The following is a 117,500-nucleotide window of genomic DNA, read 5'->3' on the forward strand; positions in this document are numbered from 1 at the left end:
TCTAAATAAAGTTAATCCACCCCTCCCCCTTACAGTGAGCGTGCTCTGTCTTGTTACGACACACAAGTAGAGCACGCACACACAGAGAGAGAGAGAGATAGGTTGGGTTCTGTGGTGCCAAAACAGGCTGATCCAGTTCAGATGAGTTTGGAAAAAGGACAGCTGTGTGTATATGTGTGTATGCACGTACACGGTCACATGTACACAGACACACCCTCATTGTACACCCCACTTTTCCCTTTGTTGATCTTTTATCCAGGCCTTTCCTCAACACAGGCTGCACCTCTAGATGTCTGTTTACACAGGCCTTTCCTCAACACAGGCTGCACCTCTAGATGTCTGTTTACACAGGCCTTTCCTCAAGACAGGCTGTACCTCTAGATGTCTGACAGGCCTTTCCTCAACACAGGCTGTACCTCTAGATGTCTGTTTACACAGGCCTTTCCTCAACACAGGCTGCACCTCTAGATGTCTGTTTACACAGGCCTTTCCTCAACACAGGCTGTACCTCTAGATGTCTGTTTACACAGGCCTTTCCTCAACACAGGCTGCACCTCTAGATGTCTGTTTACACAGGCCTTTCCTCAACACAGGCTGTACCTCTAGATGTCTGTTTACACAGGCCTTTCCTCAACACAGGCTGTACCTCTAGATGTCTGTTTACACAGGCCTTTCCTCAACACAGGCTGTACCTCTAGATGTCTGTTTACACAGGCCTTTCCTCAAGACAGGCTGTACCTCTAGATGTATGTTTACACAGGCCTTTCCTCAACACAGGCTGTACCTCTAGATGTCTGTTTACACAGGCCTTTCCTCAACACAGGCTGTACCTCTAGATGTCTGTTTACACAGGCCTTTCCTCAACACAGGCTGCTCTAGATGATGTTTGTCTAGATGTATGTTCCTCAACACACACTAGATGTCCTTTCCTCAACACAGGCTGCACCTCTAGATGTCTGTTTACACAGGCCTTTCCTCAACACAGGCTGTACCTCTAGATGTCTGTTTACACAGGCCTTTCCTCAAGACAGGCTGTACCTCTAGATGTCTGTTTACAGGCCTTTCCTCAAGACAGGCTGTACCTCTAAATGTATGTTTACACAGGCCTTTCCTCAAGACAGGCTGTACCTCTAGATGTCTGTTTACACAGGCCTTTCCTCAACACAGGCTGTACCTCTAGATGTCTGTTTACACAGGCCTTTCCTCAACACAGGCTGTACCTCTAGATGTCTGTTTACACAGGCCTTTCCTCAACACAGGCTGTACCTCTAGATGTCTGTTTACACAGGCCTTTCCTCAACACAGGCTGCACCTCTAGATGTCTGTTTACACAGGCCTTTCCTCAACACAGGCTGTACCTCTAGATGTCTGTTTACACAGGCCTTTCCTCAACACAGGCTGCACCTCTAGATGTCTCTTTCTTAGTGTCTTCCCTTTTTTCACAGAAGTTTGCTGAATAAGCAATTGCTGTCAAACTGGAAACTGATGTTGAAGCTTTTCATCCTGTTTCTGTTTTCACCTCCTAGGGTTAGAAAATAAAGCTTGGTGGGATACAGCACTATTTTCAGGTGGAGAGGAGAGATATACCCACTAACCATAAGCCCCAGCCTGGCTAGGTCAGCTGAGCAGCATGGCTCAGCTGGTTCTACCTAGAACTATACATGTTTTTCAGCTTTTTCTGCTTTTAGAGAATGTTCCGGAGAACCATCTTGGATGAAAAAGGTTCCACGTATACATGTAACTGTTGTCTTGTAGATAAACCTTTCAGAACCATGTTTTCTTGTCCTGGGAGTGAATGGGTTGAAGACCCGCCTAGCTAGTTCCTACTGAATGTTATTCTGGTTTTTGGGCTCTCTGTAGGACATATGGTGTATTTTTTATAATGTAATCATCCCTCACCTATAATTCAGTCAGAGCCCTGTCACTGACCCAGACACAGGGAAGGTAAACAAGGTGAGGCAGGAGAGGGCCCAGGGATATAGAAGAGCCATGCAGGGCTACCCCATTCAGTTTGCAGGGGCTTACAGGGGCTCTAGAGTCTAGAGACAACGTGCATTAGAGGGGACTGGGAAGGCTTGGACCAGGATATTCTGCACGGGTGCCGACTGGGAATAGTAGTAGTAGTTATCTCCAATCTCCTTATCAAGTTTATTAGGTCAATGACTCTTCTCAGAAGTCCTTACATTTTCTGTTCGGTTCTTGACTAATGGGGCTACATTGATTCAAGGGGACACAACATAACAAGCTATGACAACAAGGCATTGCTGTTTTGTGTTTCACTCCATTTTAAACTGACATGGGATGGGAATAGAAAGCTACAAAGGTACACACACTGCCTGAGTGGATGCTTAGCCCTCAGCCCATTGGCCCAGAAACAGGAAGCAACTCTACGTCCTGTTCATCACAAATTCAGCTTTCAGTCTAATTTCTCTCCTTTTTTCAATTTACTTTTATATAGTAGTAGTAGTAGCAGTTAGCAGCAGCATCAGTAGTAGTAGTAGTAGTAGTAGTAGTGGTAGTAGCAGCAGCATCAGTAGTAGTAGTAGCAGTTAGCAGTAGCAGCAGCATCAGTAGTAGTAGTAGTAGTAGTAGTAGTAGCAGTTAGCAGTAGCAGCAGCATCAGTAGTAGTAGTAGTAGCAGTTAGCAGCAGCATCAGTAGTAGTAGTAGTAGCAGTTAGCAGTAGCAGCAGCATCAGTAGTAGTAGTAGCAGTTAGCAGTAGCAGCAGCATCAGTAGTAGTAGCAGTAGTAGTAGTAGTAGTAGCAGTAGTAGCAGTTAGCAGTAGCAGCAGTAGTAGCAGCAGCATCAGCATCAGTAGTAGTAGTAATAGTAGTAGCAGTTAGCAGTAGCAGCAGCATCAGTAGTAGTAGTAAGTAGTATCAGTTAGCAGTAGCAGCAGCATCAGTAGTAGTAGTAATGGTAGTAGCAGTTAGCAGTAGCAGCAGCATCAGTAGTAGTAGTAATAGTAGTAGCAGTTAGCAGTAGCAGCAGCATCAGTAGTAGTAGTAGCATCAGTAGTATCAGTTAGCAGTTAGCAGCAGCATCAGTAGTAGTAGTAATAGTAGTAGCAGTTAGCAGTAGCAGCAGCATCAGTAGTAGTAGTAATAGTAGTAGCAATTAGCAGTAGCAGCAGCATCAGTAGTAGTAGTAGCAGTTAGCAGTAGCAGCAGCATCAGTAGTAGTAGTGGTAGTAGCAGTTAGCAGTAGCAGCAGCATCAGTAGTAGTGGTAGTAAGTTAGCAGTAGCAGCAGCAACAGTAGTAGTTGTAGTAGTAGTAGCAGTTAGCAGCAGCATCAGTAGTAGTAGTAGTAGTAGTAGTGGTAGTAGCAGTTAGCAGTAACAGCAGCATCAGTAGTAGTAGTAGCAGTTAGCAGTAGCAGCAGCATCAGTAGTAGTAGTAGTAGTAGTAGTGGTAGTAGCAGTTAGCAGTAGCAGCAGCATCAGTAGTAGTAGTAGTAATAACAGTTAGCAGTAGCAGCAGCATCAGTAGTAGTAGTAGTGGTAGTAGCACTTAGCAGTAGCAGCAGCATCAGTAGTAGTAGTAGTAGTAGTAGTAGTGGTAGTAGCACTTAGCAGTAGTAATAGTAATAGTGGTAATAGCTTAGCAGTAGTAGTAGTAACAGTAATAGTAGTAATAGTAGTAGTGGTAGTAGCACTTAGCAGTAGTAGTAGTAATAGTAGTAGTAGTGGTAGCAGCAGTTAGCAGCAGTAGTAGCAGTAGCAGTATTATTAGTAGTAATAGTAGTAATAGCAGTTAGCAGTAGCAGTATTATTAGTAGTAATAGTAGTAGCAGAAGCAGTAGTAGTACTAGGTTTTTGTAGTAGAAGCAGTAGCAGCAGCAGTAGTAATAGTAGTGGTGGTAGTAGCAGCAGTAGCAGTAGTTGTAGAAGTAGTAATAATAGCTGTAGTGGTGGTGGTAGTAGTAGTAGTAATAATAATAGTAGTAGCAGCCGTAGTAGTAATAATAGTAGTAGTAGCAGCAGCAGTAGTAGCAGCAGCAGTAGTAGTAGTAGTATAGTAGTAGTAGTAGTAGTAGTAGTAGTAATAGTAGTAGTAATAGTAGTAGTAGTAGTAGTAGAAGTAATAATAGTAGTAGTAGAAGTAGTAGTAGTAGCAGCAGCAGCAGTAATAATAGTAGTAGCAGCAGCAGCAGTAGTAGTAGTAGTATTAATAGTAGCAGTTGTAGTAGTACTAATAGTAGTAGCAGCAGTAGTAGTAGTAGTAGTAGAGGTAGTAGCAGTAGTAATAGTAGGAGTAATAATAGTAACCGCAGTAGTAGTAGTAGTAGCAGTTGTGGTAGTAGTAGTGTAGTAGTTATATCTCAGGATCCTGGCCATACAGTTAGTTATATCTCAGGATCCTGGCCATACATTTAGTTATATCTCAGGATCCTGGCCATACAGTTAGTTATATCTCAGGATCATGGCCATACAGTTAGTTATATCTCAGGATCCTGGCCATACAGTTAGTTATATCTCAGGATCCTGGCCATACAGTTAGTTATATCTCAGGATCCTGGCCATACAGTTAGTTATATCTCAGGATCCGGGCCATACAGTTAGTTATATCTCAGGATCCTGGCCATACAGTTAGTTATATCTCAGGATCTTGGCCATACAGTTAGTTATATCTCAGGATCCTGGCCATATAGTTAGTTATATCTCAGGATCCTGGCCATACAGTTAGTTATATCTCAGGATCCTGGCCATACAGTTAGTTATATCTCAGGATCCTGGCCATACAGTTAGTTATATCTCAGGATTCTGGCCATACAGTTAGTTATATCTCAGGATCCTGGCCATACATTTAGTTATATCTCAGGATCCTGGCCATACAGTTAGTTATATCTCAGGATCCTGGCCATACAGTTAGTTATATCTCAGGATCCTGGCCATACAGTTAGTTATATCTCAGGATCCTGGCCATACAGTTAGTTATTTCTCAGGATCCTGGCCATACAGTTAGTTATATCTCAGGATCCGGGCCATACAGTTAGTTATATCTCAGGATCCTGGCCATACAGTTAGTTATATCTCAGGATCCTGGCCATACAGTTAGTTATATGTCTTTTGCATCACAAGGCCACTAGTGTGACATATGTTGATACTTGTCAGTGGAGTCGGTGACAACGACTTCATCTCAACATTCATCTATGGCTTCCTTTCCTTGGCACCTGAACTAGCTGGGTGCAGTTACAGTCTGTTGGTTGTTGGGCTACAAGGATACAAGGAACGGATGCTTGTTGTCACAGCTGAGACAGACACTGTATTTATCTGTTGCCTGGCTGTAACCTGGATGCTGAGATGTTAGTCATCAATCTTCCTGCCTCTGAGAGAGAGAGACACCCAGGTCAACTCAAGGTCTCCACACTATGAGCACTTGTCACATTGAGCTGTCAGGTCTTAGAAGTAATAAGATCTGTTGTGACACAAGCTGATAATTATGGTTTCCTTTCGCCATGTGTCACCAAAGCATTAGGGACAATCCACTTTTACACACACACACACACACACACACACACACACACACACACACACACACACACACACACACACACACACACACACACACACACACACACACACACACACACACACACACACACACACACACACACACACACACACACACACACACACACACACACACACACACACACACACGAGTCATTATCTGGTTTAATATCTTACTTCCCTACCTGTGAATTAGGCTAGGCTCCTGCCCTCTCCTCAAGGTTTTGTGCAACACCTTGTTGACTGACTCCTACACTGCTTGAACAAAAACACCCGTCGGTCTCATTTTAAACAGCTCAGCTTGCCTATCACTTTAAACACTCTAGATCAGCTTCCTGGGGGGGAAAAGCAGTGTAAACATATCCCTCTATGTTCCCTAAGATTTAATGATCAGCCTCCCTCTGTTTGAAAAGACGTTTCCTGTGAGGAATTTTTTATTTTATTTATTTCACCTTTATTTAACCAGGTAGGCAAGTTGAGAACAAGTTCTCATTTACAATTGCGACCTGGCCAAGATAAAGCAAAGCAGTTCGACAGATACAACGACACAGAGTTACACATGGAGTAAAACAAACATACAGTCAATAATACAGTATAAACAAGTCTATATACAATGTGAGCAAATGAGGTGAGAAGGAGGTAAAGGCAAAAAAATGCCATGGTGGCAAAGTAAATACAATATAGCAAGTAAAACACTGGAATGGTAGTTTTGCAATGGAAGAATGTGCAAAGTAGAAATACAAATAATGGGGTGCAAAGGAGCAAAATAAATAAATAAATTAAATGCTGTTGGGAAAGAGGTAGTTGTTTGGGCTAAAATATAGGTGGGCTATGTACAGGTGCAGTAATCTGTAAGATGCTCTGACAGTTGGTGCTTAAAGCTAGTGAGGGAGATAAGTGTTTCCAGTTTCAGAGATTTTTGTAGTTCGTTCCAGTCATTGGCAGCAGAGAACTGGAAGGAGAGGCGGCCAAAGAAATAATTGGTTTTGGGGGTGACTAGAGATATACCTGCTGGAGCGTGTGCTACAGGTGGGAGATGCTATGGTGACCAGCGAGCTGAGATAAGGGGGACTTTATCTAGCAGAATGACAGGCATTGACCAGGCCTGTGTCCCTAATGAAACCAGATTCCCTATGTAGAACCCTACTTTTGACCAGGGCTCATAGGGAATTCCATAGGCGCTGATCAAAAGTAGTGCACTCTGTATTGTATAAATACATTTGTATTTGTATTTATTATGGATCACCATTAGCTGTTGCCAAAGCAGCAGCTCCTCTTCCTGGGGTCCTGCAAAATTAAGGCAGTTTATACAGTTTTATAACATTACAATACATTCACAGATTTCACAACACAATGTGTGCCCTCAGGCCCCTACTCCACCACTACCACATACCTACAGTACTAAATCCATGTGTGTGTATAGTGCGTATGTTATCAGTGTGTGTCCTGTGTGTGTGTGTGTGTGTGTGTGTGTGTGTGTGTGTGTGTGTGTGTGTGTGTGTGTGTGTGTGTGTGTGTGTGTGTGTGTGTGTGTGTGTGTGTGTGTGTGTGTGTGTGTGTGTGTGTGTGTGTCTGTGCCAATGTTTGTGTTGCTTCATAGTCCCCGCTGTTCCATAAGGTGTTTTTTATCTGTGTTTTAAATCTAATTTTACTGCTTGTGTCAGTTACTTTATGTGGAATAGAGTTCCATGTAGTCATGGGTCTATGTAGTACTGTGTGCCTCCCATAGTCTGTTCTGGACTTGGAGACTGTGAATGGATCTCTTGTGGCATGTCTTGTGGGTGTCTGAGCTGTGTGCCAGTAGTTTAGACAGACAGCTCAGTGCATTCAACATGCAACCTCTCATTATTGATATACTTGTCACCAGACCTGCCGCCAGTACAGCCAGAATTGACAGCATGATTGAATGGGATTGTCTTTATCCGTATCCCTAGTGCTCATTAGGGATACAAACCCTGTGTTTTAGAGCGGTGACAGCATGATTGAATGGGATTGTCTTTATCCGTATCCCCAGTGCTCATTAGGGATACAAACCCTGTGTTTTAGAGCGGTGACAGCATGATTGAATGGGATTGTCTTTATCCGTATCCCTAGTGCTCATTAGGGATACAAACCCTGTGTTTTAGAGCGGTGACAGCTTGATTTAATGTGATTGGTTAGGGCCCCTGTGGGAGCGGTGACAGCTTGACAAATGGTTGCCCCTGAATCCCCCCTATTGGCTGCCGGGGAACACTGTGCTCTCTGTTGGCGGCACAGTTGGGTGACTGCGAATCGGATCGCTTTTCGCCCAGAAGCAGGAAGTGAGAATTGGAGGGTTCCTGCCTGTTCCCGCTAGCAGACCATCTCTTTCCTCCTCCTTCTGTTCACTACATGGGCCCTAATCTGAACCATGTGTGTTCTCACCGGCGGACCACCATACTGCCTACCTGTATAGATCTCTGTTATAGTGTGGACTTACTACACACACACGCACACGCACATGCACATGCACACGCACACAGAGATAAGCTAGGATGTATTTCAGGATACATTTCTCAAATGTCAGCCTCTCCTCCTGTCATTGGTATTAGAGCTCCTCCCCACCGACAGCCGTGAGGTTTACCAGGGTCTCCTGGGAAACCACCAGAAACCGCCAAGGTACTTCCCACAGGTCCGGTCGTGGTCTCCTCAGATGCTGCTCCTCTCGACCCCTCCCTCTAAGGGCCTTGGCTCTGGGTTAAACACATGGTGTATCTGACGGGTGAAGTACAGTAGCCCATCAAAGGTTATTTCCTGTTCCACATAGCAGTTATGGGCTAATGGGGAGGAGAAATAGATGAACATCACAGTGACCAATAAAGATACAAACAACGATGCATTTTCTCTATTCATATGGAAGTAAGTCAGCAACAGTTATCCAATGTTTGATGATAACAAGTGAAGCATTTATGTTATAGTTGTGATACAGTATGTGGTTGTTTTATGTAAGTCAGCTGAATGACTCAAATGTAAATGGAACTGCTTTCTCAGAAGAGATCTGTCCTAATGTCACCAAATACCCATCAAGTTGCAGAAACCCCTCCTCCAGAAGAATCCATTTTGGAAGTGTGTTCCTGTAGGCTACAGGGGGTTAAAGTTATCCCATCTCTACCGTTGGCTGCTTGCTGAAATACTCATCTGTCAGCAGTTGACATTTGCATGTATTTGTTCTTAAAGACACACACACACACACACACGCACACGCACGCACGCACGCACGCACGCACGCACGCACGCACGCACACACACACACACGCACACACGCGCACACACACACACACACACACACACACACACACACACACACACACACACACACACACACACACACACACACACACACACACACACACACACACACACACACACACACACACACACACACACACACACACACACACACACACACACACACACACACACACAGCAGGGTGAAACAAAGGAGTAGAAGGAGGAGAGGGGGAGGGAGGGATGAAAACCCTAGGCGGCTTTACAAAATAGCAAACTAAAAAGCTATTTCAATGGAGATTCTTGATTGTGCGCAAATCTTAGTCCAGAACTAGACTTAATCAGTGTTTGGAAAACCAACCTTAAGTTTCTGTCCTCATTTGTTTTTGCGTTGTCTGTTCTGTTCCAAATGGATATAGTTGTTTTTAAATTATGATCGCTGTTTCTACCTGCAATACTATTGGACGCAATCACGTTAGTGGCCTATTGTACCAGTAGACCAATAGAATGTTCTCATTTACACTGTCAGGTATTTGCAATTTGGCATTCACTCTCAGGTATTTATAGTTTGTGGGACAGTTGAAAGAATGCAGTTGGATGAAAGTGATAATGATACCATCTCTCAAGACCTCTTCAAAGTGTCTGTTTATAGAAAACAACATTAATGCCCCCCCCCCCCCCCACACACACACACACACACACACATACACACACACCCTCCCTCTCACTGGTCTGACTTTCAAGTCTGTCTTTGGAAATTCCCTTTTTGTTACCAGAACCATGTATAATACGCATTCACTAATAATGACTAACTTCTTGTAGCAGGCTATAGAACATTAACACAGGTCTCAGAAACAATCTCTCACGCACAAGCCCACGTGTTAGTGAGTAGCCAGCTAATATTTATATTTCAACTTGAAACGTGGATCTATTTTCTAGATAACAAGGTAGAACAGTTGAATTGATATGAACACACCCTTCTGTCCGTCTCCAACTGTTTGAGCAGCATGTTAGCCTGTCCAGTCAGGAACCTTAGGTGGCCTGTCCAGTCAGGGACCTTAGGTGGCCTGGCCAGTCAGGAACCTTAGATGGCCTGTCCAGTCAGGAACCTTAGGTGGCCTGGCCAGTCAGGAACCTTAGGTGGCCTGGCCAGTCAGGAACCTTAGGTGGCCTGTCCAGTCAGGAACCTTAGGTGGCCTGGCCAGTCAGGAACCTTAGGTGGCCTGGCCAGTCAGGAACCTTAGGTGGCCTGGCCAGTCAGGAACCTTAGGTGGCCTGTCCAGTCAGGAACCTTAGGTGGCCTGGCCAGTCAGGAACCTTAGGTGGCCTGTCCAGTCAGGAACCTTAGATGGCCTGGCCAGTCAGGAACCTTAGGTGGCCTGGCCAGTCAGGAACCTTAGGTGGCCTGGCCAGTCAGGAACCTTAGGTGGCCTGTCCAGTCAGGAACCTTAGGTGGCCTGGCCAGTCAGGAACCTTAGGTGGCTTGGCCAGTCAGGAACCTTAGGTGGCCTGTCCAGTCAGGAACCTTAGGTGGCCTGTCCAGTCAGGAACCTTAGGTGGCCTGGCCAGTCAGGAACCTTAGGTGGTGCAGATAGCTCGGTTAGCCAATGTAGTTGGTCTGCCCAATTGAGGTAGAATGTACATGAATGTGTAGTGAATGTATAGTTAAAGTGACTATGCATATATTATAAACAGAGAGCAGAAGCGTGGGGGAGGCACACAATGAAAATAGACTGGGTAGCCATTTCATTACCAGTTCAGGAGTCTTATGGCTTGGGGGTAAAAACTGTTGAGAAGCTTTTTTTTGTCCTTGCCATGAGGTAGTAGAGAGAACAGTCTAGGACTGGGGTGGCTGGGGTCTTTGACAATTTTTAGGTCCTTCCTCTGACACCGCCTGGTGTAGAGGTCCTGGATGGCAGGCAGCTTTGCCCCAGTGATGTACTGTGCCATTCGCACTACCCTCCGTAGGATGAAAAATAGCAGCGTTTTGGCACAGATCCAGCCGACGAGAGCAATCTAACGCTACCAACAGTAGCAAAACTAAAAACATTACAAATTGATACTTGGAGTCAAATGTCGATTTGAATATTGTCCAACAATAATATTGTGATACGTAACTGTATAGATGTTTTCATCCATACTAGTATGTGCATGGTATGGGTTGCCTGTGTCGGGGCTTGGGCCCCATCCTTGTTGTCAGGGCTGCAGCAGACAACTCTATGGGTTGCCTGTGTTGGGGCTTGGGTCCCATCCTTGTTGTCAGGGCTGCAGCAGACAACTCTATGGGTTGCCTGTGTTGGGGCTTGGGTCCCATCCTTGTTGTCAGGGCTGCAGCAGACGGGTCCCATCCTAGTTGTCAAGGCTGCAACAGACAACTCTATGGGTTGCCTGTGTTGGGGCTTGGGTCCCATCCTTGTTGTCAGGGCTGCAGCAGACGGGTCCCATCCTTGTTGTCAAGGCTGCAGCAGACAACTCTATGGGTTGCCTGTGTTGGGGCTTGGGTCCCATCCTTGTTGTCAGGGCTGCAGCAGACGGGTCCCATCCTTGTTGTCAGGGCTGCAGCAGACAGACAACTCTATGGGTTGCCTGTGTTGGGGCTTGGGTCCCATCTTTGTTGTCAGGGCTGTAGTAGACAACTCTATGGGTTGCCTGTGTTGGGGCTTGGGTCCCATCCTTGTTGTCAGGGCTGCAGCAGACAACTCTATGGGTTGCCTGTGTTGGGGCTTGGGTCCCATCCTTGTTGTCAGGGCTGCAGCAGACAACTCTATGGGTTGCCTGTGTTGGGGCTTGGGTCCCATCCTTGTTGTCAGGGCTGCAGCAGACGGGTCCCATCCTTGTTGTCAAGGCTGCAGCAGACAACTCTATGGGTTGCCTGTGTTGGGGCTTGGGTCCCATCCTTGTTGTCAGGGCTGTAGTAGACAACTCTATGGGTTGCCTGTGTTGGGGCTTGGGTCCCATCTTTGTTGTCAGGGCTGTAGTAGACAACTCTATGGGTTGCCTGTGTTGGGGCTTGGGTCCCATCCTTGTTGTCAGGGCTGTAGTAGACAACTCTATGGGTTGCCTGTGTTGGGGCTTGGGTCCCATCTTTGTTGTCAGGGCTGTAGTAGACAACTCTATGGGTTGCCTGTGTTGGGGCTTGGGTCCCATCTTTGTTGTCAGGGCTGTAGTAGACAACTCTATGGGTTGCCTGTGTCGGGGCTTGGGTCCCATCCTTGTTGTCAGGGCTGTAGTAGACAACTCTATGGGTTGCCTGTGTCGGGGCTTGGGTCCATCCTTGTTGTCAGGACTGCAGCAGACACTCTATGGGTTGCCTGTGTTGGGGCTTGGGCCCCATCCTTGTTTTGAACAGGCAGTGGTTCGGGTGGTTGATGTCCTTGATGATCTTTATGGCCTTCCTGTAACATCGGGTGGTGTAGGTGTCCTGGAGGGCAGGTAGTTTGCCCCCGGTGATGCGTTGTGCAGTCCTCACTACCCTCTGGAGAGCCTTACGGTTGAGGGCGGAGCAGTTGCCGTACCAGGCGGTGATACAGCCCGCCAGGATGCTCTCGATTGTGCATCTGTAGAAGTTTGTGAGTGCTTTTGGTGACAAGCCAAATTTCTTCAGCCTCCTGAGGTTGAAGAGGCGCTGCTGCGCCTTCTTCACGACGCTGTCAGTGTGAGTGGACCAATTCAGTTTGTCTGTGATGTGTATGCCGAGGAACTTAAAACTTGCTACCCTCTCCACTACTGTTCCATCGATGTGGATAGGGGGGTGTTCCCTCTGCAGTTTCCTGAAGTCCACAATCATCTCCTTAGTTTTGTTGACGTTGAGTGTGAGGTTATTTTCCTGACACCACACTCCGAGGGCCCTCACCTCCTCCCTGTAGGCCGTCTCGTCGTTGTTGGTAATCAAGCCTACCACTGTTGTGTCGTCCGCAAACTTGATGATTGAGTTGGAGGTGTGCGTGGCCACGCAGTCGTGGGTGAACAGGGAGTACAGGAGAGGGCTCAGAACGCACCCTTGTGGGGCCCCCGTGTTGCGGATCAGCGGGGAGGAGATGTTGTTGCCTAACCTCACCACCTGCCAGTGTTGGGGCTTGGGTCCCATCCTTGTTGTCAGGGCTGTTGTCAGGGTCCCTGCAGCAGACAACTCATGGGTTGCCTGTGTTGTCAGAACTTTGGGTCCCATCCTCCTTGTTGTCAGGGCTGCAGCAGACAACTCTATGGGTTGCCTGTGTCACACGGGCTGGGACTTGGGCCCATCCTCGGGAATAAGGAGAGGGAACGGAGGATCACCAACCGCCTGTGTCAGGGCTGCAGCAGACGGGTCCCATCCTGTGTCAGGGCTGCAGCAGACGGGTCCCATCCTTGTTGTCAGGGCTGCAGCAGACAACTCTATTAATGCCTGTGTTGAAGTGGGCTTGCCCATCCTTGTCCCTACTTGTCAGGGCTGCAGCAGACAACTCTATGGGTCGCGGTCCTGGACTCTTCTTTCTTTCATTCTTTTTCACACTCATGTGAAAGTCATCCCTGGATCTGTACTGTAATGCATTGTGCAGACACCTGTGGGCCAACTTTAAAGAGGTGGGGAAGAGAAGAGGAGAGGGGGTCAGGTTGCCATTGCAAGGCTTTTAATCAAGACGCGTTGACTAATCGTCCTGAGATTAGGCCCTTAGACAAGGAGTCTTTCATCCTGACAGAACCACAAGGGGGTTGAGGGGTGGAGGGGGAGGAGTAGAGGGAGGAGAGGAAAGTACAGCTGGCATACTGTACCTGTGTTGTGTGCTTTGTTTGGTCACACCTGATTCACACACACACACACACACACCACACACAAACACGTTTTACTCCACACACACACACACACACACACACACACACACACACACACACACACACACACACACACACACACACACACACACACACACACACACACACACTTGCTGTATACACACCCTCAAGCTGTTTGGCTCGCTTCGTTTCTGAGTTTCTGATTTCTCTCCTCAAGAACACCAAGCCTGATCTATCCCGTCTGTTTAGTTCTCTGTGGCTTCAATCTTGCTGTATATGTTAACATCTGGAATTGAAAGCTCTAAAAACTGTTTTTTGTCAAATGTCTGTCTATTCATTCACCCACTCAACCCTGTGGCTCGTCCCTGTCTCAATCTGTGGTCGATAGGTTCTCTCTTTTTCTTCTCACTCATTATTGAGAATCTCAGAATTCATCCCTCGTTAGTCGTTCGTTCCTGACAGAGGTCCTCAGTTCTCTCGTCCGTCAATCTCATTTCATCCCCAGTCTCTCCCTTTCTCTTTTAATTCAATGTAAGGGCTTTATTGGCATGTGGAATATATGTCCTGTGAGCGCACCTGGAGGAGGGTTCTTTTTAACACCCAGGATTAAGAGTCCTGTCAGAGAGTGTTTTTGCCAAAGCAAGTGAAGTAGATAATAAACAAAAGTGAAATAAACAAGTTGGGTTCTCCGTCTTGGGTCACGTAAAGGAACCGTTCAAGGAATGATTTTCCGAACTCCCAAAACTGACAGTAAACATGTACACTCACAGATGCCGATCCTTTCTCACGCAGTGTGAGTTCCAAAAGATCTAAAGACTTTTCAAATGTCATTTTTGGTGAGGATTATGTCTGTCAAGTTTGTCATTTATTGAGTATGTCTTTGCCTCTTCAACTGTCTCATTCTCTCTCTTTTTCTCTGTTCTCTTCCTCTCTCACCTATTCCCCTTCGTGGAAGTCTTCCCACACCTCCTCTCCAGCTCTTCCGTTCCCTCTCTTGTAACCGCCTTGTATTCACCTCTTGCTCCCTCACTCTTCAACTGTCTACCTGGACCTCTCTGACCTCGATAGACTCTGCTCTTTCCCTCAGTTATTCGTTTTTCACTCTGTTTCTCTCTCTCTCCAACTTTCTCTCTCTCTGTCTCTCCCTGTTGTCTCTCTCTCTCCCTCTCTTCAACTCTCTCTCTCTCTAACTGTCTCTCCCTCTCTCTCTCTCTCTGCACCCTGATGCCTAGCTAGATCTACCTACATGTGTGTTTGGAAACCTCAGCCCTTTCTCTCTAGCTCAGACAGACAAACGGGTGGTTTTGACTGAGATTGACTTTAGTGTTCAGTTGATGGTATGTTAGTGTATGTTTGGGAGCGGGCCGTGCGCCTGTATATTGTTGTATGTAAGACTGAGCCCCTTATGCTGGGAGGGATTCATGAGGCGGAGAGCTGGTGTCAGGACTGATCGGGCCATGGGCCTGACGTTACCCAGACTCCTCTCTTCTGTGTGTACTCCTCATGATGTCATTTATAACACACACAGGGCCCATGGACATGTGATGCGAGAGAGAGACGGAGGGGGTTGGCATATTGTAACACTCAGTTGTAGCTACAGTATAAGTTTTACCTGACTGGTTGTCCTCTAGACTCAACGACGCATGATGACTAATGCTCGGGTTGCTTCTTGATTCCTGTGTGAGTTGTTCAGTGGTTCAGAGGTTCATGTCTTGCTGGGCAGACTTGAGAGCATGCAGGATGAACAAACAGCTGTCATGACTAAATATGGACCTGGTCGACACCGTAATGCAACTCTCGTTAGGTTGTAAATATGTACAGCCTTACCAAGTCAAATGGGAAACTATTCAAAAGCATTGTCTCTGTTGTGAAATATTTTCCAAGTATTCTAGGTAATATAATCTTATGTCAAGTCATGTTGCGTGGGGCCAACTGTCTGAAGATCCTGGATTAGGAGACATATAGACAAATACAGGCCGGTAGGTTCAAGTTGGATTTACAGGAGGAGGGGTGTGTTAACTCAACTTACTGGAAGGTGTGTGTGTGTGTTTGCACATACCTACCTGTGTGTGTGTGTGTGTGTGTGTGTGTGTTTGCACATACCTACCTAGTGGATTGGGAGGGTTACGGTCCTGTGTGTCGGGACGTGCTGTGTGTGTGTGTGTGTGTGTGTGTGTGTGTGTGTGTGTGTGTGTGTGTGTGTGTGTGTGTGTGTGTGTGTGTGTGTGTGTGTGTGTGTGTGTGTGTGTGTGTGTGTGTGTGTGTGTGTGTGTGTGTGTGCACACCTACCTGTGCGTTTGTGTGTGTGGGTGGCTTTCAGCGGTAAGGTCAAGTGAGGGAACCAACTTGTTTTTCTCTCTCTCTCTTATAGACGGTAGGTTTGTAGGGAGGAAGGGAGGGAGAACACAGTTTGGCATATGTTTTAGAGCATTACATCAAAGCGGTGTGTGTTTGTTAAAGAGCTAGGTAATATAATCTTATGAGATGTTGCATATTAGCAGACAAAGTGAGGAGATGTGGGAGGTGTGTTAATGTGGAGCCTCATAACCTTGCCTCCGCTCTACAGACTCAGACTGACGCCAAACACACGTCTGACTGGGTTGTTGCTATAACAATCTCAGGCCCTGCGTGTGTGCGCATGTGTGCGTGTGTGCGTGTGTGTGTGCGTGCTCGCTCTGTATACTATAACAGTCTCAGAACCCTTTCCTCTCCCTCTACAACTCTTTCCCAGGTCATTTGCTGTATACAAAAATGTGTTCTCAGTCCATTTACTTGGTCAAGTAAGAGTTAAAGATGAAAGACGCCAGTCAGAAAGGCCCTCAGATCTGTAGGTGTGGCCTTCAAGGCCCTCAGATCTGTGGTGTGCTGTATACAAGGCCCTCAGATCCTCAAGGCCCTCAGATCTGTGGGTGTGGCCCTCAGATCTGTGGGTGTGGCCTTCAAGGCCCTCAGATCTGTGGGTGTGGCCTTCAAGGCCCTCAGATCTGTGGGTGTGGCCTTCAAGGCCCTCAGATCTGTGGGTGTCAGATCTGTGGGTGTGGGTCTTCAAGGCCCTCAGATCTGTGGTGTGTGACCTCAGATCTGTGGGTGTGACCTTCAAGGCCCTCAGATCTGTGGGTGTGGCCTTCAAGGCCCTCAGATCCTGCTCAGTGATTTCAATCATGTTTAAGACATTGGTCAGATGTAAATCATCGGGTAACTAGTGTACATGCCCAAAGTATGACGCCCTATATCCTACTCTAAAAGGTATAGTCCAAACACCTGTGGTGTGATAGTTGACTAGGTGTAGACTGACTGCTGTATATTACACCTGTGGTGTGATAGTTGACTAGGTGTAGACTGACTGCTGTATATTACATCTGTGGTGTGATAGTTGACTAGGTGTAGACTGACTGCTGTATATTACACCTGTGGTGTGATAGTTGACTAGGTGTAGACTGACTGCTGTATATTACACCTGTGGTGTGATAGTTGACTAGGTGTAGGCTGACTGCTGTATATTACACCTGTGGTGTGATAGTTGACTAGGTGTAGGCTGACTGCTGTATATTACACCTGTGGTGTGATAGTTGACTAGGTGTAGGCTGACTGCTGTATATTACACCTGTGGTGTGATATAGTGTAGACTGACTGCTGTATATTACACCTGTGGTGTGATAGTTGACTAGGTGTAGACTGACTGCTGTATATTACACCTGTGGTGTGATAGTTGACTAGGTGTAGACTGACTGCTGTATATTACACCTGTGGTGTGATAGTTGACTAGGTGTAGACTGACTGCTGTATATTACACCTGTGGTGTGATAGTTGACTAGGTGTAGACTGACTGCTGTATATTACACCTGTGGTGTGATAGTTGACTAGGTGTAGACTGACTGCTGTATATTACACCTGTGGTGTGATAGTTGACTAGGTGTAGACTGACTGCTGTATATTACACCTGTGGTGTGATAGTTGACTAGGTGTAGACTGACTGCTGTATATTACACCTGTGGTGTGATAGTTGACTAGGTGTAGACTGACTGCTGTATATTACACCTGTGGTGTGATAGTTGACTAGGTGTAGACTGACTGCTGTATATTACACCTGTGGTGTGATAGTTGACTAGGTGTAGACTGACTGCTGTATATTACACCTGTGGTGTGATAGTTGACTAGGTGTAGACTGACTGCTGTATATTACACCTGTGGTGTGATAGTTGACTAGGTGTAGACTGACTGCTGTATATTATACCTGTGGTGTGATAGTTGACTAGGTGTAGACTGACTGCTGTATATTTGCTCAGGCCTTTTGTCATGCCTTTTGTCATCCACAGTGGATATCAGCACTTTTATTGTTTCGCTGTATGTGTTCTGAGAATGGCTGCTTGGCTGTTGCTGCTCCTGATGGTACAGTAAGCCAGCCAGCCACCTCACCTACCTGGGCACCAGTCACATCAGTGTGCTGTGTGCTGTCTCAGGCATGTGTCTACATGGTAAGCCCCCTTTGAATAGAGACTTGTGCTGAGCAAGCAGCGAGCCACGTAGAATGACAAAGGACAGCAAACAAAGTCAAACACCACTGGGACTTTTGCTCTTTTCAAAAGTCCCTGTTGAATAGGTTGAATGGTTCGGCCTGGAGCTCTCCATTGTTCCCTGATGAACTCTTCCGGAAGTTTATGTTAGTAGTTTGTTTAGGCGTTGTACATGCGTCCTACAAAACCAGCAGGTTGGCATCTTAGGGAGGTTTAATATTGTGTATTTAATATTGTGTATTTCCTTCATTGAACCAGGATCCAACCTACCTCAATACATTGTGGTTTCTAGTGGTGTGTTCCTTACGTTGGCTAAAATGGGAAGTTTGACTTCTCAGATCCTGTTTTTGTAGCTGCTGACTGGATGGGTTCTCTTCTGACTGACTGCCCACGTATGAACCTACCTACTGCACAGCTCTCTATCCCACGCACCAGGCCAGTGTTCATTAGGCACAAAACACATGAAAACGGATTGAAACAAGGAGGTAATACCTGAACAACTACCATTTTTGCCCTTTTGAACATGACCCAAGACTGAGAGATAGAGACCGACAGATATGGACTGACAGATGGAGACTGGCAGATAGAGACTGGCAGATAGAGCCTGGCAGATACGGACTGGCAGATAGAGACTGGCAGATAGAGACTGACAGATACAGACTGGCAGATAGAGACTGGCAGATAGAGACTGGCAGATACGGACTGGCAGATACAGACTGGCAGATAGAGACTGGCATATACAGACTGGCAGATAGAGACTGGCAGATAGAGACTGGCAGATAGAGACTGAGAGATAGAGACTGACATACAGAGACTGACATACAGAGACTGACATACAGAGACTGACATACAGAGACTGACAGATAGAGACTGACAGATAGAGACTGACAGATAGAGACTGACAGATAGAGACTGACAGAGACTGGCAGATAGAGACTGGCAGATAGAGACTGAGAGATAGAGACTGACATACAGAGACTGACATACAGAGACTGACATACAGAGACTGACATACAGAGACTGACAGACAGAGACTGACAGACAGAGACTGACATACAGAGACTGACATACAGAGACTGACAGACAGAGACTGACAGATAGAGACTGACAGATAGAGACTGACAGAGACTGGAAGATAGAGACTGGCAGTCAAATCGGAAAGATAGGTAGGAACTAGCCCATGTAATGCTTTGTAGATTAGCAGTAAAACCTTGAAATCAGCCCTAGCCTTAACAGGAAGCCAGTGTAGGGAGGCTAGCACTGGAGTAATATGATCACATTTTTTGGTTTTAGTCAAGATTCTAGCAGCCATGTTTAGCACTAACTGAAGTTTATTTAGTGTTTTATCCGGGAAGCCAGAAAGTAGAGCATTACAGTAGTCTAATCTAAAAGTGACAAAAGCATGGATGAATTTTTCTGCATAATTTTTGGACAGAAATGTTCATATTTTTGCAATGTTAGAAAGATGGAAAAAAGCTGTCCTTGAAATATTCTTGATATGTTCGTCAAAAGAGAGATCAGAGTAACGCCGAGGTCCTTCACAGTTTTATTTGCGACGACTGTACAACCATCAAGATGAATTGTCAGATCCAACTAGAATCTCTGTTTTGTCCGGGTTTAAAAGTAAAACATTTACCGCCAATTTTCGGGCCTCACCATTTAATCGAAATGTACAGCTGTGTATTGTCCGCATAGCAGTGAAAGTTAACATTATGTTTCCGAATGACATCTCCAAGAGGTATAATATATAGTGAATAGGACAAACCATCCACAGAGACAAACTGATATCTTTCCGACAGATAATATCTAAACTAGGCCAGAACTTGTCCATGTAGACCAATTTGGGTTTCCAATCTCTCCAAAGAATGTGGTGATCGATGGTATCAAAAGCAGCACTAAGGTCTAGGAGCACGAGGACAGATGCAGAGCCTCGGTCTGATGCCATTAAAAGGTAATTTACCACCTTCACAAGTGCCGTCTCAGTGCTCTGATGGGGTCTAAAACCAGACTGAAGTGTTTAGTATACATTCTTTGTCTTCAGGAAGGCAGTGAGTTGCTGCGCAACAGCTTTTTCAATTTGTTTTGAGAGGAATGCGTGATTCGATATAGGCCGATAGTTTTTTATATTTTCTGGGTCAAGGTTTGGCTTTTTGGTTCCATGTCCGTCTTCAACATTGTGAACATTTCACTCTACTGAGCCGTCAAGTTCAGAAGTTAAACTACTTGAACTACTATGACATCCCATCAGTCTAGTGAACCGCCATTCCCTGCACCAGCCTACCTACTGTACTGTACAACATCAGTAAAAGAAGTGTACAATTGCCTTGATAGAAAGTGCAAGGAGACGTTTCTATGGTTTGTTAATTGAACTCTACCACTCTGCCTCGGATCTCTCATCTCCCTGCACTTTAGCTACTTTGCCTGCCATGTGGTTGATTTCTCTAGTAGCTAGTGTACGGTACCTTCCACATAGGCCTACCGGAGCAGCCTGCCCTGCCCTCCAGCAGCATAGCTACAGTACATGTACTGTATCTAACAGTTAGCATTGTACCTTGCTGTATGTGCTGTGCTCTGCTGTGCTGTACTCTGCTGTGCCTTTCAGTAGGCCTACAGGAGCGGCCTGCTCTCTCCTGCTAGTCTGCCCTGCAGCTGCCAGTCTGGCTCTGAGTCCTACTTCTGCTTCACTCTTCAGGAATGGAGAATAATAACAAAGGAAATCAATTAAATAACACTAAAGCATTTTGTGGTTGAGGAGAGAGAAAAAAGCGAGACATACCTTGAGAGATGGTGAGGAAGGGACTGAGGCTTCAGGATATGAATAGGAGTTTGTGAGCATAGGTGTGTGTGTCTGTGTGTCTGTGTGTGTAAAGGAGCAGGCTGGGAACAGGGTGCTTGGCCCTCCAGGTGTGTGCCGATGGCTGTCGAGACTTGTGGGGGCTCACTGCGGAGGTGGCTACGTGACAGGAGTAATGACAGGCTGCAGCGAGTGAAGACATGAGTGTGTGTGTTCGCCTGCGGGCGTATGTTGGTCCGGCCCCCGTCAGCACAGACACCCACAGAACCACATGGAAAAACACACATACACACATGCACGTACAACAATGTACCATACAGTGTATCAGACTGCACATCCCAGACACTGCAGTCTGTTAGAGGAGTGACAGCAGGAGGAGTCAGCACTCCTCCTCTCCACCTCTCCCCCTCTCCTCCTCTCCTCCTCTCCACCTCTCCTTCTCTCCTCCTCCTCTCCGCCTCTCCTCCTCTCCGCCTCTCCTCCTCTCCGCCTCTCCTCCTCTCCACCTCTCCCCCCTCCTCCTCTCCGCCTCTCCCCTCCTCCTCTCCACCTCTCCTCCTCTCCTCCTCTCCGCCTCTCCCCTCTCCACCCTCCCCTCTCCGCCTCTCCTCCTCTCCGCCCTCCCTCCTCTCCACCTCTCCTCCTCTCCACCTCTCCGCCTCTCCTCCTCTCCACCTCTCCTCCTCTCCACCTCTCCTCCTCTCCACCTCTCCCCCTCTCCGCCTCTCCTCCTCTCCACCTCTCCCCCTCTCCGCCTCTCCTCCTCTCCTCCTCTCCACCTCTCCTCCTCTCCACCTCCTCCTCTCCTCCTCTCCCCCTCTCCGCCTCTCCTCCTCTCCACCTCTCCTCCTCTCCGCCTCTCTGCCTCTCTCCTCTCCACCTCCTCCTCCTCTCCACCTCCCCCTCTCCGCCTCTCTGCCTCTCCTCCTCTCCACCTCTCCTCCTCTCCACCTCTCCTCCTCTCCACCTCTCTCCTCCTCTCCACCTCCTTCTCTCCTCCTCCTCTCCACCTCTCCGCCTCCTCCTCTCCGCCTCTCCTCCTCTCCGCCTCTCCTCCTCTCCACCTCTCTCCTCCTCTCCGCCTCTCCGCCTCTCCTCCTCTCCACCTCTCCTCCTCTCCTCCTCTCCGCCTCTCCCCCCTCTCCACCTCTCCCCCTCTCCGCCTCCGCCTCTCCTCCTCTCCGCCTCTCCGCCCTCCTCCTCTCCACCTCTCCTCCTCCTCCTCCCTCCTCTCCCCCTCTCCACCTCTCCCCTCTCCACCTCTCCCCCTCTCCACCTCTTCTCCTCTCCACCTCTCCTCCTCCTCTCCACCTCTCCCCTCTCCCTCTCTCCACCTCTCCTCCTCTCCACCTCTCTTCCTCTCCACCTCTCCTCCTCTCCCCCTCTCCCCTCTCCACCTCTCCTCCTCTCCACCTCTCTTCCTCTCCACCTCTCTTCCTCTCCACCTCTCTTCCTCTCCACCTCTCTTCCTCTCCACCTCTCCTCCTCTCCACCTCTCTTCCTCTCCACCTCTCTTCCTCTCCACCTCTCTTCCTCTCCTCCTCTCCCCCTCTCCACCTCTTCACCTCTCCACCTCTTCATCTCTTCTCCCCCCTCTCTCTTCCTCTCCACCTCTCTTCCTCTCCACCTCTCCTCCTCTCCACCTCTCTTCCTCTCCTCCTCTCCCCTCTCATCCTCTCCACCTCTCCTCCTCTCCACCTCTCCTCATCTATTCATTAGGTTACGCAATTGAAAAAGGTGCAGGTAGCCTCGCAGTTAAGAGCATTGGGTGAATAGCCATTAAGTGCTTTGAAAGGCTGGTCAAGGCTCACATCAACAGCCTCCTCCCTAGACCCACTCCAATTCGCATACCGCCTCAACAGATCCACAGATGACTCAATCTCAATTGCACTCCACACTGCCCTTTCCCACCTGAACAAAAGGAACACCTATGTGAGAATGCTGTTCATTGACTACAGCTCAGCGTTCAACACCATAGTGCCCATGAAGCTCATCACTAAGCTAAACCTCCCTCTGCAACTAGATCCTGGATTTGATCCTGACCGTGCTGATCCTCAACACTGGGGCCCCTCAGGGGTGTGTACTTAGTCCCCCCCTGTGCTCCCTGTTCACCCACAACTGGCCAAACATGACTTCAACACCATGATTACGTTTGCTGACGACACAACAGAGGTAGGCCTGATCACCAACAACGATGAGACAGCCTATGGGGAGGAGGTCAGAGACCTGGCAGTGTAATGCCAGGACAACAACCTTTCCCTCAACGTGAGCAAGACAAAGTGGACGATTGTGGACTACAGGAAAAGGTGGGCCAAAAAGGCCCCCATTAACATCGATGGGACTGTAGTGGAGCAGGTCGAGTGTTTCAAGTTCCTTGGTGTCCACATCACCAACGAACTATCATGGTCCAAACATACCAGGACAGTTGTGAAGAGGGCACGACAAGACATTGTCCCTCTCAGGAGACTGAAAAGATTTGACATGGTTCCCCAGATCCTCATAAAGTTCTACAGTTGCACCATCGGTTGCATCACTGCCTGGTATGGCAAATGCTTGGCATCTGACCATAAGGCTCTACATGAGGCGCCAGTACATCACTGGGGCCAAGCTTCCTGCCATCCAGGACCTATATACCAGGCGGTGTCAGAGGAATGCCCTAAAAATTGTCAGCAACTCCAGCCACCCTAGTCATAGACTGTTATTTCTGCTACCGCACGGCAAGCTGTACCGGAGCGAGAAGTCTAGGACTAAAAGGCTCCTTAACAGTTTCTACCCCCAAGCCATAAGACTGCTGAACAATTAATCAATTGGCTACCGGAATATTTACATTTGACATTTACATTTATTTTATACACTGCTGTTTATTATTGAAGCATAGTCACTTCACCCCCCCTACCTACATGTACAAATTACCTCAACTAACCTGTACCACTGCACGTTGACTTGGTTCCGGCACCGCCTGTATATAGCCTTGTAATTGTTATTTTATTGTGTTACTATTTTTAAATAATTTTTTACTTTTGTTTATTTGGTAAATATTTTCTCAACTGCACTGTTGGTTAAGGCCTTGTATGTAAGCATTTCACGGTAAGGTGACAGTTTGATTTGATTTGACACTGCAATGTTACAGAGCAGCTCACATGGTGTAGAAGAGATGTGATTGTCTGTCAGGTAATAAGGAGTATTACTGGCTCTATCCGTTACAAGTTCGTCTTCAGCGTTGTGAACATATTCACCCTACTGAGCCGTCAAGTTCAGAAGTTTTGAACTTGCCTTGAGAGGGTCAAGTGTGACATTTCTGTCACCTGATAATGACTGCTTTAACAAGTTGATGATGAGTAGCTTGAGTAAGTTTTACATTCAGGTTTGACATCTTTGTGTTTCAAAGATGGTGATGTGCCAATTCCTGTATACTTTTTTATTTATTTTATTTTTTATTTTACCTTTATTTAACCAGGCAAGTCAGTTAAGAACATATTCTTATTTTCAATGACTGCTTAGGAACAGTGGGTTAACTGCCTGTTCAGGGGCAGAACGACAGATTTGTACCTTGTCAGCTCGGGGGTTTGAACTCGCAACCTTCCGGTTACTAGTCCAACGCTCTAACCACTAGGCTACGCTGCCGCCCCATACTTCTGTTGTAATGATATGCTAGTTACACTAAATGTGTACACTAATCCCCTGTTTGATGAGGAGCATATACTTAGCACATTACAGTACTATTTGAAGAACACAATGATTTGTAGACACAGACAGACAGAGAGACAGACAGGACACATACACACACATCGACAATGGTTACTGTACAACAATGCACATTATTGTTGTGGCTTCCCGGGAGGCTTCAAAGCTTGAATCACAGGGAAGGAGAACTGTGCGTGTGGTCAGCAGTACTCTCCTTGACACAATACAGGTCTGAGGAGAGCCCTTCTCCAGTGGTGGGGGTTCCACAGTGGGCTCACCACGCCGGCCGCATCCAGCAGCCCTGTTTCCCCATTTCCCTGTTCCTGAGGTGCTCAGAACCACAGTGAATACAGACACACCATTGTCTTCTCTCCCATGTACAGTTGAAGTCGGAAGTTTACATACACCTTAGCCAAATACATTTAATCTCAGTTTTCACAATCCCTGACATTTAATCTTAGTAAAAATTCCCTGTCTTAGGTCAGTTAGGATCTCCACTTTATTTTAAGAATGTGAAATGTCAGAATAATAGTTGAGAGAGTGATTTATTTCAGCTTTTATTTCTTTCATCACATTCCCAATGGGTCAGAAGTTTACATACACTCAATTAATATAGCATTGCCTTTAAATTGTTTAACTTTGGTCAAACATTTTGGGTAGCCTTCCACAAGCTTCCCACAATAAGTTGAGTGAATTTTTGCCCATTCCTCCTGACAGAGCTGGTGTAACTGAATCAGGTTTGTCGGCCTCCTTGCTCGCACATGCTTTTTCAGTTCTACCCACAAAATGTCTATAGGATTGAGGTCAGGGTTTTGTGATGGCCACTCCAATACCTTGACTTTGTTGTCCTTAAGCCATTTTGCCACGACTTTGGAAGTATGCTTGGGGTCATTTTCCATTTGGAAGACCCATTTGCGACCAAGCTTTAACTTCCTGATGTCTTGAGATGTTGGTTCAATATATCCACATATTTTATTTCCGCATGATGCCATCTATTTTGTGAAGTGCACCAGTCCCTCCTGCAGCAAAGCACCCCCACAACATGATGCTGCCACCCCCGTGCTTCACGGTTGGGATTGTGTTCTTCGGCTTGCAAGTCTCCCCATTTTTCCTCCAAACATAACGATGGTCATTATGGCCAAAGAGTTCTATTTTTGTTTCATCAGACCAGAGGACATTTCTCCAAAGAGTACAATCTTTGTTCCCATGTGCAGTTGCAAACTGTAGTCAGGCTTTTTGGGGGCAGTTTTGGAGCAGTGGCTTCTTCCTTGCTTAGCGGCCTTTAGGTTGTGTCGATATAGGACTCGTTTTACTGTGAATATAGAAACCTTTGTACCTGTTTCCTCCAGGATCTTCACAAGGTTCTTTGCTGTTGTTCTGGGATTGATTTGCATTTTTCTCACCAAAATACGTTCATCTCTAGGAGACAGAATGTGTCTCCTTCCTGAGCGGTATGATGGCTACATGGTCCCATGGTGTTTATACTTGTGTACTATTGTTTGTACAGATTAACGTGGTACCTTCAGGCGTTTGGAATTTCTCCCAAGGATGAACCAGTCTTGTAGAGGTCTACAATTATTTTTCTGAGGTCTTGGCTGATTTCTTTTGATTTTCCCATGATGTAAAGCACAAAGGTAGGCCTTGAAATCCATCCACAGGTACACCTCCAATTGACTAAAATTATGTCAAGTAGCCTATCAGAAGCATCTAATGACATCATTTTCTGGAATTTTCCAATATGTTTGAAGGCACAGTCAACTTAGTGACTGTGTCGTGACAATTATAAGTGAAATAATCTGTCTGTAAACAATTGTTGGAAAAATGACTTGTGTCATGCACAAGGTAGATGTCCTAACCGACTTGCCAAAACTATAGTTTGTTAACAATACATTTGTGGAGTGGTTGAAAAACTAGTTTTAATGACCCCAACCTAAGTTTATGTCAACTTCCAACTTCAACTGTAGGACACAGTTGAGACGCATCAGACCCAATTGTTGTGTGTGTGTGTGTGTGTGTGTGTGTGTGTGTGTGTGTGTGTGTGTGTGTGTGTGTGTGTGTGTGTGTGTGTGTGTGTGTGTGTGTGTTTGTGTGTGTGTGTGTTTGCGTGTGTGTGCGGCCATCTCCTTGCTATTACTCTCCCTCACCATCCAATCCTTGTTCACCAATTAGCTAAGTCTACAGACTCAAAATGTAATTGCCAACATCTTTGAAGTTAAGTCAAGTATGAACGGCCCTGCCTTGCAGTACTTAGTGCTACCAGTCATGTGAACCATCCACAGGTGGGTCATCCCATAGTCTGCAGCCAGTAAACTGGGCCATGTCCTGCCAGGCTACAGCTCAGTAGCTTTTGTCACAGAGGATCAGACAACATTGTCATGTGATTTTTGAGTCCTCATGAGATATTTTTTTTTCTCAATTAGGGTCCAATGTCGCTGTGTTCAAAGGAGAGGATAGTTGTGTTTTGTTCCGCTGTTGTTTGGGAGCTCAGGGATCTTAGGAAAAGTTCAAAGCCATCCCACTGTTGAGAAGAGCAGCTGAACCTCTGGACTTCATCTGGTTTACAGTACAAAGTGGCCACTCAATATCCCACAATGCAACACCAGGCCTATACGTCTCTCAGTTGGATATGATATTAACCTAGAGGTTATTAAAATGTATGGAGATGTATCAAAGCTCAAAGCCTCATTCCTCTACGGTCTTGTTGTCATCGCTTTTTGGTCTTCTGTCCATTGTTGTTTTTGGATGACAGAGAGACACTCACCACAGTGGCCTGCGGAGACACCTACACTTCTAGTTGGGATCTCTTTTCTTGGCCTTGGAACAGTGCTTTACTTAGGATGCATTCCTGACTACTGACACACTCCAGTGGAGGGGCGGATTAGAGAGGAACTCTGCTGTATGGCCTTCTGGCTCTTCTTCTCCGCTCGGGGGCAACACATGGGGGGTCATCTCCATGACAATGGTGCACCACAACAAAACAGTGGTTTCACCATCAACCGGTTTGACAGAGAGTTAGTTGGTGGCGCTCCTTGAGTGGCTAAGTGAGGAGGTTTAAGAATTAGGATAAAATTGGTTGTCTGAATTTGCTGAAATAGGATGCATATGATAAGTTGTTTTCTTGCTACTCTAAACATGTACGTCAACAGATTGAGTTCTACCCCAATAGTGCTTGACAATAGGAGATGCTAATGTAACCAACTGGGGATTGAACCTGGGTCTCCTGCGCACCACTATAATCTGTTAGCCCACTGAGCTGAAGCCTGTGCATTAACTCAGGGAAGCTAACGCAAGTATTTGCGTCTCATGCAAGGTAACTCATCACGCAAGTGTGGTTCACAGAACCACTTCCATTACACGATCAATCAATGAATACAATATGTTTATAAACCCACTTTTAGCCTACATCAGCAGTTGTCACCAAGTGCTTGTACAGAGTGCAACACTAGTTTACAGTCTCTGAGTTGAGGAGGGACAGTCCGTCCCAGTCCCCATTCTGACTGTCCTGATTACCTGTGTCCGGCCTGCCACATGTGGCCCACTGTGGGTGACCATGTGGCCCACTGTGGGTGGCCATGTGGCCCACTGTTGGTGGCCATGTGGCCCACTGTGGGTGACCATGTGGCCCACTGTGGGTGACCATGTGGCCCACTGTGGGTGACCATGTGGCCCACTGTGGGTGGCCATGTGGCCCACTGTGTGGGTAAAGGAGAGGTGGACCAATCAGACAGGAGACCACAAGTTACATTTTGGTAAACCCTTGACTGGCCGCCACTGACATCATATCCTACTGGGGACGAACCCACCACCTTTTGAGTTTTGATCTCTGTGAACAGTTACCCTACTCAGGGGCATCATGCATCCCCAAGCTCTGAGGCGCACAATGTACGTGAGGATGGCTAGAGGTGGTCCAGAGTTGGAGCGTTGTGCATTTTTCAAACACCTTTTTCCTGCAATCTAGAGCCATGTCAAAGCATGTTTATTTGTATTTTTATGCATATCTAAGCATACAGTACCTCTTGAGCTGTCTGTCTGACTGGTGGTTCTTTTTTGAAGAATCTAAATATGCTTCACTGCTAAAATTTGAGTAAAAGATTGAAAGGAATGTGAGTCTTATTCAGTAATTGCTTGCTTTTCTAAAGTCTACCAACCTTGCCAGCAGGCATGCCAGCTACTCTAACTTGATTGACAGCCTGAAATGTCTTCTTGGCAGCTAGTTATGAGGTTAGGTGATTAGGTAAAGTTGCTAGGAGATTAGGAACCTGGCATAAAAATACAACTTCATAAAGTTGCTAGGAGTATTACAGAGAAGAAAATAAATACAACTTCATAAAGTTGCTAGGAGTATTACAGAGAAGAAAATAAATACAACTTCATAGTTGCTAGAGTATTACAGAGAAAATAAATACAACTTCATAAAGTTGCTAGGAGTATTACAGAGAAGAAAATAAATAAAATAAATACAGAGAAGAAAATAAATACAACTTCATAAAGTTGCTAGGAGTATTACAGAGAAGAAAATAAATACAACTTCATAAAGTTGCTAGGAGTATTACAGAGAAGAAAATAAATACAACTTCATAAAGTTGCTAGAGTATTACAGAGAAGAAAATAAATACAACTTCATAAAGTTGCTGCTACAGAGAAGAAAATAAATATTAGAAAATAAATACAACTTCATAAAGTTGCTAGGAGTATTACAGAGAAGAAAATAAATACAACTTCATAAAGTTGCTAGGAGTATTACAGAGAAGAAAATAAATACAACTTCAAATGCTAGGAGTATTACAGAGAAGAAAATAAATACAAATGTCATGAAACAATTGTCCCCTGTGCCCCCTATGGGCCTCTAACCCTACTTCTACTAACAATGCTGCTCAGCTGATCTCCATTCTCCTCCTGCTTGTCATCTTTCTCCTGTTGCTCCTCCTCTTCTTCCTCAACCTCCTTCTCATCCACTTCTTCCTCATCCTCCTTCTCCTCCTCTTCTTCCTCATCCTCCTCCACCTCCTCTTCTTCATCCTCCTCCTCTTCCTCATCATCATTCTCCTCCTCTTACTCATCCTCCTCTTCTTCCCCATCCTCCTTCTCATCCTCTTCTTCCTCATCCTCCTTCTCATCCTCTTCTTCCTCATCCTCCTCCTCTACCTCTTCTTCATCCTCCACTTCTTCATCCTCCTCTTCTTCCTAATCCTCCCCCTCTTCTTCCTCATCCTCCTTCTCCTCTTCTTCCTCCTCTTCTTACTCACCCTCCTCCTCATCTTCCCCATCCTCCTTTTCCTCCTCCTTTTCGTCTTCCTCATCCTACTCCTCTTGTTCCTCATCCTCATTCTCCTCTTCTTCTTCATCCTCCTCCTCCTCCTTTTCTTCCTCCTCCACTCTTCTTCCTCACGCTGGCCCTTTTCTAGGTCAAAAGTGATGCAGAGTAGATAGATGGAGAAGAGAGAGAAAGCAAACATGCTGTGATGAAATAGTTACTGTGGGCCCTGTCCGACGAACTGGGCCGTTCAATCTTCACAGCCTCTTTAGGCTGTTGGTTCAGTCATCACATTCAATATGGAGCATTCTGACTGTAAACATCTTTATGTATGCATTTACATCATCATAATCATATTTAATGATCTCTGAAAAATCTAAACAGAGCATGCTACGAATATATCACCTCTCTTGCATTTATCACCAATCACCAATCATTTTCTAATCATGATCAGCTAGGTCCTGTATCTCCACCATTGTTGGAGTGATGGTTAGAAGTTTCAGTGGGTTTAATTACATGACATGAATTCTATTTGTTCCTGAAGTAAGCTGGGTGTTGGCGAACACCCAGGTCATATTTCTGTCTGGAAACACCCCTGGTTTGATTGAATGCTTCAATTATCAAGTGCGGTTGCAACAACAACATATCATCATATAGCCACTCTGAGAGGAATTTATGGTAATTATTTGTAATACTACCTTTATTTCTTAGTATTAGTGTGACCTTTTGTGTGTCACGTAGGATAGCCTGGGACACGGGATGGGGGCAACTTTAGAGAACTACATAACTGCATTTAGGCCTACAGTTGAAGTCTGAATTTGAGGCCTGCGTTACTACATCATGATTTTAAAGTTTGTCACTCACTCAGTGTCTGAAATGCAAGGTTCAATATCATCTGGAGAGCCCATTTAAAGGTGAGCTTCACACAAAACCAATCCGTTGTTTTGGGCATCTGATTTCCATAAGGGGTCAGGTTTTTCACGGTACCTTTTTTTCACAGAACCTCCACTGTTTATTTTACAGTACAAATGGATGACTTTTTAATGTGGCATGAACACCACCGGTCATGATGTTTTCATCTGATTGTCACACAGAAAGTAGGTTACCTTTTCGCATTCGTCCAAAATAATCCCAGCATCCGAGCAGTGCGCTGTGTTCCCGCCAACTTCCCTTAAACTCCAGTGGTGTATTGCAATTGTTTTAGGTGTGGGAGTGCACCATTTGTTTTAGGTGTGGGAGTGCAACATTTGTTTTAGGTGTGGGAGTCCAACATTTGTTTTAGATGTGGGAGTGCAACATTTGTTTTAGGTGTGGGAGTGCAACATTTGTTTTAGGTGTGGGAGTGCAACATTTGTTTTAGGTGTGGGAGTGCAACATTTGTTTTAGGTGTGGGAGTGCAACATTTGTTTTAGGTGTGGGAGTGCAACATTTGTTTTAGATGTGGGAGTGCAACATTTGTTTTAGGTGTGGGGGTGCAACATTTGTTTTAGATGTGGGAGTGCAACATTTGTTTTAGGTGTGGGAGTGCAACATTTGTTTTAGGTGTGGGAGTGCAACATTTGTTTTAGGTGTGGGAGTGCAACATTTGTTTTAGATGTGGGAGTGCAACATTTGTTTTAGGTGTGGGAGTGCAACATTTGTTTTTATGATGTCATAATTTCACAATCATAATTTCTGTCGAATCCCAATTGAATATCATTGTACGATAGGCCTTTTTATAAAATGCATCCTCCAATCGCAACGTCTGTCTCTGCCCACACATATTGTTTCAAGAACATTTTCTATTTTTAATACCCTGAAACACCAAGTTATGGCATACCTTATTTCAAAATAGGCCATCATCACGGTCAATTGTGAAGAATAATTCTTCACATTTTACCGGTGAAACATCCAAACTGCGTTTGTATGCCAATCATTTCATCTCAATCATTTTCATGGGAATGGGCATGTAGATCTACTTGAAATACTGTTTGGTGAAGGAATTCGAGCAGATGGTGTTAACTAACTAGTAGCCTTTCTGTTTCAAGTGGCATTGCGATTGAGTTTTGGCGCATGAGGATTTTTAAAAACTATATAGCTTCAGAAAAGAGATGACTGAGAGGGTGTTTTTGGGGGGATTTATTAAAGACCTACTATGCTACAGTATATGCTATTATATTTGGTTATGTTATGTAAAATACGAATGAATCATTATGTGATCTTGCAAGACATTGATTCCGCTTTGATCTAACTTCACTAAACGAGCACCATTGTGAGAAGTGATCATCTTCTATTTGTTAGAATAAGACCAGAGGAGGACTATTAGACGAAGGCAACAGGACTTGATGAAGGTTATTTAAAGTCATTTGATCGCCCGTGGAGTCGTGGTGCTGAAAGAACAGCACCGTACGTAACCAGGGGGTCACATATCCTTCTGGGATCCACTGAGGGACTGTTATGGACATCATGGCAGACTCATGGTGAATTTGGATCCTAGATCTGTAAAGTACGACACGTTCAGAAACAGTTTCTGTCCTCAGAGGTGACTGCAGCACCCAGAACATAAACTTTATCTGGAACTTAAACCACAATGTTGCTAGTGAATGGTGATAACAGTGGTATGTAGGGCAGCCTAGTTGACCCAGTATACCTTGTTGTGCCATTAGTGCTGTTAGGACTGCAGTTGGCAGGCAGCTAACACATGTGTGCGTATGTGGGGGGGAAACCCAGGGATGTTCTGATATTGTTGAGTCATTTAAAAATACTAAGTTGGGCCTTGGGTCTTACTGGAGTTTACTTCTGAAGTGGCACGTAGCTAAACTATAAGTTGTGGTCTGAACCCTTTTCCTCTGACTATCTACTGTTTGGTGTAGTACCTGATCATCCAAGATGCAGGTGACTTGTCACCTGACGTCTGGTGTGAGGTGACGGTTGTGTGCGGTGGTGCCCCTAGCCACCCCTCGCTGCCTCCCCTACGCCAGACCTGTCTGAAAGCGAGAGTGGCAGCAGGCATGATGGGAACAGGGAAGGTGCGGTCGTGTGGGTCTGTTGTGCTCCTATAGTGACAGCCTTCGGTTCCTCCTTCTAGAACACTGCCTCAACCCTCCTCCTCCCACCACCCCTCCTCCTCTGGCCCCCCACCACCCACCAACTTACTCTCCCAGAACCTTGCTGTCTGACTTCCTGTCTGCTGGAGGCCTACCACTTCTTCAGTGTGTGCTTCAGTAATTGATAGGCCTGAGATAATAGACAACCTCCCTAATAGACAACTTCACTAATAGACAACCTCCCTAATAGACAACTTCACTAATAGACACCCTCACTAATAGACACCCTCCCTAATAGACACCCTCCCTAATAGACAACTTCACTAATAGACACCCTCACTAATAGACACCCTCACTAATAGACACCCTCACTAATAGACACCCTCACTAATATACACCCTCCCTAATAGACACCCTCCCTAATAGACACCCTCACTAATAGACACCCTCCCTAATAGACACCCTCCCTAATAGACACCCTCCCTAATAGACACCCTCCCTAATAGACACCCTCACTAATAGACACCCTCACTAATAGACAACCTCACTAATAGACACCCTCACTAATAGACACCCTCACTAATAGACACCCTAGACACCCCTAATAGACACCCTCACTAATAGACACCCTCCTAATATACACCCTCACTAAGAGACACCCTCACTAAGAGACACCCTCACTAAGAGACAACCTTGATAATAGACAACTTCACTAAGAGACAACCTCACTAATATTCAACTTCACTAATATACAACGTCACGGAGAGACAACCTCACTGAGAGACAATCTCACTAATCGACAACCTCACTAATAGACAACCTTGCTCACTTAAAAAATATATATATTTCAAAACCAAATTTGATCAAACAGCCAATCAAAAGAAAGCAGACACATTGACAATATAATGTGAGAGTGAGAGAGACCGTGGGCAGCAGGCCTAAAATAGAACAGAAATAGTAAAGGACAAATAACTGGAATGTCTTCCTGATGGCTGAGATGTCAAGGAGGCTAAACTGTTGCTGCATTCTCTATGGCACCATGTTGTGTATATATAGTGCACTACTTTAGACCAGGTCCTATATAGCTCTGGTCAAAATGAGTGCACTATATAGGGAATAGGGTGCGATTTGGGACATAGCATTAGTGCTGTGATTTGGAGGGAACCGGACTGAGCCTGTGTTGGGAGCTTCGCTTCGCTCACAACAAGCTGTTGTGCTTGGCAGCATCTCTTTGTTGACATTGTCAGGTTCTCATGCTTATTAGGTTCCCGTTGACGAGATGACTCTGATGGTATGGCCCTGCACAATTCCATACACTGCCATTGTGTCACTGCGGAATTATTACCTACTCACTTCGCTGACGTGCTTATTCTGGAGCATGTAGCAAGGCTCACACTCACAGGGCTTTGCCTGTCAAACAGCTCACACGGGTTCTGGCATTTTGTAACGTGTTAAGGAGCTAGGCTATCCATGCATGTCAGTTGTGATAGTTATTGCACAGAATCTTAATGTCCATTTTTTCCATAACAGGGATGTTTTCCGATTGTGATCGGTCACAGGTTGACAGGTTCTGCAGGTTGACAGGTTCTCATGGAATTCCCATGAGGAAATAGCATTTCTTAGTACCAAGATTAATTTTCGGTCTTAAATGGCAGCTTTGTTCTTTCCTGTTGTGCTGCTACGTGATTGGTGTATCTTATGCCTCGTCACCCTGAAGAGGAAGTTGTGTTTTTTTCTACTTGCTCATCCTTGCGTGAGAACTTGAATTGAGGTGAGGTCAGCCTCTTCGGAAGCAGAAAAACTTATCATGAAGAGTGCTGTTTATACCAGGCCTGACAGGACAGAGTGCTGTTTATCTGACCGAGGCCTGACAGGACAGAGTGCTGTTTATCTGACCGAGGCCTGACAGGACAGAGTGCTGTTTATCTGACCAAGGCCTGACAGGACAGAGTGCTGTTTATATGACCAAGGCCTGACAGGACAGAGTGCTGTTTATCTGACCGAGGCCTGACAGGACAGAGTGCTGTTTATATGACCAAGGCCTGACAGGACAGAGTGCTGTTTATATGAGGCCCAGGACAGAGTGCCTGACAGGACAGAGTGCTGTTTATGCTGACCAAGGCCTGACAGGACAGAGTGCTGTTTATATGACCAAGGCCTGACAGGACTGTTTATCTGACCAAGGCCTGACAGGACAGAGTGCTGTTATATGACCAAGGCCTGACAGGACAGAGTGCTGTTTATATGACCAAGGCCTGACAGGACAGAGTGCTGTTTATTTGACCAAGGCCTGACAGGACAGAGTGCTGTTTATATGACCAAGGCCTGACAGGACAGAGTGCTGTTTATATGACCAAGGCCTGACAGGACAGAGTGCCTGACCAAGGCCTGACAGGACAGAGTGCTGTTTATATGAACAAGGCCTGACAGGACAGAGTGCTGTTTATTTGACCAAGGCCTGACAGGACAGAGTGCTGTTTATATGACCAAGGCCTGACAGGACAGAGTGCTGTTTAGGCCTGACAGGACAGAGTGCTGTTTATATGACCAAGGCCTGACAGGACAGAGTGCTGTTTATCTGACCAAGGCCTGACAGGACAGAGTGCTGTTTATCTGACCAAGGCCTGACAGGACAGAGTGCTGTTTATCTGACCAAGGCCTGACAGGACAGAGTGCTGTTTATCTGAGGCCTGACAGGACCTGACAGGCCTGGACAGAGTGCTGTTTATTTGACCGAGGCCTGACAGTACAGAGTGCTGTTTATCTGACCGAGGCCTGACAGGACAGAGTGCTGTTTATCTGACCGAGGCCTGACAGGACAGAGTGCTGTTTATTTGACCGAGGCCTGACAGTACAGAGTGCTGTTTATTTGACCGAGGCCTGACAGTACAGAGTGCTGTTTATTTGACCAAGGCCTGACAGTAAAACATCACTACACCAAATTGACCCAGAACCCTGAACACGTGAAAACGTATTTTATTCCTTCCCTGTTGTTGTTGTTTTTCAACCACCAGGACTCTTGGAGTGGGAGAGCAGTTTTTTAAATACCTACTATAGAGGGACGATCACTGCCTTGGTATTATTCACCCTGTCATCTCTGGTTCCTCTGGTGTTCTCTGGAATCACATTTAAATCTCTCTCCTTCTACCTCTCTCCCTCACTCTCTCTCTCTTTCTCACTTAATCTCTCTCTATCCCTGTCTCTCTCACTCTCACTATCTCTTTCTCACTTAATCTCTCTCTATCCCCTTCTGTCTCTCTCTCTCTCTCTCTCTCTCTCTCTCTCTCTCTCTCTCTCTCTCTCTCTCTCTCTCTCTCTCTCACACACACACACACACCCTTCTAAATCACTTGAAAGCACTGCTGAAGCGCTTTTCACCCAGGCAGGCACACATTTTATGGCATCATTTGGGCCTGCACACACCGAGAGAATCAGCCCCCTTTCTCTGGCTAAAAGGTTTGTGAACTGGAGTGACAACAAAAGCTTGGCCCACTGAAGCGCATCTCGACCTCGCTGGGCTGAGTAGAGGGGCCCCCTTTCATGCTTATTTATATGAGCACCCCCTCTTCTCCAACACATACAAATCACATTGGATCGTACCACGGACGTGGTTGGGGGAGTGCTAATAGCTTTATTAAAGATAAAAGACAGACATTTGCTAGTATAATAACTAGTTTATCTGAACGTTGAATGATAACTTTATAGCAGATCAGGCAGGGATAGGAGGCCTAGAATCCCATCAATCAGTCAGTTGAAGTTTCCATTGTCTCTGGCTCGTCAGTCATCAAGGCAGAATTCATCAAGACATTTATGGAGAGTGTGTATAACACCTTGGCCGTGGCTGTGTGTCGTAGGTCCACTTAGCAGCACATGAAGCAGCACATCATCAAACAGTGGTGTAAAGTACTTCAGTAAAAACTCTTGAAAGTACTACTTAAGTAGGTTTTGGGGGTATCCGTACTTGACTTGACTATTTATATTTTTGACAACTTTTACTCCACTACATTCCTAAAGAAAGGTATGTACTTTTTACTCTATACATTTTCTCTGACAGCCAAGAGTACTTGTTACATTTTGAGTGCTTAGCAGGACAGGAAAATTGCCTAATTCACACAATTATCGAGAGAACATGCCTGGTCATCCATACTGCCTCTGATCTGTACAAGTACTCAGACTGGTCCTTCTGTAGCTCAGTTGGTAGAGCATGGCGCTTGTAATGGCAGGGTAGTGGGTTCGATCCCCGGGACCACCCATACGTAGAATGTATGCACACATGACTGTAAGTCGCTTTGGATAAAAGCGTCTGCTAAATGGCATATATTATTATATTATATATATATCTGGCGGACTCACTAAACACATGTGCTTTGAGTGTTGTAGCGTGCCCTGGCTATCTATAAATAAAAATAAATAAAAACTCATTCTGTCTGGTTTTCTTAATATAAGGAATGTGAAATTATTTATACTTCTACTTAGACTTTTGATACTAAGTATATTTAAAACCAAATAGTTTTGACTTTTACTCAAGTAGTATTTTACTGGGTGTCTTTCACTTTTAATTGAGTCATTTTCTATTAAGGTATCTTTACTTTTACTCAAGTATGACAATTAGAGGTCGACCGATTATGATTTTTCAACACCGATACCGATTATTGGAGGACCAAGGGGAGGAAAAAACCCATTGCCGATTAATCGGCCAATTTATTTTTTATTTATTTGTAATAATGACAATTACAACAATACTGAATGAACACTTATTGTAACTTAATATAATACATCAATAAAATCTATTTTGCCTCAAATAAATAATGAAACATGTTCAATTTGTTTTAAAGAATGCAAAAACAAAATGTTGGAGAAGAAAGTAAAAATGCAAATATGTGCCATGTAAAATATGTGCCATGTAAGAAAGCTAACGTTTAAGAACATGAGAACATATGAAAGCTGGTGGTTCCTTTTAACATGAGTCTTCAATATTCCCAGGTAAGAAGTTTTAGGTTGTAGTTATTATATGAATTATAGGACTATTTCTCTCTATACCATTTGTATTTCATTAACTTTTGACTATTGGATGTTCTTATAGGCACTTTAGTATTGCCAGTCTAACAGTATAGCTTCCGTCCCTCTCCGCGGTCCTGCCTGGGCTCGAACCAGGAACACAACGACAAAAGCCACCTTCGAAGCAGCGTTACCCATACAGAGCAAGGGGAACAACTACTCCAAGTCTCAGAGCGAGTGACGTTTGAAACACTATTAGCGCTCAACCCGCTAACTAGCTAGCCATTTGACATCGGTTACACCAGCCTAATCTCGGGAGTTGATAGACTTGAAGTCATAAACAGCTGCTGGCAAACGCACAAAAGTGCTGTTTGAATGAATGCTTACAAGCCTGCTGCTGCCTACCATCGCTCAGTCAGACTGCCCTATCAAATCATAGACTTAGTTATAACATGATAACACACAGAAATACGAGCCTTAGGTCATTAATATGGCCGAATCCGGAAACTATCATCTCGAAAACAATATGTTTATTCTTTCAGTGAAATACGGAACCATTCCATATTTTATCTAACGGGTGGCATCCATAAGTCTAAATATTCCTGTTACATTGAAAAATCTTCAATGTTATGTCATAATTACGTAAAATTCTGGAAAATTAGGCAGGTCCAAACTGTTGCATGTACACTGACTCTGCGTGCAATGAACGCAAGAGAAGTGACACAATTTCACCTGGTTAACATTGCCTGCTAGTAAATATGCAGGTTTAAAAATATATACTTCTGTGTATTGATTTCAAGAAAGCCATTGGTGTTTATGGTTCGGTACACATTGGAGCAACGATACGCACCGCATCGATTATATACAACGCAGGACATGCTAGATAAACTAGTAATATCATCAACCATGTGTAGTTAACTAGTGATTGATTGATTGATTGTTTTTTATAAGATAAGTTTAACTAGCTAGCAACTTACCTTGGCTTACTGCATTCACGTAACAGGCAGGCTCCTTGTGGAGTGCAATGTAATCAGGTGGTTAGAGCGTTGGACTAGTTAACTAAGGTTGCAAGATTAAATCCCCCGAGCTGACAAGGTAAAAATCTGCTGTTCTGCCCCTGAACGAGGCAGTTAACCCACTGTTCCTAGGCCGTCATTGAAAATAAGAATGTGTTCTTAACTGTCTTGCCTCGTTAAATAAAGATGAAATGAAGGTGTAAAAAAATACAGATTTCCAATTGTTATGAAAACCTGAAATCGGCCCTAATTAATCGGTCCACCTCTAATGACAATTGAGTACTTTTTCCACAACTAGCATTAAGGAACTGGCAGTGATTATGGGGTAGGTAGGGTTTACTGGTGGAGGGGTGATTATGGGATAGGTAGGGTTTACTGGTGGAGGGGTGATTATGGGGTAGGTAGGGTTTACTAGTGGAGGGGTGATTATGGGATAGGTAGGGTTTACTGGTGGAGGGGTGATTATGGGTAGGTAGGGTTTACTGGTGGAGGGGTGATTATGGGGTAGGTAGGGTTTACTAGGGTTTACTAGTGGATTATGGGGTGAGGGTTTACTAGTGGAGGGGTGATTATGGGATAGGTAGGGTTTACTGGTGGAGGGGTGATTATGGGGTAGGTAGGGTTTACTAGTGGAGGGGTGATTATGGGGTAGGTAGGGTTTACTGGTGGAGGGGTGATTATGGGGTAGGTAGGGTTTACTGGTGGAGGGGTGATTATGGGGTAGGTAGGGTTTACTGGTGGAGGGGTGATTATGGGGTAGGTAGGGTTTACTGGTGGAGGGGTGATTATGGGGTAGGTAGGGTTTACTGGTGGAGGGGTGATTATGGGGTAGGTAGGGTTTACTAGTGGAGGGGTGATTATGGGGTAGGTAGGGTTTACTAGTGGAGGGGTGATTATGGGGTAGGTAGGGTTTACTGGTGGAGGGGTGATTAAGGTAGGGTTTACTGGTGGAGGGGTGATTATGGGGTAGGTAGGGTTTACTGGTGGAGGGGTGATTATCAGGTAGGGTTTACTGGTGGAGGGGTGATTATGGGGTAGGTAGGGTTTACTGGTGGAGGGGTGATTATGGGGTAGGTAGGGTTTACTGGTGGAGGGTGTAGGTATTTTACTGGTGGAGGGGTGATTATGGGGTAGGTAGGGTTTCTGGTGGAGGGGTGATTATTGGGTAGGTAGGGTTTACTAGTGGAGGGGTGATTATGGGGTAGGTAGGGTTTACTGGTGGAGGGGTGAGTATGGGGTAAGTAGGGTTTACTGGTGGAGGGTTGTAAGTCGCTCTGGATAAGAGCGTCTGCTAAATGACTTAAATGTAATGTTAAATGTGGTTATGGGGTAGGTAGGGTTTACTGGTGGAGGGGTGATTATGGGGTAGGTAGGGTTTACTGGTGGAGGGGTGATTATGGGGTAGGTAGGGTTTACTGGTGGAGGGGTGATTATGGGGTAGGTAGGGTTTACTAGTGGAGGGGTGTGGGGTAGGTTGGGTTTACTGGTGGAGGGGTGATTATGGGGTAGGTAGGGTTTACTAGTATAGGGTTGATTACGGGGTAGGTAGGGTTTACAAGTGGAGGGGTGATTACGGGGTAGGTAGGGTTTACTAGTATAGGGTTGATTACGGGGTAGGTAGGGTTTACAAGTGGAGGGGTGATTACGGGGTAGGTAGGGTTTACAAGTGGAGGGGTGATTATGTGCATGTGCACACGTGAAAACATCAATCCTCACTGACAGACACAGGGTCACAGATCGCGTCAAACATGACATTCTCTTCCTCAAACCCTCTTCTGTTTTGTCTCGTTACTCTCCTGCCCACGTGGTAGTTCTGCAGGTAATGTTTGATGGACAGGTGGAATGCAGAGCAAAGTTTGAATTTACATTTTGTATTGGCAATCTGTTCTTTGGGTTCTTAAGCAAACAGAGTGATGCTATGTTCTGTTTTTACTGGTTTCACTTGTCCCTGTTCAACCTGTCAAACAGCAGGTCCCCCGGAGTACACTGGGCAGAGCAAACAACAAACATGGCTCTAATACTTTACTGCACTGACCTCCAGTTAAGGAGAGGAAACACAGATAGTTAAGCCATGCAATGTGAAGACGCTGTATTAAAACCATGTTTTCATGTAGACAAAATACAAGTTTAAAGTTATGCATTGAATTTACAGTATTGGGTTGGTTGTTTAGACAAGGAGGTAAAGCAAAGAATACTGTAGACTTCCTGAATGAATGTCTTGATACAGCCTAATATACTGTCAAACCATTGTGTGGCTGTTACAAGTAGACTTCCTGAATGAATGTCTTGATACAGTCTAATATACTGTCAAACCATTGTGTGGCTGTTACAAGTTAAGTGGCATGGATCTTACTTTTAGAGACATTATCAATGTGTGGCTACTTTGATTGCTCACCTATCTCATTATGTCCTTGTGTTCCTGCTTATTCACACAGAACTGTATCATTGTTGTAGTTAGAACAGAAGCAGACGAACAACTCTACTCTGACCAGCAGATATCTGTGGACCAACCTGCTAGAGGTGACAGTCTCACAGTTTCAATCTCATATGGTTTATCTGACCTTTTAACCTCTTAACATGAGCACATGACATCTTCACACGTTCAGCACCCTCCAATAACCTCTCACGTTCTTCTAGATCATTTGCATTATGGATCATTTGGTAGAGCTCAGTTGGTAGAGCATGGCGCTTGTAACGCCAGGGTAGTGGGTTCGATCCCCGGGACCACCCATACGTAGAATGTATGCACACATGACTGTAAGTCGCTTTGGATAAAAGCGTCTGCTAAATGGCATATATTATATTATTATTATTATCATTTAAATGGAGAGTTTATTCAAGTGTTTTTGAATGTATACATCAGATAAAGCAGAAGCATATGTGAAGGAAGTCTTTGTAGTTGTACATTCTACTAATTTAGCAGACTCTCTTATCCAGAGTGACTTACAGTAGTGAGTGTGTTCATTTTCATACTGTTCCCCCATGGGAATCAAACCAACAACCCTGGTGTTGCAAGAGCTATGCGCTACCAACTGAACCACACGGTATAGTAGTAGTAGTAGTAGTAGTAGTAGTAGTATAATTAGTAGTAGTAGTAGTAGTACTAGTATAATTAGTAGTAGTAGTAGTATTACTGGTAGTAGTAGTAGTAGTAGTATTACTGGTAGTAATGGTCGTGGTAGTGTTACTGGTAGTAGTAGTAGTATTACTGGTGGTAGTGGTAGTGGTAGTAGTGGTAGAAGTAGTATTAGCAGTAGTAGTGGTAGTAGTAGTAGTATTACTGGTAGTAGTAGTGGCTTTAGTAGTATTGCTGGTAGTAGTAGTGGTGGTAGTAGTAGTAGTAGTAGTGGTAGTAGTGGTATTATCAGTAGTGGTAGTAGTAGTATTGGCAGTAGTAGTGGTAGTCATATTATTGGCAGTAGTAGTATTACTGGTAGTAGTAGTAGTGGTGGTAGTAGTAGTATCGGCAGTAGTCGTAGTAGTAGTGGTAGTAGTAGTATTATCAGTAGTAGTGGTAGTAGTAGTAGTAGTAATAGTAGTAGTGGTAGTAGTAGTATTAGCAATAGTAGTGGTATTGATGGTAGTAGTAATATTACTGGTAGTAGTGGTAGTAGTAGTGGTAGTAGTAGTAGTAGTAGTAGTATTACGGGTGGTAGTAGTAGTAGTAGTAGTAGTAGTAGTAGTAGTAGCATTTTACTGTCCTTCATTATACTGACTCACTATGCGAAAATGGCTTCAAATCAAATCAAATGTATTTATATAGCCGTTTGTACATCAGCTGATATCTCAAAGTGCTGTACAGAAACCCAGCATAAAACCCCAAACAGCAAGCAATGCAGGTGTAGAAGCACGGTGGCTAGGAAAAACTCCCTAGAAAGGCCAAAACCTAGGAAGAAACCTGAGGAGGAACCAGGCTATGAGGGGTGGGCAGTCCTCTTCTGGCTGTGCCGGGTGGAGATTATAACAGAACATGGCCAAGATGTTCAAATGTTCATAAATGACCAGCATGGTCAAATAATCATAATCACAGGCAGAACAGTTGAAACTAGAGCAGCAGCACGGCCAGGTGGACTGGGGACAGCAAGGAGTCATCATGCCAGGTAGTCCTGAGGCATGGTCCTTGGGCTCAGGTCCTCTGAAAGAGAGAAAGAAAGAGAGAAAGAGAGAATTAGAGAGAGCATACTTAAATTCACACAAGACACCGGATAAGACAGGAGAAGTACTCCAGATATAACAAACTGACCCTAGCTCCCCGACACAAACTACTGCAGCATAAATACTGGAGGCTGAGAAAGGAGGGGTCAGGAGACACTGTGGTCCCATCCGATGATACCCCCGGACAGGGCCAAACAGGAAGGATATAACCCCACCCACTTTGCCAAAGAACAACCCCACACCACTAGAGGGATATCTTCAACCCCCAACTTACCATCCTGAGACAAGGCTGAGTATAGCTCACAAAGATCTCCGCCACGGCACAACCCAAGGGGGGGCGCCAACCCAGACAGGAAGATCACATCAGTGACTCAACCCACTCAAGTGACGCACCCCTCCTAGGGACGGCATGAAAGAGCACCAGTAAGCCAGTAACTCAGACCCTGTAATAGGGTTAGAGGCAAAGAATCCCAGTGGAAAGAGGGGAACCGGCCAGGCAGAGACAGCAAGGGCGGTTCATTGCTCCAGTGCCTTTCCGTTCACCTTCACACTCCTGGGACAGACTACACTCAATCATATGACCTACTGAAGAGATGACTCTTCAGTAAAGGCTTAAAGGTTGAGACCGAGTCTGCGTCTCTGACATGGGTAGGCTGACCATTCCATAAAAATGGAGCTCTATAGGAGAAAGCCCTGCCTCCAGCTGTTTGCTTAGGTATTTACGGCAGGACTAAATCAGAGAGATATGTAGGAGCAAGCCCATGTAATGCTTTGTAGGTTAGCAGTAAAACCGTGAAATCAGCCCTTGCCTTGACAGGAAGCCAGTGTAAGGAGGCTAGCACTGGAAGTAATATGATACATTTTGGTTCTAGTCAGGATTCTAGCAGCCGTATTCAGCACTAACTGAAGTTTATTTAGTGCTTTATCTGGGTAGCCAGAAAGTAGAGCATTGCAGTAGTCTAACCTAGAAGTAACAAAAGCATGGATTAATTTTTCTGCATAATTTTTGGATAGAAAGTTTCTGATGGAAAAAAGCTGTCCTTGAAACAGTCTTGATATGTAATATATGATAATAATAATAATAATATGATATGTTCGTCAAAAGAGAGATCAGGGTCCAGAGTAACGCCGAGGTCCTTCAGTTTTATTTGAGATGACTGTACAAAATGATTGTGTAGACAAAATGTGGGTTTCCAATCTCTCTTCAGATTATGGTTTGTTCTCTTTATTTGTTGGGACCTTGAACGGATGAAAAGTTTCTGATTTTTGCAATGTTACGTAGATGTAAAAAAGCTGTCCTTGAAATAGTCTTGATATGTTCGTCAAAAGAGAGATCAGGGTCCAGAGTAACACAGAGGTCCTTCACAGTTTTATTTGAGACGACTGTACAACCATCAAGATTAATTGTCAGATTCAACAGAAGATCTCTTTGTTTCTTAGGACCTAGAACAAGCATCTCTGTTTTGTCCAACTTTAAATGTAGAAAGTTTGCAGCCATCCACTTCCTTATGTCTGAAACACAGGCTTCTAGAGAGGGCAATTTTGGGGCTTCACCATGTTTCATTGAAATGTACAGCTGTGTGTCATCCGCATAGCAGTGAAAGTTAACATTATGTTTTCGAATGACATCCCCAATAGGTAAAATATATAGTGAAAACAATAGTGGTCCTAAAACTGAACCTTGAGGAACACCGGAATTTACAGTTGATTTGTCAGAGGACAAACCATTCACAGTGACAAACTGATATCTTTCCGACAAATAAGATCAGGCCAGAACTTGTCCATGTAGACAAAATGTGGGTTTCCAATCTCTCCAAAAGAATGTGGTGATCGATGGTATCAAAAGCAGCACTAAGGTCTAGGAGCACGAGGACAGATGCAGAGCCTCGGTCTGATGCCATTAAAAGGTCATTTACCACCTTCACAAGTGCGGTCTCAGTGCTATGATGGGGTCTAAAACCAGACTGAAGCATTTAGTATACATTGTTTGTCTTCAGGAAGGCAGTGAGTTGCTGCACAACAGCCTTTTCAATTTTTGTTGAGCGGAATGGAAGATTCGATATAGGCCGATGGTTTTTTATATTTTCTGGGTCAAGGTTTGGCTTTTTCAAGAGAGGCTTTATTACTGCCACTTTTGGTGAGTTTGGTACACATCTGGTGGATAGAGAAACATTTATTATGTTCAACATAGGACGGTCAAGCACAGGAAGCAGCTCTTTCAGTAGTTTAGTTGGAATCGGGTCCAGTATGCAGCTTGAAGGTCATGAGTATTTACATCATTGTGTCAAGAGATATAGTACTAAAACACTTGAGTGTCTCTCTTGATCCTAGGTCCTGGCAGCGTTGTGCAGACTCAGGACAACTGAGCTTTGAAGGAATACGCAGATTTAAAGAGGAGTCCGTAAATTGCTTTCTAATAATCATGATCTTTTCCTCAAAGATGCAGGGTGGAGGGTACAGGGACAGAGAGATGCAGGGTATGAAGGGTGAAGGGTAGAGGGACAGAGAGATGAAGGGTGGAGGGAACAGGGACAGAGAGATGCAGCGTGGAGGGTAGAGGGACAGGGAGATGCAGGGTATGAAGGGTGGAGGGTAGAGGGACAGGGAGATGCAGGGTATGAAGGGTGGAGGGTAGAGGGACAGGGAGATGCAGGGTATGAAGGGTGGAGGGTAGAGGGACAGGGAGATGCAGGGTATGAAGGGTGGAGGGTAGAGGGACAGGGATATGCAGGGTATGAAGGGTGGAGGGTAGAGGGACTGGGAGATGCAGGGTATGAAGCGTGGAGGGTACAGGGACGGGGAGATGCAGGGTATGAAGGGTGGAGGGTAGAGGGACTGGGAGATGCAGGGTATGAAGGGTGGAGGGTACAGGGACGGGGAGATGCAGGGTATGAAGGGTGGAGGGTAGGGGGACAGGGAGATGCAGGGTATGCAGGGTATGAAGGGTGGAGGGTAGAGGGACAGGGAGATGCAGGGTATGAAGGGTGGTGGGTACAGGGACAGGGAAATGCAGGGTATGAAGGGTGGAGGGTAGAGGGACAGGGAGATGCAGGGTATGAAGGGTGGAGGGTAGATGGACAGGGAGATGCAGGGTATGAAGGGTGGAGGGTAGAGGGACAGGGAGATGCAGGGTATGAAGGGTGGAGGGTAGAGGGACAGGGAGATGCAGGGTATGAAGGGTGGAGGGTACAGGGACAGGGAAATGCAGGGTATGAAGGGTGGAGGGTAGAGGGACAGGGAGATGCAGGGTATGAAGGATGGAGGGTACAGGGATGGGGAGATGCAGGGTATGAAGGGTGGAGGGTACAGGGACAGGGAGATGCAGGGTATGAAGGGTGGAGGGTAGAGGTACAGGGAGATGCAGGGTATGAAGGGTGGAGGGTAGAGGTACAGGGAGATGCAGGGTATGAAGGGTGGAGGGTAGAGGAACAGGGAGATGCAGGGTATGAAGGGTGGAGGGTAGAGGTACAGGGAGATGCAGGGTATGAAGGGTGGAGGGTAGAGGGACAGGGAGATGCAGGATATGAAGGGTGGAGGGTAGAGGGTACAGGGAGATGCAGGGTATGAAGGGTGGAGGGTAGAGGGTACAGGGAGATGCAGGGTATGAAGGGTGGAGGGTAGAGGGACAGGGAGATGCAGGGTATGAAGGGTGGAGGGTAGAGGGTACAGGGAGATGCAGGGTATGAAGGGTGGAGGGTAGAGGGTACAGGGAGATGCAGGGTATGAAGGGTGGAGGGTAGAGGGACGGGGAGATGCAGGGTATGAAGGGTGGAGGGTAGAGGTACAGGGAGATGCAGGGTATGAAGGGTGGAGGGTAGAGGGACAGGGAGATGCAGGATATGAAGGGTGGAGGGTAGAGGGTACAGGGAGATGCAGGGTATGAAGGGTGGAGGGTAGAGGGTACAGGGAGATGCAGGGTATGAAGGGTGGAGGGTAGAGGGACAGGGAGATGCAGGGTATGAAGGGTGGAGGGTAGAGGGTACAGGGAGATGCAGGGTATGAAGGGTGGAGGGTAGAGGGTACAGGGAGATGCAGGGTATGAAGGGTGGAGGGTAGAGGGTACAGGGAGATGCAGGGTATGAAGGGTGGAGGGTAGAGGGTACAGGGAGATGCAGGGTATGAAGGGTGGAGGGTAGAGGGTACAGGGAGATGCAGGGTATGAAGGGTGGAGGGTAGAGGGTACAGGGAGATGCAGGGTATGAAGGGTGGAGGGTAGAGGGTACAGGGAGATGCAGGGTATGAAGGGTGGAGGGTAGAGGGTACAGGGAGATGCAGGGTATGAAGGGTGGAGGGTAGAGGGTACAGGGAGATGCAGGGTGTGAAGGGTGGAGGGTAGAGGGTACAGGGAGATGCAGGGTATGAAGGGTGGAGGGTAGAGGGTACAGGGAGATGCAGGGTATGAAGGGTGGAGGGTAGAGGGTACAGGGAGATGCAGGGTATGAAGGGTGGAGGGTAGAGGGTACAGGGGATGCAGGGTATGAAGGGTGGAGGGTAGAGGGTACAGGGAGATGCAGGGTATGAAGGGTGGAGGGTACTGCTCTAGAAGATGTTGTTCACTGAAGAAACATGTTAACATTCCTTGTCTCTTCTCTCAAATTGGGGATATCGTTGGCATTTCTCCTCTGTCGCCATGTGGTTACCTGTCCTGTCGGCGGTCTCCCACCCATCCGTGACGGTTTCTTCGGGGTGTAATCCCTGACATCATCTGTGTTTATCAGTCTGTTTTAGTTACAGTAAAGGATAAAGGCTTTAGACGAGAGCTTAGAGTTGGTTAGGACTGTTTCCCCATTACCTCCTCGACCTGCCACACACAGACAGGGAGAAGGATAGACAAGAACAGATACACACACACACACACACACACACACACACACACACACACACACACACACACACACACACACACACACACACACACACACACACACACACACACACACACACACACAGACAGACAGACAGACAGACAGACAGACAGACAGACAGACAGACAGACAGACAGACAGACAGACAGACAGACAGACAGACAGATAGATAAGAACATATACACAAGCACAGACACACAGACAGACAGACAGACAGACAGACAGACAGACAGACAGACAGACAGACAGACAGACAGACAGACAGACAGACAGACAGACAGACAGACAGACAGACAGACAGACAGACAGACGGATAGATAAGAACATATACACAAGCACACAGACAGACACAGACAGACACAGACAGACAGACAGACACAGACAGACAGACAGACAGACAGACAGACAGACAGACAGACAGACAGACAGACAGACAGACAGACAGACAGACAGACAGACAGACAGACAGACAGACAGACAGACAGACAGACAGACAGACGGACAGACATACAGACAGACAGACAGACAGACACACACAGACAGACACAGACACACACACACACACACACACACACACACACACACACACACACACACACACACACACACACACACACACACACACACACACACACACACACAGACAGACAGACAGACAGACAGACAGACAGACAGACAGACAGACAGACAGACAGACAGACAGACAGACAGACAGACAGACAGACAGACAGACAGACAGACAGACAGACAGACGGATAGATAAGAACATATACACACACACACACACACACACACACACACACACACACACACACACACACACACACACACACACACACACACACACACACACACACACACAGACACACAGACAGACAGACAGACAGACAGACAGACAGACAGACAGACAGACAGACAGACAGACAGACAGACAGACAGACAGACAGACAGACAGACAGACAGACAGACAGACAGACAGACAGACGGACAGACAGAACACACACACACACACACACACACACACACACACACACACACACACACACACACACACACACACACACACACACACACACACACACACACACACACACACACACACACACACACACACACACACACACACAGACAGACAGACAGGGAGAAGGATAGATAAGAACAGATACACAAGCACACACACACACACACACACACACACAGCAGTTAGAGTGTTGGGCCAGAAACCGGAAGGTTACCAGTTTGTATCCCTGAGCCGACTGTACTTTCGCAATGTACTGAACCCTAAATGTCTGATCCCATGCTGTGACCCCTCTCTCCTAGGTGTCTCCGGGGGACTGGGATATGCAAAAAATACATTTCCATTTCACCACACACTTTTACAGGTAACACACCTGAACATGTGTAAACGGGACAAATATAAGCACCCCTCTTTGACACATTATTTCAGCATTGACTATTGTTGCTACCATTACATGTCAGAAACACTTGATTTGAGTATGCCAACACCAGGCTTTTCCTGTTGGGAAAATAACATTGTGAATGCTGGTTTGACCCATAATATATCCTCAACTCTTTAAGTTAGAATGACAGTCTGAAGGGCCTTATTTTTCACTTAAACAGTGATTTGGATTGGGGTATGGAATGTGGAGCCATTAGGTACGGAAGTGATATTGGCTCTACTTCCTGATATACTGAGAGTATCTGAGGAGAGATGTTATATGGTGAGTATTTCGTCACAAGTGACGCAGACCGGACCACTGAAGTCACCAATGGGGAGGAGAAAGCCTTCTCCCAGGCCAGTCTTTCAACGCGCTTTTCATTTTAGGAGATATTCTAAATATAGAACCCTGGCTCTGGCCAAATGGTTTGCCCCAAACTCCCATGCCGAAACAGAGAAGTGACACTCCACATTTGGTATTTTTATTGTAAAAAGTGTGTCTTTGTGAGCCAGTGGAGTCTCTCTCTCTCTCTCTCTCTCTCTCTCTCTCTCTCTCTCTCTCTCTCTCTCTCTCTCTCTCTCTCTCTCTCTCTCTGCCTCTCTGCTCTCTCTCTCTCTCTCTCTCTCTCTCTCTCTCTCTCTCTCTCTCTCTCTCTCTCTCTCTCTCTGCCTCCCACTCTCTCTCTCTGCCTCTCTCTCTCTCTCTCTCTCTCTGCCTCTCTCTCTCTCTGCCTCCCTTGCTCTCTGCCTCTCTCTTTCTCTCTCTCCGCCTTCCTCTCTCTCTGCCTCTCTCTCTGCCTCTCTCTGCCTCTCTCTTTCTCTCTCTCTCTGCCTCCCTCTCTCTCTCTCTCTCTCTCTCTCTCTCTCTCTCTCTCTCTCTCTCTCTCTCTCTCTCTCTCTCTGCCTCTCCCTCTCTCTCTCACACTCTCTCTGCCTCCCTCTCTCTCTGCCTCCCTCTCTCTCTCTGCCCCTCTCTCTCTCTGCCTCTCTCTCTCTGCCTCCCTTGCTCTCTGCCTCTCTCTTTCTCTCTCTCCGCCTTCCTCTCTCTCTGCCTCTCTCTCTGCCTCTCTCTGCCTCTCTCTTTCTCTCTCTCTCTCTGCCTCCCTCTCTCTCTCTCTCTCTCTCTCTCTCTCTCTCTCTCTCTCTCTCTCTCTCTCTCTCTCTCTCTCTCTCTCTCTCTCTCTCTCTCTCTCTCTCTCTCTCTCTCTCTCTCTCTGCTCTCTCTCTGCCTCCCACTCTCTCTGCCTCTCTCTCTCTCTCTCTGCCTCCCTTGCTCTCTGCCTCTCTCTTTCTCTCTCTCCGCCTTCCTCTCTCTCTGCCTCTCTCTCTGCCTTCCTCTCTCTCTGCCTCTCTCTCTGCCTCTCTCTGCCTCTCTCTTTCTCTCTCTCTCTGCCTCCCTCTCTCTCTGCCTCTCTCTCTCTCTCTCTCTCTCTCTCTCTCTGCCTCTCTGCCTCTCCCTCTCTCTCTCACACTCTCTCTGCCTCCCTCTCTCTCTGCCTCCCTCTCTCTCTCTGCCTCCCTCTCTCTCTCTGCCTCCCTCTCACTCTCTGCCTCCCTCTCTCGCTCTCTCTCTGTCTCTCTCTCTCTCTCTCTCTCTCTCTCTCTCTCTCTCTCTCTCTCTCTGTGCCTCCCTCTCTCTGCCTCCCTCTCTAAATGACACCAATCCATCCATGCACCGAAAATAAATGGACTCCAGGTTGTGTTTCTCATTTGTGAGATTTGTTGGGGAGGGATTAGATAGACAGAGCCCTAATTACAAGTAAAGGAAGGACATGCTTCACTGTGGTTTATTAAAACACTGTGTTCTGACGTGGGGAGTAGAGGAGGACTTGGTGGAGTGTAAGGTCTCCTCTGTGATCTGTTCAGAGAACCAGCCAGTTAGCCCTGTTCAGAGAACCAGCCAGTTAGCCCTGTTCAGAGAACCAGCCAGTCAGCCCTGTTCAGCGAACCAGCCAGTCAGCCCTGTTCGAGAACGAGCCACTTAGCCCTGTTCAGAGAACCGGCCAGTCAGCCCTGTTCAGAGAACCAGCCAGTCAGCCCTGTTCAGAGAACCAGCCAGTCAGCCCTGTTCAGAGAACCGGACAGTCAGCCCTGTTCAGAGAACCAGCCAGTCAGCCCTGTTCAGAGAACCGGCCAGTCAGCCCTGTTCAGAGAACGAGCCACTTAGCCCTGTTCAGAGAACCGGCCAGTCAGCCCTGTTCAGAGAACCAGCCAGTCATCCCTGTTCAGAGAACCAGCCAGTCAGCCCTGTTCAGAGCACCAGCCAGTCAGCCCTGTTCAGAGAACCAGCCAGTCAGCCCTGTTCAGAGAACCAGCCAGTCAATCAGTGAAATGTTTGTTGGGATTTGAAATGTGGATTGTGTGTGTGTGTGTGTGTTCCTTTTTCCTTATAACTATGACTGAAGCAAAGCTTCTTATTGACAATGTGTTTTGCCTCTGTGTCCCTGAATGAGACCTATGAAACAGGTTAACATCATTTCAGTGGGTTGTGATACTTTGGTGTCAGTAGTGACCAGACCTTCAAATAGCATTGGAAATCTTATCGCTGCTTGATTGGACAATGGAACCAGTGGAATAGTCCCATGCTGACTCAAGCCCAGACTTCTGAACACAGGTCTGAAGGTGATATTGGTGGAAGGCACAGTTCCACCGTCATCCACCCGTGGTTGTCAAGTGGTTCTGCTCTGCTCTTTAGTGAAATGGTAGTAGCTCTGGACCCTGGTCCTGTGGGTTGTGGGTTCGAATCCCATTCCAGCCCCGTCCCCTTTAGCTCATTTAGTTCACCACAAATCTGCCAGAAAGACCCCAGCTGAATACATTTCAATATGGAGAATTAAGCACATATGCAGTACAGTGCTGTTACCCAATACTGTTGGTGCGTTGGCCATTGGCACTGTGTTACTGTAAAACCAGTCAAATATGTGACGTTTTCCCTCTTTATTACATTTCTTCTTTGCCTACAGATGGAATCAAGATTCCTGGATCCGAGAATGAGACTTCTGGGGGATTCACAGGGCTTCTTGTGGTGAGTGTATATGTTTCCAGTGGTTACCAACGGTGTTCCAGTGTCAGAGTTCTGGTCTGTAGAGCTCAGCTGTGTATACCTTACACCCTCCGACCATGTGACCATGTGTGCCTCTACTTTCTGGAGTTTCTCCTCACTGTAGAGTAGGAACCAGACCAACTACGGCTGCACTTTGGCTGAGCCGGCCACCTTTCACCCCAAGCTGTCATGGATGTTGTTGGTGTGTTGTTCTGCAGTTGGGCATTTTCTCACAGAGCCACTTCTTTGACCAGCTCACCCTGATGTTCTGACGTGTTTCTCACAGAGCCACTTCTTTGACCAGCTCACCCTGATGTCCTGACGTGTTTCTCACAGAGCCACTTCTTTGACCAGCTCACCCTGATGACCAGCTCACCCTGATGTCCTGACGTGTTTCTCAGAGCCACTTCTTTGACCAGCTCACCCTGATGTCCTGACGTGTTTTCACAGAGCCACTTCTTTGACCAGCTCACCCTGATGTCCTGACGTGTTTCTCACAGAGCCACTTCTTTGACCAGCTCACCCTGATGTCCTGACGTGTTTCTCACAGAGCCACTTCTTTGACCAGCTCACCCTGATGTCCTGACGTGTTTCTCACAGAGCCACTTCTTTGACCAGCTCACCCTGATGTCCTGACGTGTTTCTCACAGAGCCACTTCTTTGACCAGCTCACCCTGATGTCCTGACGTGTTTCTCACAGAGCCACTTCTTTGACCAGCTCACCCTGATGTCCTGACGTGTTTCTCACAGAGCCATGTCTTTGACCAGCTCACCCTGATGTCCTGACGTGTTTCTCACAGAGCCACTTCTTTGACCAGCTCACCCTGATGTCCTGACGTGTTTCTCACAGAGCCACTTCTTTGACCAGCTCACCCTGATGTCTGACGTGTTTCTCACAGAGCCACTTCTTTGACCAGCTCACCCTGATGTCCTGACGTGTTTCTCACAGAGCCACTGTCTTTGACCAGCTCACCCTGATGTCCTGACGTGTTTCTCACAGAGCCACTTCTTTGACCAGCTCACCCTGATGTCCTGACGTGTTTCTCACAGAGCCACTTCTTTGACCAGCTCACCCTGATGTCCTGACGTGTTTCTCAGAGCCAGACCAGCCACCCTGATTCGTGTTTTCACAGAGCCACTTCTTTGACCAGCTCACCCTGATGTCCTGACGTGTTTCTCACAGAGCCACTTCTTTGACCAGCTCACCCTGATGTCCTGACGTGTTTCTCACAGAGCCACTTCTTTGACCAGCTCACCCTGATGTCCTGACGTGTTTCTCACAGAGCCACTTCTTTGACCAGCTCACCCTGATGTCCTCACAGAGCCACTTCTTTGACCAGCTGTCCTGACGTGTTTCTCACAGAGCCACTTCTTTGACCAGCTCACCCTGATGTCCTGACGTGTTTCTCACAGAGCCACTTCTTTGACCAGCTCACCCTGATGTCCTGACGTGTTTCTCACAGAGCCACTTCTTTGACCAGCTCACCCTGATGTCCTGACGTGTTTCTAACTGGAGGATAGGAACGTGGCGGATGCCAACGGATTATAGTGTTACTGGGGTTTAAGCTTATAAAAACCTAACGACTGACGCAACTCATACTTTGCTGTAGGCATAATTGTTCGCCAAATGCTATTAACTGTTTAACTTGTTTTAATAACAATCGTTTTCCTGCCAGTAAGGGCCTTTTTTATTAAAATCATTGATAGAGCTCTCGACTGCTCAGATAGTTTGTGGGTTTTATTATTTTCGAGGCATCCCACAGGATCTGGATGTGAACAAAGCTATGGCAGTGATAGTTGTCACCGTGCCAAAGATCACCTTGTGTAGTTTTCCTAAATGCTCAACGTACTTGACCTGCGTTTAAAAGACACTGTCAATCTCACTGCAAATACCAAAGACAGCATTTGAAGCAAACCTTTTAATAGCAGAGCAGCAGCCAGCACTGAAGCACTAAACGTTTGGCTGTTGAGGTGTTTTAGCCACCAATCCGCCCACTGGGCAAAAACTGCTTGACTCAACGTTGTTTCCACATGATTTCCTTCAAAAATGTTCAATGTGATGACGTTGAAACAACGTGGAAAACTAATTGTATTTGCAAAGAGTCATTAACGTAAGCTAATTTCATTTTTTTCCCAAAAACTTTTAACCTAATCCAAAGTCATGGTGACAGTTTTTAATAATTTCACGTTCAATTTACGTAAGTTGACAACTCAACCAATCAAATGTACATAAAAACATTGACGTTCAATTGACGTCTCTGCCCAGTGGGATGTATAGTGTGACTGGTCTATAGAACTACTGTACTGACTGTATAGTGTGACTGGTCTATAGAACTACTGTACTGACTGTATAGTGTGACTGGTCTATAGAACTACTGTACTGACTGTATATTGTGACTGGTCTAGAGAACTACTGTACTGACTGTATAGTGTGACTGGTCTGTAGAACTACTGTACTGACTGTATAGTGTGACTGGTCTGTAGGACTACTGTACTGACTGTATAGTGTGACTGGTGTATAGAACTACTGTACTGACTGTATAGTGTGACTGGTCTGTAGGACGACTGTACTGACTGTATAGTGTGACTGGTCTGTAGGACTACTGTACTGACTGTATAGTGTGACTGGTCTGTAGAACTACTGTACTGACTGTATAGTGTGACTGGGCTATAGAACTACTGTACTGACTGTATATTGTGACTGGTCTATAGGACTACTGTACTGACTGTATATTGTGACTGGGCTACAGAACTACTGTACTGACTGTATATTGTGACTGGGCTGTAGAACTACTTTACTGACTGTATATTGTGACTGGTCTGTAGAACTACTGTACTGACTGTATATTGTGACTGGTCTATAGGACTACTGTACTGACTGTATAGTGTGACTGGTCTATAGGACTACTGTACTGACTGTATATTGTGACTGGTCTATAGAACTACTGTACTGACTGTATAGTGTGACTGGGCTATAGAACTACTTTACTGACTGTATATTGTGACTGGGCTATAGAACTACTTTACTGACTGTATATTGTGACTGGGCTATAGAACTACTGTACTGACTGTATAGTGTGACTGGTCTATAGGACTACTGTACTGACTGTATATTGTGACTGGGCTATAGAACTACTGTACTGACTGTATATTGTGACTGGGCTATAGAACTACTTTACTGACTGTATATTGTGACTGGGCTATAGAACTACTGTACTGACTGTATAGTGTGACTGGTCTATAGGACTACTGTACTGACTGTATATTGTGACTGGGCTATAGAACTACTGTACTGACTGTATATTGTGACTGGGCTATAGAACTACTTTACTGACTGTATATTGTGACTGGGCTATAGAACTACTTTACTGACTGTATATTGTGACTGGGCTATAGAACTACTTTACTGACTGTATAGTGTGACTGGTCTGTAGAACTACTGTACTGACTGTATAGTGTGACTGGTCTCTAGAACTACTGTACTGACTGTATAGTGTGACTGGTCTGTAGGACTACTGTACTGACTGTATAGTGTGACTGGTCTGTAGAACTACTGTACTGACTGTATATTGTGACTGGGCTATAGAACTACTGTACTGACTGTATATTGTGACTGGGCTATAGAACTACTGTACTGACTGTATATTGTGACTGGTCTGTAGGACTACTGTACTGACTGTATAGTGTGACTGGTCTGTAGGACTACTGTACTGACTGTATAGTGTGACTGGTCTGTAGAACTACTGTACTGACTGTATAGTGTGACTGGGCTATAGAACTACTGTACTGACTGTATATTGTGACTGGTCTATAGGACTACTGTACTGACTGTATATTGTGACTGGGCTACAGAACTACTGTACTGACTGTATATTGTGACTGGGCTGTAGAACTACTTTACTGACTGTATATTGTGACTGGTCTGTAGAACTACTGTACTGACTGTATATTGTGACTGGTCTATAGGACTACTGTACTGACTGTATAGTGTGACTGGTCTATAGGACTACTGTACTGACTGTATATTGTGACTGGGCTATAGAACTACTGTACTGACTGTATAGTGTGACTGGGCTATAGAACTACTTTACTGACTGTATATTGTGACTGGGCTATAGAACTACTTTACTGACTGTATATTGTGACTGGGCTATAGAACTACTGTACTGACTGTATAGTGTGACTGGTCTATAGGACTACTGTACTGACTGTATATTGTGACTGGGCTATAGAACTACTGTACTGACTGTATATTGTGACTGGGCTATAGAACTACTTTACTGACTGTATATTGTGACTGGGCTATAGAACTACTGTACTGACTGTATAGTGTGACTGGTCTATAGGACTACTGTACTGACTGTATATTGTGACTGGGCTATAGAACTACTGTACTGACTGTATATTGTGACTGGGCTATAGAACTACTTTACTGACTGTATATTGTGACTGGGCTATATAACTACTTTACTGACTGTATATTGTGACTGGGCTGTAGAACTACTTTACTGACTGTATATTGTGACTGGGCTATATAACTACTTTACTGACCGTATATTGTGACTGGGCTATATAACTACTTTACTGACTGTATATTGTGACTGGGCTATATAACTACTTTACTGACTGTATATTGTGACTGGGCTATAGAACTACTGTACTGACTGTATAGTGTGACTGGGCTGTAGAACTACTTTACTGACTGTATATTGTGACTGGGCTATATAACTACTTTACTGACTGTATATTGTGACTGGGCTATAGAACTACTGTACTGACTGTATAGTGTGACTGGTCTATAGAACTACTGTACTGACTGTATAGTGTGACTGGTCTGTAGAACTACTGTACTGACTGTATAGTGTGACTGGGCTATAGAACTACTGTACTGACTGTATATTGTGACTGGTCTGTAGGACTACTGTACTGACTGTATAGTGTGACTGGGCTATAGAACTACTGTACTGACTGTATATTGTGACTGGTCTGTAGGACTACTGTACTGACTGTATAGTGTGACTGGGCTATAGAACTACTGTACTGACTGTATATTGTGACTGGTCTGTAGAACTACTGTACTGACTGTATAGTGTGACTGGTCTGTAGGACTACTGTACTGACTGTATATTGTGACTGGTCTATAGGACTACTGTACTGACTGTATATTGTGACTGGGCTATAGAACTACTTTACTGACTGTATAGTGTGACTGGTCTGTAGAACTACTGTACTGACTGTATATTGTGACTGTTCTATAGGACTACTGTACTGACTGTATGGTGTGACTGGTCTATAGAACTACTGTACTGACTGTATAGTGTGACTGGTCTGTAGAACTACTGTACTGACTGTATAGTGTGACTGGTCTGTAGGACTACTGTACTGACTGTATATTGTGACTGGTCTATAGGACTACTGTACTGACTGTATATTGTGACTGGGCTATAGAACTACTGTACTGACTGTATATTGTGACTGGGCTATAGAACTACTTTACTGACTGTATATTGTGACTGGTCTGTAGGACTACTGTACTGACTGTATAGTGTGACTGGTCTGTAGGACTACTGTACTGACTGTATATTGTGACTGGGCTATAGAACTACTGTACTGACTGTATATTGTGACTGGGCTATATAACTACTGTACTGACTGTATATTGTGACTGGTCTGTAGGACTACTGTACTGACTGTATAGTGTGACTGGTCTATAGAACTACTGTACTGACTGTATAGTGTGACTGGGCTATAGAACTACTGTACTGACTGTATATTGTGACTGGTCTATAGGACTACTGTACTGACTGTATATTGTGACTGGTCTGTAGGACTACTGTACTGACTGTATATTGTGACTGGTCTATAGAACTACTTTACTGACTGTATATTGTGACTGGGCTATAGAACTACTGTACTGACTGTAAAGAGTGACTGGACTGAACTGCCTCTCCTCCTCCTATTACCCCCTCTCGCTCCCCCGGACTACTCTCTCTCTCACACACACACGCACGCACGCACGCACGCACACACACACACACACACACACACACACACACACACACACACACACACACACACACACACACACACACACACACACACACACACACACACACACACACACACACACACACACACCCCCTCCATCCCTCACCCAGGGGCCGTGTGCCTTTCAGCGTGTCACCCCTCGGGGTGATGGCTCCTCTCTCAGCCCCCCTCGGGGCCCTGGGGCCTTTTGACTCTGAAGCGCTCCTTGTTTGCCTAATCATTTGGGAGCCGGATACGGGGATGAATCGTTAACGACTCCCAGGGTCAGCCCGGTGATCCCCACCCACTGTTGACTCATCGCCATGGCGATGGGGCACAGGATTTGTTCTCTCTCATACGTTTCACTGTCAACCAGCAACCAACTGGAAACTCTCCTCAGCTACGTGTATGGTCCTTTCTTTTATCATTTACTCTGTTTGTCGTCTCTCGCCAGTCTCCCTCTCTCTCTTCTTGCCGCTGCTTCCCCCACACACCAAGCCCTGCACTCTGTCACTCAAGCAGGCTCAGTTAGTCTGCATCTTCTGTTAGCTGTAGCTAAAGGCCAATGCATGCAGCCAACAAACAAAAACAATGCTGCTTTCAACTTTGCTTCTTCATATTTATCCACGTGTTCTGTATCATATAGTTGCAAAACGCTAGTTAGTTAGTCTTCGCGCTAATGCTTATAGCTAACTACCTAGCTGGTAAATGCAGGTAGCAAAGATAATGGAGCTAGGGGGGACAACTCTTACTTGCAAACACAAGCTCTAATACAGGCTGCAAATGGTGGTCGTGTCAGCATTCTGTTTGAATCAGAGAGGAATAGGCAAACCATATTCTAAAATCGTTGTCTAAATGTAACATTTATTCAAATGTAATTAGGTTCCCCTGGGAAACACTGACCAATCTTTTGGTTCCTACCCTGTCCTACCCTGTCACAACAATTTAGGTTCTTCTCCTTTCCCCCTTCTGATGACCAGGTGGCGAATCGCATCTCTGCATGTCTGGCAGACATATCAGTGTGGATGACGGATCACCACCTCAAGCTGAACTTCGGCAAGACGGAGCTGCTCTTCCTCCCGGGGAAGGACTGCCCGTTCCATGATCTCGCCATCACGGTTGACAACTCCATTGTGTCCTCCTCCCAGAGCGCTAAGAACCTTGGCGTGATCCTGGACAACAAACTGTCGTTCTCAACTAACATCAAGGCGGTGGCCCGTTCCTGTAGGTTCATGCTCTACAACATCCGCAGAGTACGACCCTGCCTCACACAGGAAGCGGCGCAGGTCCTAATCCAGGCACTTGTCATCTCCCGTCTGGATTACTGCAACTCGCTGTTGGCTGGGCTCCCTGCCTGTGCCATTAAACCCCTACAACTCATCCAGAACGCCGCAGCCCGTCTAGTGTTCAACCTTCCCAAGTTCTCTCACGTCACCCCGCTCCTCCGCTCTCTCCACTGGCTTCCAGTTGAAGCTCGCATCCGCTACAAGACCATGGTGCTTGCCTACGGAGCTGTGAGGGGAACGGCACCTCAGTACCTCCAGGCTCTGATCAGGCCCTACACCCAAATAAGGGCACTGCGTTCATCCACCTCTGGCCTGCTCGCCTCCCTACCACTGAGGAAGTACAGTTCCCGCTCAGCTCAGTCAAAACTGTTCGCTGCTCTGGCTCCCCAATGGTGGAACAAACTCCCTCACGACGCCAGGACAGCGGAGTCAATCACCACCTTCCGGAGACACCTGAAACCCCACCTCTTTAAGGAATACCTAGGATAGGATAAAGTAATCCTTCTCACCCCCCCCCTTAAAATATTTAGATGCACTATTGTAAAGTGGTTGTTCCACTGGATGTCATAAGGTGAATGCACCAATTTGTAAGTCGCTCTGGATAAGAGCGTCTGCTAAATGACTTAAATGTAAATGTAATGTAAATGTTCCCCTGGGAAACACTGACCCAGTTCCAGTCAATGTTTTGGGCACAGTCTATGTCATGGAAAGAGCAGGTGTCCTTAAAATGTTTTCTACACTCAGTGTGTATGACATTTTGTAGGCATTTGTATCCAAAGCGACTTAGTCATGTTTTATGGGCGTTCTGGGGAATTAAACCCACTATTCTGGCGACCCAAGTGTTTTGATCTAAATCACAAATTAAAGTCAAATCTCAAGCTCTTAAACATTCTTCCCATATCGTGCAGCCCTAACTGATACATATCTTCATGCTTCACCTAACACAGTAACACATCACAGAGTGTCATGGATGTCATGCTTTGGAACCAGTTTTTCTAACAGTGTAGTAGGTGCTTGTATGTGTCAGCAGAACAATATCCAGACGAAAACTGCAGGTAGACTTCTAATTTGGAGAAACACCACATGCTCCCTGAGAGGAGATTGATGACTTTGTTGTGTTCTGGGGTGAGGCTGTGTTGTGTTCAGACAGGCTTGTGTGCATGCCTACTGTAGGTGTGAATACAGCCAGGTCACCTGTGATATAGGTCAGTATTCCAAGTCCATCCCTGTCTGAGGACATTGGGAGGTGATGTGGAAACTGTCCACTAGGGGCAACAGTGTGCACTGTTACCTTCAAGTAGGTTTTGCTCAGGCATTGTGGACAGGGATGGTGGATGGGTGGATGCATCTGCCTCTGACTCCTAAGGTTGCAAATTCAAATCCAGCGATAGAAAGTTGTTTTTGAGGTTTTTGTTTTAAGTCTATCCCAAACCTTAACCATTTGGAGTTAATGCCTAACCTCGATATTTAGCGTTTGCACCAACTTCGAAATTTGACGTTTGACAAACATGGGTGAACGTCTAATTCTCACGTGGGACTGTGAGAGTGAGGTGGTGTAGGTGTGTGCATGTCATTGGCTTTCTGTGCGTGTGTGTGCTTGTATTTGTGTCTGTGTGTGTAATTGTGTGTGTGTTATTACCTGAGGGCAGGTGAGTGTTTGTCTACCCGTCAGTCTTTAAGAGCTGACTGTTTGCTCAGGGAATGCACCGTGTCCGATGTGTCGTTAATTCACCTTGTTGCTCTCACCCAACCGTTTCCTTGAGGTTGTTTTCTGGCTGTGCACCAGAAAGTATGTGATTTTTCTTATCTCTCTCTGTCTCTCTGTCTGTCTGTCTGTCTCTCTCTCTCTCTCTCTCTCTCTCTCTCTCTCTCTCTCTCTCTCTCTCTCTCTCTCTCTCTCTCTCTCTCTCTCTCTCTCTCTCTCTCTCTCTCTCTCTCTCTTTATTTCACATGTCTTCCTCTCTTGTCTCGCTCTCTCTCAGCTCTCCTTCCTTCCTTCTCTCTCTTTCTCATACTGTATATTAAAACATTGCGTAATGTGTGTGTGTATCTTTATGAATGTGTGTCTGCCGTCCTGTGCCAGTGTGTGGGTGGTCCTCACGGCTGGCTTGAAGGTAATCCTCTGTCACATAAATCAGTGCCCGGGCACGGGCCTTCAGGGGCTTGGGGCTGGTGGAGGACTGGGCTCGGGCCCCCAGGGGCTTGGGGCTGGTGGAGGACTGGGCTCGGGCCCCCAGGGGCTTGGGGCTGATGGAGGACTGGGCTCGGGCCCCCAGGGGCTTGGGGCTGGTGGAGGACTGGGCTCGTGCCCCCAGGGGCTTGGGGCTGATGGAGGACTGGGCTCGGGCCCCCAGGGGCTTGGGGCTGATGGAGGACTGGGCTCGTGCCCCCAGGGGCTTGGGGCCGGTGGAAGCCTGGGCTCAGGCCCCCAGGGGCTTGGGGCTGGTGGAGGACTGGGCTCGGGCTCCTAGGGGCTTGGGGCTGGTGGAGGACTGGGCTCGGGCTACCAGGGGCTTGGGGCTGGTGGAGGCCTGGGCTCGGGTCACAGTGTGGCAGTGTGACCACCAGAAGAGCGGTGCTAGTAGACCCACACCAATGCCCAGTCCCTTCCATGCTGCCTTGCCCACACCTCAGCTATCGACACGGCTACTAAACCAACTCTGCCTGCCTGGCTGCACTCACAAAACAGCTCCACCTACACAACAATGATTCAATAACTAAATGAACCACACTGAAATATGAGGCGATATTCATAACTGATGTGGTGGACCAATGTGTGACTCAGTTGGTAGGACATGGTGTTTACAACGACAAGGATGGTGGGTTCGATTCCCTCTGGGGTCACCTGTATGAAAAACCTGTACGCAAGACAGTAAGGCCTATTCTAAGACTTTGTAGTCAGAGCTTAAAGGGATTTCATAAAGTTTCAACCTTACATGTACAATTTTCACAGCATTTGTGTTAACAACGACAGTATTGTTCAGAAACCTTTCTTTGTGACCGTTTCCCTCTGTTAGTTTACTTATGTACAACCATATTAGTAAACCCACTCTCTGCTAACCTGGTTGGAGTGGCCTGTGACAGCACTCTGACTTGCCTCAAATGATGTTGTCTGACTGAAAGTGTCAAGATTAAAGCCACTGGTCTTTGTTGAAGCTACCTCTCTGTGCAATGAGGGTGAGGAGGAGGAAGATGAAGGCTTGCCCTGTCTGGCCGACTCTCTGTCCTTTTATCTAGGGAGATTGCATGCAGCTCTCACGCTGCAGACCTTAAACCCTCGGACGCACTGTAGCGGCTCAAAGAGCTCCGGCGTTCATAAAGATAATGCTTTTTGTATTGTTTGGAATAGTAACACTCCATCTAGATGGAGATAGAAACAACAGGCACAAGTGGAGAGATGGAGAGAGACGGATAAAAAGCAGAAGATGAAAGGAGAGAGGTAAAGAGAGAGAGAGAGGGAGGGAGGGAGAGAGGTAAACAGAGAGAGAGAGGGATCACGCTCATCCACGTCCCTCTTTGTATTTCATGGACCTCATCATAACATGCTCACACACAAATGGACTCAGAGTGGCCCCATCATTGGCCCCCAGTGGCCCCCCCTCTGTGCATCTTGACCGATGGAAGCCGCGATGCAGAAATGCAATTTGTTCTTTTGTCTGACTACGATCACAGAGGGAGGTTGTACTGGTTTTTTTGGTTGTTTTTTTTCTTCAAACTTTTTTTCTTGTTGCTGTCGCTGGAGTGCAATTTATTTTGATGAGCAGGTGGTCTCTTTTGAATCTCTCATACGGCACTTTTTTAGCTTTCACCTGTGGCGTGCGGGTCTTTCAGTCCGAGTCAGTCATGTAGGCTAGGATTAGAGAGGAGAAGGAGGAGGAGGAGGAGAAGAGGGAGGAGGAGTGTAAGGGGTGTTGTGGAGGACCTTAGCGCCCTGCAGTCAGAGTCATGCCAAGTCGAGATTAAGTGGAGTATTTTGTCTCAGACTGGCTCTGAAAGGCCTGAACCGGGCCTTCAGAAGGCTTTTGTGGTGACCAAGGGAAGAGGGCTGAGACATGGGCTGTGGATAAGGCCCTGCGGAGCGGGGTAGTCCCTAGGCCCAGCAGGTAAAGCTTTGTGGGACAGGACAGACAGACAAGGACAGGGAGGGGGAAGGAGGGAAGGAGTCGCTGTCTCAGCGCTTTTCCACCTTGGATCAGAAGTGTGGAGAAGGAGAGAAAGGGTGGATTAGAGAGAAAGAGAGATGTTTTGGTGCGATGGCTTTGCTCATCTACAGACCAGCTCCGCACAATGAGTGTGTGTGTGTGTGTGTGTGTGTGTGTGTGTGTGTGTGTGTGTGTGTGTGTGTGTGTGTGTGTGTGTGTGTGTGTGTGTGTGTGTGTGTGTGTGTGTGTGTGTGTGTGTGTGTCCATGACTCACCTCTGCCCCAGCAGGCCTCTCATCAGAGACACAGTGAAGCATGCTGCCTGATGTCCTCTGAATAACTACCCCAGTAAGACACAGTGAAACATGCTGCCTGATGTCCTCTGAATAACTACCCCAGTAAGACACAGTGAAACATGCTGCCTGATGTCCTCTGAATAACTACCCCAGTAAGACACAGTGAAACATGCTGCCTGATGTCCTCTGAATAACTACCCCAGTAAGACACAGTGAAACATGCTGCCTGATGTCCTCTGAATAACTACCCCAGTAAGACACAGTGAAACATGCTGCCTGATGTCCTCTGAATAACTACCCCAGTAAGACACAGTGAAACATGCTGCCTGATGTCCTCTGAATAACTACCCCAGTAAGACACAGTGAAACATGCTGCCTGATGTCCTCTGAATAACTACCCCAGTAAGACACAGTGAAACATGCTGCCTGAGCATGCTGCCTGATGTCCTCTGAATAACTACCCCAGTAAGACACAGTGAAGCATGCTGCCTGATGTCCTCTGAATAACTACCCCAGTAAGACACAGTGAAACATGCTGCCTGATGTCCTCTGAATAACTACCCCAGTAAGACACAGTGAAACATGCTGCCTGATGTCCTCTGAATAACTACCCCAGTAAGACACAGTGAAACATGCTGCCTGATGTCCTCTGAATAACTACCCCAGTAAGACACAGTGAAATGCTGCCTGATGTCCTCTGAATAACTACCCCAGTAAGACACAGTGAAACATGCTGCCTGATGTCCTCTGAATAACTACCCCAGTAAGACACAGTGAAACATGCTGCCTGATGTCCTCTGAATAACTACCCCAGTAAGACACAGTGAAACATGCTGCCTGATGTCCTCTGAATAACTACCCCAGTAAGACACAGTGAAACATGCTGCCTGATGTCCTCTGAATAACTACCCCAGTAAGACACAGTGAAACATGCTGCCTGATGTCCTCTGAATAACTACCCCAGTAAGACACAGTGAAACATGCTGCCTGATGTCCTCTGAATAACTACCCCAGTAAGACACAGTGAAACATGCTGCCTGATGTCCTCTGAATAACTACCCCAGTAAGACACAGTGAAACATGCTGCCTGATGTCCTCTGAATAACTACCCCAGTAAGACACAGTGAAACATGCTGCCTGATGTCCTCTGAATAACTACCCCAGTAAGACACAGTGAAACATGCTGCCTGATGTCCTCTGAATAACTACCCCAGTAAGACACAGTGAAACATGCTGCCTGATGTCCTCTGAATAACTACCCCAGTAAGACACAGTGAAACATGCTGCCTGATGTCCTCTGAATAACTACCCCAGTAAGACACAGTGAAACATGCTGCCTGATGTCCTCTGAATAACTACCCCAGTAAGACACAGTGAAACATGCTGCCTGATGTCCTCTGAATAACTACCCCAGTAAGACACAGTGAAACATGCTGCCTGATGTCCTCTGAATAACTACCCCAGTAAGACACAGTGAAACATGCTGCCTGATGTCCTCTGAATAACTACCCCAGTAAGACACAGTGAAACATGCTGCCTGATGTCCTCTGAATAACTACCCCAGTAAGACACAGTGAAACATGCTGCCTGATGTCCTCTGAATAACTACCCCAGTAAGACACAGTGAAACATGCTGCCTGATGTCCTCTGAATAATCTACCCCAGTAAGACACAGTGAAACATGCTGCCTGATGTCCTCTGAATAACTACCCCAGTAAGACACAGTGAAACATGCTGCCTGATGTCCTCTGAATAACTACCCCAGTAAGACACAGTGAAACATGCTGCCTGATGTCCTCTGAATATCTACCCCAGTAAGACACAGTGAAACATGCTGCCTGATGTCCTCTGAATATCTACCCCAGTAAGACACAGTGAAACATGCTGCCTGATGTCCTCTGAATAACTACCCCAGTAAGACACAGTGAAACATGCTGCCTGATGTCCTCTGAATAACTACCCCAGTAAGACACAGTGAAACATGCTGCCTGATGTCCTCTGAATAACTACCCCAGTAAGACACAGTGAAACATGCTGCCTGATGTCCTCTGAATAACTACCCCAGTAAGACACAGTGAAACATGCTGCCTGATGTCCTCTGAATAACTACCCCAGTAAGACACAGTGAAACACATGTCCTCTGCTACCCCAGTAAGACACAGTGAAACATGTGCCTGATGTCCTCTGAATAACTACCCCAGTAAGACACAGTGAAACATGCTGCCTGATGTCCTCTGAATAACTACCCCAGTAAGACACAGTGAAACATGCTGCCTGATGTCCTCTGAATAACTACCCCAGTAAGACACAGTGAAACATGCTGCCTGATGTCCTCTGAATAACTACCCCAGTAAGACACAGTGAAACATGCTGCCTGATGTCCTCTGAATAACTACCCCAGTAAGACACAGTGAAACATGCTGCCTGATGTCCTCTGAATAACTACCCCAGTAAGACACAGTGAAACATGCTGCCTGATGTCCTCTGAATAACTACCCCAGTAAGACACAGTGAAACATGCTGCCTGATGTCCTCTGAATAACTACCCCAGTAAGACACAGTGAAACATGCTGCCTGATGTCCTCTGAATAACTACCCCAGTAAGACACAGTGAAACATGCTGCCTGATGTCCTCTGAATAACTACCCCAGTAAGACACAGTGAAACATGCTGCCTGATGTCCTCTGAATAACTACCCCAGTAAGACACAGTGAAACATGCTGCCTGATGTCCTCTGAATAACTACCCCAGTAAGACACAGTGAAACATGCTGCCTGATGTCCTCTGAATAACTACCCCAGTAAGACACAGTGAAACATGCTGCCTGATGTCCTCTGAATAACTGACCCCAGTAAGACACAGTGAAACATGCTGCCTGATGTCCTCTGAATATCTACCCCAGTAAGACACAGTGAAACATGCTGCCTGATGTCCTCTGAATAACTACCCCAGTAAGACACAGTGAAACATGCTGCCTGATGTCCTCTGAATAACTACCCCAGTAAGACACAGTGAAACATGCTGCCTGATGTCCTCTGAATAACTACCCCAGTAAGACACAGTGAAACATGCTGCCTGATGTCCTCTGAATAACTACCCCAGTAAGACACAGTGAAACATGCTGCCTGATGTCCTCTGAATAACTACCCCAGTAAGAAACACAGTGTAAAACATGAAACTGCCTGATGTCCTCTGAATAACTACCCCAGTAAGACACAGTGAAACATGCTGCCTGATGTCCTCTGAATAACTACCCCAGTAAGACACAGTGAAACATGCTGCCTGATGTCCTCTGAATAACTACCCCAGTAAGACACAGTGAAACATGCTGCCTGATGTCCTCTGAATAACTACCCCAGTAAGACACAGTGAAACATGCTGCCTGATGTCCTCTGAATAACTACCCCAGTAAGACACAGTGAAACATGCTGCCTGATGTCCTCTGAATAACTACCCCAGTAAGACACAGTGAAACATGCTGCCTGATGTCCTCTGAATAACTACCCCAGTAAGACACAGTGAAACATGCTGCCTGATGTCCTCTGAATATCTACCCCAGTAAGACACAGTGAAACATGCTGCCTGATGTCCTCTGAATAACTACCCCAGTAAGACACAGTGAAACATGCTGCCTGATGTCCTCTGAATAACTACCCCAGTAAGACACAGTGAAACATGCTGCCTGATGTCCTCTGAATAACTACCCCAGTAAGACACAGTGAAACATGCTGCCTGATGTCCTCTGAATAACTACCCCAGTAAGACACAGTGAAACATGCTGCCTGATGTGAAACAATGTCCTCTGAAACTACCCCAGTAAGACACAGTGAAACATGCTGCCTGATGTCCTCTGAATAACTACCCCAGTAAGACACAGTGAAACATGCTGCCTGATGTCCTCTGAATAACTACCCCAGTAAGACACAGTGAAACATGCTGCCTGATGTCCTCTGAATAACTACCCCAGTAAGACACAGTGAAACATGCTGCCTGATGTCCTCTGAATAACTACCCCAGTAAGACACAGTGAAACATGCTGCCTGATGTCCTCTGAATAACTACCCCAGTAAGACACAGTGAAACATGCTGCCTGATGTCCTCTGAATATCTACCCCAGTAAGACACAGTGAAACATGCTGCCTGATGTCCTCTGAATAACTACCCCAGTAAGACACAGTGAAACATGCTGCCTGATGTCCTCTGAATATCTACCCCAGTAAGACACAGTGAAACATGCTGCCTGATGTCCTCTGAATAACTACCCCAGTAAGACACAGTGAAACATGCTGCCTGATGTACCCCAGTAAGACACAGTCTGAATAAGTGAAGCATGCTACCCCAGTAAGACACAGTGAAACATGCTGCCTGATGTCCTCTGAATAACTACCCCAGTAAGACACAGTGAAACATGCTGCCTGATGTCCTCTGAATAACTACCCCAGTAAGACACAGTGAAACATGCTGCCTGATGTCCTCTGAATAACTACCCCAGTAAGACACAGTGAAACATGCTGCCTGATGTCCTCTGAATAACTACCCCAGTAAGACACAGTGAAACATGCTGCCTGATGTCCTCTGAATAACTACCCCAGTAAGACACAGTGAAACATGCTGCCTGATGTCCTCTGAATAACTACCCCAGTAAGACACAGTGAAACATGCTGCCTGATGTCCTCTGAATAACTACCCCAGTAAGACACAGTGAAACATGCTCCTCTGAATAACTACCCCAGTAAGACACAGTGAAACATGCTGCCTGATGTCCTCTGAATAACTACCCCAGTAAGACACAGTGAAACATGCTGCCTGATGTCCTCTGAATAACTACCCCAGTAAGACACAGTGAAACATGCTGCCTGATGTCCTCTGAATAACTACCCCAGTAAGACACAGTGAAACATGCTGCCTGATGTCCTCTGAATAACTACCCCAGTAAGACACAGTGAAGCATGCTGCCTGATGTCCTCTGAATAACTACCCCAGTAAGACACAGTGAAGCATGCTGCCTGATGAATAGCCACCATATCATGTATACTAACACGTTTAATAACATGCATACTATCATGTATTTGTCAAAGCATCTTTGGCAGTAATTACAACCTAGAGTCTTCTTGGGTATGATGCTACATGCTTGGCACACCTGTATTTGGGAAGTTTCTCATTTTTTAGTACCCTTCCCCAGATCTGTGCCTCAACACAGTCCTGTCTTAGAGCTCTACGGACAATTCCTTCGACCTTATGGCTTGGATTTTGCTCTGACATGTACTGTCAACTGTGGGACCTTATAAAGACAGGTGTGTGCCTTTCCAAATCATGTCCAATCAGTTGAATTTACTCAAGGTGGAGTCCAATCAAGTTGTAGAAACTTCTCAAGGATGTAATCAATGGAAACAGGATGCACCTGAGCTCAATTTCGAGTCTCATAGCAAAGGGTCTGAATATTTACGTAAATAAGGTATTTCAAGGGGTCAAGGGGTCTGAATACTTTCCGAATGCACTGTATAATATATAATAGCATGTTGAATATTATGTATAATAGTTTGTATAATACAGTATATTATTATAATCTAATTATAATCCTGACTAAATAGCATCATCCCTGGGTGATGTCATCTAGGATCGATCTGTCCCAAATGGCACCCTTGTTCCTATATAGTCCACTTCCTTTGACCAGGGCCTATAGGGCTCTGGTCAAAGTAGTGCACAATATAGGGAACAGGGTGCAATTTAGGAAACAGACTCTGTCTCAGTGAGGATCAAGAGTCTTCAAGACCTTCTCGTCTTAATCAAAGCAAATAGTTTTCTCTTTGATTGTTCCACTGCTCTGAGGTTTGTCCTCCCAGTGTTTGTCATGGAGGTTTCACTAGTGGCTGCTGGCTCTGATAAACATTGAGGGATTGGATCATTGGATCATTGGATCCAGACCCGGCAGTGGCCCGGAGGGCCGCCACATGGTACAAAGCTGGGTTATGGAGGGTTAGTCATTTGTTTATGAGTAATTTTTGCCCTATTCCTAATCCCTCCAGGTGGGATTAAAGATTGTTTTCGTCATCCCACCTTTTTCCACTGGCCCCAGACGTTTGTACATTGAAGTGGAATATTTTAGTTGGGCATGATGCCTGGTGTGTGTGTGTGTGTGTGTGTTCCCCCGGGATGTAGAGATGCTATCACAGAGGCATGGCACTACCATGGATATTGATAGGAAACTGGGAGGGATATTGTTTAATCCTCTGCCTCTTCTCCTCTCCTCTGGCTGAGTGGTTGAAGGTGTTTTTGGGTTTAATCACTGAGCCATCATGGAAGTGTGGTTTTCAGAACATCCTGGGACTGGAGAGCCTGTAGGATCTGCTTAATCAAAGACGCTGGTCTGTCAGTGTGGCGTCACGACGAACTGAAATGTGTGATGTCATAAAAGGGGGACAGGAAGTGCAGGACCGGACTATCTCATTTGGGGCCTTGGGACACAGAACTTTTTTGTATTGGAATCAGCGAACAGACTGTGTTTCAACATATGGTGCAGAGAGAGAAATGTGCAGTTAATGTAATGCTATTATACACATTTTGTCATGAGGCTAAGAGAAAATGTTTTCATTACAACCCATATTTCCTGCAAATGTACACTTTTTGACCGAAGGGCAGAGAAAAATATGATGTTTTATAGCTCATCTCATGCTTTTGTTCCCATTTTGCCAGTATGCATGAGATAAAATGTTGCAATGTTAAAGCTAATTACCTGCTATTACTGGGGTGTATGTTGCTATCATATGCTATCTGGGGTTGGGGGCTCCCTGGAGGTTGGGGGCCCAGGGGGAAGTGTCCTCGTTTGGAAAATCTGCCCTGAGGAAGTGATGATGAGCGGTTCAACAATTAGTGCTATCCAGAATCCTTGGGACGTCCCTACCCTAAACCCTAAACCCTAACCTTAACCCTTACCTAACCTTAACCATAACCCTTACCTAACCTTAACCATAACCCTTACCTGACCTTAACCATAACCCTTACCTGACCTTAACCATAACCCTTACCTGACCTTAACCATAACCCTTACCTAACCTTAACCATAACCCTTACCTGACCTTAACCATAACCCTTACCTAACCTTAACCATAACCCTTACCTAACCTTAACCCTCACTTTAACCATTTTAAATGTCAATTTCAAAGGGGTGACATCAGAGTTGGGACGTCCCAAGGATTCTGTTTAGACTTTGTCGTGGTTCAACTGAACTTTGTTGACATCCAGGATCAGAGGTTTTGACTAGAAGAGATGCCACTAATGTCAGAAGTAACGTTTCGTAGCAGGTTAGGAGAATTTACACAGCAGGTTATGTAACAGGTTAGGAAAAGGGTCAGCATTAGATACAATGCAAAACTTCTCCCAGAAGTGACTCCTCCAATCCTTCGTCATTAGTGGGGAAAATGCAAAACTGATCTAAGATCAGCTCAGTGAAAGGAATGACCTACAGTTTGTGTTTGGGAATGGAAAGGGATGTTGTTTACTGCTAAGATTATTTAGCTTGACCTTTTGGATTTCATCATTGGAATTGATCCTGAACACACTGCTATTTTCTGAGTTGAGAAAAATCTACACCCCAGAAACACACACACACACACACACACACACACACACACACACACACACACACACACACACACACACACACACACACACACACACACACACACACACACACACACACACACACACACACACACACACACACACACACACACACACACAATAAAAAAGTGACAGATACATACTGTATAATTATATCTGTTTATGTGTGTGAGCTATGGGGTCACAGGGTCGCAGAGGACCTCTTGTGGCTTTTTGGAATAGTTGACACCATGCAATCAGCAAATCCCTTCTCACCATAGAGTTGTGGGATATTTGGGCATGATTTACATATATAGAGGGAACAATCTTACTCCAAGTTCAACAACAACACGACACACCCTCAATAATTCTGTGACAGAATGGATCCCATCCCTTTGGATGTGGAGACAGATGATTGGTCCGGGTGTGACAATGGAATGCTGCCTGTTCAACCTCCAGTCCACATGGTCCGTGTGTGTGTGTGCATGTGTCTGTCAACGTGTGTGTGTCTCTGTCCCACCATGTATGTGTGCGTATGTGTGTGTGTGTTTGACTCACCACACATAGTAGCCGTCCCTCTGAATAGCAGCTGAAGCTTCATATGGGGTCATGATTAATTGGTGTTGGACTCAGTGAGTGAAGATGTGCTCCACCATGCATGTCCTGCTTAGTGTCCTGCTAGGATCCTCTTGTCTGCACCGCACCAAGCCTTTTAATTGGATAGAAAAAGTCACAGTCTCCTGGTTCAACTGTCCCCTGTGGTACCTGAATGGGGTTTCCCCGTTGCCCCTGCATCTCTGGGGGGTCCCCTGTCTGTGACCCCGTTTCTCTTTTTGGCGCCATACTTCTTAATATCTCTCTCGTTCTCTCTGTTTCTCTCTCTCTCTGTCTCTATTTCTCTCTCTGTCTCTATTTCTCTCTCTCTGTCTCTATTTCTCTGTCTCTGTGTCTCTCTTTCTCTGTCTCTGTGTCTCTCTTTCTCTGTCTCTGTGTCTCTCTTTCTCTGTCTCTCTCTCTTTCACTCTCTCTCTCTCTCTCTCTCTCTCTCTCTCTCTCTCTCTCTCTCTCTCTCTCTCTCTCTCTCTCTCTCTCTCTCTCTCTCTCTCTCTCTCATTCTCAATTCAATATAAGGGGTTTTATTGGCATGGGAAACATATTATAACATTGTCAAAGCAAGTGAAGTAGATAATAAGCAGAAGTGAAATAAACAATACAAATTAACAGTAAACATTACACTCACAGAAGTTCCAAAAGAATAAAGACATTACAAATGTCATATTATGTCTATATACAGTGCCTTGCGAAAGTATTCGGCCCCCTTGAACTTTGCGACCTTTTGCCACATTTCAGGCTTCAAACATAAAGAATCTGCCTGGTGTGTTCCTTGTTCTTCATGATGCTCTCTGTGCTTTTAAAATAACTCTGAGACTATCACAGTGCAGGTGCATTTATACGGAGACTTGATTACACACAGGTGGATTGTATTTATCATCATTAGTCATTTAGGTCAACATTGGATCATTCAGAGATCCTCACTGAACTTCTGGAGAGAGTTTGCTGCACTGAAAGTAAAGGGGCTGAATAATTTTGCACGCCCAATTTTTCAGTTTTTGATTTGTTAAAAAAGTTTGAAATATCCAATAAATGTCATTCCACTTCATGATTGTGTCCCACTTGTTGATTCTTCACAAAAAAAATACAGTTTTATATCTTTATGTTTGAAGCCTGAAATGTGGCAAAAGGTCGCAAAGTTCAAGGGGGCCGAATACTTTCGCAAGGCACTGTATAGTGTTCTAACGATGTGCAAATAGTTAAAGTTCAAAAGGGAAAATAAATAAACATAAACATGGGTTATATTTACTATGGTGTTTGTTCTTCACTGGTTGCCCTTTTCTTGTGGCAACAGGTCACAAATCTTGCTGCTGTGATGTCACACTGTGGTATTTCACCCAATAGATATGGGAATTTATCAAAATTGGATTTGTTTTCAAATTCTTTGTGGATCTGTGTAATATGGGGGAAATATGTCTCTCTAATATGGCCATACATTTGGCAGGAGGTTAGGAAGTGCAGCTCAGTTTCCACCTCATTTTGTGGTCAGTGTGCACATAGCCTGTCTTCTCTTGAGAGCCATGTCTGCCTACGGCGGCCTTTCTCAATATCAAGGCTATGCTCACTGAGTCTGTACATAGTCAAAGCTTTCCTTAAGTTTGGGTCAGTCACAGTTCTGCCACTGTGTACTGTCTGTTCAGAGCCAAATATCATTCTAGTTTGCTCAGTGTTTTTGGTGATTCTTTCCAATGTGTCAAGTAATGATCTTTTTGTTTTCTCATGATTTGGTTGGGTCCAGTTGTGTTGCTTTGTGGGGTCTGTTTGTGTTTTTGTTTGGTCCCAGGACCAGCTTGCTTAGGGGGCTCTTCTCCAGGTTCGTCTCTCTGTAGGTGATGGCTTTGTTATGGAAGGTTTGGGAATCACTTCCTTTTAGGTGGTTGTACTATTTAACGGCTCTTTTCTGGATTTTGATCATTAGTGGGTATCGGCCTGATTCTGCTGGGTTATTTAACTGATTCAAGTATTTTTCGCCAGATCCTGATTTGTATATCGTATTGTATGTTCCTTTTGATGGCATAGTAGGCCCTTCTGCCTTAGAGCTGATGTTTAGGCCGAGGTATGTATTGTATTCTGTGTGCTCTAGGGCAACGGTGTCTCGATTCAATTTGTATCGTGGTCCATGCGACTGGACCTTTTTTGGAACACCATTTTATTTGTCTTACAGAGATTTTCTGTCAGGGCCCAGGTCTCTCTCTCTCTCTCACACTCCTTCTTATCAAAAACAGTCAACTTTTAACCCCAATTCACAAACTTTAACATCTTTCCTAATTAAAAAGGCAACATTTTATTTATGTGTTATTTATGTGTAAATCAATCTTTATTTGTTTCTGTCTTTTATTAGATGAGAGTTTTCAAGGTGATTCTTGTTCCCAGTAGGCGATGTCAGGAAGGCCTCTGAAAACCCAAATCCGCTCCGTTTCAACACCTGTTCATATCCCTTACCCAGCCAGTGTTTGTGTGAGTGTCTGCAACCCCAGAGCTTGGCAGTCCTGGGCTGTCAGCAAGGGGACACGCCTGCCTCCGTTGACCTGATTGGTGCTTCCAGACTGGGCTTCACAGGCCCCTCTACACCCCCCTCTGATGCATCTGACCAGCCAGTGTTCCCTAAACACCAGTCACTTTGTTACATGGTCTCATTATAATACATCGAAATTGTGACATTTAACCAATTTGTCACCCAAGTTGACATATTAGCTACAGTATATGTCACTAACCCTCCATCTGGTATCAGCACTGTTCCTTAGACCTGAATGAGAACACTGATCACAGAAACATGCAACCATTGAAGTTACATGTCAGTTTATTTGCCATATTAGTGATAAATGTCCCTTACCCTCCACATTGGCTGTATCAGCAGTATTGTGTATGGACCTGATTTGAGAGCACTCTGACAACACCATGGGGTGGATGAGGCTCCGCCTTGCTCCTGGTTGTAATCCTCCTACCCTTTAAACCACAATGGGAAACATGTGTTCTCTGTAGGGTATAGTGCACCCGGGCCCACCCTGAGAGACAACGCTGTTTACCTCCTACTCTAAAACTCAGATATCACTACACAAACCATACTACCTAACCTGTTCTATGACAACAGCTCCTGTGACCAACTCTGAGGCCTGGGAGGTTGGAGGTGCACCGCCATTAGTTCACAACTAGTCTATCCAGTAACAGTGAAGAGTAGAAGGTTTGTTATTTGGTTATTTTATTAGGATCCCCATTAGCTGTTGCTACTGCAGGAGCTACTCTTCCTGGGGTCCACACAGAACACGAAACACGTCATAATACATTAACAGACTAGAACAGCTGAAGGACTGAGCTGCATAAATAAAGTCCTGAAAGGAAGATGGATAAACATGTACTGCCTCTGTTTCATCCAAAATATCACCTATTTATCTTGTTTGAAAAAATTGAAGTTTAAATCATATTTATCTGAAAGATAATTCATAAAATCTTGTTATTATCATCACATGGACTAACCCATAAGTTATTATTGGGGCTGTCAGTTATTCAGTTAACTCCAGTTCACTTGTCATTTTAGTGCACTATATATTGTTTTTATTGTGATTAAATGCATTGTCTGAAAGCGTTCATAATACACTGAAAACATCCCACATACATCATCTATACGTCTACAAACAACAATGCAATGTCCAAACAAGTTGTCATTGAGGTTAAAGAAAGTGTGCTTTATCTATGTAACTGTTACTTTGTACAAAATCAAGACGTCAATATTCTTGTAACGCTTTTTGTTTCAAAAACTTTCTGAAATGTTCCTATTGTTTGACAGCCCTAATGGATTACATGAGATCTGTAGTGTATGGTGAGATGTCACTGTGTGTTAGAGGTGGTAGAGCAGGGAGTTGAGGCTCCAGGCAGGCCTTGACTCTGGCTCTCTGACTCACTGTCCTGACCAGGTCTGGCAGCTAGGGGATCTGGGGGATGACTGAGGACGTCTGATGTCCCCTCCCTGTCAGGGGTTCAACTGTTCTCTGAGGTCTGGTTCCCCTCCCTTCCCCAGCCTATCCTATACTCCTCCTCTTCCTCCTCTTTATCCATGCATGTCATTGGCTCAGGTCTTATCTGAGCGCTCTCTGCAACCCAAACTGGGATCCGGCCCCCCCCACCACACACACACACACACACACACACACACACACACACACACACACACACACACACACACACACACACACACACACACACACACACACACACACACACACACACACACACACACACACACACACACACAAACACACACACGAAGATCTCAGATGTAAAGTCAGGTCCCTGTTGAGTGAGGGAGACCCAGTCTGTGAACTCTCCAGAGGGGCTGACAGAACCCTCCACACTCCCTCCCAGGAGAACAGAGGCAGACAGCCCCTCGGGGCCACCTGCACCTCCACACGCCCCTGCTCTGACCTTCATATGTTGACACTGTACCACACTCAGCAGCAGACACAGTTATCTCACAGTGGCTGCTTAAAGGGCTGAGGTTCTGTTTTGGTTACGTTTCCACACCCAGAAAAAGGAAGATGTCAAACAGGTCTCTTTCTTGCCTGGAAAGCCCTGCTTGTGTGAGGTCATTGAGGATAGAGGATATTAGCGGATATAGGTGGGCGGCAGGTAACCTAGCGGTTAAGAGGCAGTTGGGCCTGTAACCGAAAGGTCGCTGGTAAGAATCCCGAGCCGACAAGGTGAACAATCTGCCGGTGTGCCCTTGAGCAAGGCACTTAGCTCTAATTCTGCCTGTAAAATGCTCTGGATAAGAGCGTGTGCTAAAATGTACGTGTAATTGAATGCTGTTTTCACAATGACCTGCCATTGTCTGTCTAGTACATTTAATCTCTGAATGAGAGGCATTATAGTTCATATCCATATGTACACTACGCTTGCACATGCCTGTAGTTTCAATTACTACTGTAGATAATGAATAGTAAACCTGTAAACGCTCCATCAGATAGTTTGGCCTGATGTTATCTAGGCCTATCTATGATGGGTGGTAGTGGGGCCAAGGGGACCTTGCTGATTTAGTTGGAGGACCTTTATGACGGTGCCTAGCCTCCTGATTAGCAGCATGGAGTCTCATGTTGAGGCTGCAGGCGAAGGAGACTTGTATCTTCTCCAAACATCTGTGTTTGATTAAAACAGCCCAGTCCACGGCTCCGTCCCAAACACCACCTTATTCCCTTCATAGTGCACTGCTTTTAACCAGAGCCCTGGGGACCCTGGTAGTCCACTATATCGGGAATACTGTGCCGTTTGGGACACGACCCATATACCTCCATTGCCAGGCAGCCTGGTCCGTCTGTTGTTTCGTCCCTACTGGAAACGCTGAAAGGGGAGAGAAGGGTTCCATATGCCTCCAATATGCCTTGATATTTATCACTGAGCTTCTTCACTGTTTCTGTTAATCTAATCTTCAACCAAACCCTGCTACTCTATTTAACTGAATGTAACATGCAGGCTATGGTAACAGTCTGTCAGCAGACACTAATGTTAATCCGCTGAGTGTTCGCCGACTTTGAGATTACAGTATGATGATGGAGAACGGCAGTTTAATGGGAATCTTAAATCATTTGGGGTTGATTTCAAAGACAAGGATTAAGCTGGGTCCTGGACTGACAAGATATTTAAGGGGCAGTTTCCAGGATGCATTATGCCTAGTCCTAAACTAACATACAAGCTTAATGGAGAATGAACTCTGGTTGATGGTCCAGGACTAGACTTCATCTGTGTTGAGGAAAACGGCCAATGAAGTTCAGTTTGGACTGGGTAGTTGGACTGGGTAGTTGGACGTTTAGAGGAAGAATACATCTATGTTTTCTGTTCATTCTACCTGCTACACCATATCAGTGTTTGGGAACTAGATCAGCATGTGAATCCATCATTTGCTAATTTCCTAAACCTGCCAAACACACTATAAACATGTTTCCACATGTTGCTTATTCTGCCAGTGGAGCTGCCAAGCAAGGAGTCAAAGCATGCTGAGTGGTAGCTAATCAACATGTTCCCCATGGTACCTCAACGTTGTCTGTCTGCTGAGTGGTAGCTAATCAACATGTTCCCCATGGTACCTCAACGTGGTCTGTCTGCTGAGGGTAGCTAATCAACATGTTCCCCCCCTGAGTAGTAGCTAATCAACATGTTCCCCATGGTACCTCAACGTTGTCTGTCTGCTGAGTAGTAGCTAATCAACATGTTCCCCATGGTACCTCAACGTTGTCTGTCTGCTGAGTGGTAGCTAATCAACATGTTCCCCATGGTACCTCAACGTGGTCTGTCTGCTGAGTAGTAGCTAATCAACATGTTCCCCATGGTACCTCAACGTTGTCTGTCTGCTGAGTGGTAGCTAATCAACATGTTCCCCATGGTACCTCAACGTTGTCTGTCTGCTGAGGGGTAGCTAATCAACATGTTCCCCATGGTACCTCAACGTTGTCTGTCTGCTGAGTGGTAGCTAATCAACATGTTCCCCACATTCCCCATGGTACCTCAACGTTGTCTGTCTGCTGAGGGGTAGCTAATCAACATGTTCCCCATGGTACCTCAACGTTGTCTGTCTGCTGAGGGGTAGCTAATCAACATGTTCCCCATGGTACCTCAACGTTGTCTGTCTGCTGAGTAGTAGCTAATCAACATGTTCCCCATGGTACCTCAACGTTGTCTGTCTGCTGAGTGGTAGCTAATCAACATGTTCCCCATGGTACCTCAACGTGGTCTGTCTGCTGAGTAGTAGCTAATCAACATGTTCCCCATGGTACCTCAACGTTGTCTGTCTGCTGAGTGGTAGCTAATCAACATGTTCCCCACATTCCCCATGGTACCTCAACGTTGTCTGTCTGCTGAGTAGTAGCTAATCAACATGTTCCCCATGGTACCTCAACGTTGTCTGTCTGCTGAGTGGTAGCTAATCAACATGTTCCCCATGGTACCTCAACGTTGTCTGTCTGCTGAGTGGTAGCTAATCAACATGTTCCCCATGGTACCTCAACGTTGTCTGTCTGCTGAGTAGTAGCTAATCAACATGTTCCCCATGGTACCTCAACGTTGTCTGTCTGCTGAGTGGTAGCTAATCAACATGTTCCCCATGGTACCTCAACGTTGTCTGTCTGCTGAGTGGTAGCTAATCAACATGTTCCCCACATTCCCCATGGTACCTCAACGTTGTCTGTCTGCTGAGGGGTAGCTAATCAACATGTTACCTCAACATTGTCTGTCTGCTGAGTGGTAGCTAATCAACATGTTCCCCATGGTACCTCAACATTGTCTGTCTGCTGAGTAGTAGCTAATCAACATGTTCCCCATGGTACCTCAACGTTGTCTGTCTGCTGAGTGGTAGCTAATCAACATGTTCCCCATGGTACCTCAACGTTGTTGTCTGAGTGGTGTCATGCTGAGTGGTAGCTAATCAACATGTTCCCCATGGTACCTCAACGTTGTCTGTCTGCTGAGTGGTAGCTAATCAACATGTTCCCCATGGTACCTCAACGTTGTCTGTCTGCTGAGTGGTAGCTAATCAACATGTTCCCCACATTCCCCATGGTACCTCAACGTTGTCTGTCTGCTGAGTGGTAGCTAATCAACATGTTCCCCATGGTACCTCAACGTTGTCTGTCTGCTGAGTGGTAGCTAATCAACATGTTCCCCATGGTACCTCAACGTGGTCTGTCTGCTGAGTGGTAGCTAATCAACATGTTCCCCATGGTACCTCAACGTTGTCTGTCTGCTGAGTGGTAGCTAATCAACATGTTCCCCACATTCCCCATGGTACCTCAACGTTGTCTGTCTGCTGAGTGGTAGCTAATCAACATGTTCCCCATGGTACCTCAACGTTGTCTGTCTGCTGAGTGGTATCTAATCAACATGTTCCCCATGGTACCTCAACGTTGTCTGTCTGCTGAGTGGTAGCTAATCAACATGTTTCCTACATTCCCCATGGTACCTCAACATTGTCTGTCTGCTGAGTGGTAGCTAATCAAAATGTTTCCCACATTCCCCATGGTACCTCAATGTGGTCTTTGAATGTGAAATCAGGGCCTATATACATCAGGTGTCTCGGAATAGTGCTGATCTGGGATCAGGACTGAGAAGATGCATGAATACAGGCCTAAGTATTGTTTTATTTTCAACTGAATCTGAACCAAGATTAGTCAGGCAGTGGTTGAGGAATACTGGATGCTGGTTGGTTGGTTATGATTATATGATTGAGGATAGGAAATGAGCACATCTGGCTACAGTACAGAATCTAATAAACCCTGCATCATATCACTCTCTCATTTCCATCTTGTGTATCAAACCCAAATCAAACTCAATCAGTTAGTCAGCGATTCCTCTTCGACTGATAATCAGAACTACATGTAGATTACCTTCAATAGAAAGGGTTGGGATGCCTATTTTACCCTTAGGTCTTTGCAGGCTTGTAATGGGAACAACTGATTTGGAGTTTTTAGCATACGACTACAGGGAGCCAGAGTTTATGGGGCAAAATCTGATTTGTGTGTGTGTGTGCGTGCGTGCATGCGTGGACCCAAACCCAGAGCTGTAAGTGTGTGTGCGCCTCAGCTAAGAGATTTAATCTGATTTGCCGAAAAGAGTGCGTTGTTTCACATGACTGGTTTAACGGGACTCTGGCACAAGTTTGAACCAGTGTCCCTGAGTTGTGTGCACGTGCTTTCAGGTGCATGCGTTTGTGGATTATGGGTTTCTCCCTTTTGTCCCTGTTTGTGTCTTGTGTACTGATGAGTGTGTGTGTTGGTTGGCTGTAAACCGGTAGAGAGGTTCATGTTTGTAAATGTGTTGCAGTTTGTTGTTGTGTGGTTGGAACGAGGGTGAGAGGTTTGTATTTGTAACATTGTTTATGTTTGTTGTTGTGTGGTCGGAACGAGGGTGAGAGGTTCAAGTTTGTAAAGGTGTTTCAGTTTGTTGTTGTGTGGTTGGAACGAGGGTGTAACTGCTCTTTTCAGTTGTTGCTCTTGGGGTTTCAAAGCAGCGTTATTTGGGAAAGTTACATGAAAGTGAAAGTACAGCAAATCAGCTGACAACCAGACATCTGGAACAGAGTTGGGGCTGCAGGACTCTGATACTCGTTCAGGGGTTCACACATCAGCTGACAACCAGACATCTGGAACAGAGTTGGGGCTGCAGGACTCTGATACTCGTTCAGGGGTTCACACATCAGCTGACAACCAGACATCTGGAACAGAGTTGGGGCTGCAGGACTCTGATACTCGTTCAGGGGTTCACACATCAGCTGACAACCAGACATCTGGAACAGACATCTGATACTCGTTCAGGGGTTCACACATCAGCTGACAACCAGACATCTGGAACAGAGTTGGGGCTGCAGGACTCTGATACTCGTTCAGGGGTTCACACATCAGCTGACAACCAGACATCTGGAACAGAGTTGGGGCTGCAGGACTCTGATACTCGTTCAGGGGTTCACACATCAGCTGACAACCAGACATCTGGAACAACAGACTCTGTTCGTTCAGGGGTTCACACATCAGCTGACAACCAGACATCTGGAACAGAGTTGGGGCTGCATGACTCTGATACTCGTTCAGGGGTTCACACATCAGCTGACAACCAGACATCTGGAACAGAGTTGGGGCTGCAGGACTCTGATACTCGTTCAGGGGTTCACACATCAGCTGACAACCAGACATCTGGAACAGAGTTGGGGCTGCAGGACTCTGATACTCGTTCAGGGGTTCACACCTGCCTTTGAATCAGAGGTATATCTAATGGACCACCAGAAATATATCAAACCATTGAAATCATCCTCTGGTTCCTATTCTGGGGAAAGGAATGTAGAGATCCAATCCCTTGAACATCCTGTGTGGATCCCAAATGGCACCCATAGAGAACGATACAGAAAGCATCCCAATTATGGCGTCTGTGAGCACATTTTGAAGTTTTCCATGTTCTTCTTCACCATTGGCTGATCCCTCCTGATGACCCGGTTGGACATGACTCCAACAGCGTCACCAGGAGAGATCAGCCAATGAAGTCCTACCCAGTTGACTACATTAAAATGGAGGAAGCCCTCAATGGCACTACCCCTGCTAATACAGCTTTTTGGCCACTAGAGGCCTCTATCGTTCTCTATGCTGGCACCCTATTCCTTTTATAGTCAACTACTTTTGTCTAGAGGGTACATAGGGTAGTGACTGGCAGCAGGTAGCATAGAGGGTACATAGGGTAGTGACTGGCAGCAGGTAGCATAGAGGGTACATAGGGTAGTGACTGGCAGCAGGTAGCATAGAGGGTACATAGGGTAGTGACTGGCAGCAGGTAGCATAGAGGGTACATAGGGTAGTGACTGGCAGCAGGTAGCATAGAGGGTACATAGGGTAGTGACTGGCAGCAGGTAGCATAGAGGGTACATAGGGTAGTGACTGGCAGCAGGTAGCATAGAGGGTACATAGGGTAGTGACTGGCAGCAGGTAGCATAGAGGGTACATAGGGTAGTGACTGGCAGCAGGTAGCATAGAGGGTACATAGGGTAGTGACTGGCAGCAGGTAGCATAGAGGGTACATAGGGTAGTGACTGGCAGCAGGTAGCATAGAGGGTACATAGGGTAGTGACTGGCAGCAGGTAGCATAGAGGGTACATAGGGTAGTGACTGGCAGCAGGTAGAATAGAGGGTACATAGGGTAGTGACTGGCAGCAGGTAGCATAGAGGGTACATAGGGTAGTGACTGGCAGCAGGTAGCATAGAGGGTACATAGGGTAGTGACTGGCAGCAGGTAGAATAGAGGGTACATAGGGTAGTGACTGGCAGCAGGTAGCATAGAGGGTACATAGGGTAGTGAATGGCAGCAGGTAGCATAGAGGGTACATAGGGTAGTGACTGGCAGCAGGTAGCATAGATGGTACATATGGTAGTGACTGGCAGCAGGTAGCATAGAGGGTACATAGGGTAGTGACTGGCAGCAGGTAGCATAGAGGGGAAATAGGGTAGTGACTGGCAGCAGGTAGCATAGAGGGTACATATGGTAGTGACTGGCAGCAGGTAGCATAGAGGGTACATAGGGTAGTGACTGGCAGCAGGTAGCATAGAGGGTACATAGGGTAGTGACTGGCAGCAGGTAGCATAGAGGGTACATAGGGTAGTGACTGGCAGCAGGTAGCATAGAGGGTACATAGGGTAGTGACTGGCAGCAGGTAGCATAGAGGGTACATAGGGTAGTGACTGGCAGCAGGTAGCATAGAGGGTACATAGGGTAGTGACTGGCAGCAGGTAGCATAGAGGGTACATAGGGTAGTGACTGGCAGCAGGTAGCATAGAGGGTACATAGGGTAGTGACTGGCAGCAGGTAGCATAGAGGGTACATAGGGTAGTGACTGGCAGCAGGTAGCATAGAGGGTACATAGGGTAGTGACTGGCAGCAGGTAGAATAGAGGGTACATAGGGTAGTGACTGGCAGCAGTTAGCATAGAGGGTACATAGGGTAGTGAATGGCAGCAGGTAGCATAGAGGGTACATAGGGTAGTGACTGGCAGCAGGTAGCATAGATGGTACATATGGTAGTGACTGGCAGCAGGTAGCATAGAGGGTACATAGGGTAGTGACTGGCAGCAGGTAGCATAGAGGGGAAATAGGGTAGTGACTGGCAGCAGGTAGCATAGAGGGTACATATGGTAGTGACTGGCAGCAGGTAGCATAGAGGGTACATAGGGTAGTGACTGGCAGCAGGTAGCATAGAGGGTACATAGGGTAGTGACTGGCAGCAGGTAGCATAGAGGGGAAATAGGGTAGTGACTGGCAGCAGGTAGCATAGAGGGTACATATGGTAGTGACTGGCAGCAGGTAGCATAGAGGGTACATAGGGTAGTGACTGGCAGCAGGTAGCATAGAGGGTACATAGGGTAGTGACTGGCAGCAGGTAGCATATAGGGTACATAGGGTAGTGACTGGCAGCAGGTAGCATAGAGGGTACATAGGGTAGTGACTGGCAGCAGGTAGCATAGAGGGTACATAGGGTAGTGACTGGCAGCAGGTAGCATAGAGGGTACATAGGGTAGTGACTGGCAGCAGGTAGCATAGAGGGTACATAGGGTAGTGACTGGCAGCAGGTAGCATAGAGGGTACATAGGGTAGTGACTGGCAGCAGGTAGCATAGAGGGTACATAGGGTAGTGACTGGCAGCAGGTAGCATAGAGGGTACATAGGGTAGTGACTGGCAGCAGGTAGCATAGAGGGTACATAGGGTAGTGACTGGCAGCAGGTAGCATAGAGGGTACATAGGGTAGTGACTGGCAGCAGGTAGCATAGAGGGTACATAGGGTAGTGACTGGCAGCAGGTAGCATAGAGGGTACATAGGGTAGTGACTGGCAGCAGGTAGCATAGAGGGTACATAGGGTAGTGACTGGCAGCAGGTAGCATAGAGGGTACATAGGGTAGTGACTGGCAGCAGGTAGCATAGAGGGTACATAGGGTAGTGACTGGCAGCAGGTAGCATAGAGGGTACATAGGGTAGTGCACCATGTCGGGCAGTGGTCACCACCCTTTTTTGAGTCTAGGTCAGTTTCTGAGTCAAAATGCAATGTATTTTTTTACATGACTTTATAAGAGGAAAGCCTATGCAACACTAACCTATTGAAAACAGTACTGTAGTAATGAGGTTTGTGCAGTAGGCTATAGGCCCAATACATTATCACCACATATTGGCTTTGCTTGAATTGAACTGCCAACACATTCTTGTTCTTCTCAGACCATTTAAAAAACGATATTTCAACATTTGAGGTAGGCTATATGATCACACTGGTAATAGATCCGTTGTAATACTACTTGTCAGGCACAGCTGAGTGAGCATACGTTCATTATCTGTTATTATTTTACTGGGCTGATGGTGCCTGCATCTGATGGTCAGTGTCAGTGGATGGAGAGAGCAGCAGACTGAGGGTCAGTCTCAGTGGATGGAGAGAGCAGCAGACTGAGGGTCAGTCTCAGTGGATGGAGAGAGCAGCAGACTGAGGGTCTGTCTCATCAGACTGAGGGTCTGTCTCATCAGAGGGAGAGAGCAGCAGACTGAGGGTCTGTCTCATCAGAGGGGAGAGCAGACAGTCTCATCAGACTGAGGGTCTGTCTCATCAGAGGGTCTGGGAGAGAGCAGCAGACTGAGGGTCTGTCTCATCAGAGGAGGGTCTGTCTCATCAGAGCAGCAGACTGAGGGTCTGTCTCATCAGAGGGAGAGAGCAGCAGACTGAGGGTCTGTCTCATCAGAGGGAGAGAGCAGCAGACTGAGGGTCTGTCTCATCAGTGGATGGAGAGAGCAGCAGACTGAGGGTCTGTCTCATCAGAGGGAGAGAGCAGCAGACTGAGGGTCTGTCTCATCAGAGGGAGAGAGCAGCAGACTGAGGGTCTGTCTCATCAGAGGGAGAGAGCAGCAGACTGAGGGTCCATCTCTCAACATCTCTCCGCTCTCCCTTTCCTCCACGGACACTGACCAAAAGGGGACACCGTCTTCGGCGAAACTCGAGTCGTACCGCATTATATCTGCCTCGTTCATGTTGTTAGTCCAATGACCAGAGAAAGTGAAATATTCCCAAGCTGCTAATAATAACAACACAAGCATGCCGATACACTTTCCTACTCATTCATTACAGCTGCAGTGCTGGTTGTAGTGTTAGTGGAAGTACAGAGAACGCGCATTTCTAAAAGTATTAAATACAAAGTGTTGACAGTGCTGAGTAAAAACTTAAACATGAACTCACTCACTTTGCTGTATTTGTTGACAGTCTCTCTCTAGTCGTGGTTTTAAAAGTTAAGAAATCTCACAGTATCAACTTTGCTGTAGTTTTCTTTTACACCTGCTACGTTAGCCTACTGTAGACATGGTAATCTGAGCCATTTGATTGGCCAGACGTAGGCCTATAGTGCACTTGATTTGCTCCCCCCGGGCAGGCCGAGAAGGCAGAGTTTCTACCTTCAGACGTATGAAATTATTAAAAATGGGAACACGTCGCCTCACCCCCCATCCCCTCATCTCTTCACCCCCATCCCCTCACCCTTACCCCCTGCTCGCCCCCATCCCCTCTCCCCTCATCCCCTCATCTCTTCATCCCCTCACCCTCATCCCCTCATCTCTTCACCCCCATCCCCTCACCCTTACCCCCTGCTCACCCCCATCCCCTCTCCCCTCATCCCCATCATCTCTTCACCCCCATCCCCTCACCCTCATATCCTTACCCCCTGCTCCCCCCATTACCTCACCCATTGGCCTATCTACCAACAGTGCTAGCTTTAAAGGCCTATTCTTTATGTCAACTCATTTGTCTACAGAAGTAAGAAAAATACAATTTTAGAAAGCTATTTACTCAGTGGAAAAAGCAGACTGGCATGCACCTAAGAGCAGTACCCTATGCCAGCACAAAAAATCTTAAAGGTGTTTTAAAAAGGAGCGAAAGACTGAATGGTTTAACCATGTCATCTCGTGAAACTCTGGGAAGCAATATGGCTTTGAGTTTCTCTCCCCGTCGTCCTGTTATCTTCTGTTTTCCAGCCCTCAACTCTCAGAGCTTATACAGTTTAAAGGAGGTTCTTAACTCAAGGCTTTGTGTCACTTGGAAACAGTGCATTGGTTGCCGAGGTAACCGGTCTGGTCCGGCGAAACTCTGAAGCGGAGACAACCTCTGTTTGGGGCGGGGCGTGGCCAGGCCTGACTTATCAATGGTAGAGAGCTGCTTTCGTCCAGAAACCACTGGTCTTTTAAAGAGACCTGCATGTCTCATTGCCAAGGCTTGCAGTAACCCGATATCCTTAGAATATGAGCACATCCAATAGTTGTGAAATGGTAGAATGGAAAATCTTGTTTCAGTCTCCATGAAATGCCAACCTTGTGATGCACTGAAACAGAAGCTTTGTCACATGGGACACTTTTAAAGATGGAAGAATGTGACATTCTGGGGACGTGTTCCAAAGGACCGGTCCTATTAAAGGTCTTGTGAATATAAACGGGATAAAAAACGAAGTAGTCAAACTTTTCATTGATTGGGGAAAAACATAGTGGAACAGTGAACTAAGGCCTACACACTAATTTGATCCAACACAAACCTTTAGTTCCTATTAGTTCACAATGGTTCACTCCTGAAGAGACCTTGGCCTGACAAAACTTTGTGAAGTCATAAAGGCAGTATTTATTTATCTTTATTTAACTAGGCAAGTCAGTTAACAACAAATTCTTATTTACAATGACGGCCTATCTGGGAACCGTGGGTTAACTGCCTTGTTCAGGGGCAGAGCGACATATTTTTACCTTGTCAGCTCGGGGATTCAATCCAGCAACCTTTCGGTTACTGGGCCAACACTCTAACCACTAGGCTACCTGCTGCCCCGGTTAGTTAAGCAGACAGTCATGCAGTCAGATATGCAGGCAGGCAGACAGGCTGGGAAAGCAGGCAGTCAGGGCATCAGTTAGACAGGCAGGCAGTCAGTCGGGCAGACAGACAGGCAGTTAGACAGGGAGGGGTTTAAACAGAGACACATGACCAGGCATGTTAACACAGGGATTACAGCATAAAGCACACAGAATAAAACCTTGGAGGAAATCACAGGAATGTTGCAGAGAAACTACAGGAACTATTGACCCCCCTTCTCCTTCCCCCGGGCGTCAACAGCATTTACACATGGATATAGTAAAAGAGACAGATGCAAACAAAACTCGAGCATTTTAATGGTCGTCAATGTAAAATCTATACAATGGCAAATTCCTCGGAGATGGGTGCGCTCACTGATTCACTAATGGTGTGCCTAGAGACATGCTAACCTGCTAACATGACGGTGTACCTAGAGACATGCTAACCTGCTAACATGACGGTGTACCTAGAGACATGCTAACCTGCTAACATGACGGTGTACCTAGAGACATGCTAACCTGCTAACATGACGGTGTACCTAGAGACATGCTAACCTGCTAACATGACTGTGTACCTGCTAACATGACTGTGTGCCTAGAGACATGCTAACCTGCTAACATGACTGTGTGCCTAGAGACATGCTAACCTGCTGACATGACTGTGTGCCTAGAGACATGCTAACCTGCTAACATGACTGTGTGCCTAGAGACATGCTAACCTGCTAACATGACTGTGTGCCTAGAGACATGACTGCTAACATGACTGCCTAGAGACATGCTAACATGACTGTGTTCCATACCAACATGACTGTGTGCCTAGAAACATGCTAACCTGCTAACATGACTGTGTTCCATACCAACATGACTGTGTGCCTAGAGACATGCTGAAACCTGCTAACATGACTTTCTGCCTGCTAACATGACTTTCTGCCTGCTAACATGACTTTCTGCCTGCTAACATGACTTTCTGCCTGCTAACATGACTTTCTGCCTGCTAACATGACTTTCTGCCTGCTAACATGACTTTCTGCCTGCTAACATGACTTTCTGCCTGCTAACATGACTTTCTGCCTGCTAACATGACTTTCTACCTGCTAACATGACTTTCTGCCTGCTAACATGACTTTCTGCCTGCTAACATGACTTTCTGCCTGCTAACATGACTGTGTCCCTGTGTGTATGCTATAACAGCTTTTACAGGACCACCAACTTACTGTTATATCTGTTGTTTTCCAGGTGATACCAAGCAACTAACATCAGGCAGAAGCTACATCGATGAAATTGGGAAGATGGACATTCAACAGGTAAGAATGACACTGAGTTCACATCCATTTAAATATTGCCCGTTTTCACAGTGGAATTCTATCTAGTCAGTCCTCTACTAACAGTCATACTGTAGATCAGTGTTCACAGTGGAATTCTATCTAGTCAGTCCTCTACTAACAGTCATACTGTAGATCAGTGTTCACAGTGGAATTCTATCTAGTCAGTCCTCTACTAACAGTCATACTGTAGATCAGTGTTCACAGTGGAATTCTATCTAGTCAGTCCTCTACTAACAGTCATACTGTAGATCAGTGTTCACAGTGGAATTCTATCTAGTCAGTCCTCTACTAACAGTCATACTGTAGATCAGTGTTCACAGTGGAATTCTATCTAGTCAGTCCTCTACTAACAGTCATACTGTAGATCAGTGTTCTAACAGTGGAAGTGTTTCTATCTAGTCAGTCCTCTACTAACAGTCATACTGTAGATCAGTGTTCCCAGTGGAATTCTATCTAGTCAGTCCTCTACTAACAGTCATACTGTAGATCAGTGTTCACAGTGGAATTCTATCTAGTCAGTCCTTTACTAACAGTCATACTGTAGATCAGTGTTCACAGTGGAATTCTATCTAGTCAGTCCTCTACTAACAGTCATACTGTAGATCAGTGTTCACAGTGGAATTCTATCTAGTCAGTCCTCTACTAACAGTCATACTGTAGATCAGTGTTCCCAGTGGAATTCTATCTAAATCAAATCAAATCAAATCAAATTTTATTTGTCACATACACATGGTTAGCAGATGTTAATGTGAGTGTAGCGAAATGCTTGTGCTTCTAGTTCCGACAATGCAGTGATAACCAACAAGTAATCTAACTAACAATTCCAAAACTACTGTCTTATACACAGTGTAAGGGGATAAAGAATATGTACATAAGGATATATGAATGAGTGATGGTACAGAGCAGCATACAGTAGATGGTATCGAGTACAGTATATACATATGAGATGAGTATGTAGACAAAGTAAACAAAGTGGCATATCTAGTCAGTCCTCTACTAACAGTCACACTGTAGATCAAACAGGACCAGTGGATGAGTACTGTAGCTGCCATTTGAGTTGTGATCTGGCAGGGTGGCATATGTATTCTGGGTGGGTGTCACCATCCACATCGACACAGTACTGTGAGCTCCCTCCACACCCACGTGAGCTCTTACACACACACACACACACACACACACACACACACACACACACACACACACACACACACACACACACACACACACACACACACACACACACACACACACACACACACACACACACACACACACACACACACACACACACACACACACACACACACACACACACACACACACACACACACACACACACACACACACACACACACACAACGCTGTGTAACTCACTCTAGTCATGACAGTATGGTAAAGAATGCAGAGGCCGAGGCACAACAGAGATATCACTTCAAACCCACAGGCCGGAGTCTCAGATCCTTTCAGTGTATTGAATGAATGGAGATATGCTCTGATGGGCCACATCAGAGCCATGCAGTCACCCATCTCAAAGGGAACTGTTGATATCTGGGCTGTGTAGCGCTGTGGCAGCCTGAATGAGAGGTGTGTGTGGGACGTAGAGGGACAATCACAGAGAATGGACGGTGCTCAGTGCACCACTATTAGGCTGGAGGTGGGACACCCAGATCTGACCCTGACTCAACAAGAACTCTCTCTCTCATAAGAGTGAGTCATAGTCTGAATCTTCCCTTCTCTCTCTCTCTGTCTCTCTCTCTCTCGTCTCTTTCTCTCTACTGGTTCTCTCTCTCTCTCTCTTCTCTTTCTCTCTACTGGTCCTCTCTCTCTCTCTCTCTCTCTCTCTCTCTCTCTCTCTCTCTCTCTCTCTCTCTCTCTCTCTCTCTCTCTCTATTTCATTCTCTCTCTCTCCTCTCTCTCTCTTCTCTCTATTTCATTCTCTGTCTCTCTATTTCATTCTCTCTCTTCTCTCTCTCCCTCTCTCTTCCCCCTCCCTATGTGAGAAGGTGAAGGGGAGCATTGTATTTGTCTGTGTGTGGATGTGGATGGCAGAGTACCAGTAGACAGGCAGATGTACCGATGAGCTGATAAGGAGAGTCGTAGGCAGCGCTTCAACCAACATGTACAGCCAATGTACAGCCAAATACGCACAACGTCAAGAAAGACAGGTACTCACAACTGTGATGTGTTGGCCATCAATGGTCTAAATCATAGAAGGAGAGATACGGGCCAGCCTCAGGCCCAGGCACCACAGACACACAGACAGGTTGAGGCCTGGTTTAGCAGGCTGATTCTGCTGCAATACTGGCTCAGCTTCAAGGTACAGATTCACAAAACCTTTAAGAACAAATATCTTCTTAACTGCCATTTTTTCCTTAACTATAGACTTATGAAGAAAGTTAAGCAACGTTGATATTCCTCAATACAGTTATTGGAAATGTTCTTAAGGTTTTTCCTAAGTTTCTTCCTAAGAAAAAAGTTAAGGAGAAATGGGATTCTTGAAAATAGTGTTTTAGGATCTCTTCTTGGAAATGTACTTAACTTTAGGACAGCTAAATCCTTGTCTTGAGACGAATGGATACTTTTGTAAACATGAACGTTTTCTTGCGCCACAGACACAGTTGGCTACTATTATATTTAAATATATTTAAATACAGCAAGAATACAGATTAAACACGCATTATCTAGCTAGCTAGTAATGAACAACATATTACAATATTCTAGAATGTGTTAAATAGCTAGCGCTATCACATCAATTTGCAAAGAAGAACTTGGTTAACTTAGCTAATGTAACGTCGTTAGCTATGTTGTTGTCTATAACGTTGTTACGTGTTAGCGAGCTAACGTAGCTACCTAACTTACCTGTCACGCAGTCCCTCTGCCACCATCTCTATGATGGACGTCACCTTCTCCTCCAGCTGGTCCACTTGAATGTTCTCTCAGCTCCCTTCTTCTTAGCAGCCACCTTGATGTCGGACCACTTGTTTTTTACGCCGTCACTGTCCCTTGCCATTCCCCCGATGGCAGAGACAGACTCGGCCACTCTCCCCTGCGGTAGAGGACATAGTAGTGAGAGTAGAATCCCTCGTGGTAGAGGACAGAGTAGCCAGAGTAGAATCCCTCGTGGTAGAGGACAGAGTAGCCAGAGAAGAATCCCTCGTGGTAGAGGACAGAGTAGCCAGAGTAGAATCCCTCGTGGTAGAGGACAGAGTAGCCAGAGTAGAATCCCTCGTGGTAGAGGACAGAGTAGCCAGAGTAGAATCCCTCGTGGTAGAGGACAGAGTAGCCAGAGTAGAACCCCTGGTGGTAGAGGACAGAGTAGCCAGAGTAGAATCCCTCGTGGTAGAGGACAGAGTAGAATCCCTCGTGGTAGAGGACAGAGTAGCTTGAGTAGAATCCCTCGTGGTAGAGGAAAGAGTAGCCAGAGTAGAATCCCTCGTGGTAGAGGACAGAGTAGAATCCCTCGTGGTAGAGGACAGAGTAGAATCCCTCGTGGTAGAGGACAGAGTAGCCATAGTAGAATCCCTCGTGGTAGAGGACAGAGTAGCCAGAGTAGAGTCCCTCGTGGTAGAGGACAGAGTAGCCATAGTAGAATCCCTTGTGGTAGAGGACAGAGTAGCCAGAGTAGAATCCCTCGTGGTAGAGGACAGAGTAGCCAGAGTAGAATCCCTCGTGGTAGAGGACAGAGTAGCCAGAGTAGAATCCCTCGTGGTAGAGGACAGAGTAGCCAGAGTAGAATCCCTCGTGGTAGAATCCCTCGTGGTGAAGAGAAAGACAGAGTAGAATCCCTCGTGGTAGAGGACAGAGTAGAGTAGAATCCCTCGTGGTAGAGGACAGAGTAGCCAGAGTAGAATCCCGTGGTAGAGGACAGGTAGAGGACAGAGTAGCCAGAGTAGAATCCCCTCCCTCGTGGTAGAGGACAGAGTAGAATCCCTCGTGGTAGAGGACAGAGTATCCCTCGTGGTAGAGGACAGAGTAGCTGTGGTAGAGGACAGAGTAGAATCCCTCGTGGTAGAGGACAGAGTAGCCAGAGTAGAATCCCTCGTGGTAGAGGACAGAGTAGCCAGTAGAATCCTCGTGGTAGAGGACAGAGTAGAATCCCTCGTGGTAGAGGACAGAGTAGCCAGAGTAGAATCCCTCGTGGTAGAGGACAGAGTAGAATCCCTCGTGGTAGAGGACAGAGTAGCCAGAGTAGAATCCCTCGTGGTAGAGGACAGAGTAGCCAGAGTAGAATCCCTCATGGTAGAGGACAGAGTAGAATCCCTCGTGGTAGAGGACAGAGTAGCTTGAGTAGAATCCCTCGTGGTAGAGGAAAGAGTAGCCAGAGTAGAATCCCTCGTGGTAGAGGACAGAGTAGAATCCCTCGTGGTAGAGGACAGAGTAGCCATAGTAGAATCCCTCGTGGTAGAGGACAGAGTAGCCAGAGTAGAGTCCCTCGTGGTAGAGGACAGAGTAGCCAGAGTAGTAGAATCCCTCGTGGTAGAGGACAGAGTAGCCAGAGTAGCCAGAGTAGAAGTAGAATCCCTTGTGGTAGAGGACAGAGTAGCCAGAGTAGAATCCCTCGTGGTAGAGGACAGAGTAGCCAGAGTAGAACCCCTGGTGGTAGAGGACAGAGTAGCCAGAGTAGAATCCCTCGTGGTAGAGGACAGAGTAGCTTGAGTAGAATCCCTCGTGGTAGAGGAAAGAGTAGCCAGAGTAGAATCCCTCGTGGTAGAGGACAGAGTAGAATCCCTCGTGGTAGAGGACAGAGTAGCCAGAGTAGAATCCCTCGTGGTAGAGGACAGAGTAGAATCCCTCGTGGTAGAGGACAGAGTAGCCAGAGTAGAATCCCCCGTGGTAGAGGACAGAGTAACCAGACTCGGCCTCTCTCGCCCATCCTCTCTTTTTGGTCTCAGCAGTGAACCTGCAGTTATCAAGTCTCCCCAACAGCAACCTTTTCCTGGCTGCTATTTCCTCCATCATCACTTCAAGCTCTTATTTACTGAAGTTTTTATTGCACTTTCCTTGGTTATCCATTTTTGGTTTTGATATAGCTAGTCTGATGGCTATAATGTGTGAAAAATAACGAAATAACCAAATCCTATCATCCCTGTCACATAAACGTATTTGTTAGTTTCAAGCATGTCACTAATGTCAATGCCACATAAGAAGATATTTACGAAGTTCCTAAGGAAACTACTCATTCCTAAGAACATTTTGAGGAATTGCATAATAAGACTAAGCAATTAGCCTATTAAAATGTTAATCTGACTACAGCAAAACCATGTGCTATCAAGTATTATAAGTTTAGCTGACGGAGATGGAGAAATGGTCATGAGATGTGGATATCAAAGCAAGTTTGTAAAATGAATGGATTCACATATAAGGCATAAAACTTCATTACTGTATAAGGCAATACTGACATTAACAAAGCATAATTCTAAACATGTAGATCCCACGGACAACATACAAGACAAATGTGAACAATGAACGAAGAGATGACTACAAGGCAAGATGCCTAGAAACCTGGGAAATGAGAAAATATCCTGCAACTGTTCTCCAATTGACTGGATACAGGATAAGAGAGAGAACAGCAGACCTCCGTTCCATGTCTAACATCTGAAGGTGTATCTTTTTCGAACCAAAGCGATACCAAGTTTACAGTAACCTGAACACCCAGGCCCCATCTCCACAGGGTTTCACAGCATCTAAAGGCTATGTGGAGGAGGAGCCCAATGGAAATAGACAATAAACCCCCATAGAGTCATGTAGAGTTCACCCTGTACAGATACAAGGTACCACAGAGATCCTACATCCATATAGATGGCATACACAGGAGGTTGGTGGCACCTTAATTGGGGAGGACCGGGTTAGAGGGGGAGGTATGCCAGGTAGGAGTGAGAGAGGGATGAGGTTAAGGGAGATAGAGGAGAGAGGGAGAGAATCAGGGACAGTGGATGGAGGGTTAGAGGGGGAGGTATGCAAGGTAGGAGTGAGAGAGGGATGAGGGTAAGGGAGGGAGAGAGAGAGTCAGGGACAGTGGATGGAGGGTTAGAGGGGGAGGTATGCCAGGTAGGAGTGAGAGAGGGATGAGGGTAAGAGAGAGAGAGAGTGTGTCAGGGACATTGGATGGAGGGTTAGATGGGGAGGTATGCCAGGTAGGAGTGAGAGAGGGATGAGGGTAAGGGAGGGAGAGAGAGAGTCAGGGACAGTGGATGGAGGGTTAGAGGGGAGGTATGCCAGGTCGGAGTGAGAGAGGGATGAGGGTAAGGGAGATAGAGGAGAGAGAGTCAGGGACAGTGGATAGAGGGTTAGAGGGGGAGGTATGCCAGGTAGGAGTGAGAGAGGGATGAGGGTAAGGGATGGAGAGAGAGAGAGAGTCAGGGACAGTGGATGGAGGGTTAGAGGGGTGGTATGCCAGGTAGGAGTGAGAGAGGGATGAGAGAGAGAGAGAGAGTCAGGGACAGTGGATGGAGGGTTAGAGGGGTGGTATGCCAGGTAGGAGTGAGAGAGGGATGAGAGAGAGAGAGAGAGTCAGGGACAGTGGATGGAGGGTTAGAGGGGTGGTATGCCAGGTAGGAGTGAGAGAGGGATGAGGGTAAGGGAGATAGAGGAGAGAGAGTCAGGGACAGTGGATGGAGGGTTAGAGGGGGAGGTATGCCAGGTAGGAGTGAGAGAGGGATGAGGGTAAGGGAGGGAGAGAGAGAGTCAGGGACAGTGGATGGAGGGTTAGAGGGGGAGGTATGCCAGGTAGGAGTGAGAGAGGGATGAGGGTAAGGGAGAGAGAGAGAGAGAATCAGGGCAGGCAGGTCAGACAGGTAGTGTTGGAATGTGACTCCCTGCAGGTATTATCAGGCTCAGGGCAGACAGAGCAGAAAGAAGAGCTATGTGTTGACAGATCACTCCCTGTCTATTGACACGTCCTTCCTCCCCTGAGGCTCTATATGATGAGACAGTCTCTCTGCCTAGTCTGCACCATCACCATGACAACCCATAAAAGAAGTCAACATCTCAGTGATGTCATTGTGTGGGTGGCTGTTGGGAAGGTTTGCAGCACAGGTTAATTAAAAGGCATTGATTTGTAAACAGGCCACCTTCTTGCACTACCTCACCCTGGGACTCCCCCGGGCTGCTTCAGATAGACCCCATAGTAACTAGAGTAGCGTTGGAAGCACTGAGGTTACGAATCAGCAAAACAGTGAGAATGCTAGCAGTCTCTTGTTCTCACATCAAAAAGCTTAATGAAACACCACAGCTGTTTTGGAATGAATTATTTCCCATTAGTCCCTCACATGGAATGTAACTCTGAGCACACGTGTGACATTTACAGAACATGATAATATTCCATCATAGTTTCTGGTAGATCGGGACTTTGTTAAACACAAGATATAACTGGTTTCCTTTAATCAGATGGGCCTCCTGTCTCTGTTTGAGCTCTGTGCCATTCTAGAAGGGGAATTGCTGAGGGTTGGTGGAGTGTTGATTGATGTGTGGTCCTCTAATCTAGCCTGGTACTGTACTATATTCCAGACATGGGTTCAAATAGTTTTGCTTTTTGTTCAAAACCAATACTATGTGACTATTTGAGTGTTGGCTTGGGCCTGCCCGTAGTGCCAGATGGGCAGGATTTCCAGATGTGGGACTATCCCATCGGTTCCATTGTGAAGGGAAAGCTCATTTGAAAGAAAACAACATACTATTTGAACCTAGGACTGTCCTTCAGTACTGGTGTCCAGCTGCATGCACTGTAGGCTGGCTCAATGTCATCCTCGTTGCTGGAAGCAGCTCCACTGCTCCATTGCTTTAACCTTGATATCCTCAACACTGGTAATGTAATAATTGGGATAATTCAGATCCATCCAGATTCATCCACAACGTCACGTTGAGTAAAGGCCCGCTGGATGGAATGCGCCTGTTGGCAACCCAATCTGCTCTGCTAGAGCCATCAACATTTCTGATGTCTTGATTTATTAACAAAGCATGTCCTCTGATTCCAGAATATTCTGGTTTAGATTTATTCCATTTTGTGGGGGGTTTGTTGGTCCTATCATTTGAGGGGGGGGGGTTTAGGCAAGAAGGAGTATTTTGAGTGCCTGTTTCCCAGAACAAGATTAAACCTACTTCTGGTCTAAAATGCACGGAGAGTCTTCATTGAAAGAGTCTCCATTGAAAGAGTCTTCATTGAAAGAGTCTCCATTGAAAGAGTCTCCATTGAAAGAGTCTCCATTGAAAGAGTCTTCATTGAAAGAGTCTTCATTGAAAGAGTCTCCATTGAAAGAGTCTTCATTGAAAGAGTCTTCATTGAAAGAGTCTTCATTGAAAGAGTCTTCATTGAAAGAGTCTTCATTGAAAGAGTCTTCATTGAAAGAGTCTTCATTGAAAGAGTCTTCATTGAAAGAGTCTTCATTGAAAGAGTCTTCATTGAAAGAGTCTCCATTGAAAGAGTCTCCATTGAAAGAGTCTCCATTGAAAGAGTCTCCATTGAAAGAGTCTCCATTGAAAGAGTCTCCATTGAAAGAGTCTCCATTGAAAGAGTCTTCATTGAAAGAGTCTTCATTGAAAGAGCTTTGAAGGTGCCGGACTTTATCTGTGTCAAACTTAACTGAGTATTTGAATGGGTCACTGTTTGGAATGAAGTGTGCATACGCTGTCTATTTTAGGACATCTTCAGGGATGTATGGACACTCAGTCATCTGCTCCTCTTGTTGTGTTTTCAGGGATGGAGAGAAGATGGCTACTGGATGTTCTCTGGACTGGATCCTGTATCAGCAGCAGCAGTGGAAGTTCCATGTTGGATCTGGCTATCATCAATATCATTTATTAATATCAGAATACAGACCTTTAGACTAATGTGAGGAGTGTTGTCCAGTGTTCCTCAGCCCCTTCTGGACAGGTACATAATGGGACACTTCACATTTCCTCAGCCCCTTCTGGACAGGTACATAATGGGACACTTCACATTTCCTCAGCCCCTTCTGGACAGGTACATAATGGGACCCTTCACATTTCCTCAGCCCCTTCTGGACAGGTACATAATGGGACACTTCACATTTCCTCAGCCCCTTCTGGACAGGTACAAAATGGGACACTTCACATTTCCTCAGCCCCTTCTGGACAGGTACATAATGGGACACTTCACGTTTCCTCAGCCCCTTCTGGACAGGTACATAATGGGACAGTCCACTTTTCATCACATCCTCCATGGAAAGTTACAGTCCACTTTAACCACCAACACCCCTTGCCCCCATAATGTACATGGGACAGTCTCACATTTCTTCTGGAATAAGACATGACAGTCATCCACTCCAGTTCACCCAATGGGATTCCAACGGAATGACTTTTATTCTACTGCACATGTCTAAAGGACTGCCTTTCTGTTTAAAACATCTATGACATCACACTGAGCTGCTGATGTACTTATTGAACATGATACATGTACTTCTATTTTCTAATTCACTATATTATGCTTTTATTGAAACTTGAAGAATGCTGAACAGATCCGTTGAAGATTTCTGAGGGCACTTCAATATGCCACTATTTCAACAACATAAAATAAGCCTGTATATTGAGACATGTTTACCTTCTCATCGTATCAAATGTGACAATATGACAGTACATTGCAGCACTTGCCACTTGTCAGGTCGCCATTGTAAACAATGATTTGTCTCACCTGGATAATTAAATGTTAGATTAAACAAATAATGCATTGTTCCTCGCCAGTTTTGCAAACCAGTTGAAATCTCTATACAAACAGCTTCAATCCAAACAGTAAATGTTGACATGTATTAATTACTGCTGTCAGAGTGTCTTATCTTCTCATCTATGGTAGTTTCATAGATGAGTACGTCATGTTGTCTATCTGTCTGGAGAGAGAGACCTAGATGAAGGGAGAGAGAGACTGCAAGTTCAAACCCCCGAGCTGACAAGGTACAAATCTGTCGTTCTGTTAACCCACTGTTCCTAGGCCGTCACTGAAAATAAGAATTTGTTCTTAACTGACTTGCCTAGTTAAATAAAATAAAGGTAAAACAAAGATGCATACACAGATAGAGAGAGAGAGAGAGAGAGAAAGAGAGAGGGAGAAGAGAGAAAGAGAGAGGGAGAAGAGAGAAAGAGAGAAGGAGAAAAGAGGTCTGAGGTCATCTGTGCTACCTATATCCCCCCATACGATGACAGCTTCTCCATCCTATAGGGGGAGATCAATCATTTCCAGGCCCAGGGACATGTACTAGTCTGTGGCGACCTAAATGCCAGAACTTGACAAGAACCTGACACCCTCAGCACACAGGGGGACAAACACCTACCTACAGGTGACAGCATTCCCCCATCATTATGCCCCACAAAACCGGTTACAACTCCTGCCGCTCTGTCGCACGCTGGGTATGTACATAGTCAATGGTAGGCTTCGAGGGGACTCCTACGGTAGGTACACCTATTGCTCATCTCTTGGCAGTAGTCATTTAGACTACTTTATCACTGACCTCAACCAAGATGTATGGATAAACCACTTCTCCAATATTTTTGGCTCTATAACAAAGAACAAACAGCAAAACCATGAACATGATCAAATACCGATCTTAGAATCAACTATTAAAGACTACCAAAACCCACTGGAATCTCCAATTACATAGAATGAACTACTGGACAAAATGCAAACCCTCCAACCCAAAAAGGCCTGTGGGGTTGATGGTATCCTAAATGAAATGATAAAATATACAGACCACAAATTCCAAATGGCAATACTTAAGCTCTTTAACATCATCCTCAACTTTGGCATATTCCCCAATATTTGGAACCAAGGACTGATCACCCCAATCCACAAAAGTGGAGACAAATATGACCCCAATAACTATCGTCAGATGTATGTCAACAGCAACCTTGGGAAAGTCCTCTGAATTGTCATTAACAGCAGACTCGTACATTTCCTCAGCGAAAACAATGTACCAAGCAAATGTCAAATGGTCTTTTAACCAAATTACCGTACTACGCACCCTAATTGACAAATGAACAAACCAAAACAAAGGCAAGGTCTTCTCATGCTTATTTTATTTTAAAAAATGTCTGGAAAGTGGTGTTGTGGGAAAACATACAGCATTATAAAATCCATGTACACAAACAACAAGTGTGCGGTTAAATTGGAAAAAAACACATTTCTTTCCACATGGTGGGGGGGGGGGTGAGACAGGGATTCAGCTTAAACCCCACTCTCTTCAACATATACACTGCTCAAAAAAATAAAGGGAACACTAAAATAACACATCCTAGATCTGAATGAATGAAATATTCTTATTAAATACTTGTTTCTTTACATAGTTGAATGTGCTGACAACACAAAAATTATCAATGGAAATCAAATGTATCAACCCATTGAGGTCTGGATTTGGAGTCACACTCAAAATTAAAGTGGAAAACCACACTACAGGCTGATCCAACTTTGATGTAATGTCCTTAAAACAAGTCAAAAAGAGGCTCAGTAGTGTGTGTGGCCTCCACGTGCCTGTATGACCTCCCTACAATGCCTGGGCATACTCCTGATGAGGTGGCGGATGGTCTCCTGAGGGATCTCCTCCCAGACCTGGACTAAAGCATCCGCCAACTCCTGGACAGTCTGTGGTGCAACGTGGCGTTGGTGGATGGAGCAAGACAAGATGTACCAGATGTGCTCAATTGGATTCAGGTCTGGGGAACGGGCGGGCCAGTCCATAGCATCAATGCCTTCCTCTTGCAGGAACTGCTGACACACTCCAGCCACATGAGGTCTAGCATTGTCTTGCACAAGGGGTCTGAGGATCTCATCTCGGTACCTAATGGGGCGGCAGGGTAGCCTAGTGGTTAGAGCGTTGGACTAGTAACCGGAAGGTTTCAAGTTCAAACCCCCGAGCTGACAAGCTACAAATCTGTCATTCTGCCCCTGAACAGGCATTTAACCCACTGTTCCTAGGCCGTCATTGAAAATAAGAATTTGTTCTTAACTGACTTGCCTAGTTAAATAAAGGTAAAATAAAAAATAAAATAAAAAATGGCAGTCAGGCTACCTCTGGCGAGCAGAAATGCCACCCCACACCATGACTGACCCACCGCCAAACCAGTCATGCTGGAGGATGTTGCAGGCAGCAAACGTTCTCCACGGCGTCTCCAGACTGTCACGACTGTCACGACTGTCATGTCTGTCACATGTGCTCAGTGTGAACCTGCTTTCATCTGTGAAGAGCACAGGGCGCCAGTGGCGAATTTGCCAATCTTGGTGTTCTCTGGCAAATGCCAAACGTCCTGCACGGTGTTGGGCTGTAAGCACAACCCCCACCTGTGGACGTCGGGCCCTCATACCACCCTCATGGAGTCTGTTTCTGACCGTTTGAGCAGACACATGCACATTTGTGGCCTGCTGGAGGTCATTTTGCAGGGCTCTGGCAGTGCTCCTCCTGCTCCTCCTTGCACAAAGGTAGCGGTCCTGCTGCTGGGTTGTTGCCCTCCTGCGGCCTCCTCCACGTCTCCTGATGTACTGACCTGTCTCCTGGTAGCGCCTCCATGCTCTGGACACTACGCTGACATACACAGCAAACCTTCTTGCCACATCTCGCATTGATGTGCCATCCTGGATGATTTGCCCTCCTCCTTCTCATCTCATATGTATATACTGTCCTCTATACCATCTACTGCATCTTGCCATCTTGATGTAATGTATCACTAGCCACTTTAAACAATGCCACTTTTTATAATGTTTTCATACCCTACATTACTCATCTCATATGTATATACTGTACTCTATACCATCTACTGCATCTTGCCTATGCCGTTCGGGCATCACTCATTCATATATGTACATATCCGTATTCATTCCTTTACACTTTACACTCGTGTATAAGGTAGTTGTTGTGAAATTGTTAGGTTATATTAGTTGTTAGATATTACTGCATGGTCGGAACTAGAAGCACAAGCATTTCGCTACACTCACATTAACATCTGCTAAACATGTGTATGTGACAAATACATTTGATTTGATTTGGTCTAGCAGTTAGTGGGTATTTAGGCCCTGCCCTTCCTATTGGTCTATCAATTAATGTGTTCAGGCCCTGCCCATCCTATTGGTCTAGCAGTTAGTGTATGTTTAGGCCCTGCCCTTCCTATTGGTCTAGCAGTTAGTGTATGTTTAGGCCCTGCCCTTCCTATTGGTCTAGCAGTTAGTGTATGTTTAGGCCCTGCCCTTCCTATTGGTCTAGCAGTTAGTGTATGTTTAGGCCCTGCCCTTCCTATTGGTCTAGCAGTTAGTGTATGTTTAGGCCCTGCCCTTCCTATTGGTCTAGCAGTTAGTGTATGTTTAGGCCCTGCCCTTCCTATTGGTCTAGCAGTTAGTGTGTTGTTGGGCTTTGCTCCCTGGCCCGTTGTGTGGTGGCTGTTACTATGTGGGGTAATAATGACATCAAAGCAAGGCAGTCTGTCATCATGATTATTCATATTATCAAAACAAATAGATAACACTTTATTTGGATAGTCCATCTGCAGACTGTCAGTACCATTTCAACTAACTATCTAGTAACCCTAGCTCTAAACCTAACCTTAACCCTTATCCTAACCCTAATCTTGACCTTAAACCTAGCCCTAACCTTAATGCTTACCCAAAACCTTATTCTAAACTTAATCCCAACTGTAACCTTAGCAAGCAGTTGTTTATCAACAGATAGTTTATTGATCGTATAACCATGTACAGTCGTGACCTGCAGAGCCACACCTAGTTTTGAGCCCAACATTTTTAGGCAAACAAATGTACACTACAGTTCAAAAGTTTGGGGTCACTTAGAAATGTCCTTGTTTTTGAAAGAAAAGCACATTTTTTGTTCATTTAAAATAACATCAAATTGATCAGAAATACAAGTGTAGACATTGTTAATGTTGTAAATGACTATTGTAGCTGGAATCACCTGATTTTTTTATGGAATATCTACATACGCGTAGATGCCATTATCAGCAACCATCACTCCTGTGTTAGCTAATCCAAGTTTATCATTTTAAAAGGCTAGTTGATCATTAGAAAACCCTTTTGCAATTATGTTAGCACAGCTGAAAAATGTTGTTCTGATTAAAGAAGCTATACAACTGGCCTTCTTTGGACTAGTTGAGTATCTGGAGCATCAGCATTTGTGGGTTTGAATACAGGCTCAAAATATCCAGAAACAAGGACATTTCTTCTGAAACTCGTCAGTCTATTCTTGTTCTGAGAAATGAAGATGTGAGAAATTGCCAAGAAACTGAAGATCTCATACAGCGCTGTGTACTACTCCCTTCACAGAACACCACAAACAGGCTCTAACCAGAATAGAAAGAGGAGTGGGAGGCCTCGGTGCACAACTGAGCAAGAGGACAAGTACATTAGAGTGTCTAGTTTAGAGAAAGAGATGCCTCACAAGTCCTCAACTGGCAGCTTCATTAAATAGTACCCACAAAACACCAGTCTCAACGTCAACAGTGAAGAGATGACTCTGGGATGCTGGCCTTCTAGGCAGAGTTGCAAAGAAAAGGCCATATCTAAGACTGGCCAATACATAGAAAAGATTAAGATGGGCAAAAGAACACAGGCACTGGACAGAGGAAGATTGGAAAAAAGTGTTATGGACAGACAAATCTAAGTTTGAGGTGTTCAAATCACAAAGAAGAACATTCGTGAGATGCAGAAAAAATGAAAAGATGCTGGAGGAGTGCTTGATGCCATCTGTCAATCACATGGCGGAGGCAATGTGATGATCTGGGGATGCTTTGGTGGTGGTAAAGTGGGAGATTTGTACAGGGTAAAAGGGATCTTGAAGAAGGAATGCTATCACTCCATTTTGCAAAGCCATACCCTGTGAACGGCGCTTAATTGGAGCCAATTTCCTCCTACAACAGGACAATGATCCAAAGCACAGTTCCAAACTATACAAGAACTATTTAGAGAAGAAGCAGTCAGCTGGTATTTTGTCTATAATGGAGTGGCCAGCACAGTCTCAACCCTATTGAGCTGTTGTGGGAGCAGCTTGGCTGCTTGGCTGTGATTGGCTCGGTGTTCTGTCACTCATGGGGACACTACGTCATCGCCAAGTTCATGTCCTTAGTAAGGGTAGACATCCAAAATTTCAGCCCTTTGGGTCCTGCCATAGAGTTATATTACAAGTGCCCTTCCAAGAAGGCTCTAGGTCATTGGCCACAGATAACATGACGTCAAATCATGCTATATGAGGTGGCAGGGTAGCCTAGTGGTTAGAGCATTGGACTAGAAACCGAAAGGTTGCAAGTTCAAATCCCTGAGCTGTCAACGTACAATTCTGTCGTTCTGTCTCTGAACAGGCTACCCACTGTTCCTAGGCTGTCATTGAAAATAAGAATGTGTTTTTAACTGACTTAGTTAAATAAAGGTAAAAAAATATGTACAGTAGCTTTGATTGGACTGATCATGTCAACATCTTACTTTCTAAGTCTTAGCTAGCAGTCATCATCATGAATCCAGTCTACTGGCAAATCCTTTTCCATTCTTGTCATATGAATTGAAATAATGAAGAGAAATTATAGATAAAACGTGTCGGTGCTCATCGGCCATTGGGCGTAAAGATTACACAACAAATTGGAAATCGCAAATTCAACAACTAGTCGTTTGGAAGGTATCAGTGGCTAACTTCAAGCATTACAAAGAAACCAGTAGCCTGCTATTCAATGGAGTGGCTGTGTTTGCTTTTCTGAGTTCCCACCATAAATCCAGAGAATGCCAGAATTTGATGACAAAGTTTGATGACAAAAGCGCCGCGCCACCTTCATGTTTAAGTGAGCACATCACAAGCCAAGGTGAGTCCAAAAATGTGCAAGGGAGATAAGTATGCTGTAGCTAAGAAAGTAATACTCAGTGTATGTTGTGTAGTAAGCTGTTAGTAGCCCATGTGCCTCAACCTAATCATTTGGTCTATTTTCACCTCTAATTTCGCCTAAGGTTCTGACTTGATGGTGCACATCTAGCCTATAACCTGATTTTGAGAAACATCATCATCTGATATTGGAAGAGGTTTCATTGTCTGCTTATATGCCCCCTTTATTTATCCTACAGTTCTAACTTGGTGTACAGGGCAAATACTGTAAGAGCAGCCCATGTTCTGCATCCTGTCGCTGTACATTTCAAAAGTGCTGAACACTTTAATATTGACTATGTCCTTCGTCGCTCGCTCATTACTGTCTTAATTTAAATTATGGAATGCCTCTTATCCACTCATCATTCCCTTATGCCATAGTTTGTACATCTCAATTGTCAGTAGAAACCATATTTGTTTATCAAGTCAGCCATACCAGCTATATTTTTAAAAAAAGGCAATAAATGAGGCTGAATTAATTGTTTCGCTGCCAGACAAGGCAGCTCTGCCATTGGGACAGTTTAATGTTGGGCCCTAACAGTTTGTGGGCACCGCTTGTCACCGTTATAGTGCAATTCATGTATTGTTTAGTGTTGTGTTGTGGCTTTGCTGGCATTCATCTTAAACCATTTCTGGGAGTTTTCCACACCAAGATTTACATGCTAAAATCGCCACTGACCATATAGAGAATCTACAAATGGAAAACCCAGACTTTCCAAATAAAGTGTGACCCAACAAATGTCCCCTTGGGGATTAAAAAGCATAAATACTCTATGATTATACAATCAGGTATCTTGTCTCAAAATGACAGAACCTGCCATTTGAAGGTCAGGAAATACCATTAAGAATCTTTACCCACTGTGTGAAAGAGTCTGTTAGAGTAAGAAACCAACAGTAATGTCATATTTCCCCATTAGGTCACATAGAGATCAACCTTTCTCTGACCTTAACATAATATGGTCAAGACTGTTATTGTGTAGGAGGTTGAGTTACTGTTTAAACTATATATATATGTATTGTAAATGTTTACTTCTAGGTTAAAGAAGGAAACCTATGACAGGTTCAGTGTTCTGAGTGTGTACAGTGTTCACAGAGAAGTGCTACATGTCATAATAGTACTCTCACTGTCTTGGTCAGCACAGGGAAATGTCCCCTAGAATTTCCCTCCCACTCACATGATGGGGTTATTACATGTGAGTGAGAGAGAAAGTGAGGCAGGAGAGAGACAATGAGAAGAATTGGAGAGAGAGAGAGAGAGAGAGAGAGAGAGAGAGAGAGGCGAGAGAGAGAAAGATAGAGAGAGAGAGAGAGAGAGAGAGAGAGAGAGGTAGACAGAAGAGAGAAAGAGACAGAAGAGAGAGACAGCAGAGAGGCAGAAGAGAGAGAGAGAGCAGAGGCAGAAGAGAGAGAGACAGCAGAGAGAAGAGAGAGAAAGAGAGACAGCAGAGAGAAGAGAGAGAAAGAGAGACAGCAGAGAGAAGAGAGAGAAAGAGAGACAGCAGAGAGAAGAGAGGGAAAGAGAGACAGCAGAGAGAAGAGAGAGAAAGAGAGACAGCAGAGAGAAGAGAGAGAAAGAGAGACAGCAGAGAGAAGAGAGAGAAAGAGAGACAGAAGAGAGGCAGAAGAGAGAGAGAGAGCAGAGGCAGAAGAGAGAGAGACAGCAGAGAGAAGAGAGAGAAAGAGAGACAGCAGAGAGAAGAGAGAGAAAGAGAGACAGCAGAGAGAAGAGAGAGAAAGAGAGACAGCAGAGAGAAGAGAGAGAAAGAGAGACAGCAGAGAGGCAGAAGAGAGAGAGAGCAGAGGCAGAGAGAGAGACAGCAGAGAGAAGAGAGAGAAAGAGAGACAGCAGAGAGAAGAGAGAGAAAGAGAGACAGCAGAGAGAAGAGAGAGAAAGAGAGACAGCAGAGAGAAGAGAGAGAAAGAGAGACAGAAGAGAAAGAGAAACAGAGGAGAGAGAGTAAGAGAGAGAGAGAGACAGTTGAGATAGAGAGAGAGAGAGAGATGAGAGAGAGAGAGAGAGAGAGAGAGAGAGAGAGAGAGAGAGAGAGAGAGAGAGAGAGAGAGAGAGAGAGAGAGAGAGAGAGACCCCGATCCTTGACTTTGGCGATGCCATTTACAAAATAGCCTCCAACACTCTACTCAACAAATTGGATGCAGTCTATCACAGTGCCATCCGTTCTGTCACCAAAGCCCCATAAACTACCCACCACTGCGACCTGTATGCTCTCGTTGGCTGACCCTCGCGTCATACTCATCGCCAAACCCACTGGCTCCAGGTCATCTACAAGTCTCTGCTAGGTAAAGCCCTGCCTCATCTCAGCTCATTGGTCACCATATCAGCACCCACCCGTAGCACGCGCTCCAGCAGGTATATCTCACTGGTCACCCCCAAAGCCAATTCTTCCTTTGGCCACCTTTCCTTCCAGTTCTCTGCTGCCAATGACTGGAACGAACTGCAAAAATCACTGAAGCTGGAGACTCGTATCTTCCTCACTAGCTTTAAGCTCCAGCTGTCAGAGCAGCTCACATATCACTGCACCTGTACATAGCCCATCTGTAAATAGCCCATCCAACTACCTCACCCCCTTACTGTTTCTATTTATTTTTCTTGCTCCTTTGCACCCCAGTATCTCTACTTGCACATTCATCTTCTGCACATCTACCATTCCAGTGTTTAATTACTATATTGCATTTACTATTAATTACTATTACTTCACCACCATGGCCTATTTTTTGCCTTACCTCCCTTATCCTACCTCATTTCCACACACTGTATATAGACTTTTTCTACTGTATTATTGACTGTATGTTTGTTTATTCCATGTGTAACTCTGTGTTGTTGTTTGTGTCGAACTGCTTTGCTTTATCGTGGCCAGGTCGCAGTTGTAAATGAGAACTTGTTCTCAACTGGCCTACCTGGTTAAATAAAGGTGAAATATATTAATAATAATAATGTTTGACTTAGTGAACCATATGGACACAGCGGGGGATGGGATATAGAGGATGGGGGTTATTAGGTGGTATGGTGAGGGCTTTTTGTGGTGCTGTTGAGGGAGGAATGGTGCTGTTGGGGGGGGGTAGCAATTATTCCTCAAGAGGACTTGTTTATTGTTGAGATAAAACAAAGCGAACCGAGCACGGCTCCATTGCACTGTGCTTTAGCCTTTTGTACATGCGCTTGACAGATTTCTGACAAGTTCAAAGCATTTCGAGGGATCTTATGAAGGAGCTGGATGGCAGGGGGGAGGAGGGGGCTTGGCACCGGTGTTTTGGAAGTTGTGTTTCATGACATCTTTATGGGCCTGCCCCACGGTCAACACCATTAGCATGTCCACAATGTGCCTCCCTGCTCCTGCCTGCCTGCCTCCTTTTTCCCCTTCTCCTCTTTTTGTTGTCTTTCTCACACACAACTCAGGGGGAAGAGTGACCTCTCTGCAGCTCTCAATTCACTGCTCCTCTATAGGGCTGAATGGACCATCGTAACAAAAGGTGACATCATTTTCTCAAGGTTTGATTGGCCCCTACAGTGCCACAGGATGACATCATGCCGCCCCTCCGCCCCCCACCTTCCCCATTTGCTCTGGGATGCAGGGTTGCTGTGACAACAGCATTGGTGAGGTCCTGGTTCCAGGGCTGTGGGCAGGACTTGGCAGTGAGGGTTCGGCTCTGTCGCCAATGGCATCCTAGTCTCTGTTGAGTGCAGTACATTTGGTCAGGACCCATAGGGCTTTGGTTGAAAGTAGTGCACTAAATAGGGAATAGGGTGTCATTTGGGACAGAGCCCTACTGCTTGGCGAGGCTTAATGAGCCCAGGCAGGCAGGAGTAACATTCGCCTTGTGTGTGTTGGTAAATATGATCAGATATGCTTAGACACATGCAGTCGTTGAGAAACATGTCTACTAACTCTCTACTAGCTAATAACTCTGGGCTGTGGAGCATACAGATATTTTGTGTGTTTATTATGCATTTTGTGTGTGTGTGTGTGTGTGTGTGTGTGTGTGTGTGTGTGTGTGTGTGTGTGTGTGTGTGTGTGTGTGTGTGTGTGTGTGTGTGTGTGTGTGTGTGTGTGTGTGTGTGTGTGTGTGTGTGTGTGTGAGGAAAGTCCCATTGTGATTAATTTCCCTGAATTAATTCATTAAGAGGTGGTAGTGATAAAAGGGATTTGCCCTCCTCTTCCTCCTCATCCTCCTCCTCCTCTTCCTCTGCTAACCCTTTGTATTTCCTCAGCCAATCGCATGACAGGAACTAAGATTCTAACACATATGTGCAAATCCCCATCCCACTCAGTCCAGGTTTTGTTTGCGATGGAACTTTGCTTTTGTTCTCTTATTTACTTAATCAACACTAGTTAAAATTCACTCAATAAAGAGTCCAGTACACCGTATCACTATAACAACCCTCACAGCCCAGTACACCATATCACTATAACAACCCTCACAGCCCAGTACACCGTATCACTATAACAACCCTCACAGCCCAGTACACCATATCACTATAACAACCCTCACAGCCCAGTACACCATATCACTATAACAACCCTCACAGCCCAGTACACCATATCACTATAACAACTCTCACAGCCCAGTACACCATATCACTATAACAACCCTCACAGCCCAGTACACCATATCACTATAACAACCCTCACAGCCCAGTACACCATATCACTATAACAACCCTCACAGCCCAGTACACCATATAACTATAACAACTCTCACAGCCCAGTACACCATATCACTATAACAACCCTCACAGCCCAGTACACCATATCACTATAACAACCCTCACAGCCCAGTACACCATATCACTATAACAACCCTCACAGCCCAGTACACCATATCACTATAACAACCCTCACAGCCCAGTACACCATATCACTATAACAACCCTCACAGCCCAGTACACCATATCACTATAACAACCCTCACAGCCCAGTACACCATATCACTATAACAACCCTCACAGCCCAGTACACCATATCACTATAACAACTCTCACAGCCCAGTACACCATATCACTATAACAACTCTCACAGCCCAGTACACCATATCACTATAACAACCCTCACAGCCCAGTACACCATATCACTATAACAACCCTCACAGCCCAGTACACCGTATCACTATAACAACCCTCACAGCCCAGTACACCATATCACTATAACAACCCTCACAGCCCAGTACACCATATCACTATAACAACTCTCACAGCCCAGTAGACCATATCACTATAACAACCCTCACAGCCCAGTACACCATATCACTATAACAACCCTCACAGCCCAGTAGACAATATTACTATAACAACCCTCACAGCCCAGTACACCATATCACTATAGCAACCCTCACAGCCCAGTTCATCATAGCATCACACACAGCCAAATGTCCATTTCCCTCTTGGAAGAACTGGTAATGAGGTTAATTTGAGGTGAGGTTGATGGTGAGACTGGGAGCCAAACCTCACTGGTTCCAAACGTTCCCAAACTCTCCCTAGAATCACTGGAGTCGACTTGAAGGGAGATCCAAACACAACTACCACTCGGTCTTGGAATGGGCCCAGAGTGCTGCTGTAAGGGCTGTTGTCGTATGAGAGGAGGTATAGTTATACAGGGTAGCTGACTAGTCTCTGTCCACACACACACACAAACACAACTACCACTCGGTCTTGGAATGGGCCCAGAGTGCTGCTGTAAGGGCTGTTGTCGTATGAGAGGAGGTATAGTTATACAGGGTAGCTGACTAGTCTCTGTCCACACACACACACAAACACAACTACCACTCGGTCTTGGAATGGGCCCAGAGTGCTGCTGTAAGGGCTGTTGTCGTATGAGAGGAGGTATAGTTATACAGGGTAGCTGACTAGTCTCTGTCTCTCTCTCTCTCTCTTTCACACACACACACACACACACACACACACACACACACACACACACACACACACACACACACACACACACACACACACACACACACACACACACACACACACACACACACACACACACACACACACACACACACACACACACACACACACACACACAGACACATACGAAGACCAGAGATCTTTACTCTTATTGCTTCAGTTTGAAGTAGAAACTATGACATTTCAGCTCTTTCCTTTGGGAGATATTTCATCAATTCAAATAATGCAAGACTCATTATAGTGCAACGGTCCTGGATGATTGATTCACAATCTTTCCCTTTACTGCTACAGATGAATGTGCCTTTTATGTCCACCTTTTATTTCCTCTATCATTTTTCCTTTGGCATCACCCTCTCTCTCTCTCTTCACCCTCTCTCTCTCTTCACTCTCTCTCTCTCTTCACCCTCTCTCTCTCTTCACCCTCTCTCTCTCTTCACCCTCTCTCTCTCTCTTCACCCTCTCTCTCTCTTCACCCTCTCTCTCTCTCTTCACCCTCTCTCTCTTCACCCCCTCTCTCTTCTCTTCACCCCCTCTCTCTCTCTTCACCCCTCTCTCTCTCTTCACCCTCTCTCTCTCTTCACCCTCTCTCTCTCTTCACCCTCTCTCTCTCTTCACCCTCTCTCTCTCTTCACCCTCTCTCTCTCTCTTCACCCTCTCTCTCTCTTCACCCTCTCTCTCTCTTCACCCTCTCTCTCTCTCTTCACCCTCTCTCTCTCTCTTCACCCTCTCTCTCTCTCTTCACCCTCTCTCTCTCTTCACCCTCTCTCTCTCTCTTCACCCTCTCTCTCTCTTCACCCTCTCTCTCTCTTCACCCTTTTCTTTATGGCACTCACCCTTTTCATTATGGCACTCACCCTCTCTCTCTCTTCACCCTTTTCTTTATGGCACTCACCCTCTCTCTCTCTTCACCCTTTTCTTTATGGCACTCACCCTCTCTCTCTTCACCCTTTTCTTTATGGCACTCACCCTCTCTCTCTCTTCACCCTTTTCTTTATGGCACTCACCCTCTCTCTCTCTTCACCCTTTTCTTTATGGCACCCACCCACCCTCTCTCTCTCTTCACCCTTTTCTTTATGGCACTCACCCTCTCTCTCTCTTCACCCTTTTCTTTATGGCACCCACCCACCCTCTCTCTCTATTCATCCTTTTTCTTTATGGCAGCTCTCTCTCTCTCTCTTTCTTCTCTCTCTCTCTCTCTCTCTCTCTTTCTCTCTCTTTCTCTCTCTCTCTCTTTCTCTCTTTCTCTCTCTTTCTTTTTCTCTCTCTCTCTTTCTCCCTCTCTTTCTCTCTTTCTCTCTCTCTCTCTGACTCTCTCTCTGACTCTCTCTCTGACTCTGTGTGACTGGTGGTGCAGGGTGATTGAATGTGGTGTGCCGTGGCTGGCTCTGGCTTCCTTGAAGAGGCGGACATGGCTTTGTGTGGGCAGATTTCTGCCAGCTTGGATGAGCCCACTCTGGGTATCTGTTACAGCTGGCAGGGTGAGGGTGCGTGGGCGTGATGGGGGCATGACATATCATATAGCTGTACCACTGTATAGGGACTGGAGAGATGGTGGGAATCAGAAAATCTACTTATTTTTTTGTGTGGGAACAGTTCATGAATGAGCACTTACCGTTTTAAAGCAATTTCTGTAATCATTATCTGATTGATTGAAATGCTGTTTACTCATGAGGAGCAATATCTATGAGATTGAGAACTATGAGATTGGAATATAGTAAACCTTATGGGTCAAATATCTTATTATCATTAGCTTTAATACCAAACCAACCTAGCAATTAAAACTGTTGAAAGGGATGTGAGAAGCTGGCTAAATTAGACTAGAGTGACTAGATACAGAGTGACTGACTAAATATACTGACTAGATGTAGAGTGACTAGATGTAGAGTGACTATATGTAGAGTGACTAGATGTAGAGTGACTATATGTAGAGTGACTAGATACAGAGTGACTAGATACAGAGATAGATAGAGGGACTAGACAGAGACTAGATAGAGTGACTAGATACAGAGTGACTAGATACAGAGTGACTAGATACAGAGACTAGATACAGAGTGACTAGATGTAGAGTGACTAAATATCCTGACTAGATATAGAGTGACTAGATGTAGAGTGACGAGATATAGAGTGACGAGATATAGAGTGACGAGATATAAAGTGACTAGATATAGAGACTAGATAAAGTGACTAGATACAGAGGGATAGATACGAGATAGAGTGACGAGATATAAAGTGACGAGATATAAAGTGACTAGATACAGAGTGACTAGATACAGAGTGACTAGATACAGAGTGACTAGATACAGAGTGACTAGATACAGAGGGACTAGATACAGAGTGACTAGATGTAGAGTGACTAAATATCCTGACTAGATACAGAGTGACTAGATACAGAGTGACTAGATGTAGAGTGACTAGATGGAGAGTGACTAGATGTAGAGTGACGAGATATAGAGTGACGAGATATAGAGTGATGAGATATAGAGTGACTAGATGTAGAGTGACTAAATATCCTGACTAGATGTAGAGTGACTAAATATACTGACTAGATATAGAGTGACTAGATGTAAAGTGACTAAATATCCTGACTAGATATAGAGTGACTTGATGTAGAGTGACTAAATATACTGACTAGATATAGAGTGACGAGATATAGAGTGACGAGATATAGAGTGACTAGATATAGAGTGACTAAATATCCTGACTAGATATAGAGTGACTAGATGTAGAGTGACTAAATATCCTGACTAGATGTAGAGTGACTAAATATACTGACTAGATATAGAGTGACTAGATGTAGAGTGACTAAATATCCTGACTAGATATAGAATGACTTGATGTAGAGTGACTAAATATACTGACTAGATATAGAGTGACGAGATATAGAGTGACTAGATATAGAGTGACAAAATATACTGACTAGATATAGAGTGACGAGATATAGAGTGACTAGATATAGAGTGACTAAATATCCTGACTAGATATAGAGTGACTAGATGTAGAGTGACTAAATATCCTGACTAGATGTAGAGTGACTAAATATACTGACTAGATATAGAGTGACGAGATATAGAGTGACGAGATATAGAGTGACTATATATAGAGTGACTAAATATACTGACTAGATATAGAGTGATGAGATATAGAGTGACTAAATATACTGACTAGATAGAGTGACGAGATATAGAGTGACAAGATATAGAGTGACTAGATATAGAGTGACTAAATATACTGACTAGATATAGAGTGACGAGATATAGAGTGACTAAATATACTGACTAGATATAGAGTGACGAGATATAGAGTGACTAGATATAGAGTGACTAAATATACTGACTAGATATAGAGTGACGAGATATAGAGTGACGAGATATAGAGTGACTAGATATAGAGTGACTAAATATACTGACTAGATATAGAGTGACTAGATATAGAGTGACTAAATATACTCACTAGATATAGAGTGACTAGATATAGAGTGACTAAATATAGATATAGAGTGACTAGATATAGAGTATGACTAGATATAGAGTGACGAGATATAGAGTGACTAGATGTAGAGTGACTAGACTCTTATTGATGTATCCATGTGATATTCACTTATCAGAATACATTTTATTTTATTTTATTTATTCTTGGTGACATCTCTGAGAGATTTGCTGGGTGACACAGATGAGCCCGTTTCATGGCAACCCTTACCACCTCTCCCTTTCTCCTCCCCTCTCTCTGTTTCCCTCCTTTCTCTTCCTCTCTCCCCCTTTCCTAATCTCTATTGCATGGGGGTGAGAGAGGGTGGGAGGAGAGGCAGGGGAGGGATGCAGGGAACAGGCCAAGGGCCTCGACTGACATCCATGGGAATCTGCACATCCATTCAGGGACAATTATCCCCGTCAATACAGGGAGCAGTGGCACAGGGTGGGAGGGGAGGGGGCAAGGCAGTGTGTGTGGGAGAGGGAGGTGGTGGGGCAACCAACATGGAAACCAAGCCATGAAGTACCCAAAGAGCCAAGAGTTGGAGACTGGAGAGAGAGAGGTAGCTATAGTGAGAAGGAAGAAAGTGAAACAGTTATATATTTCATATCTGACAGAAATCTTTATGTCTGAAAGATGACCTTTATGAGTCTAGCAGAACTCATGTGTTTAAAATGAGTGTTTCCTTTCTGTCTGGTTTCTGGAGAAGTGATCATGTGAAAAAATAGTTTTGAGCAAGTAAATGTAGACACTGTTATTGACAGACTCCTTGTCAAGACATATTGTACACTTAGGTTCAAGTCATGTTCCTCTGAGCTTAGCCTTAGAGACCGTTGGTCCCATCTCAGGCCTATTGGAAGACTGTTGTAAATGTGTTAATAGCGGATATAATCACAGAGTGATTGACTAATTGTTCCTTATTTTTCATCATTTCAATTTTACAATGTCTGTCTGTCTGTCTTTCCATCCATCCGTCCGTCTGTGTGCGTGCGTCCTTGACATGTCTGTGTGCGTGCGTCCTTGACATGTCTGTGTGCGTACGTCCTTGACATGTCTGTGTGCGTGCGTCCTTGACATGTCTGTGTGCGTGCGTCCTTGACATGTCTGTGTGTGCGTGCGTCCTTGACATGTCTGTGTGCGTACGTCCTTGACATGTCTGTGTGCGTGCGTCCTTGACATGTCTGTGTGCGTGCGTCCTTGACATGTCTGTGTGTGCGTGCGTCCTTGACATGTCTGTGTGCGTGCGTCCTTGACATGTCTGTGTGTGTGCGTCCTTGACATGTCTGTGTGAGTGCGTCCTTGACATGTCTGTGTGCATGCGTCCTTGACATGTCTGTGTGCGTGCGTCCTTGACATGTCTGTGTGCGTGCGTCCTTGACAAGACACACAGGCATGTTTGAAGGCTACAGAGAAAGACTTCGCTGGCGTTCCATCCGACCCCACATGCCAGTTCCCTCTCTCTGTCTCTCTCATCTGCCCTGGGCTCTTTCTGTAATTCAGAGGAAACGCTGTGGTCGCAGAGACAGGAGAGGGGGATTCCTGATCAGATTCATGTAAAACCAACGACACCTCTTCACTCCATTATATTTTCCAAAGTACAGTAACTTGATAATAAGATGGATGACCTCTGATCGCGGATTTGCTACCAACGAGATTCTCGTAACTGCAATATTCTCTGCTTTTCTGAAGCATGGCTTTCGGACAAGATAGCCCTCATGGCTATCCAGCTCCATGGATTCTCCATTCACCGATCAGACAGGACAGTAGAGTAAAGTAAAGTAGTCTTGACCCATTGTTCACCCTTCGTAGAATACCTGATGGTCAAATGCTGACCCTTCTACCTCCTGAAGGAGTTTTCAGCTGTTGTATACATTCCACCTCAGGACAAGAAATATAACAAGCTAGAAGTTAACAAACTGTATGAGGCTATAAACAAGCAGGAACATTTACATCCGGAGGCCGCTTTTCTTGTCGCTAGCGATTTTCATTTCGCATCGTTAAGACACACGATGCCCAACTTCCATCAACACATCTCCTTCGCCATTGGGGGCTATAAAGTCCTAGACTGTTACTCTACCCACAAGCAAGCATACATGGCCCTCCCTCGTCCACCATTCAGCAAATCAGATAATGACTCCTGCTTCCTGTTTACAAGCCGAAGCTCAAACAGGAAGTACCCGTGACTTGCTCCTTTGAGAAATGATCTTCAGAATCAGAGATGATGCTACAGGACTGCTTTCCTAACCACCTCCGTCACTGATATCATAAGGAAATGCATCGGCATCGTTGTCTCCACAGTGAAGGTTTGCTGCTTCCCCAATCAAAAGCCCTGGAGGTTGGCGCTATGCTAAAGGACAGGGCTACTGCACACAGAGCTATCGCAGACAAGAAGTCCCGCTATGACCTCCACAGAGTCATCAAACAAGCAAAAGAACAACATAGGAATAAGGTGGAATCACACTACACAGGCTGAGACTCCCGCCGCGTGTGGCGGGGGCTATCGTCTGTTACGGATTACAAAGGAAGACCCAGCCATGATCTGTCCAATGATGTCTCTCTTCCAGACGAACTCAATGCATTATATGCACGCCTCGAAAATAACAACACCGTACTGTGCATGAGGGACCCCACCGACCCAGAGTACTGGGTGATCTCGCTCTCTTAACCAGGTCAACACTCGCAACACCACAGGGCCTGACGATATTCCAGGGCGTGTTCTCAGAACATGCGCAGATCAGCTGGCAAACATAATTTTCAAGCCCTCCTTGTCCCAGACTGTAATCCCCTTGTCTTAAAATGACTACCATCATTCCTGTTCCCAAGAACTCTAAGGCTTCATGCCACAACGACTACTGCTCTCACATCTGTAATCATGAAGTGCTTTAACTTCTTGCGTCGAGCCATCCCGGATCTGGGATCGTGACTACAGCCTCAAGTCCATTACCATAACGCAACGTTAACTATTCATGAAAATCGCAAATGAAATTAAATCAATATGCTAGCTCTCAAGCTTAGCCTTTTGTTAACAACACTGTCATCTCAGATTTTAAAAAATATGCTTCTCAACCATAACAAAACAAGCATTTGTGTAACAGTATTGATAGCTATTGATAGCTAGCGTAGCATTTAGCGTTAGCATTCAGCAGGCAACATTTTCACAAAAACCAGAAAAGCATTCAAATAAAATAATTTACCATTGAAGAACTTCGGATGTTTTCAATGAGGAGACTCAGTTAGATAGCAAATGTTCAGTTTTTTCCTGAAAGATTATTTGTTTAGGACAAATCGTTCCG

General features: G+C 45.7%; 1 long non-coding RNA gene across 1 annotated transcript; it reads left to right on the plus strand.

Moving 5' to 3' along the window:
* The first annotated feature begins 18,132 nt into the window (after positions 1 to 18,132).
* On the plus strand, positions 18,133 to 98,746 carry LOC124019606. Its single transcript, XR_006835811.1, has 4 exons — positions 18,133 to 18,440; positions 52,242 to 52,303; positions 88,883 to 88,950; positions 97,665 to 98,746. It is a non-coding gene; the product is annotated as an uncharacterized LOC124019606 (long non-coding RNA).
* Positions 98,747 to 117,500: the final 18,754 nt, after the last annotated feature.

Source organism: Oncorhynchus gorbuscha, unplaced genomic scaffold (assembly GCF_021184085.1).
Source record: "Oncorhynchus gorbuscha isolate QuinsamMale2020 ecotype Even-year unplaced genomic scaffold, OgorEven_v1.0 Un_scaffold_635, whole genome shotgun sequence".
NCBI lineage: Eukaryota > Metazoa > Chordata > Actinopteri > Salmoniformes > Salmonidae > Oncorhynchus > Oncorhynchus gorbuscha.